The following is a 144,179-nucleotide window of genomic DNA, read 5'->3' on the forward strand; positions in this document are numbered from 1 at the left end:
ATCCATGTACACTACATCCACTGCTCTTCCCTCATCCACATGCTTGGTCACCTCCTCGAAGAATTCAATAAGACTTGTAAGGCAAGACCTACCCTTCACAAATCCGTGATGGCTGTCCCTAATCAAGCAGTGTCTTTCCAGATACTCATAAATCCTATCCCTCAGTACCCTTTCCATTACTTTGCCTACCACAGAAGTAAGACTAACAGGCCTGTAATTCCCGGGGTTATCCCTATTCCCTTTTTTGAACAGGGGCACAACATTCGCTACTCTCCAGTCCCCTGGTACCACCCCCGTTACCAGTGAAGACGAGAAGATCATTGCCAACGGTACTGCAATTTCCTCTCTTGCTTCCCACAATCCTAGGATATATCCCGTCAGGCCCGGGGGACTTGTCTATCCTCAAGTTGTTCAAAATGTCCAACACATCTTCCTTCCTAACAGGTATCTCTTCTAGCTTACCAGTCCATTTCGCACTCTCCTCTTCTACAATACGGTCCCTCTCGTTCGTAAATACTGAAGAGAAGTACTTGTTCAAGACCTCTCCTATCTCTTCCGACTCAATACACAGTCTCCCACTACTGTCCTTGATCGGACCTACCCTCGTTCTCGTCATTCTCAGGTTTCTCACATACGCATAAAATGCCTTGGGGTTATCCTTGATCCTATCCGCCAACGATTTTTCATGCCCTCTCTTAGCTGTCCTAATCCCTTTCTTCAGGTCCCTTCTGGCTATCCTGTATCCCTCCACTGCTCTGTCTGAATCCTGTTTCCTCAACCTTATGTAAGCCTCCTTCTTCCTCTTTACCAGACATTCAACCTCTCTCGTCAACCAAGGCTCCCTCACACGACCATTTCTTTCCTGCCTGATAGGTACATACATATCATGGACATGTCGTATCTGCTCTTTGAAAAAGTTCCACATTTCCACCACATCCTTCCCTGACAGCCTATGCTCCCAACGTATGCTCCTCAAATCCTGCCTTACAGCATCGTAATTTCCCTTCCCCCAATTATAAAATCTACCTTGTTGTGCGCACCTATCTCTCTCCATAACCAAGGTGAAAGTCACAGAATTGTGGTCACCATCACCAAAATGTTCACCCACTAACAAGCCCACCACTTGTCCCGGTTCATTACCGAGTACCAAATCGAATATGGCCTCCCCTCTGGTTGGACAATCTACATACTGCGTTAGAAAAGCTTCCTGGACACACTGCACAAACACCGCCCCATCCAATCTACTTGATCTAAAGAGCTTCCAATCAATATTTGGGAAGTTGAAGTCGCCCATGACTACGACCCTGTGGCTTCTGCACCTTTCAAAAATCTGTTTCCCAATCTGTTTCTCCACATCTCTGCTGCTATTGGGGGGCCTATAGTAAACACCCAACAAGGTGACTGCACCTTTCCTATTTCTGACTTCAGCCCATACTACCTCCAGAGGCAGATCCCCCTCAAACTTCCTTTCTGCAGCCGTTATACCATTTCTAATTAGCAATGCCACCCCCCCTCCTTTTTTCCCACCCTCCCTAATCTTACTGAAACACCTGTAACCAGGAACCTCCAACAGCCATTCCTGTCCCACATCTATCCACGTTTCCGTGATGGCCACAACATCGTTTTCCCAGGTACCGATCCACGCCTTAAGTTCACCCACCTTATTTCTGATACTCCTTGCGTTGAAGTATACGCACTTGAGCCCATCTCTGTGTCCGCAAGTAGTCCCTGTCAGTGCTACCTTCTCCACAGCCTCCCTAAGTCTTGGGCATCCTGACAAACAGCTAACCTACTTGCTGGACTACAAGTCCGGATCCCATCCCCCTGCCAAATTAGTTTAAACCCCCCCGAAGAGTGCTAGCAAACCTACCCCCCAGGATATTGGTGCCCTTCTGGTTCAGGTGCAACCCGTCCTGTTTGTACAGGTCCCACCTTCCCCAGAATGCAGTCCAATTGTCCAAATATCTGAAGCCCTCCCTCCTACACCAGCCTTGCAGCCACGTGTTCAACTGCACTCTCTCCCTATTCTTTGCCTCACTGTCACGTGGCACCGGCAACAACCCAGAGATGACGACTCTGTCTGTCCTAGCTTTTAGCTTCCAGCCTAACTCCTTGAGCTCTTGAATGACCTCCCCACCCCTCTTCCTACCTATGTCGTTGGTGCCAATGTGCACCACGACTTCTGGCTGCACACCCTCCCCCTTAAGGATTCTGAAGACACGGTCTGAGACGTCTCGGACCCTGGCACCCGGGAGGCAACAAACCATCCGTGAGTCTCGCCCATGTCCACAGAACCGCCTGTCCGTCCCTCTAACTAGAGAGTCCTCTATAACTAGCGCTCTCCTCCTCTCCCCCTTTCCCTTCTGAGTCTCAGAGCCACAGACCCCTTCACTGCAGCTTACACCTGCAACGCTGTCCCCCCCAACAGTTTCCAAAGCTGTATATTTATTTTTTAGGGGAACGACCACAGGGGAACCCTGCACTGCCTGCTTCCTCCCCTTCCCACCTCTAACTGTTACCCAGCTACCTCTGTTCTCCGGCGTAACTATGTCCCTGTAGCTTCTATCAATCACCCTCTCAGCCTCTCGAATAATCCTCAGTTCATCCAACTCCAGTTCCAGTTCCCTAACTCGTTCGGTGAGGATCAGGATCTGACTGCATTTCCTGCAGACGAAGTTGGCAGGAGTATCGGTGGTCACCCCTACCTCAAACATCCTGCAGGAGGAACATTCCACCGCCTGCGCTGCCATGACTGTACACTTTCTCCAAAAACAAGAACACTGAGTCAATAATACTGAGTCACTTACCTGTGGACTTTAAAGTTAGGTTAGAGGAGGAGGGTGGGAGGGAGGCCCTACGGAAGTAGGACCTGGGGTCTAGAACACACCCACGCAAATACTAATCACTTACCTTCCCGCCCAGCTATGCGCTCCAACCTCACTTCCGCTGCTCCCACTCAAATGACCGTTGGTGATTAAAGGGTGAGTATTTATACTCACAGTTCTCCTTCCCGGCTGCCCCTCTGTTTGCCGTCACTTCCTCTGCTGCTCCCGCTCTTTTTGTGAAGAGAGAATAAAAAACACCGCTGCCCGCTACAGGTAAGTAATTTTGAAACAAACTGTTTTACCTTAGCTGTAGTCTCCCGGGTTCGCCTTTACTCGGCCGCTGCTCCCACTCAAATGACCGTTGATGATTAAAGGGTGAGTATTTATACTCACAGTTCTCCTTCCCGGCTGCCCCTCTGTTTGCCGTCACTTCCTCTGCTGCTCCCGCTCTTTTTGTGAAGAGAGAATAAAAAACACCGCTGCCCGCTACAGGTAAGTAATTTTGAAACAAACTGTTTTACCTTAGCTGTAGTCTCCCGGGTTCGCCTTTACTCGGCCGCTGCTCCCAAACTGAGTATAATTTTAGATCTGACAAAAATAAAATATTAAACTGTATATAAAATGCATTCGTCCATTCTGATCATTCATGCATCGCTTACCATCGCACATTGACACATATTGATGCATGAATGGGCAGTTCATGAACGCAAATGCATATTGACGGGGGAAGAATTATAGATGATGGAAAATTGTTTATCTAGGTAACAACGTTATCGACAATAAATTAGAAATATAGGTTATAGACATACTAATCATGCGTAGAAACGTGACATTCAGTCATTCGAGCTTACAACACCATGCATTGAAATCATGGCTGGTCTGATTGCAAACTCAAACCCACATTCCTGTGTAACCAGAAAAAAAAAAAATAATTTTGTCGCTATGCTGTCTTAGAATCTCCGCAGTGGTGTGTTTACAATGCTCAAAAGGACTACTTCAGAAATGTCCATTGATAAACAATTTTCAAGTTTAGCTCCACCATGGAAAAATAATAAACAAAACTCTCTCAACTCTATTGTTCGGCAATTATTGAATCTCTGATTCGAGATTCTCCCATTAGGGGAAGAGCCTGTCCATATCCATTCTGAAAACGCCTCTCAGGATACATTGTCACTTTAATCAGATTAATGATTGATCTTTTATTCTCCCTCGCATGCAAACTGATACTGACCAATCTAGCTTCATATGGTGATACTGATTACATTCTATAGCAATAGCACAGTTAACAGTTTCGGAACTGCTTGAGTCTCACTTGTATCCACCCTTCAGTCAACGAGGACCAGGGAACCACATAAATCTGGAGGTAGACATAATTGGAATACTGAAACGTATCTTTGTTGATTCTGCATTCAGCTCTAGATGATAAATGATAACAATCTATTAGCTTACCAAATTAATTTCTGTTTCGGCACGACAATGCTTGGTTAATGATGATCGAGGACATACCATTCCATCTTATTGCACTTCAATCTCTCACCACTTAGAAAGCATGCCGTTTTTGCCCATTCTTTCTGACAAAATGGCCAATTTCAAGTTTTCTTTCACCGTTAGGCTTCATTAGCCGCAAATTGATCCCATTACATAATATATCATTATATTTCTCCATTCTCGTGTCCTCTTCTCAACTCATTTGAAAACTGATATTTGTATCGACACTGAAATTTCCAGCCCTTTCTTCCATCAGCAAATTTTAAGGAAATGTCCCAGCATCCTGTCCCAGCATCTTTCGCTGTTGCACGCGACTCGTTTTATCTTGCAAACATAAGTCGAATTCATTTATGCTTGTTCTGCATTCTGGTTAGCTGCTCACAATTCAGCAGCATAATGATTGAAAAGTGTTACTTACAACCATTAATTTCAATGTAACAACGTTTCAGTTGGTTTATGTATAAGCTATGTTTATGTAAAGCCCCCCGTAGAATGTTATATATTTCAGTACCACCAATTCCAATTTCTTTAAACTTAGATCATATTTTCAAGGCATTTCATGCTTTAATTGTAAGCCAACTTCATCAGTTTCGAAATCGCCCTGGAAAGCGTGCTCTAAATTGTTTGTCAGTATACTCCACCCTAAACAAAGCCAAGACTACGAAGAATCGACCTATGGAATTTGCTTACTGTGAGAGAAGCTTTTCCATTCTTCAAAGCACACGTGGAGCTCTGTGTTTTGAAAGTTTATTCCCTTAAAATCTGTTTTCCATTCTAGCTTTCTTGCTTCCTTAAATTCACACTTCAGCCATGTGATTGTGCAATTTGCAGAATGTTTCCTCACTTTCATTGCATTTGTACGATAGTTTCTCTTCAACCGCAGCTATTCATTTACTATTTAGCAATTTGAAAATGATTGATTAAAAGTCATCCTTTTGCTTTTCTTTTTTTCGTTGTATTTGCTGGTTCTCAATTACTTAAACTTTGCAATGTCATTGAACGTCACACTGGACTTTTCCGATCATTTCATTAGAATTTGTTTTGATTTTGCTGGTGCAGTTCTCGATACCATCTGCATGACGTAATTATATTTCGAATTTCTTTATTTGAAACATAGCATTTTACAATTAAAATCAGTCTGCACTCAGGCTCTGTCAGTTGTCTAACTTAATTTCTTATTCAGGCCCACTTTTCTCATGACATTTTGCAAAACCATAAATTGCTGTACCCATTTGTCTGGAAAAGGTGACACTTGCTCATTCATGTTTCTTATTCTCAATCATTTTCAGGGATCTGACGACAATAATTGATGTCATGAATATTCACTCGACTCATGCTTGGGATATTTTTTTTAGAACTCATTTTTAATCCGATTTAGCATATGGAACGAAGTAGTTGTGCAGTACGGAAACACACATTTTGGTCCAGCTCATTATGCTGAGCAGATATCCGAAATTAATCTGGTATCATTTATTTACCCAGTATTCCGGGAAATACCAGTTTTTTTTCCTTATGAAGCTGAGAGAATTATTAATTAATTCCAGCGGTGTTGCCTTTAAAAGCAACGTTTTTATCGTTTTCTTCAAGCAGACGGCATGGAAGTTGCGGGTTCTGGGGTTTAGATGTTTCAGTAAATACAGGAAAAGTGATGGGGGTGTGGCATTGTTGGTTAAGGGTTGTATTATGGTGGCAGAAAGGTGATTTGATGAAGACTTGTCTACTAAGATAGTGTGGGTTGAGGTAAAGAACAGGAAAGGAAATGTAACCCTCCTGGGCGTTTTCTACAGTTCCAGTGATATTGAGGGCAATTTTGCAAAAACGTTTCTGTTTCGGAGCGGGTAGTTGTTACGGAGAACATTAACTTTGCAAGTATTGACTTAGCTGGGTCACTTTTTGTTCAGTGTGTGCAGGAGAATATCCTGACACAGTACGTTGATAGGCCAACAAGAGACGAGGCCACATTGGATTTGATGCTGGGTAATGAATCAGGCCAGATGTTAGATTTGGATGTCAGTGAGCAACTTGATGATAATCATCACAACTGGAAACGTGAGCTTACAGCAAGGCATGCTTTAAAGCTGGCAGAAAGGCAACATTGATGCGATTAGGCGATTTTTAGGATGGATAAGACAGGGAAGGAACCTGCAAGGGATGTGCACAACTGAAATATGAGACTCGTTCAAGTAACAGCTCCTGCGTGTGCTTGATAAGTATATACCTGTCAGGCAGTGAGGAATTGGTCGAGCGATGGAGCCATGGTTTACTAAAGAAGTTAAATCACTTTTCAAGAAAGAAGGAGGCTGATGTGAGGATGAGACGTTGATGGCTCAGTTAGGGCGCTGGAGACTTCCAAGTCAGCCAGGAAGGAACTAAAAGCAAAGAAGAGCCAGGATTGGACATGAGAAATCGTTGGCATGTAGGATCGAGGGGAAAATCTGTACATTTCTATAGGTATTTCAGGAACAAACGAATAACTTGAGTAGGTTTAAGTTCAGTCAAGGACACTAGTGGGAAGTTGTGCGTGGAGTCCGAGAGGCTAGGAGAGGCACTATGTGAATATTTTTCGTCAGTATTCACACTGGAAAACGGTAATGTTGTCGAGGAGAATACTATGACCAGACCGGATGGAGGCTCATAAGGGGGAGATGTTAGTAATTCTGGAGAGTGTAAATATACATAAGCCGGTTGGGATTTATCCCAGGTTTCTCTGGGAAGCCGAGGAGGAGATTGCAGAAAATTTAGCTTTGATATATATATATCGTTATTATCTAAAGGAATAGTGCCAGAAGACTGGATGATGGTTAATGATGTCCCCTTGTTCAAGAATGGAGCTAGGGAAAAACCTGGTAATTATAGAACAGTGAGCCTTACTTTCCTTGTGGGTAAAGTGATGGAAAGGATCATACTAGATTGGATTTACAATAATATCAAAATGAATATTATGATTAGGGATAGTCAACACGGTGTTGTGAAGGGTGGATTGTGCAACACAAACCTTACTGAGTTATTTGACATGGTGACCGAACAAGTGAATGAGGGCCAATCAGCCGATGTTGTTTATAAGGATTTTACTAATGAGTTGATAATGTTTCCCACGGTAGGCAATGACAAAACTACTGAGGTATCGAATTGGGAGGTGATTTAGCAATTTGCATCAGCCGGGCTGAGAAGTGGCAAATAAAGGTAAATGCGGAAATGTGTGATGTGATTCACTTTAGAAGGACACAAAGGAATATAGAGTACTGCGCTAATGTTAAGATGTTAGGCAGTGTGGAAGAGCAGAGAAATTTTGAAGTGCATGTACATAGATTCCAGAAAGTTGCTCTTCAGGTTAATAAGGTTGTTAAGAAGGCATACAGTGTGTTAACGTTTATTGGTAGAGTTTCGGAGCCCTATTGAGCCATACAAACCTCTGCTGCGGCTGCAGTCGGACTTTGCGTACTGTTCAAGTTGCTGCATTACAAGAAGGATATGGAAGTATCGGAAATGGTGCAGAGTAGATTTATCAGCATGTTGCCTGGTCTGGAGAGAAAGTCCGATTAGTAAATTCGAAAGGAATTTAGGCTACTTTCTTTGAAGAAAAGACGGTTGAGAAGTGACTTAAGAAAGTCATATTAGATGATCAGAAGATTAGATAGGTAGATAGGCAGGGATGTTTTCCTCAGATGGCGATGGCTAACATGAGAGGACATAAGTTCAAATTGAGGCGTGATACATATAGGACACTGGTCAAAGGTACTTTCCTTAGTCAGAGAGTAGTAAGTGCGTGGCACTCCATATCCGCATCAGTCATTGACTCGCCAAATTTACGGGCATTTAAATCGTCATTGAATAATGATAATATTCTATGATAATGGAATAGTGTAGGTTAGAAGGGCTTCAGATTGGTTTCACAGGTCGTCACATCTTCAAGGTCCAAAACCCCTGTGCTGCGCTATAATGTTCTATGTGTTGTGTTCTCTAGTCTACATCACGTTTTACACCGCCTGGGTCTTTTAGATGCCCTTTACTCTATTGTCTTTTTCATGTCATGAACTGTCCGATGTATTGCAATTGAGAATTGAACCCTTAATGGACTCCAGAGTTCTAAAACTGTGAGAATAAAAAAAAATGCTGAATAGGTGAACTGCAGGATGTGTAGCATTTTAATATTCTCTCTGTTATTTTTTCTCAAGCTTTGCTTGACAATTGCTGTGAGATTCGGCGTTATCAAACTAACAAATATATGTTGTTACAGAGATTAGTTCACATACCTTAAATGTATCGCCACAGAAATGAGAGATTCTTTGGAAGTTTTTTTTTAAACACAAAGATTTCTGCAGGTCTTTACGTTGGAAGTAAGTTCACCGTAAGTCCATAAAATGAATCCAGCTGAGCAAATGTTCTTCCCAATAAAGGTTTAGCTTCACGTCTTTCTCCGTCAGAAAACATTCTGGTTTTTGGTAAAATCAAACATTACTCATTTCTGTATTGGTACATCTTAGATTTTCGTAGCACTTTTGATGTGAGTAGGGATTTCGGTTTTCTGATTTCTTTTTTGAGTAAATACAAAGGACTCCAGCAAATATAGTGCACCCTGCATTCAGAGCCCCAATTAATGTTATGATAATGGAGTTGAGTACAATCTGAGAAAGAAAGCTTTCCAGCACAGACACTGAGATCCTTTGAAATATTTGAAACTGGAATTTGAAACCATTAGTCAAGATATTTTCAGTTCTAAGCAGCAGTACATTGTGTGTATATGCCTTGTCAATTCTGTTAGACGCAGCATCAGATTATTTTATTAATGGGCACATTATGAGAGAAAGCCGATTAATGAGAAGTTTAGTAGGATTCTTTTCAAGCGACTGATGTCCTGTGGAGGGAATAGCCCACATGCAGTCAATTGAAGGCACTCGTCACTTCTTTTGTCTTAGTCATTTCTTAAAATTGGGAGTTTCACACACATTAAACCTGCATACTCTTACCAAATGTGATTTCTGCAACGACATCTTACGGAACATTATGAAAATGTAAAATTGTCGAGGGACTCATCATGAATGGCAGCATTTGTAAATAGTGGAAACGGTTAACGTTTTGAGTACAGCGTTCCGTGTTTAGAATGTTTGTGGGCGGCACGGTGGCACAGTGGTTAGCTCTGCTGCCTCACAGCGCCAGAGACCCGGGTTCAATTCCCGCCTCAGGCGACTGACTGTGTGGAGTTTTCACGTTCTCCCTGTGTCTGCGTGGGTTTCCTCCGGGTGCTCCGGTTTCCTCCCACAATCCAAAGATGTGCAGGTCAGGTGAATTGGCCATGCTAAATTGCCCGTAGTGTTAGGTAAGGGGTAAATGTAGGGTTATGGGTGGGTTACGCTTCGGCAGGTCGGTGTGGACTTGTTGGGCCGAAGGGCCTGTTTCCACACTGTAATCTAATCTAATCTAAAAGTACTTTTACGAAATTTTCTCTGCTTGTGTTGTGAAATAAATGACGAATAACCTAAGGGGCAACGTTTTCACGTAGAGGATGGTGCGCATATGGAATGGGCTGCCAGATGAAGCGATGCAGGCTCGTACAATGGTTAGCTCTGAGCTAAGGTTGGTATAGTTCCATTAAGAGCTCAAAGTAAGTGTTTTAAGGGATATGAGTAAACTGCAACCTAAAAGGAGCATCACCAGAAACTTTGCAAAAAAAATCAAAGTGATGCAAATTATTGTAATGCAAACAGAATGTGCATGGAGAAATTCAATTATTTCTTGCACAACCCGTGGAGAGTTAAAAAAAAGCCTTGAGACCAATTACTTCATTTCAATGGATTTCTAATCAACCATTTCCACTCGGTGAGAAAGAAAAAAAAACTTTCTCGTGTTTTGAGGCGTGTTCTAACTCTGGAAAGTTATAATTAGAAATGGGGTGCAACGTTCAAAAAATGCACAATCTGTTTATCGGTTAGCTTGCATTTATCTGCTTTGAACATTGTGAATGGGTTCTCAATTGAAATGAGTTGGATGGCGAGTATGAACAGCGAACAATAAAAGCTGAGAACACTAATCACAGTGTTTTCAGAGAATAACTTCTGTAATGAATCATGTATGTGTTTGTGTAAGAGATCTTTTTGTGGACTATCAGCGTGAAAGGTTGATAATGAAACGTCAGAACACTAATGGTCCCTGGGGAAACCACTGTAAATGTAAATTCCACTGATCAGGTCGAGGTAGATCTGTCTGCAGGGAATGGACAAATTGGATGCAAGTCCAGAAGAGTGTAAACATTTGCGAAAAGTTGTGGAAGAATGAAAAGTGATATTTTTTACTCCAACATTAGTGACTGAATTATAAAGGATGTACGAATTAAAGGAATTTCAACAGAAAGAATTTCAACAAAAACTACTATGCACAAAGGTGCATCTATTGTGAGAATAATCCACCAAAATGTATTTCTCAAAGGGAATTAGAACATGATTTGAAGCATACTATAAAAAATAAGTATTGGACAGATTTATAAAGCCATTGATTCTGAGAATCATAGAGATATACAGCACGGAAAAAGACCCTTCAGTCCAAACCCTGCATGCCGACAAGATATCCGAACCTAATCTAGTCCCACCTGCCAAACCGGTCATTTATCTTTCTAGACCGTTCCTATTCATGTAGCCATCCAGATGCCTTTTAAATGTTGCAATTGTACGAGCCTGCATCGCTTCATCTGGCAGCCCATTCCATATGCGCACCATCCTCTACGTGAAAACGTTGCCCCTTAGGTCTCTTTCATCTCTCACCCAGAATCAATGCCCTTTAGTCCTGGACCTTACCTATTTACCCTGTCTATGACCCTCATGATTTTATAAACATTTATAAGAATCACCCCTCAGCCGCTGACGCTCCAGGGAAAACAGTCCAGACCGACATAGTAGGGCCTCAATCCCATCCTCTTCCTATAACCTAACTTTAAAGTCCACAGGGAAGTTACTCAGTGTTCTTGTTTTGGAGTCGAAGTGTAGAGTAATGGCAGTGCAGGCAGTGGAATGTTCCTCCTGCAGGGTGTTTGAGGTAGGCGTGACCACCAATACTCCTGCCGACTTCGTCTGCAGGAAATGCAGTCAGACCCTGATCCTCACAGAACGAGTTAGGGAACTGGAACTGGAGTTGGATGAACTGAGGATTATTCGAGAGGCTGAGAGGGTGATAGATAGAAGCTGCAGGGACATAGTTACGCCAGAGAACAGAGGTAGCTGGGTAACAGTTAGAGGTGGGAAGGGGAGGAAGCAGGCAGTGCAGGGATCCCCTGTGGTCGTTCCCCTCAACAATAAGTATACCGCTTTGGATACTGATGGGGGGGACGGCCTAGCAGGGGTAAGCTGCAGTGACCGGGTCTGTGGCGCGAGGTCTGGCTCTGAGGCTCAGAAGGGAGAGGGGGAGAGGAGGAGAGCGCCAGTTATAGGAGACTCTTTAGTTAGAGGGACGGACAGGCGGTTCTGTGGACATGGGCGAGACTCTCGGATGGTTTGTTGCCTCCCGGGTGCCAGGGTCCGAGACGTCTCGGACCGTGTCTTCAGAATCCTTAAGGGGGAGGGTGTGCAGCCAGAAGTCGTAGTGCACATTGGCACCAACGACATTGGTAGGCAGAGGGGTGCGGAGGTCATTCAAGAGCTCAAGGAGTTAGGCTGGAAGCTAAAAGCTAGGACAGACAGAGTCGTCATCTCTGGGTTGTTGCCGGTGCCACATGAAATTGAGGCATGGAATAGGGAGAGAGTGCAGTTGAACACGTGGCTGCAAGGATGGTGTAGGAGGGAGGGCTTCAGGTATTTGGACAATTGGAGTGCATTCTGGGGAATGTGGGACCTGTTCAAGCAGGACGGGTTGCAGCTGAACCAGAAGGGCACCAATATCCTGGGGGGTCGGTTTGCTAGCACTCTTCGGGGGGGAGGGGTTTCAACTAATTTGGCAGGGGGATGGGATCCGGACTTGTAGTCCAACAAGTAGGCTAGCTGTTTGTCAGGATGTCCAAGAATGTAGGGAGGCTGTGGAGAAGGCAGCACTGACAGGGAATACATGCGGACACAGAGATGGGTTCAAGTGCGTATACTTCAACGCAAGGAGTATCAGAAATAAGGTGGGTGAACTTAAGGCATGGATCGGTACCAGGGACTACGATGTTGTGGCCATCACGGAAACGTGGATAGAAGAGGGACAGGAATGGTTGTTGGAGGTTCCTGGTTACAGATGTTTCAGTAAGATTAGGGAGGGTGGTAAAAAAGGAGGGGGGGTGGCGTTGCTAATTAGAAATGGTATAACGGCTGCAGAAAGCCAGTTCGAGGGGGATCTGCCTTTGGAGGTAGTATGGGCTGAAGTCAGAAATAGGAAAGGTGCAGTCACCTTGTTGGGTGTTTACTAAAGGCCCCTCAATAGCAGCAGAGATTAGGAGAAACAGATTGGGAGGCAGATTTTGGAAAGGTGCAGAAGCCACAGGTTAGTAGTCATGGGCGATTTAAACTTCCCAAATATTGATTGGAAACTCTTATTGATCAAGTAGATTGGATGGGGCGGTGTTTGTGCAGTGTGTCCAGGAAGCTTTTCTAACTCAGTATGTAGATTGTCCGATCAGAGGGGAGGCCATATTGGATTTGGTACTTGGTAACGAACCGGGACAAGTGCTGGGCTTGTTCGTGGGTGAACATTTTGGTGATGGTGACCACAATTCGGTGACTTTCACCTTGGTTATGGAGAGAGATAGGTGCGTGCAATAGGGTAGGTTTTACAATTGGGGCAAGGGTAAATATGATGCTGTAAGACAAGATCTGAGGAGCATAAGTTGGGAGCATAGGCTGTCAGGGAAGGATGTCGGGGAAATGTGGAACTTTTTCAAGGAACAGATACGACGTGTCCTTGATATGTATGTACCTGTCAGGCAGGAAAGAGATGGTCGTGTGAGGGAACCTTGGTTGACGAGGGAGGTTGAATGTCTTGTAAAGAGGAAGAAGGAGACTTACATAAGGTTGAGGAAACAGGGTTCAGACAGAGAAGTGGAGGGATATTCAGCCTGGAGCCCAGTTACAAGTGGAGTTCCGCAGGGATCAGTTCTGGGTCCTCTGCTGTTTGTAAGTTTTATTAATGACTTGGATGAGGGAGTCGAAGGGTGGGTCAGTAAATTTGCAGACGATACGAAGATTGGTGCAGTTGTGGATAGTGAGGAGGGCTGTTGTCGGCTGCAAAGGGACTTAGATATGATGCAGAGCTGGGCTGAGGAGTGGCAGATGGAGTTCAACCCTGCCAAGTGTGAGGTTGTCCATTTTGGAAAGACAAATAAGAATGCAGATACAGGGTTAACGGGTAGGGTTCTTAGTAAGGTGGAGGAACAGAGGGATCTTGGGGTCTATGTTCATAGGTCTTTGAAAGTTGCCACTCAGGTGGCGAGAGCTTGTAAGAAGGCCTATGGTGTATTAGCGTTCATTAGCAGAGGGATTGAATTCAAGAGTCGTGAAGTGATGTTGCAGCTGTACAGGACTTTGGTTAGGCCACATTTGGAGTACTGTGTGCAGTTCTGGTCGCCTCACTTTAGGAAAGATGTGGAAGCTTTGGAGAGGGTGCAGAGAAGATTTACCAGGATGTTGCCTGGAATGGAGAATAGGTCGTACGATGATAGGTTGAGTGTGCTAGGCCTTTTCTCGTTGGAACGGCGAAGGATGAGGGGTGACTTGATAGAGGTTTATAAGATGATCAGAGGAATAGATAGAGTAGACAGTCAGAAACTTTTTCCCCGGGTACAACAGAGTGTTACAAGGGGACATAAATTTAAGTTGAAGGGTGGAAGGTATAGGGGAGATGTCAGGGGTGGGATCTTTACCCAGAGAGTGGTGGGGGCATGGAATGCGCTGCCTGTGCGAGTGGCAGAGTCAGAATGATTGGTGACCTTTAAGCGGCAATTGGATAGGTTCATGGATGGGTGCTTAAGCTAGGACAAATGTTCGGCACAACAACGTGGGCCGAAGAGCCTATTCTGTGCTGTATTGTTCTATGTTCTATGTTCTATGTTCTATGTTCTACTCCACCTCTCCCTTTAGCTCAAACTCTTCCACCCTGGCAATATGGTTGGAAATCATTTCTGACACCTTTCAAATTTCACAGCAATCTGCCGATAGGAAGGAGAACAGAAGTGCATACAATATTCCAAAATTGGCTTAACCAACGTCCTGACCAGCTGCAGTATGACCTCCCAGCACCTGTACTCAATACTCTGACCAATAAAGCAAAGCATGCCAAAAGCCTTCTTCTCTATTCTAACTAACTGCAACTCCACTTTCAAGGACCTGTGAAACTGCACTCCAAGGTCTCTGTGTTCAGCAACACTTCCCAGCACCTTACCATTAAGAGTATTATTCCTGCAAAGATTTGCTTTCCCAAAATGCAGCACCTCGCATTTATCTATGCTAAACTCCACCTGCCACTCCTCAGTCCATTGGCTCATCTGATCAATGTCCGGTTGTAATCTGAGGTAAACTTCTTCTCTGTCCAATTTTGGTGTCATCTGCAAACTTACTAACTATACATCTTAAGCTCACATCCAAATCATTTATATAAATGACAAAAAGTAGTGGACCCAACACCGATGCTTGTGGCACTCCACTGGTCACAGGCCTACAATCTGAAAAGCAACCCTTCATCAGCACCCTCTGTCTTTTACCTTTGAGCCAGTTCTGTACCAAATATCTAGATCTCCATGCATTCCATGATATCTCACCTTTCTAACCAATCTCCCGTCAGGAACCTATCAAACACTTTACTGAAGACAGTCTAGATTACGTCTACCGATCTGCTTTCATCAATCCTCTTTGGTACTTCTTCAAAAAATTCAATCAATTTTGTGAGACATGATTTCCAGCGCACAAAGCCATGTTGACTATCCCTAATCAGTCCTTGCCTTTCCAAATACATGTACAACCTATCCCTCAGGATTTACTCCATCTTGCCCACTACTTACGTCAGGTTCACTGATCTATAGTTCCCTGGCTTGTCTTACCACATTTCCTAAATAGTGGCACCCCGTTAGCCAACCTCTCGTCTTCTGGCACCACACCTGTGACTAACGATAATAAAAATATCTCAGCAAGAAGCCCTGCAATTACTTCCTGATCAGGTGCTGGTGATTTATCCACTTTGATGCGATTCAAGACACCCAGCATTTCCTCCTCTGTTATATGCATATGATTCAAGATGTCACCATCTATTTCCCAACATTCTACATCTTCCATGTCCTTTTCCACCGTAAACATCCAACTCCTGCGGCTTCAGACAAAGGCCACTTTGCTGACCTTTGGGGGTCCCCATTCTCTCCATTGTTACCCTTTTGTCCTTAATGTATTTGTTTAAAACCCTTTGGATTCTCCATAACTCTAATTGCAACTGGAGCCATTCATTCATTACGGTGATTAAAGTCCACAGATACTCCTCATCGAGTATTTCTGTTTATCTCGTTACACAGAAGTTTGAAAAAAGAACTCATTCAAAACATGTACGTGTCATTGGCTGGGTGAGCAAAGAACGAAGAAAAATACAGTGCAGGAACAGGCCCTTCGGCGCAACAAGCCTGTGATAATCCAGATCCTCTATCTAAATCTGTCGCGTTTTCCCCACAGACTTGCCCAAATTACTCCAGAGTTATCCCATGCAATCCACATCCTTCCTATAATGTTGCGACCAGAAGTGCACACAACACTCCAAGTGTGGTCACACCAGCGTTTTGTAGAGGTGTGATATGACCTCATGGCTCCGAGTTCAGAATTAAATGCATTGCTGTGGGTCTGTAATCAAAGAGTGGATATCTGACACCTTTCTTAAAGTGCAAATTGAAACGTTGCTTTTATTTGAAACAGTGCTCATTCTTTCACGGTGTTCCACAATTGTCTCAATGAGGTCAAATTCCCCGAACAGAATTCTGCTGAACAAGGTGTACTGGACCTTAATAGCTCTCCACTAATACCTTCAGGCCTGCTAATGTTTGCAGCATTCTTTGTTTCACTTCGCCATGCATTTCAGAAGTACTAATATTATCACTTGCATGAACAAAGATGTCAATGAATATACAGTAAGATAAAAAAATCTATAGACAGTACGATTGCAAGACCATAAAACGTCGAACATTAAACATGACAGCGCATTACAAGCCCGCGACCCTCAATGATGCGTCGGCCTGTGAAAACAATCTGAAGCCCATCGAAGGTAAACTATTCAACTTTCATCCATATGTTTATCCAATGACCATTTAAATACCCGTAATTTTGCCAAGATTTTTTCTGTTGCAGGCTGGGTATTCCACACCCCTACTACCCTCTGAGTAAAGAAACTATGTCTGACATCTGTCCTGTATCTTTCATCTCTCACTTCAAAACAATGCTCCCTCGTGTGAGCCACAATCATCCGAGGAAAAAGGCTTTCACAGATAAACTTTCCTCACGCTCTGATTGTCTTACCAGGAAAGGCTGACGGACGTGAGGCAGTTTTCGTTAGAGACAAGAAGGTTGTGAGGTGAATTAATTGAGACATTTTAGACAACTTCTCAGCAACCCCACCAACCTTGGTGGCAATTTTCAGGGATCTATGCACATTGTCACCAAGATCTCTCTGCTCATCATTGAAACCAAGAATCGAACGATTATTCCAATACTCTGTATTCCTGTTGCTCCTTCTAATGTGAATCACTTCACACTTTTCTGCATTAAACTTCATTTGCCACCTCTTAGACCAGCTCTGCAGTCTATCTATGTCCTTTTGTAACCTGCAACATCCTTTGGCACTATCCACAACTCCATCGATCTTAGTGTCCTCTGCACGTTAGCAACTCAACCTTCTCCGTACCCATCCAGGTCGTTTATTTAAAAAATGACAAACAGCATTTGTCGTGAAACAGATCCTTGCAGTACACCACTAGTAACTGAACTTCACAATGCACATCTCCCATCAATCACCATCCTCCATCTTATTTCAGCTCGCCAATATCTGATCCAAACCAGCAAATCATTCTCAATCCCATACCTCCGTATTTTGTGCAATAGCCGACCGTGGGGAACCCTATCAAACACTTACTGAAATCCATATGCACCATACTAACCGCTTGACCCTCATCCACCAGCTTGGTCACCTCCTCAAAGAACTCAATAAGGCTTGTAAGGCACTACCTAGCCTTCACAATACCGTATTGCCTACCTCTAATAAACGTATTCCTTCCTATATGATTATAAGTCATTTCTCTTGACAACTTTTCCAAGACTTCACATACAAACGAAGTAACGCTCACTGCTATAAAACTATCAGGGTTGCCTCTACTCCCCTTCTTGATGAAAGGAACAATATTTGCGATCCTCCAGAATTCTAGCACTGTTCCTGTAGACAATAACTACATACAGGTCAAAGGCAAAGGTTCTGCAATGTACTCCCTGGCTTTCCAGAGACTCCTAAGATAATTACCATCCGGCCTAGGTGACTTATTTATTTTCACAATTTTCAGAATTACTAACACCTCGTTTTTTTGTGAAACTCAATCCCATCTAGTCAAGTAGCCTCTCCTCGACAAAAACGTATTTTTCCAGTGTGAATACTGAAGAAAAATATTCATTAAGCACTTCTCCTATCTTCTCTGACTCCAGGCACAACTTTCCACGATTGTTCCTGATTGCACCTAAACTTACTCTAGTCCATCTTGTATTCGTGACATATCGAAAGAAAGCTTTAGAGTTTTCATTGGACGTAGCTGCCATGTCCACTCCTAGCTATTCTTAGTTGTCTCTTCGGGTCCTTCCTGGCTAACGTATAACTCTCAATTACCCGAACTGAGCCTTCACGTCTCATCCTTACCCGAACTGAGCCTTCTTATTCCTCATGATGAGTTTCAACTTGTTTAGTAAACAACGGCTCCCTCGCTCGAACCCTTGCAATCTACCTGACAGGTACATACCTATCCATGACTTGCATTAGCTGTACCTTGAACAAGCTTCACAATTAAATTCTGCCCATCCCCTGCAGTTCCCCGCCCCCTTCCTATTCATCCTAATCCTTTCCAAATCATTCATAATTGCATTTCCCCAGCTATGCCTCTTGCCCTGCATTATATAACTATCCCTTTCCATCGATAAACTGAACATAACTGAATTGTGGTCTCCAACACCAAAGTTCTCACCTAACCCCAAATCTGACACCTGTCCTGATTCATTACCCAGTATCAAATCCATTGCAGCCTCGCGCCTTGTTGACCTGCCTACACACTGTGACAGAAAACCGGCATGCACACATTGGACAAAAATAACTGACATATTTAAAGTACTCGGACTATAGTATTTCCAAGTGATATTTGGCAAATTAAAGCCCGCCCCCCACTCTGCTGCTGTCGCTTCTATCCAGAATTATCTTTGCTATCTTTTCCTCTGCATCTCTGGAACTATTCCGAGGTCTGTAGAAAACTCCCAATGGGTGACCTTTCCTTCGCTGTTTCTATCCTTAGCCCATACTACCTCAGTAGATGTTTCCTCAAACGTCCTTTCTGCCACGTAGTGCTGTCCTTCACTAAGACTGCCACACCTCCCCCTCTTTAACCTCATTACCTGTTCTTGCTGAGATATAAAGGCCCTGGAACCTGCAGTAATCATTCTTGTCCCTGGTCTATCCATGTCTCGTTGCCTTGACAGCTACATCAGAAAGAAATTCCAGATTGGCATCTTGTTAGAGACGAAAATCCACCAAATCTCAGAATTAAATGACTGCAGTTGACTGCAGTTCTGCTCCTGCTGACGGCCCACGGTGCCTCATAGGTGTCCTGTTTTTATTTGCTTGATCCTCGATACATATGCCCTACTTCGCCAGATGTAGCAACATGTAACTCAATGGGAACTAACTTTACAATGAATGGGACTTCATCTCTGTCAGGATTGTGTGCTGGTCACTCATTATTTTCAATAGTCTTGGTCTTTTATGCCTCAGCCTGCCCAGTCCGTGGTTGTCCTGTGGAGACACACTTGGCAATGGATATTGCAATATCAATCAATGTTACTTTGTCTAAATGCTTGACCCTCACTATATTCATCATTTTGCTTTCATCTTTGACGATTACTGATTTATTAATGAGGAGTCGTGGGTAGGGCTGCAGGCATCCATCAGCAGGATAATTCATGGACTGTCCTTTACCGGTTAACACGACTTTTCTTTTGTTTGTGAAATGAATAATGTGGAATCCCAAGATAAATTCTTTCCCAAATGTATGCAATAGTGCCACCACTCATGGTGGGCCTGTTCTTCCGGTGAGACAGGATATATGCAGTATGGTGGTGATGGTTCCTGAGACGTTGCCCATCATAGAAATATAGAAGTTAGGAGAAGGGCGAGGACATTCAGCCCTTCGGGCCTGCTCAGCCATTCATCACTATCGTGGCTGAACGTCCAAATCACTAGCTCAACCCTGCTTTTTACCTCATAACCTTTCATCCTATTCACCACAAGTACTGTATCTTGCCTTCACCTGAATACATTCAACTTTTTGGCATCAACTACTTCTGATCGTAATGAATTCCACGGGCACAACAGTCTTTGGGTGAAGAAATGTCCCCTTTTCTCCGTACTAAATGTGCTAACACAAAAAAATCAGCTTGTGTCCCCTGCTTCTACATGTAGCCACTGCAGCTAACCTCCTCTCTCCATATACCCTGTCTAGTCCAGTTAGAATTTTTAAAGTTTCAGTGAAATTCTACCCTCAGTCGTTGGAACAGCGAAATCAATCCTATCCTAGTTAATCTTTCCTCAGAAGTAGTTGATGCCAAAAAGTTGAATGCATTCTGCCATCCCCGGAATCAGTCTGGTAAACATTTAGTGCAGTCGACAGAACACAAGCGCATCCTTCGTCAGAAAAGAAGACAAACACTGCACAAAGTATTCGAGGCCCTGTATAACTGCAAGAACACATCTCTGCTTCTGTACTTGAAAATTCTTGCAATGAAGGCCAACATACCACTCGCCTTGTGTACTGCCTGCTGCACCTGCACACTTACCTGCAGTAACTGGTGCACAAGGAATCCAAGTCCCTCGACACCATCTCCACTTCCACTTTACAGCCAATCAGGTTGTTATCTCACTTTTTGTTTTTGCTTCCAAAATGAATAACCTCACATTCATCCAAGTTATGCTGCATCTGCAACTGATTTACACGTTCAACCAAAGTGTTCATATCCTGCTGAAGGAATTCCGCATTCTCATCACTTTTCACTCTCCCACCAGACTTGGCATATTCTGCAATCTTTGAATTGTTACTTTTCCCACATCTAAATCATTAGTACACGTTGTGAATAGCTGTGGTTCCGGCACTGATTCTTGTGCCACTCCATCAGTTTACTGCCTGCCAATTTGAATTCCTATTCTTTGTTTCCTCTCTACAAACTAGATTTCTACACATGTCAATATACTCCCCCAATCCCATGTTCTTTACTCTTGCACCATAAACTCTTGACTTTGTCAAATGTTTTCTGCTAGTCCAAATGCACCACATGGAACTGACTCCTCCTTGTCAACTCTACCAGTTACACCTTCATAGACTTCCAACTGATTTGTCAAGCATGATTTCCCCTTCACAAACCTGTGCTCACTCTGTCCAATCTTGCCACTGCTTTCTAAATGCTGCGCTATCAAGTCCTTGATCATGGATTCGCAAATTCTTCCAAGTATCAATATCCGATGTCATTCAGGGATTGTGTCGATTTCAGACTCATTCTTAATCATACAAAATGCGCACTAAAACTTATAATGGGAAAGGGGAAAATGCTTCAGAAAAGGCAGATAGGAAAGTAATCAATCCGAACATAGTTAAAAATCACACGTTTGATTCCAAGTTTATATGGAACAACTAGCGTTCGGAGCACAACTCAGTCATCAGGTGCTTGTAGAGGTTAAGGTCATGCTCACAGAATTTATAGAAAAAGAAGGCCATTGTCATTGAAATGTGATACAATAAACAGTTTTAGATTAAAGCTTTCATCTTTTATCATGGGATATGTTTGTTTCTGATCTTTGCTATTCTGAACATACGTTATTTGCACAAAGATCGAACTTCCCACGATCTCTGCTATCTCGCGCTGAGGGCATGATTATGGATGCTCCTGGATGGGTAGCTGAACAAACAGGTCTTTTTCTTCCATCGGAAACTGTGTGGACCTCGTGACAGAACAAAAGCATACCTGCCTGCTCCGAATTTGCCACTTATAATAGAGCAATTCCTCACATCTCGAGGAATACACATCATGGCAGTGGTCATTGTCATTCTCCACTCCGCCAAAGTTGGGGACTTTGACAGAAAATCTCATTATTCCTCTTGAGATGAATGAAATGGAGGCAGAAAGATGATCTGAACGTCAGGATAGACCTCGATAAATATCTTGCCCTAATTTACCAATAAGCATACCACAGCTCAGATTGCACACAATAAGTTTTGGTAGAGCTTAGAAACAGTAAGGAGAAGCACAAGTTGTTTGGATTTGTGTACTGAAGTCAAAAATGCCTCCAGGTTTTGCACATGACATGAACGGTAAATTAGACTTGGAAGGAGAAAAATGTCTCATGGAATTCAGCAAGTCTGATAGCATCTGTGAGAAGAAACCAGCTGATATTTCAATTCTAGAGAATTTGATTAGTCGAGCTTTTGTTCCTGATCTTCAACATGCGTAGATTTTATTTTTATTTTAGATATGCAAGTTTTACACGTACTGCGGTATCAATGCATTATTTATTTGAAAAAAGAGGGGAAGGGGTGAAGGGAGAAGTGTAGGAGATGGGTAGTCACAGCTGAAGGTCCTGTCCAACGGAGCAGAATTGTGAATGCAATCCAAAATAGCATGGACATGTGGAAGTGTGGATGCTGTCCGAAATAACCATGTGCATTGTCCAAAACAACAATGGCGTTCAGAAGCGGGAACACAGTCCGGTGAAGCTTCCTCTGGCTGAAGAGAATTGTTATCGGAGACAGTAATTTCCACAGTTAGAAACTTGGCTTCATGCCCATGACAATCAGGTAAGTTCATAAAGTGCCTCAAGGAAATTCCAGTGGGAAAAAGAAAAGTTGTTACTTCGTTAACTGAAGAAGGAAAATACTGGTCCCAACATATTCAAATGTTTTTGATTAATTGTCGTTGCATATTATAAACGTAAGTGTTTTGATATTGCAAGTGCAACTAATGAACAAACGTTACGGAACTAGCTGAATTCCTTTCGACCAATAGATATAGATAACAGAGAAATGTTCGCAGACCATCAGCAAAGGGATACTGAATGACAAATGATGTATACAAGTATGACTGGAGGGCATTTGACCAGTAGAATAAATCATGGACAGAATGACGAAAAATGGGGGGTATTAGCAGATAACTTCGTGAAAGAGCATTAGAGGACAACAGCATTGTAAGGAGACAATATTGTAATATTACATAGTCGTTATCACATCCGGAAAATGATCAAACTGCACCCATAGTACGATACAGCTAGTAAGTGTTTGGACAGGCGCATAACGTATAGAGGGGAAGTGGCAAGAGCTGACGTCAATTTTGCATATAAGTTTTGTAACGCGGACTATGTACATATACCATTCTTTATTGGAAGCGGAGGGGGAATGTCTTACAGCCTGTGTACACTGGTCTCTCCCACACTGCGTTGGTCAGGAGCTCCAAATAAAGTTCAAATTTTGCTGCTGAACACAGCACTTAACATTACTATTGAAAATGTCTCCTACACAATAGAACATAAGATGGACATTTAGAAATCGGAATAATTTCAAAAATAGCAGGGAGCACTTTGAAGTTTGAATACTGTACGAAATTAAAGCGACAACTTAATGTGTAAGAATTGTAATGTCAATATTATCTAAAATAACAGGAACATGTGGAAATGTCTGTCTTAAAATGTACGGAACTTTGGAACTTGGAATGCTGTCTGAAATAACAGGGATCATGTGGAAGTTGGAATACTTATCAAATTAACAGGAATATGTGGAGGTTGGAAGATTGTCTAAATAGCAACGACATACTGAAGGTTGAATCCTGCCAAAAAGAAAGTGAGCATATGAAAATGGAAATACAGTCTTAAATAATAGGAAAACGTGGGTATCGCAACGCCATGTAAATTAAAAGGGGTATCAGGAAAAAAAATTGAGATGCACTCAGAAACGACTGAAAGACTTCTATGTGGGAATACGCTCGAAAGTCACAGGAACATATGGAAATGGGAATAGTATCTCACATAACACGAAATATGTGGAAGCTTGCTTATCCCCAAAATAGGAATTTGGAATTCCGCACAATATTATAGAGACCATGTGGAATTTTGAAGACATTCCAAAAGAATAGGGATTATGTAGAAGCTTGAAAACTGTGGGGAGGTTGTGATTTTGAGAAATTATTTTCTCTGTTTTTTTTAAGGTTGGTTCGAAGACAAAGCGACGAGAAGGCGACTACAACGACACGAGTCAACAGGCTAGGAGGTCTGGAGTTGTTTAATAGTCTGAATGGATGTTGCCAGATCTCACAGATCAGGATTTCTGGGTTTTAGGTTTTTCAGTGTAGCTTTCAGTGGTTGCCAACAAGACTGGAAGTTTCAGAGAAGATCTCCTGGGTACTACTCTTTGAAATTTCTATGAATTTATTTTTTTCCTCCTAGATGGGCAAAATCATGTGTGAATCCATTTCTGAATTTTCCTTTTCTGCCGAGGACTGTGTGCAAGGGATTTTATGTGTACTGGAACAGTCTTTTTATTTTTATTACAGTTACTGTGTATCGCTTATTCTGCTAAGTTTTCCAAACCTTGTAACTAAATTCTGCTGTCTTTGTTTATACATTAACAATAGCATCTAAATAAATTTCGCTTTTCCGATTGGTTTTGCTGTGACTTTCCTTTCCGAATGTATATCTACAGAAACGTTGCGTGGCATGACTAAACGAGCTTCCAGCTCACTTTCGCATGCAGGGTACACAACCAATACTGAATGACATTGTCCTCTTTCTCCATCTCAGCCTTCTCCCACTTCCATTCGATGTATCTCTCCTGGTGACTGAACTCCAATTCAGAAGCATATTTGGAAGCAGACCTCGAGAATTTACCCACAGTGATCTACCTACCCAGTGTCCAGAACGGCCATAATTTCATTTATTCTGTCCATGTTGTGCTTGGCTTTCTTTCCATTATTAACTGCAGGATACCCTGTGTTGTCATCTAAAAGCATTCATTCACCAGGTAGCTCATAGCGCAGCAAAAAATAGTCAGTGGATGCTGAGAGCTGTACTGTCCTTCATGGTTTTTTGTAATGGTAGAGCCAGGTACTGCAAATGAAGGAATGAAATATCCATCTCTCCTCAAATGACCTCCACAACTTTGTTGTGGAAGAATCACTCAATGTTCTGTAAATAAAGACAAGAGACACAGAAAATCCCTCACGAAGTTAAACAGTCATCTTGCAAAATCAAAGCTGTGGCAGCCAGAAAAATGACTGCGCACAATTTCTTTGTTCTCCTCCAGTTTATACAATTTGTTGTACTCGCGCCTATCGGCTAATATTAGCATAGCCAATTGTGCTGGCTTGCTGTATCTTTCTAAACTAATCATCGTCTGCCACACTGGTTCGCTCCATCACACTTAGCCTATCACATTACAACACCAACATCTTCCACAGTAGCTAACGTCCCAGTGATTGAACTATTCTTCACAATGCACTACCACTACCTGGATGCTGTAACATGATCCCGGACATACGTTGCAACATTAAGTTAACTACATGACTGCCATAATAACTTCCATACATTCAGAAAGGCATTTTCAGGTTATTCATTCTCCTTAGGAACAAAATTCATTCGACTTGCTTCAGAATGAAGCATGCTTATAATCAATTCGTTCAAGTGTGCAATAATTGTTCACACAACACAAGCGGCGCTCGCAAAGTCAGCATTTATTCCTGAACCTTAATTATTCATAGGGCTCTTAAGAGTGAACCGCATTCCTGTGAGTCTGGACTCAAATATAAACCAGACCAAGTAAGGATAACAGGTTTCTTTTCCTGAAGGACATTTTGAAAGTCGACATTCTTTCCATGAAAAATGCTCCAGCCCTGCTACCCACAAACAGAATGTTGATCAACAATATTTCATAGTTGACATTATACTGCTTGAATATGATTCAAATTTTATCATTCGCCATGGTGAGATACAAAGACAGGCCCTCAGATAATGAGCTTGGTGGTACTGGATTTTGTGTCCAGTAATAGTCGCACCAATCCAACACATGTTCCACGAATGAGCCGTCCAGTTCAATTCTGCAACGTTTTGTGCTGTTTTCTTTAATTTGGAAAAGATGGAGACAGCATCGTGTATCCTTCAGAGTATCAGATTCAATGAATATCCACGAATGACCTATCCTGGACCACATACAACATTACACACTATAGCGCAACGGCCCTTCGACCGTTGATGTTGCGCCAAATCATGGAACCAATCTGAAGCCTATCTCTCTAACGCTATTCCATTCTCATCTATATGGTAATGCAATTACCATTTAAAGTTGGCGAGTCTACTACTGCTGCAGGCAATGTGTTTATGCCCTTACTACTCTCTGAGTGAAGAAACTACCTCTGACATCTGAAATATATCTATTACCCTTCTATTTGAAGCTATTACTCCTCGTGCTAGCATTAATATCTGAAGAAAAAGGCTCTCACTGCCCACTTTATCTCACTCTCTGATCATCTTTTATGTTTCAATTCAGTCACGTCTCCACCTTCTTGTCTCTAACGAAAATAGCCTCAGGTCCCTCAGCCTTTCCTCATAATACCTTCCCTCCATACCAGGCAACATCCTATCAAATCTCCTCTGAACCCTTTCCAAAGCCTCCAGAACCTTCCTATAGTGTAGTGACCAGAACTATATACAATACTTCAAATTCCGCCACATCAGAGTTTTGTAAAACTGCAGAATGACCTCGTGGCTCCAAACTAAATCCCTCCACCAATGAAAGCTAACAGACCGTATGCCTTCTTAACAATCCTATTAACCTGGGTGGCCACTTTCAGGGATCTATGTACACGGACACCGAGATTTCTCTGCTCATCTAAACTAGCAAGAATCATACCATTAGCCCAGTGCACATTTTTCCTGTTGCTCCGTTCAAACTGAAACACCTAACACCGTTCTACTTTCAATTCCATTTTCCATCTCTCAGCGCAGCTCTGCAGCTTATATATGTCCCTTTATAATCTGCAGCATCCTTCAGCACTATCCACAACTCCACTGACATTAGTGTCATCAGCAAATTTACTAACCCATATTTCTACGCCCTCATCTCTGTCGCTTATAGAAATGACAAACAGCAATGGCCCCAAAACAGATCCTTGCGGTACACCACGAGTAACTGAACTCCAGGATGAACATTTCCCATCAACCACCACCTCCGTCTTCTTTCAGCTAGCGAATTTCTCATCCAAGCCGTTAAATCACCCTCCATTCCTTGCCTCCTCTTGTTTTTTTGCGATAACCTACCCTGGGGAAACTTATCACATGCCCTACTGCAATCCGTATGTATGAGATAAACTGCTTCACCCTCATCCACCTGTTTGGTCACCATCTAAAAGAATTCAACGGTTTATGAGGCACGACCTACCTTTCACAAAACCGTGTTGACTATCCCTAATGAACTTCTTCCTCTCGAGTTCGAAATACGTCCTATCTTATAACCTTTTCCAATATTTTGCCCTCCACCAAAGTAAGGCTTGCTGGTATATAATTAAAATGATTGTCGTTACTCCTCATTTGCTGTTTTATTAGATTAGATTAGATTACTTACAGTGTGGAAACAGGCCCTTCGGCCCAACAAATCCACACCGACCCGCCGAAGCATATACCATACCATACTCCTACATTTACCCCTTCACCTAACACTACGGGCAATTTAGCATGGCCAATTCACCTAACCTGCAGATTTTTTTTTTGGATTGTGGGATGAAACCGGAGCACCCGGAGGAAACCCACGCAGACACGGGGATAATGTGCAAACTCCACACAGAGAGTCGCCTGAGGCGGGAGTTGAACCTGGGTCTCTGGCGCTGTGAGGCAGCGGTGTTGTCAAGTCTTCTGGCACTACTCCTTTATACTGTGACGACAAAAAGATCAAAACCGAAAGCTCTGTAATATCCTCTCTGGCTTCCCAGAGAATCATAGGATTAATCCCATCGGACCAGGGGACTTATCTATTTTCGCACTTTCCAGAATTGCTAACACTTCCTCCTTGTGAAACTCAATCGCGTCTAGTCTTGTAGTCTGTATTTCCCACAACAACATTGCCTTCCAGCAGTATGAATACTGAGGAAAAATTTTCATTTAGCGTATTCCCATCTCCTCTGAGTCCACGCACAACTTCTTACTGCTATCTTTGGTTGGCCCTAATTTTGCGCTTGTCTTTCTTTCATTCCTGATCTATCTTTGGAAAGTTTTAGGGTTTTCCTTGATTCTATCAACCAACGACATCCGATGACCCCTCCTGGCTCTACTTGGCTCTTTCTTTAGGTCTGTCCTGGCTAAGTTGTAACTCTCCATCATCTCAACTGTGCATTCACGAATAATTTAACTTTCTTTAGATTGCTTACAGTGTTGAAACAGGCCCTTCGGTCCAACAAGCCCACACCGACCCTCCGAAGAGGCAACACACCCAGAACCATTCCCATACATTTACCCCTGCACTTAACACTATGGGCAATTTAGCACAGCCAATTCGCCTAACCTGCACATCTTTGGGCTGTGGGAGGAAACCGGAGCAAACACACGCAGGCACAGGTAGAATGTGCAAACTCCACACAGACAGTTGCCCGCGGTGGGAATTGAACCCGGGTCTCTGGCGCTGTGATGCAGCAGTGCTAACCACTGTCCCACTGTGTCTAATTGCCACATAAGTCTTCATCTTCTTATTGACAAGAGTTTCAACTTCTTTCGAATAAAGTGGCTCCCTCGCTCGACCACTTCATTCCTGCCTGACAAGTATGTATCTACCAAGGACACGCAGTAGATGTTCCTTGAATAAACTTCACATTCAAATTATGCCATTCCCTCCAGTTTCCTTTCACCTCCTAGGCATCCTAATTCTTAGCTAGTCGCATCACAATTGCCTTTCTCCCAGCAATAATTCGTGCCCTGCGTTACAATAATGTCCCTTCCCATCACTAAAGTAAACATATTTGAATTGTCATCTCTATCACCAAAGTACTCACCTAACGCCAAATCTAACACATGGCCCGGTTCATTATCCACCACCAAATTCAATGGGGCCTCACCCCTTTTGGTTTGTCCACGTACTGTGTCAGAAAACCGCCCTACACACATTGGACAAAAAATGACCCAACTAAAGTACTCGAACTATAGTATTTCCAAATGATATTTAGCAAGTTAAAGTCCTCCATAATAACTACTCTGTTACTATCGCTCCTATCCAGAATTTTCTTTGCTATATTTTCCTCTGCATCTCTGGAACTATTCCGAGGTCCATAGAAAACTCCCACAGGGTGACCATTACTTCCCTGTTTCTATCCATGTTTCTATCCCTGTTTCTATGTGGGCGGCACGGTGGCACAGTGGTTAGCACTGCTGCCTCGCAGCGCCAGAGACCCGGGTTCAATTCCCGACTCAGGCGACTGACTGTGTGGAGTTTGCACGTTCTCCCCGTGTCTGCGTGGGTTTCCTCCGGGGGCTCCGGTTTCCTCCCACAGTCCAAAGATGTGCAAGTCAGGTGAATTGGCCATGCTAAATTGCCCGTAGTGTTGGGTAAATGTAGGGGTATGGGTGGGTTACGCTTCGGCGGGTCGGTGTGGACTTGTTGGGCCGAAGGGCCTGTTTCCACACTGTAAGTAATCTAATCTAATCTAATCTAATCCACAGCCCATTCAATATTCAGAAAGTTAAAGCCCCCATAACAGCTACACACTTACTCTCGCTCCACAACTATCTTCGCTATTGGTTCCTCGACATCTCTGAAAATATTTTGAGGCAGATAGAAAACTCCCAACGTTTCTACTCTCAGCCCATACTACCTCAAGAGACGAGTGATCATCAAACGTCCTTTCTATCATCGTACTACTGTCCTTAATTAACAATGCCAGACCTCTGCCTCTTTTACATCTCTCTCTGTTTGTACTGAAACATTTAAATCCAGGAACCTTCAACAACCATTCCTGTCCTTGCTCTACCCATGTCTCTGAAATGTCTCCAACATCGAAGTCCCAGGTACCAACCCACGCTGCAAATTTACCCATATTATTCTGGATACTCCTGGTGTTGAATTAGACACCCTTCAAACCATCTTCCTCCTTGCTGCTGTACTCTTGCCACCTTTAAAACTCATTTATGACGTCAATGCTCTCACACTCTTGTATGCTGGAGTAACAGTGTAAGTTCCCATCCTTCTGCTGAATTATTTCAAACCCTCACGAAGGGCATTAATAAATCCACGGGTGAGAGACACTGTCTAAGTACTGTTTTAGGTAATGCAACCACCCAAATATATTACTTAATTTTTCTCAGCAGTCCCGTGATGGCTCATTCTCAGCGTGCGCTCCACCTATTCACAAGTTAAGCTTTTAACTCAGTGATTCACCTATCTGTCAGCCCCCTTGGTCGACCCGAACCCACTTCCTCCTGCTGAAACAAAAATGGAGGGCCCCCACATTGGACATAATTTTTTTAAATCAATGATTCATCTTCCTGTCAGCCCCCTTGATGGAGCTTTTGCTGATGTTGAATCAAAAGTAGAGGACCCCGACGCTAAAGGTAAGTTATTAAGTCAGTGATTCACCTCCCTTTCAGCCCTTGGTCTACGTTACCGCCCTTCCCGCTGCTGAAATATCATAGCTGCAATCGACAGTTTGCAAGCCCCGCAACACACCCCCACCACCACATGAAATATGCTATGTTCATTGTATCAGTGGCTGAGACAAATCTTGTCTTCACAATTCATCTGTTAATCGCATTTTGTTTGGTGAAATCCGCGGCTCCTGATTGCCAGCATCAATGAACTTCTCATGTCTCTTTTCGCTGTTGTGCCTTGATTGACAATTAAGAGCAAGGGTGTGCACAGTTGGAGGATGTGAAAAAAGATGAAATCGAGTTGCTCGATAAACGCATGTTGTTTCTCAGTTATTGCCATCATGATATTTAATAATTCCTGCACATAAATATCCATATGAGGTTGGGCCTGAAGCGATTTGCAGTTTCTATCATCTGGGGCCACATTGGTTGTGCACACCTCAATTGGCCTTAACACACTGCTTTACAATCATGATTAAGGCTGTTCACTTAGTTGCTCAAATTCTGTGGCATATATCTGATTTCAGATTGTGACCACTATGAATATATTGCAATTGGGAGGCAATGTTCAGAAATGTTCGATGCATAATTATAGGTATTAGCTCCAAAATTGCCAACTTCATTGCATCACAGTTTAGAGTCCTTACTATATGCACCCCTACCACCTCTCGGAAATGTAACAAAAAGTTTACAATCGACAGCACCTTCCAAACACTTGGTCAATTTAATCAAGAATAACAGCCATGGTGGAGACATAGGACTCCACTCCATATCAAATTTGTCCTCCAAGCCACTCTCCACGCTGACTTGTAAATTTATTGACCATTTCTTCTCTCTCACCGGGTCAGAATCCTGGAATTTCTTCCCTGACATTTTATTATCAGATTATCTATGGCAGTGGCTCAAGAAGGAACTCACCACCAATCTTCAGCTTCTAATTTTCTCCTAGGGTTAGGAGAAAATTGGCAGGCTGGCTTGAGACGCCTTCGTCCCATAAACGAACAGGAATGAGAGTTAGTGAAGACAATAGTGCAGTGGTTGCAGACAGACCCTATCTCTGTGATCTCCTCTTCTCTCTCCATCGTCTGCCACCCCCCAGGTCTTGTTGCACCCCACTGAAGAATTATCCTTCCTTTGGCAATATCAGCAACAAAACACGGCAGTGGTCGCTGTCTCTTTGTTTTTGTCTCTTTACTGTTTCAGGACGCTTCTCCCTCCACGTTTTCTTTAGTTTCCCTTATCTCTTCACACACTCTCTCCCTCGAATAATTACTAATGCTCATATTCCATGCGTGATTTTTGTAAAAAGATCTAAAATAGACATTTGAGTGACAATGATGAGCAAGGCAATGGACATTATGGGATAAGCGATAAACTAATAATAATAATAATAATAATAATAATAATAATAATATTGTTATTATTATTATAACTATTGTTACTATTGTTGTTGTTGTTTTACTTCGAAGCCTAATAGAGTCTGAGAGCATGGTGGCAGGTACTTTGGCCCAAACTGGTCCATGCCGAGCAAACTGTCCATCCACACGAACCCTATTTCCCTGCCCGTGGCCGAAATACTTCTAATCATTTACTACTCGTGCATTTCTCTAAATTGCTTTTAAAAGTGGCTAATGTACCCACCTCAACCACTTCCACTTCCGCAAGCAGCTTATTCCATATGCATACTACCTTTTGTTTGAAACAAAATCCCTCAGGTTCCCTTCTATTCTTTCCCCTCGAGCCTTAAACTGAAACCCCGTCGAACTCGATTCTCCAACCCCGGGATAAAGGAAGAGTCAATTCACCCTAAACATGCTATTCATGATCTTATGCGCTTATCTAAGATCCCACCCTCAGTCTCCCATCCTCTAACGAAATGATTCCCAGCTATTCTAAATTCACACTGCAATTCAGATAATGGAATCCTGACAAAATCCTTGTAAAATTCTCCGACACTCTTTCCAGTCCATGAGCATGCTTCCTTTAGCAACGTGAACAAATGTGAACACAACACTCAAATTCTGGCCTCATTAACATCCTATAGAACTGCAACATAACTTCACAACTTCTATATTCATGGTCCTGAATGATGACTTTTCCGAACGTCTTCTTCACTGATCTGTCGACCTGTGAATCCACTTTCAGAGAACCGTGAAACTGAACTCCAAGAACCCTCTGTTCCACAGCACCCCTCAGGCCATGATTTGACTTTTGAAAATGGAAGACCTCACACTTATCTATATTAAATTTCATTTCCTATTTCTCCGCCAAATTCTGCAGCTGGTCATGGTGCTTCTTTTTGCGATGACTTTCCTCGCAATCCACGACAATGCCTGTTTTAGTGTAATCTGCAAGCTTACTTATAATGCCCTGTGCATTCTCATGTAAATAATCGATATAGGTAACAAACAGCCATGGACCCAGCAATGACCTCGAGTCACAGTCCTCCAAACCGACAGGTATCCATCCACTGTTGTCCACTGCTTCCAACCGTCAGTTGTGTATCCAGTTTACCAAATGCCCCAGATTCCATGCACTATAAGTTTCCAAAACAACCTCCCATGAACAATCATATCAGTGGTCTTAAAATACGTATGCCGCCCTTGTCAACGTGCCTAGCCATTTGTACATTTGTCAGGGATGATCTCCCACACCTAAAGCCATGCTAACGACTCCTATTGCAATCTTGTCATTCCAAATGCTAGTATATTTCATCTCTTAGATCACTCTTAAGGAACTAATCTAGCACTGATGCAGGGCTTACTGGCCTACCATTCCCAAGTTTACTTTTCAGCCCTTCCTGATTGAAAACACAACATTTGCTACCCTGCAGTCTTCCAGGGCGTCATGCATGGTTAATGGTGACGCGCAAGCATCAGCCAGGGCCCTCCTAACTTCTTCTCTCGTTGCTGGCAGTATTCTTAGATATACCTGGAGATTTATTCACATTCATACATAGAACATAGAACATAGAACAATACAGCACAGAACAGGCCCTTCGGCCCACGATGTTGTGCCGAACATTTGTCCGAGCTTAAGCACCCATCCATGTACATATCCAATTGCCACTTAAAGTTCGCCAATGATTCTGACTCTGCCACTCCCATAGGCAGCGCATTCCATGCCCCCACCACTCTCTGGGTAAAGAACCTACCCCTGACATCTCCCCTATACCTTCCACCCTTCACCTTAACTTTATGTCCCCTTGTAACACTCTGTTGTACCCGGGGGAAAAGTTTCTGATTGTCTACTCTATCTATTCCCCTGATCATCTTATAAACCTCTATCAAGTCACCCCTCATCCTTCTCTGTTCCAATGAGAAAAAGCCTAGCATTCTCAAACTATCCTCGTACGACAGTGCTGGCTGTCCCTAATCCATTCCAGGCAACATCCTGGTAAATCTTCTCTGCACCCTCTCCAAAGCTTCCACATCTTTCCTAAAGTGAGGCGACCAGAACTGCACACAGTACTCCAAATGTGGCCTAACCAAAGTCCTGTACAGCTGTAACATCACTTCATGACTCTTGAATTCAATCCCTCTGCTAATGAACGCTAATACACCATAGGCCTTCTTACAAGCTCTCGCCACCTGAGTGGCAACTTTCAAAGATCTATGAACAAAGACCCCAAGATCCCTCTGCTCCTCCACCTTACGAAGAACCTTACCGTTAACCCTGTATTCCACATTCTTATTTGTCCTTCCAAAATGGACAATCTCACACTTGACAGGGTTGAACTCCATCTGCCACTCCTCAGCCCAGCTCTGCATCATATCTAAGTCCCTTTACAGCCGACAACAGCCCTCCTCACTATCCACAACTCCACCACTCTTCGTATCATCTGCAAATTTATTGACCCACCCTTCGACTCCCTCTTCCAAGTCATTAATAAAAATTACAAACAGCAGAGGACCCAGAACTGATCCCTGCAGAACTCCACTTGTGACTGGGCTCCAGGCTGAATATTTACCATCTACCACCACTCTCTGACTTCGACCGGTTAGCCAGTTTTCTATCCAATTGGCCAAATTTCCCTCTATCCCATGCCTCCTGACTTTCTGCATAAGCCTACCATGGGGAACCTTATCAAATGCCTTACTAAAATCCGCTACATCCACTGCTCTACCCTCATCCACATGCTTGGTCACCTCCTCAAAGAATTTAATAAGACTTGTGAGGCAAGACTTACCCTTCACAAATCCGTGCTGGCTGTCCCTAATCAAGCAGTGTCTTTCCAGATACTCATAAATCCTATCCCTCAGTACCCTTTCTATTACTTTGCCTACCACCGAAGTCAGATTAACTGGCCTGTAATTCCCGGGGTTATCCCTATTCCCTTTTTTGAACAGGGGCACAACATTCGCCACTCTCCAGTCCCCTGGTACCACCCCTGTTGACAGTGATGACGAAAAGATCATTGCCAACGGCTCTGCAATTTCCTCTCTTGCTTCCCACATAATCCTAGGATATATCCCGTCAGGCCCGGGGGACTTGTCTATCCTCAAGTTATTCAAAATGTCCAACACATCTTCCTTCCTAACAAGTAACTCCTCTAGCTTACCAGCCCGCTTCACACTCTCCTCTTCAACAATACGGTCCCTCTCTTTTGTAAATACTGAAGAAAAGTACTCATTCAAGACCTCTCCTATCTCTTCCGACTCAATGCACAGTCTCCCACTACTGTCCTTGATCGGACCTACCCTCGTTCTCGTCATTCTCATGTTTCTCACATATGCATAAAATACGTATGTGAGAAACATGGCCTCCCCTCTGGTCGGTTATCCTTGATCCTATCCGCCAAAGATTTTTCATGCCCTCTCTTAGCTCTCCTAATCCCTTTCTTCAGCTCCCTTCTGGCTATTCTGTACCCCTCCAATGCTCTGTCTAAACCTTGTTTCCTCAACATTATGTAAGTCCCCTTCTTCCTCTTTACAAGACATTCAACCTCCCTCGTCAACCAAGGTTCCCTCACACGACCATCTCTTTCCTGCCTAACAGGTACATACATGTCAAGGACACGTCGTATCTGTTCCTTGAAAAAGTTCCACATTTCCACGACATCCTTCCCTGACAGCCTATGCTCCCAACTTATGCTCCTCAGATCCTGGCTTACAGCATCGTATTTACCCTTCCCCCAAATGTAAAACCTACCCTGTTGCACGCACCTAGCTCTCCATAACCAAGGTAAAAGTCACAGAATTGTGAACACCATCACCAAAATGTTCACCCACTAACAAGCCCATCACTTGTCCCGGTTCGTTACCAAGTACCAAATCCAATATGGCCTCCCCTCTGATCGGACAATCTGCATCCTGAATTAGAAAAGCTTCCTGTACACACTGCACAAACACCGCCCCATCCAATCTACTTGATCTAAAGAGCTTCCAATCAATGTTTGGGAAGTTGAAATCACCCATGACTACTACCCTGTGGCTTCTGCACCTTTCCAAAATCTGTTTCCCAATCTGTTTCTCCACATCTCTGCTGCTATTGGGGGGCCGATAGTAAACACCCAACATGGTGACTGCACCTTTCCTATTTCTGACTTCAGCCCATACTACCTCCAAAGGCAGATCCCCTCGAACTGCCTTTCCGCAGCCGTTATACCATTTCTAATTAGCAACGCCACCCCCCCCCTCATTTTTTTACCACCCTCCCTAATCTTACTGATGTATTCATACATAATACATCCAAGAAAATCTCTACTGTGGTAACAACTGTCACCAAGATATCACCACTAAATTCCCAAGTTCCCAAGTCTTCATGTCTTTCTCCATGATAAACACAGAAGTGAAAAATTTACTGAGGCCCTCTCCCATCTCCTGCGGTTCCACATGCACATGTCCATTTTACTCATTAAGGGATTCTATTCTATCTCTCGTTATTCCTTTTCCTTTGTTATATTGAAAGATAGTATTTTGATTCACCCTAATCTTATCAGCCAAGGCTATCTCAAGTCCACTTTCCGTAGTCATTAAACTCTATTTGCCCGCATGTGCTTCCACGAATTTCCTCGATCCAATCTGCCCATACCTGAGTCAAGCCTCGCTCATTTGTCTATTCAATGTCTCAATATCTCTTGTAAATCAAGTTGCCCTATCCCTGCCAAAACTGTCCTATAACCTCATACCTTGAACTCTACCTTACCTCACTTTAAAGGCTTCCCACTTGCCAGTGGTCCCCTTGCTGGTAAGTAAACTACCATAATCAACGACTGAAAACTCCTGTCTAATATCATCAATATTTGCCATGCCCCAGTTCTTTACTTGAAATGTTGTATCAATTTTGTACCTCTCCATAATGATTTCAAAATTAATAGAACTATGGTCACTGGTCCCAAAGTATACCCCAACTGTTAACTTTGCCATTTGTCCTGCTTTGTTTTCCCAATAATAGATCGAGTTTTTCCTCTTCCCGAAACGGCCCCCTTTCTAATGCTTGAAGAAACTTTCCTGAAAGCACTTAGCAAATTTAATCTCACCTAAGCCCTTGAATTTATGGCAGTCCCAGCCTCTGTCAGAAAATTTAAAGTCCTAACTATGACAAGTCTATTGTTCGTGCCAATCTCCCAATCATCCTTCATATTTGATCACCTAATTCCTGGCGACTATTTGGGGTCTGGAATACAACCCCAATAACTTTACTATCCCCTTTCGATTTCGTAGTTCCAGCCAGATTGCCTAATTGGATGATCCTTCAGTTATTTCATCTCTGCTTACTGCTGTCAGACTCTTATTTATCCAGAAACTCAAGAAATATTGATTCCTATCAGTGTAGATGGTGGAATTTGGCTTATTTAAAAGAATCAAATGTCAGTTTGATCATCCACTGTTTATAAATTCTTGTTTCTGATCTCCCAGTATCTATTTGCTACCATAAAGAAATAATTCACGTTATTTTCCTGTTGTGTTCTGCCAACAGTTCATTTTTGTCAAATTATTTGAATGACAATGCCTAGTGTCCGAGTCAGAATGTTAATAAATCAACTTATTATCGAATAAAATTGTACGAAGGACCAGAGAAACACAGGATTCTCACTCACCCACCCTGCCTCCAAATTAGAAAAAAAACTGTGAAGACTTCCATCGACGTCTGCCCATCATGAACTTATTTCCATGTTTCCATCTTCTCACCGATATGATGGGAGATTGATCCATACCCTGGCTTAGTGACGGATCAATGAGATCGACTTGACAGAATCAGAGGAATCGGTGCCATATACCCACCTGGTTCCCTGAAGAAACAGAACCGAGTTGGCAGAGCTGTTTCCAAAACCACAGTGTTGTTAGGAATGTCTCTGTATGATTGAGGGAAAGCAAGCGGTAGGGAGTGAGGGAGATAAGAAGACAGGGAGAATGAGAACGAGAAGAAGAACCAATGGAAAGGGAGTAACAGAAATGACGATATTGTTACCTATATTAATTATTTACATGAGAATGCACAGGGCATTATAAGTAAGCTTGCAGATTACACTAAAACAGGCATTGTCGTGGATTGCGAGGAAAGTCATCACAAATAGAAATACCATGACCAGCTGCAGAAGTATAAAAATGCAAAAGAGGGTATCAGGACTGGAGTGAAAGTAAGACAAAGGGTGGTTGGACAGCAGAAAAAACATGGAGAGAAAAGAAGGAAGCCGAGACACAATGGACCAAGTGAAAGAGGTGAAGAGGGAGTGTAAACATTTTGAAGAGTAGAAAAGCTATAAAAACTGAGAGATACCAGGAGGCAGATAGTGCGTCAGAGAAAGTGGGCATAAAGCGAGTGAAGAAATGGAAAATCCATCGGTGAAGGAGGAGAGAGACAGAAAGAAAGAGATTTTCAGTATGAGTGGGTCAATGCGTGGGAGTGCAATATGAAGTGGGAATGTTTATTTTCAAAGGTGAAATAAAGGACGGTCTGCTATTTCAATGCAACACCTTTCTTTGTATCCGTTCCTCTGCCCTTCCCTGAGGACGAACTCTTCGGACGGCGTCTGTCTGTCCCCTGTTCAGCATCTTACGCAATGAGATGAAACGATCAGTTAGCTTTACTACTTGGCACTTTTTAACAAACAAATTTATTGAATACGAATTGAAGAATATGCAGAGTGTTTGAAGTTCTTCCCTTGTCACCGGAGTGCAGAAACATTAAATGTGCCCCATAACCAGTGTGTTGCAGGTGAACAAGCCAGCACAACCCTCACTCTGTTGCCAATGTGACAGGTTTTCTCTTTTAATGAGCAACTTTGAATTAAAATGAGAAAATCCTCATCGATTGCTTAAGTCGTGAATTTGATTAATTGATTATTTTGGTAAATAGATATTTCAGGACATTCTTGAGTTGCTGCGTAAAATTAATCTGGGACATTGCATATTTAAAGGAATCTGTGCAGCAAATCAGGATCTGCATCCTGAAGACCGATTTTGGCACAAAGTATCTAACATCCGTGGACTGATACATACAGACAGAATTGAAAAGTAACATTCACCATGACAGGATAAAATTGACTGAGGTCACAAACAAAGAGATGAAGGTTACTTTTCTTGACATTGTCTTTCTGATTCTTCCCATTTCAGCGACACCAGAGTCTCCTGTAGGCTTCACTGGCCACGAAAGAATGTCAGATATGATGTGGAGTTGAAGGTGTTGGACTGGGGTTGACAAAGTTAAACAACACAGTACACCATATTATACACTAACAGGTTACCTAACGAAGGAGCAACGCTCAAAAAGCTTGTACTTCCAAATGAAATTGAACTGTAAAAAGATGTCGTGCGATTTTTAAGTAAATCATGTGTGTGAAGGTGAAATAATTAAACAGTAAATTCAGGATGAGTGAAAGAATCGGGGTGAAAATGTATTGAAGGAACTGAATTGTGACCCAGACCCGAGAACAATTAATACTGATTTACATCTCACATAAGCAAAGCAGGTTCGCCACTTGTCCATTCGATTTGGGATACTGAAAGTGACTGAACACACTTCCAAACTCTGGCTCATTTAGATTTTAGGTCTACCACTCTCTCATATGGCATTCTCTAAATAATCATGATCATGTATAATGCTTCTCGGCGTCTATCAGTTCATTTACACATTCACGATTGAAGCTTTATTCAACAAATCCAATTCATTGATGTATGAGCCAGCATCTCCTGGCAGAATTATCCGTACATGTCTCTCGATCTGAGAAAACAGCCAATGATATAACAGATACTAAAAGGTAACAAGAGCGAGCAAGATAGAATTAAAATTAAAACTATGCACAGATGTAACAGCATTTCTGGCTACATATAAATAAATATGAATTTTCCGCATGTAACATCTATTCGGAATTGCTGCAGTATTCGTGATTACCTTGCTTCCAAATGATTTGTATAAATGATCTCGAAGCAGATGAGGGTAGTTTAGAAACTAACAAACCGATACCATGTCATTTCTTAGAAACGTACTGCCTGTGAGAAGTTGCTTGCTCGATCTATCCTCAATTACATATTGGTTATTGTAATTGATAACATTATATACTTCTGAAGCATATGATTAAGAACGGCATTCATGACCAGAATAGTAAAGGTGTGCAACTGAACATACAAGAGTGCGATGCAAGCACAAAACTGGAACACTGGAAAAAAGATAACGCTATGAAACTTCAACCGGTTTGACAGCATCTGTGGAGAGATCTTAACGTTTCAAATTTACTGACGCTTTTCCAGCACAAGTTTGTTTGGGGAATTTGAAGTCAATGAGATAAATGGGGAAAAATCAAGAAATAAGAACCATCGTTCCACCTGTGATTCACTGTAATCTTTGAGGGAAGATCAGTGCCGTCCTCACTTTGAATCTAGAACCACAGCAACGTGGTTGACTCTTAAATGCCCTCCTTTGAAATGTAAATAAACGTGCTTGTCCAGCCATTGGCATGTGCATTCTGTGAAATGATTTTATGAAATGCGAGATAATGAGACTCGCTGAATTTCACCATGGAGAACATTTGTAGATTTCAATCGCCGTTAATGAACTAATGACTATATAACTCTGTTCAAACCTACATTCGCTTTACCATGCTAGTATTTTGTAAGCATTTTGTGGCGCAATAGTTCACAATGCATAAACGTTTATGCATTAACGTTTCTGCTGAATTCGATTCTTTCCCAAATTGTTTGATGATTTTCTTTTGTTAATTCGTACATCCGCCAGCATTTTATTACTGTGGTAAGAGCAGAACTAATCACATTTCACTCTTCGAAACTTTTCCAACTTTTAAGAACTCTGTTAGACCTACACTCAGTTTTAAGTCGTTCGTTGCAGAGAGAGCCAGACAAAATTAATACAGACAAATGCAACCTCCAGATTTATCTCTCTCCTCGGTAGAATGTGGATTTTTACTCCCCTGTGAGCATTAGTGTTCTGATTTCAACGAGTTAGAAAGTGCCTCAATCGACGATAACTTTGCTTTCTTTTTTGTTTCGCAGAGCGTGAAAATCTTCAGCTGGAAATCAATTAAAGGAAAGTAATTTGTCTGAAATCATTATTTGTTTATCTCTCCATCAGTTCTGAAAGAAGTAATGAGTTCTTCTAGTACTTTCTGTTTTGTATTAGCAAATAATTTGAATCGATTTGGTTTTATCAGAATTTCTGCTGATGTTTCTTTCGGATTGCCGTTAACTCACACAAAACAGACCTGATACTAACATTATGCAAACATTAATTTACAGCATTATTCGTCGTTTATTTCACAACAGATGTAGAGAAAACGTAATACAGTTACTGAACCTTTCGGAAGAAGGGTCACTGTGACTCGAAATGATAACTGTGTTTCTTCTCTTCGCAGATGCTGCGAGACATGCTGAGTTCTTCTCAGATATTATATTTTCGTAAATTAACCGAGAACGCCTCTGTACTATTCATGATTGCAAATAGGCTGCTATTTCAATGGATGTGATACTCCAATTGTAAGAAATGTAAAACTGAAGAAGTCAGGTGTGACATCTATGGAATGCGTGTAGTCTATTACCTCCAAAGGAATTGTGTGCAAAGAGTTTTGTGAAACTTCTCATTGGTGAGTTCTATCCCATAATATGCCCACGTCTTCGAATATTCTTATTCAATGTCGAGAGAGTAAACAAGATATATCAAAATATCGGACCATTGCTTAGAACTATTGATTAATGATTTCAAATAGATGTCGTCGATCTCAGTGGCTGCAATGGAATCCTTTGTTGTTAATATGAATGCTCAACTCCATAATCATTACGTTATCTAAGGTATCTGAAGGCAGGATTTGCTGGCTTTCGTGGAGTAGGTTGTCTATTCTCAACAAAGAAATGGGGAAACGGAAAACACTACTGCCATAAAAGGTGCTATGAAAAATCCAAGGTATGTAAATGCAGATTTTTTTCTAAGAAGAGACAATGATGTTTTCTGTGGGAGAAAGATGTGAAACGAAAACCTTATTGAGCAGCACCATTTGAAGGGCTGAATTCATGTTACAGACTTCTGTTGAACTTATCTCCGAATTAACATCCATGGAGATTGTGCGATATTCTTCAGCTCTGCTCTGAATTTGCTCTGGGTCGCTGCATAAATACAAGGGTTTAGAAAGCAATTCAAAACCTTCAAGGCATCTCCCACTTCAATAGCAATGAACTCAGGGTTTGTGTACTTGCCTTTGTAATAAACGGTGTTTGTTAGTCTGGTAACACCTAAACTGACGGCAATTGTTAACCAGAGCAAGAGAAAACTTATTGATATAGAGAATAATAAAATGATCGACTTTCTGCGGTTCTCTATTTCCGAATCACTTTCATTCTTGGAGCTGCAGAGTCCAGTGCGGTTTCTATTTGCCACCACAATACGTTGGATAGTTAATGAATTAAAAAAGACAATCAGAGTAAAGGGAAGCCAAATGACCCACGCGGTGTAAAACCAGACATAACCTATGCCAGCAGAAGACGAGAAAAAAGCTGCACTCAACTGGCAGCCCCACTGCACTTTGTTAATTGTTTTCTCAGGTTCATAAGCAAACAAAACTGGAATTTCCTTCAATACGATCACAGTCGTGATGGTTATTAGTAAAGTGATTGCAGTTCTTTGGGTGCAATACTTTCTTTGAAAGTTCTGGCAGCAGATCACGACAAATCGGTCAAATGTGAAGGCGACAATACACCAAACAGATAAATCTGGAGTGACAGCATTCATGTACATGATGATTTTGCACAGAGGTGTATAGGACAGGAATGACAAAGGAAAGTGATAAATGAAGATGTAATAGAGTATTACATTGTTGAATAGGACCAGGAGATCTGTGATTGCCATGGCCAACATATAAATAGTGATACACTTGGAAAGGCCACACTTTTTTTGTGAAAGAATCCAAACTGTGGCCAAGTTCGCTATAAGACAGAAAATCAGCAGTGATTAATGTAGCAATGTTTTGATTCAAATGAAATATAATACTGTGCATCTATTTCAAATGAACAACAATATAAAAAAGTATGCATTCAACTTGCGCTGAGATAAGCGTGTACGAGAGAACAAGGGAGTCCAAAAAAATACACGGGATCATTACAGAACATTACTATCACACCAGCAAGATGAAGCAAAAGCAGAACGTAAAATGCAAGGTTGTTCAACTAGTTATTAAAATTCGTTATTATGAAAAGTTGACACGACAAAAGATTGTTTACTTGACTCAATGTCTAAACACTCAGAGAGATAACAGGGATAAACACAAAGTAATTGTAACGATTTTGGAGGCCCTCTTGTCACATAGTGATCATGTCCCTATCCCTGACTTACTTGCTCCAAAAGTGTGCAAAACGTGTCTGAACAGGTTTGATTGGGAAAAGAAAAGTCGTTACAAAATGAATCAACTCACCGGGAATAGCAAAAAATGCAAGTGTCGGGTAGAAAATCTCTTTCAGCAGCAGAATTGCAGGCTTCCACATTTTGAGTGACAATTGGTGATTTCTGTAGGAGCTGATTTGCACTGAGGAACTAAGTCCGAGGCAGCTGAAGGAATCTATATTTATACATGCATCAAATCTTCAGGGAATCAGTCATTTACATTACTCACACTGGTGGCTGTTATTTAATAAATATAATCAAAAAAGTTGTTGATTTTCTGTGACAGCAGATTGAATGAATGAAGAAATTCAAAAGACAAAAGTTTTCCTTTAAATCTAATGAAATGGCAGTGGGATTTTATCTCATATGAATTTGCCAGTCACAATTTCTTGCTAACTTCTGGGGCCGCAAATCCAACTGATAGCTTCTCATACCTCCGCAATCTCCATCAAGCTAATGTCCTCTGAGATATCTAAGCTCTTCCATCTCTTGGACCTTCAGACTCTCCCACTTTCTTGATCGTTCTTTCTCAGATCTTCTAATCTGCTCATGTCCCTTCACTCATTCGGTCAAACAGATGTCATAGAGTCATAGAGATGTACAGCATGGAAAGAGATCCTTCGGTCCAACTCGTCCATGCCGACCAGATATCCCAACCCAATGGGCCAGCGCCCGGCCCATAACCCTCCAGACCCTTCCTATTCATATACCCATCCAAATGCCTCTTCAAGGTTGCAATTGTACCAGCCTCCACTACATCCTCTGACAGCTCATTCCATACACGTACCACCCTCTGCGTGAAACAGTTACCGGTTAGGTCTCTTTTATATCATTCCCCTCTCACCCTAAACCTATGCCCTCTCGTTCTGGACTCCCCGACCCTAGGGAAAAGACTTTGTCTATGTATCCTATCCATGCCCCTCATAATTTTGTAAACCTCTAAAAGGTCACCTCTCAGCCTCCGACGCTCCAGGGAAAACAGCCCCAGCCTGTTCAGCCTCTCCCTGTAGCTCAGATCCTCCAACCCTGGCAACATCCTTGTAAATCTTTTCTGAATCCTTTCAAGTTTTACAACATCTTTCCAATAGGAAGGAGACCAGAATTGCATGCAATATTCCAACATTGGCCTAATCAATGTCCTGTACAGCCGCACCATGACCTCCCAACCCCTGTACTCAATACTCTGACCAATAAAGGAAAGCATACCAAACGCCTTCTTCACTATCCTATCCTGCGACTCCACTTTCAAGGAGCTATAAACCTGCACTCCAAGGTCTCTTTGTTCAGCAACACTCCCTAGGAACTTATCATCAAGTGTATAAATCCTGATAATGCAGCACCTCGCATTTTTCTGAATTAAACTCCATCTGCCACTTCTCTGCCCAATGGCCCATCTGGTCCAGATCCTGTTGTAATCTGAGGTAACCCTCTTCGCTGTCCACTACACCTCCAATTTTGGTGTCATCTGCAAACTAACTAACTTTACCTCTTATGCTCGCATTCATTTTGTAAATGACAAAAATTAGAGGGCCCAGCACCGATCCTTGTAGCACTCTGCTACACAGGCCTCCAGCCCAAAAAACAACTCTCCACCACCACCCTCTGTCTTCTATCTTTGAGCCAGTTCTGTATCTAAATGGCTAGTGGACTTTAACTTTCCAAACGTCGACTGTGATTGCCAGTGTTAAAGGTTTAGATGGAGAGGAATTTCTTAAATGTGTAGAAGACAATTTTCTGATTCAATATGTGGATATACCTACGAGAGAAGGTGCAAAACGTGATCTACTCTTAGGAAATAAGGCAGGACAGGTGACTGAGTTGTCAGTGGGGGGGGGCACTTTGGGGCCAGCGACCATAATTCTATTCGTTTTAAAATACTGACGGATGTCTTTGTTCACTGAATGCACAGTTTCAGGCAGCTGTTCTTTTGATTTTATTGTCTTGTCCTGTGCATCAGTATCACTTTGTGTATCTTCACTGACCCTTTCACTGATATATTTTCTCCCTGTCAACCGATAGTAACTGAGTGTTTGAGATGCACTGTGTGTCACCCCCTCTAATAATTGCTCAAGACCGAAAAGCTTGCAATCACTCTTAATGGATTATTGAATGTATCCTGATATTTTAATTTGCAATTTACATCATCATTGTCTCCCAATCTCAGCTATCACATTGCCTGTTCAATGCAGTTTTCCAGGCTCCATTTTCCCGTGCATTGAATGCACAGTTATTCTGGCTTGTTTTGCAATGCTGTAACACTCTAAGATTTTTCACTGACGCTTCTGCTTTGTGAATGTGTGTCCTCCTGCAGTAGGCCATTCTATTCGTCAGAAAATCACACGCATGCATGAAGTACACATTTGGCAAGTTGATGTTATCTCACAGCCTGTTTGGTCGGATAAGAGTCTTGGGAGAATCATATCGACGGTCATGTGGTTTCACCCACAGAAACATACTACTGAGGGAGGTTTCAGCTGTTGCTGTTATTGCTAAAAAATGTATATTTTCTCACATAGCAAACACCATCCAGCTCATCTAACAGGAATTTAGCTGAATGCACCAGTCGGTTCCCCATCTCCTTTATCTCTCATGATTTAATCCATAATAATGCTTTATTCTCTCGACAACGTCTTTGAATCAGATGACACAACTCGTCATCACGATGATGAAAGGCAAGAATAAAATGTTTCTGAACAGATCCCACGTTTTTAAATCTTACCACAACATTTTATTCTTAAAATGACATGAGTTCCAAAAACGACAGTGGTGCTTGTGTTTGTTTACATACCCTTTTCGTCAGGCTTTTTCTCCCCGTGCTGTTGTGATTGCATTTCTTCTGCATCTTCCTATCTGGTTCATCTCCATCATTTGAATTACCACTGATAGTTTCTGCAAAACAGTTCAGGAAAATTGTATATGCTCAGGCTTTGTTTTCTTCCATGCCATCGTCTTCAATGAATCCTAATGTACCAATTCGCCTCCCTGACCTTTTGTTTTGTGAAGAAACTTTCCCCGTCCCTCAGAAATCTTCCCCCACTTCCAATACTCTCTCTCCACCTGGATCCCTCCTTCGGACATTAACTAACACTCGACCTGTTTGTTGTGAACTGTCGACATGAAATTGGTCTCCTCAATTTACTACCCCTCCTTACCTATTGAAACCTATCTTCCTCTGAACTGAATGTACTCTCTGCTCTCACACACAAACCTGACTTTGTATTTAAGTCTGCCGGCCAGGCTGGTGCTGTTATCGCCCCGGGGACGGATCTCTACTTTCTCGAGTCTGAACAGCAGCTGTCAAATAACTCATCCCATCTCCACCTGAACCATTGCACTACCATGGAATATCAGGCTATTGAGTCCATATCGATTTCTACGATTTTTCGTTTCTGGATGTCCCTTTTCCTGCCTCCAAGCTCATAGTCTCCCACGCCGGTGACAACTGCTGCCAACTCCTTACAAAATCTTACAAACATCACTTCCCCGGCTAACCTATTGTTTCTGTCTGCCAATGCCCCACAGTATTCATCTTTCTCAATCTCGACACAATTTTTTCTTCCCTGCTCTAGTCCTTTCGCACTTACACTCCAGATTCCACTGACACTTTAAGGCAATTTTAGAAACTTCCTTTCGTGGGCTCCAGTCACAGAGTCATCGTGCCATCGAGTCCTACAGCACGCAGACGGGCCCTTCAGTCCAAACTGTATGATCCGGAACAAAATATCCATTGCGGCTAACCCCATCTTGCTGCACTTGGCCCATGTCCTTTGACATCTTTCCTGTCCATGCATTTGTTCAAATGACTTTTCACTAGAGACATATAATACCTTTACATGTCCTCGTTTGGTGTGGTCATTGGGCTCTCAGCTTTTTTCAGCAAGAAACCACACCTTTCAATATCCTGCTCCGCTGTCTAGACGAGCTTGTCCTCACATTGAACAAGTCACTTTCTTCAGATCAGAAGGAAGATCATGTGTATCCCCATGTGCCCCCATAATGTATGTCGCTTGGTCGGCTACATAGAGCATTCCATATTTCAGTCTACTCTGGCCACCAGTCAATTATCGGGGATTTGATGACATCATTGGTGCTGCTTCCCTTTCTCTTTCCGAATTAGGAAAGTTTATTTACTTCACTTTCAGTTTCCATCTTATTTCCACCCTCACCAGTCCACTTCTCAGTTGTTCCTTCTGTTCTTCAATGTCTCTCTGTTTCCATTTACGCAGTAAGGCCAACTACCAATATCTACTGCTTACCCACTGACTCCCACAGCTATTGCTATCAGACATCCTCACACTCTGGTGCCTATAAAGGCTATATTCCGTTTTCCCAGCTCCTCCAGCGATCGCATACGCTAGGATGATGCAAACCTCGATAAGGGCATCTCCTAAGTGAGCACGTCTTTTTCTCCAGCGCGTTATTTCCACTCTGTACTTGACAGAGCCTTCAGCCAGATTCTACCAAAGTTTCCGCAATTCTGCCTGTTACGTCATCCTCCCTTCCAAACCACGATGTGTTTCCCCTAATATCCCACCAATATCCACATTCAGAGCATCATTCACCACCATTTCCAACCCCTCCAGCGGTATGCCACCACCAGAAACGTTTATCAGCAAGGACTGGTACCTCTTGGACACCCTGATACACTCCTCCTTCATTCCCAACACTTTCTCACAGACACACGAAAGGTGTAACACCTGATCATTTGCATCCTCCTTCCTCCGGTCATCCAAGGCCACACGTATACCTTCCAGGGCTAGCAGCGCTTGGCCTGCATTTAACTGAATCTCGTCTACTGTATTCCCTGCTCAAAATGTGGTCTCCTCGACTTTGGAGAAAGGAAGCACAGACCTGTTGACCACAAAACACGTATCGTCTACCGGCAAAAATGGCCCTTACTTTTCGGTTATTAGTCATTTCAATATACAAATGAGTTGCCCACCCAACATCTCTGAGTACTCCGAACGAAAACCACTGGGAACTGGAATAACTGCACCCTATTCTCCTTATGGGAACTCTGCTGCTTTTATAATATAATGTCTAGTTCAACACTTTTCGGGCATGATCGCCTCTCCAAATGCATTTTCCCAACTCCACACACCAGAAAGTTTCATCACATGGGCTGCTACCACTCAATATCGATTGGTAGCCACCAGTAGACCACATTAACAGCTAATACTTTTCACGATCTGATTATTAACCACTCCTTCATTTGTTCAAATGTTTTTTCGCTCTCCATCCAAAGATTGTTTACTCTCCCCCCACCCAATCTTCTGTAAGAAAAAAAATGTTTGCTTCAATCGCACAAAAAGGACAACACGCAACACAGTTAAGTGATAATTAAAATTAAATGACAACACAGTTCAGATTACTAAAGAGCTTAGGTGCAGGTTTCGCCATTGTTTTATTCAATGGTATGATTCAGTATTAACTTTGCAGTTCACTGAGATAAAGGTCTGACTTTGTTTTCCATTTTCTGAGCTTCAGAAGAACTGCTAATGTGGTTAGACGAGTGTTTGCTGATCTTAAGAGCATCACACTCCAGTTTTCTTCTAACAGAAAAAAAGACAGTCCAACCCCAAAATTATACTCTGATTACTCAGTGACAGACAGACTGCGTCCTCCACGAGGTCCCTGTTACCATTTAACATTTGCAATCTGCTTGACCAGAAAACCATTTCACGACTTGCTGAGACAAATGCTTAGGAGCTGATATCGTTAATAGTCAACGTCTGCAATCTGCTTGAACATGATCCTCTTCCCACACGACGAACCATCTGCAGAACCGTTTGATCAGGAATAAAATTAAAATTCACTTCTAGGCCTGGCCTCACGGATGGACAAATCTTAGTTTCGGCTGTTCTCCTTCTAAGACGACCTGCTAGCACAGTCCAGAAGTCATCTGTTGCTCACAATCCCCGTTCATGCATCAAACCAAATTTTAAAAATGGGGTTCACAGGCTCACAGCATCATTCCAAGCCAATTCTACCAATACCTTGAGTGCTGCCAACCAACCTCCAAGACTTCATCTGGCAGCCCTTTCCTTTCATGCAACACTGCCTGTATGAAAACGTTAAACCTTATGTCCCTTTAAAATCTTTCCCATCTCACTTTAAACTTTGCCATCTAATTTTGGACTTCACTTACCTGGGAAAAGAAAAAAGACTTTGCCGATTCACCATCTCTTTCGTGATTTTAGAATCTTCTATTAAGTTACCTTTCAGTCTCTGATGCTCCAGCAACAATAGATCAAGTCTGCTCACCCTCTCCCTCTAACTCCAAACCTCCAACCCCTGCTACGTACTTCTATATTTTTATTAAACTCTTCCAAGTTTAAAATTTTTTCCCCAAAATCAGGGATGACCAGGACTGTACCAGTATTTCAGAAGTAGACTTACTAATGTCCTAAGCAGCCAGAACATGACTTTACAACGCCTTTACTGAATGCACTGACACCCTCTTCACCGACCTGTCAATGTGGGACTCCTCCTGTTACCAGAGGTAGTTCTGGTACAATTACCCATAATTGGAAAGCCATGAATTTGAATGCTTTAGAGCGATATGAGCAAACACTGGCAAATTAGATAAGATGAATTTTGGTATACAGAAGAAGGGTCTTACACAAAACATCAACTTTCTTGCTCCCCCAATGCGGTCTGAACTGTTGTGTCTTTTACAGCGCCACGCTTCATCCCATCTCGTTAGCGTGATGAGTTGAACCAAAAGGTCTGTTTCCATTCTGTGCAACTCTATGACTCAATACGTTACACTGGTCCAAACCTCCCATCGAAAAACCGCCATCCCAATGTTGAGTCGAGTGAACCTTCATGTCATAAATTCTTGTGGACAGATTCTAGAAATAAATGCGAATGTGAAACATAGCTGAGCAAATGTCGCCAATACCAGATATAGGGCCACACTTAATGTTGGTTATATTTAATGTCATTAGATAACGCGTCATGAATAGGAAATTAAGCTAAACAACTGACAGAGAAAGAGTGCAGGCTGGATTTAAATAAAAACGTTTGTGTTGAAGAAATCAAATTGGGAATACAAATATATCATATGAAAGGGGTATAGAACTGCAAAGGCAATTCAATATAAATTCATGCTCAACGATGTGAAAAGTCATGTTCAGAGTTTTCAGAACTGAGAAGCAACATGTACAATGAAGAAAGGAAAGGGAAATAACATCAAATTGGAAAAGATTAATAGTTAATGAATAACTGCGGCTAAAGAAACTAACGTACAAAAACATTATGCAAATTGAACAATCACCTAGTTGCACAGTGAGTTTAATTAAGGCAGAAAGGTAGACGTGAAAACAAATTTCCAGGGATCGAATTATCAAAAATCAGAGTTTAAAATGTGAGATGAAGAGCGGAGAGTCTTGTCTCCCACCAGTTGTAAGCACATTCCAATAGTCCATTCATTGTAGTTTTTGATTTTATTTCAGTAGGAATATACTTAGAAGAATTTCAGGGAATGTTTAACAGGGCGATTCTGAAGCTGATGAAGTTGGCTTACAATGGAAGAATGAACTTTCTTTCAAATAATTATCTGAATTTAAAGAAATGAAAGTTGACAAAATTGAAATGAAAAACTTCAGAATGTGTCATCCAGAATAGGTTATGTAGAACGTTTTCACTCGTCGGGGAATGTAAAACTGATAGCTACAGATTCAAATTACCATTGCATCTCTTTAAAGCAGAAGCAAGGAGGAATTATTTTGTTCAAAAGCAGTTAACTGTGGATAATCATTAGTTGAGAACATTGTGGCGTCTTTTTTTGTGTTAAGAAAAGTTAGGTTAAACAACATTTTGAAGAAAACAAAGGAAAGGTTTTCACGTGGGCAGGAAACTAAAAATAAAGGTAGATGGGCCACAACCTGTTCAAACGACAGGCTAACATTTAGTTGCCAAGTTGCAGGAGAAAGTGATGACTGCTGATTCTGGAGATCAGAGTCGAAATGTGTGGCACTAGAAAATGACAGCAGGTCAGGCAACATCCGAGGAGCAGGAGAATGGACGATTCGGTCATAAGCCCTTCATCAGGAAAATGCATCCCATTGTACATTAACGAACTGAAACGTTGCCATATTAGAGTTTACAGTTAATACTGAAACTATCGATTATCATGTGGCTGACTGACAAGCCAACTCTTAGATTGGCAAGATAAAACGAGTAGTGTGCAAAAGTGAACCATCATGCGATATGAATTACTTTCCATTCGCATCAATAATTTTGATTAAAGGTGGAAGAAAGGGAAGGAAAATTTTTGGCGACACAAATATCAGTATGTGGATATGTTCAGAAGAGGCTATCATACTATGCCGATTTGTTAAAAGAGTGGATAACCATGTGTCTAATGGAGCATAGTGGGGAAACATGAAATTGACTATTTTCTTCAGAAGAAGGAAAATAAAGCATATATCCTGAATGGTCAGGTATTGAAGAATGTTGAGATCCAGAGAGAGATCTGCATGTCTGCATACACAATTAAGCAAACCTTATTCATGCAGAAAAGAAAATTAATTTGGTAAGTTAATAGAATCTTATCATTTATCATCTGGAACTTAATTCAGAATGAATCAAGTTACGTCTCAATTATTCAATTAATACCGCCTCTGTAATAACGTGGTCACCTGGTTCTGTGAGTTACGGATGGATTTAAGTGAGACTCAGGACCTTCATAGAGTCTACACTTGACTAATAGCATAGAACGGCATGAGTGTCCTTTTACGATGCTACATTGGACAGTTTCAGTTTATATCTCAGAAACAAAAAAAAACAGAAGTTACTGAAAAAGTTCAGCAGGTTGGGCGGCATCTGCGCAGAGAAAGCAGAATTAGCATTTCTGATCCGTCAGAACTGCCCGTCTGTATCTGCTGAAGATTGAATGATCAAGCGTTAACTTAACTAAAATGATAATGCTTCCTGAGATGTGTTTTCAGAACGGAATTGGGGAAGATGCTCCCGTAAAGGGAGAATCTAGGGTAAGAGGTCACAGTTTAACGTAAGTATTGCCAATTAACAATGGAGATGAGGAGATTTTTATTTCATGCTTCTCAGAGGAATGCTAAATTTTGGGACACTTTTCCTGGGTAAAGCACCGATATGCAGATTCTTTTTAAGCTTGAGGTGGTTTTTCTTTGAGGGTGAGGCAGCAACGCAGATTTTAGGTTTCAATCAGACCAGCTTTGTAATTGCTGCATGGTGCAGCAGGCTCGAAGAACTGAATAACCCATTTCTATTCCTGTTTAGTATGTCTGTAATCTATGTTTCTATTTTATTGTCTTTAACGTTATTATATGGGAAAAAAATATTTCTCATCAACTTCCGTGGTTCCCCTGCCAATATCCAGTTTTCTTCGTTAATTTCCGGATTCTGTATCAAAGTGACGCAAAGTATCACACTAAAACATGCACCTGAGTTAGGAATGGCAAGCTATCATTTTACATAACGTCAGACCAAAAAGCATATTCCCGTGGAAGATTCAAAATGAATCCCATCGGATTCAATAGAGGTTTATTCAATTGATACTGGGAATAAGAGTTATCTGATGCGAATGGCTATACTAGCTCCTTTTGTCTGACTTGAATTAACTCCACGAAATATTAAGGTGCCACTGAAACACTTGTCACTCTATGGCTCTGCCCCCTGACAAATCCCAGGGAAAGTAGAGAAAGCTTACCAAACATAAACAAGCATCTATATAACCAAACAGGTTTTGCCCAACCAAACCCTGCTATCTAGCTTAGAATGTTAGAATCCCGACAGTGTGGGAACATGCTCTTCCATCCAACAAGTTCACACTGACCTCTCCGAAGTGTAATCCTTTCAGATTCATTTCCCTCCCTTGTTATCCTACATTCATCCCCTGACTACTGCTCCTAAATTACACATCCCTGAACACCAAGGATAATTCATGGATAATTCAACTTATCTGGAAATGTTTGGACTGTATGGATCAAACTGGACCACCGGGAGAAAACCCACGCAGACACGGGGAGAATGTGCAATCTCTCGACAGAGGGTCGCCGGTGGCTGGAATCGGACTCATGTCTAGGGCGCTGTGAGGTTGCAGAGCTAATCATTGAGCAACGGTGTCACCTCCCTAAACCTCCTTAACCAGGTGTGTCATAGTCAAATGAAGGAGAACAAGACACGCAACGTCTTCTACTCCTAACAATCCTCTCTGTTCGTTTATATAAATATAGAAGATGTTATCGACAGTGTACTTTTATGGCCATTCAAAATAAAAGTTACAAATACTCATCTTCACTTATGCTAACGCCAGATGGCTCCTGAAATAATCACAATATTTTGCTGTACAAAAGAATTAACCTCAGTTGGGCAGTGAGAACAGGTATCTCAGCATCAAAATAGCATTTTACTGAATATACCAAATAAATGTCAACATTCAGTGAAAGTCAAACAGAATCAAGGCCAAAGGATACCGCTCCTTGAAGTCGTATCTAGTTCAAGGGAGAGAGATGTGGCTATTAGGGACTATTATCCTCAGCCCTCCAATATTATGAGACGTGGCCCTGGTACAGTTTGTTATGTCAAAATACCAACAGCTGCCTCATGAAAACCTTCCCTTCACCATTATGTAAGATTTCAGGATGTTCACTAATCATTCAACAATGCTCAGCAGCTGTCACAAATCTCAGATACTGCACACATGTACCAAAACATGAATAAAATTTCAGACACAATCCCCAGTAGGAATAATGTTTTGGAGACCATCTCGAAATTAATACTGCAAACATTTCTTGTAGTTGTGTTTTAAATATTAGGTTATTAGTCATCAAGATCATGATGTAGTTACTCAAACACCTCACCATTTGGAGAAAAAAACTAAATGAACTTAATTCAAAAAATAATACGTTAATATTAAAACAGAGCGTATGCATTATGGGATTCGAATTATGTTGCCAGTATCTTGGTTGTCATTCGAAAGGCAATAATTGAGTTTTGACGTTCTAACTTTCCGAATTTTGGTCTGTGAGTTTTTGCTCTCTGAATTGGACCCCAGAAAAGAATAGCTCAATATCTTTTTCCAGGCTGCTTTTGGCTATGAAATGGACAGAGAAGGTACAAAGATTGTTTTGAAGCAACTGAAGGTGGCTGCTAATTTCTTACCAGGCAGCATGTCAGGACAGCTTTAGACATAGAGTCATAGAGTCGTATACTGCGGAAACAGATCCTTCGGACCAAGCAGATCATGCCTAATATAATCCCAAACTAATCTGGTCGCATACCTTGCAAACAATGTTCCTATCAACGAACTTATCTTACAGTCGTTTAAACATTGTTGTTCTTCCCACGTTTATAACCGTCTCAGGATGTTCGATCCACATGGGAACCATCTTGTGTATAAAATGTTTGTACTTCGTGTCTTTTTATAAATCTGGCACACCTCATGTGGGTCGCACGGTGGCACAGTGGTTAGCACTGCTGCCTCACATGCGCCTGAGATCCGGGTTCAATTCCCGCCTCCGGCGACTGACTGTGTGGAGTTTGCACGTTCTCCCCGTGTCTGCGTGGGTTTCCTCCGGGTGCTCCGGTTTCCTCTCACAGTCCAAAGATGTGCAGGTCAGGTGAATTGGCCATGCTAAATTGCCCGTAATGTTAGGTAAGGAGTAAATGTAGGGGTATGGGTGGTTTGTGCTTCGGCGGGTCGGTGTGGACTTGTTGGGCCGAAGGGCCTGTTTCCACGCTGTAATCTAATTTCACCTTAAAAATTTTCACCCTGATTTTGAAATCCCACATTCCAGGGAAAGGAAAACTACAAGAAAACCGATCTATATCCCTTGCGATTTTATGAACATCTATATGGTCAATTCTGAACCTCTTAAACTACAGTGATAAAAAAAAACTACCAAACAGTTCAGCCTTTCTTTTTTGCTCAAACCTTCCATATTCCATCTTTGCTTCTATGTAGGAAAGTGTTAAGCTCAAAGTCTATTCCCTGAGTACAACTTGACTGAATGCCGTTCTTGCTTAATAAAATTAGACAGTGTTCCATTTTTAATTACAGTCAGATATATGTTTGCAATGTCAAGTCCTTCAATAACGTGGAAATTTTAGATGTTTAGGTTACTTCAATAAAACTGCACAGTTATCATTTAATTTCAGTATGAGATCCTCTGTGTTCTTACATATACTATTACAATGTAATCCAGAACTGAAACTTTAATAAACATACTAACTTCAGTCTCAAATGTTTGTGGTCTCATAATGACAAATATAGTAAATAGCATTGCTTGAATTGTTAATTACCGTGCGTTGTGTTGATGCAGGTTAACTTGAACAAGGTGTTTCAGTAAGATTTCCATTGCTTTCTTCCATTCTAATTTTATTTTCTAGATTGGTAACTTCCAGAGGTAGGGGGAGAAAAATCATATTAGGTCTAAATATTGTTGATAATGCAGACTTAGTCCCTTTAATGATCTGGAATTCGTCTTATTTGTGCACTGAATAGGATAGTTTACTGTGCCAGTGGAGGGATTAGGGCTTGGATGGAGGAGGGTGTCAGGAGAGAAAACAGATCGACTGATAATATTTCTTCATAGACAAAATTAGAGTGGTGCTGGAAATGCACAGCATGTCAGGCAGCATCTGAGGAGCAGGAGAATGATTTCTGATGAAGGTTCCTGCCAGAAACGTCAATTTTCCTTCTCCTTGAATGCTGCCTGACCTGCTGTCCTTTTCTGGCACCACTCTAATCGTGATTGTAATCTCCAGCATTTCCAGTCCTCACTTTCACCTAATATTTCTTCATATCTCAGAGCAAGGACATTTTTCAACGTTCAAAATTTCCTGACTAAATATTTGCGAGAGTCAACAAGATATTAGGCACCGATGCTTCAACGCTGGGGCATAATTTAGCCTCAATTGAAAATGTCAATGTTTTCGATGCATCAAAATGCGTCAGGATTACCACTTCTGGAACATCTGCAAATAGTTACCTCGTAGTAATCGGTGATGTCGATATAAAGGTTTTAACAGATTGTCGGCGCATCTGAGACGAGCAAGTTCGAATGTCTAGATGGGGCATTGGGGATACCAATGCAGTGATTTGAGGTTGAAGGCGCATATTGTTTTCAAGCACCGGTCATATGTCTAACTCACACTCTCAGAGTGTATAGTATAATCCAAATTATGTAACATTTTGCAGTGAAAGAGATACCTAAGGTGGTTGCCATTTTGACAACAAGTAGAATTTAGTCAATCAGTTTAAATTATACTAAAACACAATTAAGTTTGAATTTATTGATTTCCCAACATCGAACCAATGAGACATTCCAATGTTGGGGATATAGGAAAGGCAGACAGATAAAAGTCAGGCAGAGTACCTGCATTGACAGAGCAACTTCCATTTGAAATACTCTAGATCATGTAAAACATCCTCACCGGAAAAATAAAAAAGATGACCAAGGAAGATTATCTCAGCCGGATGAAGATAGATACTGACGTCGACAGCTGCTGAATAGTTTTGAAATTAAGTTGAAGGAAATGATTGCTGGGTCCCTTGCTGAGGTATTTGTATAATCGATAGTCACAGGTGAGGTGCCGGAAGGCTGGAGGTTGACTAACGTGGTACCACTTCTAAAAAGGGTGGTAAGGACAAGCCAGGGAACTAGAGACCAGTGAGCCTCACCTCGGTGGTGGGCATGTTGTTGGAGGGAATCCTGAAGGGCAGAATGTACATGTATTTGGAATGGGGGGAAGGAATGATTAGGGATAGTCAACATGGCTTTGGGTGCGTGGAAATCATGTCTCACAAACTTGATTGAGTGTTTTGAAGAAGTAACAACGACTATTGATGAGGGAAGAGTGTTAGTTGTACTCTAAATGGACTTCAGTAAGGCGTTCGATAAGGTTCCCGATGGGAGACTGGCTAGCAAGTTTAGATCTCATGGAATACAGGGAGAACTAGGTCTTTGGATACAGAACTGACTCAAAGGTTGAAGACAGAGGGTGGAGATGGAGGGTTGTTTTCCAGACTGGACGCCGGTGACGAGTGAAGAACCGCAAAGATTGGTGCTGAGTCCACTATTTTTCATCATTTATATAAACGATTTGGATGTGAATACCAGTATAGTTAGTAAGTTGACAGATGACACCAACGTTGGAGGGTGCAGTGCACAGTGAAGAAGGTTACCTCAGATTACAACAGGATCTTGAGCAGATGAGCCAATGGACGGAGAAGTGACAGATGGAGTTTAATTTTGGGAAAGCAAACTTAGCAGAACTTATGCATATAACGGTATGGTCCCAGGGAGTGTTGCTGAACAAAGAGACCTTTGAGTGCAGATTCAGAGCTCCTTGAAAGTGGAGTGGCAGGTATATAGGATAATGAAGAATCAGTTTGGTATGCTTTCCTGTATTGGTTAATGTATTGAGTACAGGAGTTGGGAGGACGTGTTGCAGCTGTACATGACATTGGTTCGGCCAGTTTTGAAATATTGTGTGCAGTTCTAGTCTCTTTCCTATTGGAAGGATGCTGTGAAACTTGAAAGGGTTCAGAAAAGATTTACAAGTATTTTGCCATGGTTGAAGGATTTGAGCGAAAAGGGGAGATTGAATAGGCTTGGGCTCCTTTCAATGGACTGTCGGAGGCTGAGGGGTGACTTCGTAGAAGTTTATAAAATCATGAGGGGCATGGATAGGATAAATACACAAGTCTCTTCCCTGTGGTGGGGGAGTGCAAAACCAGAGGGCACAGGTTTAGGGTTAGAGGGGAAACATATAGTAGAGAGCTAAAGGACATCTGTTTCACCTGCATGAAATGAGCTGTCAGAAGATGTGGTGGAGGCTCGTACAATTGCAACATTTAAAAGGCATCTGAATGGTAATACAAATCAGAAGGGTTTAGAGCGATATGGGTCGGGAGTTGCCAGATGGGAGTAGATTGCATTGGTATATCTGGTCGGCATTGACGAGTTGGACGGAAGGATCTGTTTTCATTCTGTATGTCTTTATGACACTGTGACTCTATGATGTAATATTAATAGTTGGAAGGGCCTAATGAACATTCAAGAGAAAGTGGGTCTTGGAGCTGTGAATAATTGTTATTTAATGTTCATTTTTAGTGAAAAAACGAGAAAAGTATTATTTTCTTTCAGTAGTGGAATTTTGGAGTTTTCTCCCACTCATATTTTAACAGATGACCAGGCGAGGTGAGCTTAAGGGTGTTTGTTTTAATTAGCACAGGGGCTTCACCGCCGTTTCGTAACAGTTTGGGGATCGTGTTCATGATTTATAAAGGTTTACACAAAACCAGCCTGAGATATAGGCATATGTGAACAGGTTTGGAGTACGAAAGATCTCAGCAGATTTAAACACTTTACGATTAGTGTCCTTGATCTTGAAATAAAAATTAGTTGAGACAATTCGTTTAATTTCGTTTACGAGTGTTTGTTTAAATTAAAACTGGGAGAAATGACTCTTAAGATTGCTCAAGATGTTCTGGGATTTGAAGATGATTCCCAAATTTGCCAAGTAAGTTTTGAAAGACTGAAAAACGCCATAATCTTAGAAGTCGCAAAACAATTAGAATTGGGTCTAACCATGGACAAAGGGAAAGCTGAAATTGTCAGGGAGTTAGTTGAAGCCCCTCGTTGCGTCAGACAAACAGACAAGTGCAGGGAGTGAGAATTTGAACTACAGAAGTTGCGAATTAGTCAGGAAAGTCAAGCAAAAAGAATAGAAATGTAGAGAGAGGATAGTGATGTACATTAATTAATTAAAACACTGCCACCTTTTGATGAAAAATGTGTCGAAGACTTCTTTATTTAATTTGAAGAATTCCCTACGGAGATGAAGTGGTCAGAAAACTTGTATTGAATACTCCTTCAGACTAGGCAGAGCTAGTAATGCATTTGTAGTGCTGTAAGATGAGAGTTCAAGAGATTATGCAGATGTCAAAAAGTCTATTTCATGTGCCTATGGATTTGTACCAGAAGCGAATAGAAAACGGTTCAGAAACATCAGGAAGGAAACAAGTCAGACTTACGTTGAGTTCTAAATAATTAAACATACCAATTTTGATAGATGGGCGCCGACCTTAAAAATAGGTAAGACCTAGGAGGCTCTAAGATAGATTGTTCTGCTGGAGGTGCTTAAAATGTCCCATGCTGACATGGTAATAATTAATGTGGATGCACAAAAATTTCAACAATTGCGAAGAGCGGCAGAGATGGCAAATGAACATGTCTCGGCATATAAGGCAAACCTTAGCTTCTGGCAAGCATTTCATCCTGTGAGTATTAGAGATTGGGAAAAGGAGAGCTCCTGCAACATAAAACAAGCAGTGGAGCACACTGTTAATTGTTTGCCACAGGTTTAAAAAGAAGACCAAGAGAGGGTGGCAAGGTGGTGAAAGGACTGCAGGTGTTTTCGCTGTAATACAGTGGCAGACAGGAAACTACAACGACGATGCTTTAAGAAGGGCACAGACAAAACGTGTTTTAAAGGTGAGTCACGTAAAGTCACTTCGCTGGTCATTGAAGAAAGGCACTGTGGGGGAAAAATGTGGTACAAGAGTCTAAGCCAATGCTATTAATGAAAGTAGTGATGGAAACCCCAAGAAAAGTGAAAGGAGTGACAGGAGAGTGCACAGCCAACTAAAAGGTTGGGTATAGAGTTACTACCTGATCGGTAACAAGACTTCACCTCTATGGGTTAAGTTTACTTCGAAAGAATGGGGAGAGAAGGGAAAGAAGTTATAATTTTCAGAGATACGGGATCTAATCAGTGTCCACTGGTAAGGGATGAATGCATTTGCATTAGATTTTACAATTTACCCGAGAGAGTGGTAACTTGTTGAATAAATGGACAAAAATTTAGCGTTCCCCTATGGTGAGTCAGGTTGGAATGCAAACTCAAGACGAGGGAAGTAATAGTTGGAGTGATTTACAGGGTGTCAATTCCAGGGAACATTTGTTCTTGGGAACTATTTAGCGGGATCCAAGGTGGAAGTGACAGCCCTTGTTTGGAGAAGCCAAAGAAAGTGCAGGGAACTGAGGTGCTAAAAGAAAAAAATCCCAGAATGTTTCCAGACTACGCAGTAACAAGATACCACAGTAATAATTCACAGCGAGAAGCAAAATGTAAATAGAAAGACGAAGGAATGCGGTTCATTTAGCAGACACACTGTTTGATGTAATGGTGCAGGGAAAACGTGATCAGCCAGAGGGTTCAGTGTTTAGTACTGAAAGGCCAATGGACTCACAACAGAAAGTCGAGACAATATATCTGATATATTTTGAAGTATACTCAGAAAAAGAATCAGAATGCATTCCTGATGTTTTATTATCCTCGAGATAGAATCCTAACACGAAAATGGAGACCACAGTAGGTTATTACAGAGGAGAAAGAGACGGAAGAGCACCAGATTGTATTGACGGTAGCATACAGACTTAAAGTTTTACAGGTAACACATGAATTACCATTCGGAGGTCACCTAAATGTAAGGAATACTCAGGCTCATGTACAAAATCATTTCTATTGGCCTGGATTGCGTAAGGATCTGCTTACAATTCGCTGTACATGCCATATATGCCAAATTTTATTTTATGCTACAGGCAGTAATAAAACCTACATTCAAATAACATTTCAGGTGGGTTGTGATTGATTGTACAGGTCCTCTCCAAACAAACTAAAAGTGCGAACAATATTTGTTAATCATAATGGATGTGTCTATTAGATTTCCAAAGGTAATTACATTGTGGAGTATTAAGGTCAAAAAGTAATTCACGAATTATTAGTTTTTTACAAGTGGTATGGGCTGCCTAGAGAGATTCAAGGTCGGAACCTGCGGAACGTTTCAGGAACACCTCTGAAAAATACTTGCGGAACGTTTCAGGGAACACCTCTGGGAAATGCTTGCGGAATGTTTCAGGGAACACCTCTGGAAAATACTTGCGCAACGTTTCAAGGGAACACTTCTGGGAAGTACTTGCGGAACGTTTCAGGGAACACCTCTGGGAAATGCTGGCAGAACGTTTCAGGGAACACTTCTGGTACACCCGCACCAACCAACCCAACCGCCACGTGGCTGAACACTTTAACTCCCCTTCCCACTCCGGCAAGGACATGCAGGTCCTTGGCCTCCTCTATCGCCAGACCCTGGCCACACAACGCCTGGAGGATGAGCGCCTTATCTTCTTCCTAGGAACCCTCCAACCACACGTGATGAATGTAGATTTCTCCAGCTTCCTCATTTCCCCTCCCCTCACCTTATCTCAGTCCCAACCCCCGGATTCAGCACCGCCCTCTTGACCTGCAATCCTCTTCCGGACCTCTCCACCCCCACCCCCTCTCCGGCCTATCACCCTCACCCTCACCTCCTTCCACCTAACGTATTCCCAGTGCCCCTCCCCAAAATGCCCTCCCCCCTACGTTTTATCTCAGCCCGCTTGGCACACCAGGGCTTATTCCTGAAACGTCTATTCTCCTGCTCCTCGGATGCTTCCTGGCCTGCTGTTTTTCCAGCACCACACTTTTCAACCCAGAGAGATTCAGTCAAACCAACAGATTTATTTTACTGATCGGCAGTTTAAGAAAGTCGTGGATAGCTTAGACAGACAACACCTTAAATCAAAAGTGTATCATCCTGTATCCCTGGGAGTTAAGGGAAGGTGGCTTGTGATAAAGGTATCCCATTTGTATTGTTTTGCCTTTAGAGATGTCCGATGTGAATCTACTCAGTTTACTCCCTTTTGGCTAATATTTGGACATGAAGTAAGAATCTCTGTGAAATTACTTTGAGAAATTGACAGGACTGAAGTCGGAAATCTCACACTTGGATTATGTATCGATGGTGAGGGAGAGATTAAATTGGTTAGGCGAGTTAGCTAAACAGCACATGAAGAGGGAACATCATAGAACGAAATAGGTGTCAGTTAAATACTCTGAAATTCAGACGTTTTCCAATGTGGATAAACTATTAGTACTGTTACCAGTGGAAGGAGAGCACTTCGAAGCCCGGTTTCGTGGTCACTATCAAACTGAGAAAAAAAACATCAGGTAAACTATCTGGTAAAAGTCTTTGAGGAGAAAGTGAGGTCTGCAGACGCTGGAGATCAGATCTGAAAATGTGTTGCTGGGAAAGCGCAGCAGGTCAGGCAGCATCCAGGGAACAGGAGAATCGACGTTTCGGGCATAAGCCCTTCTTCAGGAATGAGGAAAGTGTGTCCAGCAGGCTACGATAAAAGGTAGGGAGGAGGGTCTTGGGGGAGGGGCGTCGGAAATGCGATAGGTGGAAAGAGGTCAATGTGAGGGTGATAGGTCGGACTGGGGTGGGGGCGGAGAGGTCGGGAAGAAGATTGCAGGTTAGGAAGGCGGTGCTGAGTACGATGGATTTGACTGAGACAAGGTGGGGGGAGGGGAAATGAGGAAACTGGTGAAATCTGAGTTCATCCCTTGTGGTTGGAGGGTTCCTAGGCGGCAGATGAGGCGCTCTTCCTCCAACCGTCGTGTTGTTGTGGTCTGGCGATGGAGGAGTCCAAAGACCTGCATATCCTTGGTGGAGTGGGAGGGGGAGTTGAAGTGTTGAACCACAGGGTGGTTGGGTTGGTTGGTCCGGGTGTCACAAAGGTGTTCTCTGAAATGCTCCGCAAGTAGGCGGCCTGTCTCCCCAATATAGAGGAGGCCACATCGGGTGCAGAGGATGCAATATATGATGTGTGTGGAGGTGCAGGTGAATTTGTGGCGGATATGGAAGTTTCCATTGGGGCCCTGAAGAAGGGCTTATGCCCAAAACGTCGATTCTCCTGTTCCCTAGATGTACCTGACCTGCTGCGCTTTTCCAGCAACACATTTTCAGTATCTGTTAAAAGTGTCAGATAGGAAAATATTTTATTGGGAATGTCGTGTGAATATGTTGAAATTATAAAAGAGGCAGGGCACTGGGGAAACAAGTGTTACTTACTGCCTTGGAGAGTGATAAATCAGGTCCAGGTGTCGTTGAGTTTGATGTACCTCAAAATATGTGCAACAATGAGAAAGCCATTGAGGAGTGGGATAGGGTAGTGAACTACCTGCCTCAGGTGCGAAAGACTTAGCTGAAAGGTTTATTGCAACAATATGAGGACGTATGCATTAAAATGATGGGGACAACTCATTCTGTTGTGCATGATGAAGTAAGGAATGTTGTTACGATAAAACAACACCCCGACAAAACTAATCCATTCAAGGCAAGCAGGTGCAGAAGAAAGTGAATGCGATGCTCACAGAATTTTAATCAAAGCATGTCAGAGTGAGTGGAGCTCGCCGGTCATTTTAGCTCCCAAACCTGGTGGGACTTAATGCTTTTGTGTGGATAACCAGAAGATCGACGCAGTACCAAAATCAGACTCATATACAATACCAAAATTGGAAGAATGCATACAGAAAGTTGGACAAGCCAGTTACGACGCAAAGTTGGATCATTGCATGGTCATTGGCACGTACCTTTATCAGAGAAAGCAGAAAAGGTTTCTGCATTTGTAAGCCAAAACGGCCTATATCAATTCAAATTGATGCCTTTTGGAATGAAAAACGCATTAGTCATGGAAGGCTGACTCCAAGGAACGTGAAGTCGAATGCCATTAAGGAATTACTAGGTCCACCCTCAAAAAGAAGAGGTACTTCCATTTTTGGAACTAAGCGGATTGTACCAGTAGTTTATTACAAATTTCAGCAGTGTGGTGGCACGGCTTATAGATTTACTGAAGAAGAACACAAAGTTTCGGTGGACAAAACAATGCTAGCAGGCATTTGAGATGGTAAAGGCAATATTCAACGTAGTACCAGTTTCAGCTACCCAAATTTTTGAAACTGTTCAAAGTCGCAATTGATTTTAGCGACATCAGATTTGGAACAGTTCTCCTCCAGGAAGATGATGATGATGCCATTGAATGGTCAATTTATTACTATTCAACGGAACTCAACACTCAACCGAGAAAGGACTGGACCATCCAGTTTGGTACTGGCCTTAAAATCTTTTAATGCTTGATGTGAAGAATAAACTGTCAGAGATAGTTGTGTGAACGAAGCACAATCTTCCTACGTTCTTGGAACGATTTAAAGACGAGAATATAAGATTACTTGGTCGGCGGTTTATATTACTGACTTCCAATTTATAAATTCTACATGTTGGGGGGATTAAAAATGTGACAGCAGATGCGTTATCCCGGATTTAATTGGTTAAGTATAGATAAAATTGAACAAATGCCAATGTTATGTATCTAAGCGTGCCGAAATTAACATGAACATAGATTGCTATTCTATGTATCTCATTGTAATGTGATTAAACATGAGAAAAGATGAAACCATCTTTCCATTACGTTGTTTTTTTTCTTCAGGAAGAGATGTTATGAAGTTGAGAATGTGTACTGCAGCTTTAAGAGAGATTGAAGACTGTTCTGAACTGAGAGCTTACAAGATCCAATCTTTTGACTCCTCCTGTCTCCTAGTGTACCAGAAAAATGAAAACATATAATATTTCGTTGTGAAATCGACGCCTGAATTGGTTACTGTTTTGACAGCAATTCGAGTTTTACTAATCAGTTTAATTTACGCCCAGGATAATTAAACCCAATCGAGTTGGAAATTATTGTTTTCGCAACCTTTGAACCAATGAGACAATCCAACATCGGGGATATTAAAAAAGAAGGCAGTTTGAAATTCAGTCAGAGTAACTACTATCTAGAAAGCAGCTGCTATTTGAAATGCTTTCTATCAGAGGTACCTTTCCGTATAAAACATCATCACAGGAAAAAGAAAGAAGATAACCTAGAGGATCCTCAGCTGGAAGAAGAAAGATACCGACGACGACAACCGCTTTTTACTTTTGAAATTAAGTTAATATAATTTTTATTGGAAAAACACATTGTTAGCGAGTTGGAAATTAGATAAAAACGAATTAAGAGAAAAGGGGCCTGAGACGTCTGAATAGTTTTTGTTTGATGTTCACTTTTTAAGTAAAGGAATAAATTCATATTATTTTCTTTCAATAGAGCAATTTCAGAGTTCTCTCTCACTCAGATTTAAAGACATTACGGGACGAGGCACAGACTGTTTGGGATTATTTGACTCGATGCCTAAAATGTTAGACAGAATCGTATCTGTTCAACTGCAAACTCTCATTGTGACTTCCACCGAACAGTCATCAAGCTGTAACAGTAGACCAGAGCTGGTGACATTTGCAAAAATGCCCAATCATCAACAAATTATCCATTCTCAGTTTAAGCCTTATGGGAAATTCAAACAAAGCTGCTGCCGACAGGGATTCCCTGGCTGCTGAAATTGCTTTCTTCAATATGCCCCCAATAAAATGAAGCACAGAATTCTTATAAAATGTATCATTGTCAATAATTTCATGGTAGGAATCATTATTTCCACCTCTCTCCTTCTCTAACAAAATTTAAAATGTTGTTACTGTGACGCATTTTGCAAATTTGCTTAAATTAGATTAAATTAGATAGTTGTACCTTAATTATAAACAAGCTTCACATCACCGTTTCTGAAATATGGATGACATTATTCATTAAGGAAGAGGCTAATAGCTTCTCTAGAGGTTACTTTGCAATATAATAATTGGTTGTGTTGAATTTAGCATGTTAATTCATCATCTGGCTGCAGCCAAGCATATGAGCTTTTTCACACAGATGATGGTTTAACGAATACTCTTTCAGGTTCAATTAAATGGACTCAGTTTATCAAATTGTTATTTTGTCATAGTATTATCCAATAAAATAACCAAAGATGAAAAGATGTCCCTTTTATATATTAACATTGCATCTGCTCTTATGCACCTTCACTTTCCAAATCATTGATCCTTCCCAAACGGCAACTGCCTTCTAGAATTCTTCCGGCAAAAAATAGGAAAGTAAATAAAAAGCTGAGGAAGGAACGACTGAGTTGAAAGCAGAACAGATCAAATGACAAATGCAAGTAATGTAATATAGACCAATAGTTACTTGTTGAAATAACTGCTTTGCAATCACAGCTAATTCTCAACCTCGATTTTAAAGAAGTAGCCTCCGTTTGATTCTGTTTTGCAGTTTTACTAGTTTTCTATCTAAAATCTACTGCTGTTACACCAAAGCATCAATACAGTTCATTCAATGCAACTCATTTGCCTTGTCTGATGTCCTCTTAAATTTTGCTAACTGTAAAGACCATTCAATATCCAAGAAAACTGAAGTTCACTCTTCTGAATTCGAGGATATCAATCGAAGACCATATCTGAGAAGGGCGAAGTCACAAGAAACATTCCCTTAAGAACGTTCCAAGTCAGTTTTGTGACAACGTCAGCTTTTCAATTATCACAGTGTTGCCAGTATGCACTGCACAAATATTTGCATTTTAATTAATTTAATAATATCAGTTAAGAATAGTAAAAAAGCTGTTCTTGTCAGTTATGCAGTGACAACATCCCATATTAAAAATGTTCTAATTTATTGCACATGTATAGATATTGCTTTAATTGTTCGATTTATTTATGTTTTTTATAATCCATTCAGTTTATGATCTCTTTATTTTATTGCCTTTCCAAAGCATATGATATATTGTGTTATACTGGGGGAGGGCAATACATATTTCAACTTAAGTACTGAGAAGCCCACTTTTTAAATGCGATGAGCATTGAGACAATACGTTTTGCCACGCATTCGTTGAACTTTAATTCAATTTCCTCAAGTTAACGTAACGGTTGTAGTCCTGAAACGAGGGAAATGCGATTTCTGGGTCTGTATTATCCAGTATCTCATGGCAATGTCAACAGCGGATCCAGTCCTCATCATTTCTGATGCTAAACTCAATCGATTATATAACATTCATTTTGTAATACCTTATGCGTTCATTACTTCTGTGTGTTCACTAAGAGTCATGCTTGTCTCTTGCAGCTCTCGATTGTTCTATCTGATTCATAGTCGCTTTCATTTCTGACCGATTTATAGCCGTCTGTTGCCAAAAGTTTGAATAAATAGTGCAGACATAAAGCAGCAATAGTGGTGATTATAACTGTAGCACTGTTGGTTGTTTGAGATTCTTTACGTTATACTTTATTGTTGCTCCTTCAACAATCATTGACAATGTTCCATGATTTTGCAAGCTGGACACCACACTATTTCAGTTCAGTCTTTCAAGTAGTGTCTCAGTGAATTGACAGAGTCCTCATGTCTCTGTTTCCAATAGTTTATATTTTTCCATTCAATGTTAGAAACGTTTTAGCAGCCACCCTAATCCGGAGGGGCCTCCGTCATCATGAAATAAAGAAAAATGATCTGTCCCCTTAAATGAAGAATCGAAAGAAATTTTACTCTTTTCTTTGTCCTCCGACCTGATGCGACTGAGGATAGCATATGTGGCGCTTTCCTTAAACTGGTCAGTTAGAAATTATAATCATACTGGCAAAACTCTGAGTGATACAGTGTTTATTGCTCAGAATGGCGTGAGATATACATATAAAAACATTTCAAAATTTCTTAAATGAGAATTAAACAACATGTGTTTGTAATCGTACTACTCAGTCTCCCTTTCATATTTCATCCTGTAGTGCCGATGGACATGAACATGATCAAAATCAATGTTTCATATCCAGTCTCTAATAGGTCATTGCAAGTGTTCAAGTTCATCATGCACGACACACCTCAAATATCTCTCGTCTAATGCTCAGTTGAATGAGATTCTAAAAGAAAACAAACAAATCCAGATCGTGGAGATCAGTAACAAAACAAGAATTGCTGAAAACACAGTAAAGCAGATGTCATCTGTTGGACGAAAGCAGAGTTAAAGTGTTGAGACTGAACACCCTTCATCAGAACATTTGGGATGAAGGACTCATCAGGCTATCTTCTTGGTGTCAGACCTGCTGATTTCTTTTTATATGCTTTCTTCTGTGATATTTTCCAATGATAGTTAATGGATAGAGAAATCCAACAATTGCTTATATTTATGTGTGTTTATACTCTCCCTCCTTCATACTGAGATTCTTCTAACGGTGGACAATTTAAAACCCCACAATACTTATTTACATCCTGAAAGTAGCTTTCAGTAACAAGTTGTAGGAATAGGCAAATACTCCACATAACTGGAGAATTAGATTGTACATAGTACCGAAGATGTTTTACTTTGTAAGACCTTGTTTGATGCTTAAAACTGGAAGTGACAGACCTTCCTCCATTTAAGTCTGCTGTGAATACAGCTGTAAGTTTTTAATAATACTACAAACTTCGTTTTGAACCCGCTAATTCTACCGTACATATGGACATTGCCTCGTCATTTCAAAGAATTACTTTGAAATCCTGCATGCCGCAGTGTTGGACGCATGTCTTTCATGAAATCTCCACATGATAAATAAACCATTCGACCTCCAGAATATAATAGTTTCTGTCCCTGCCTCCGTCTTATTTATGCTAAAATTCATTTCTTAAGAATGCTTTCTGCAAAAAAAAGACAATTATCATGCTTTCTCCAGTGACAGCATTCTTCCAAATCATTCTAATTTTATTGATTGAAACTATCTTTCAATGCTTGCAAAGCCTTCAATTCTTATCTCTTACCAGCGTATTTTGGTAACCTCATGCCTCGTTCTTTTGAAATAAACCTGCAGTTTTTCCTGCCCAGACAAACTTCGTGTAACACTTTGTTGTTTGTGGTTTGGTCTCATTTCTCTCCCCCACTTTTGTCCTTCTCTTCCGCACACTGACGTGTTTCACCAGCAAAGCTGTGTCTTTAGTTCCTTCCACCCTTCTCATCTCAGGACGTTTTGCTTACTTTAAGCTGTTCTTCAGCCTCATTTCACTTTACACTTCACTTCACTCTTCTGTACTCAAAACTAACTGAAGAAAGTGAAAAACGGTGATTAAAAAAAAACTATCAGCCATGATTGAATAGCAGAGCAGACTCGATTGGTCGAATGGCCTAAATTCTGCTCCTCTCTATGATAGTCCATAGACATCGCATCTTGTGCTAATTTAGGATTTAATTCAATTGCTGGAGGACTCGTTTAAATGTAATAGCATTTTGCAATCATTTCTTTCTTGATCAAAGACATGATCTGAATCAATTGTGCCAATGTATCAAGGGAAATACCTCACTCCAATAAAAGATTTTATGGCAAACATCTTTTACGCACAATTGAACTTGACAGATCAGCTGTCGAGATTTGTGTATGCTACTCTATTGGAGTTGAGTGTAAAAGTCCATTCAGACGTAATGTTTTCCTCTACGTTTTCTTCTGTATTCTTTCTTATAGCGCCAGGGACGTGTAACGCGTATTTAAAAAAAACACCGGTAATTAAACTTGATGAACTTCTCCCTGCTTTCCATCCACCTGAACAAGTGATTATCGCCATTTCCTCAACAAGACTTCATTTTTTACGAGAATAACATTCTGACATGCGCTCAGTTTCTTCTTCTGCTAATGTTGCTTGATAAAACTGCTAAATTCTTTGATCTCACATTTGCGATTAGCCAATTTCTGTGAAATAAAAATGCCCACTTTCTTATTCACCTGTTCTTTGTTTTCCTTTTTAACTATTTGATCAAACATACTTTCTGATAAATGAAAATTAAATTCCTTTCCATTATTCTTTGGTTCCTCCTCCTGTATCCACATGTGTTTCGGAGAATCTGTTAATAGATATTCAAGAAAAATCCCAGAACATACTTCCTGAAACACCTCAGCTTCCTGATGTTATACTGATTTTACAAGCACCATAGGCATCGCTCCCGCCTATGCTACGTCACTATCAAAGTTAAACCGTAAGCCAGAATGAAGAAATTCTTTATCAGTCTTAACAACAATTGCCCATTTTTTGAGGGACTCTCAAACCACATTTTTGATAATGGAACTTTGCTCTTTTCGCCTTTTCTGGCAATGCTACTATTGAATTACATGCCTCCACATCTCTCACTATTGGGGCTGCCCTTAACTAGGCAGAACGAAATGATTGACGGATGCCCATTGCTAAGGCAGCAGGATATGGCTGAGAGTTGTTGGCTTGGGAAAACGTTTCCTTAATAGCACTGTGGACCAAGGGTAACAGAACTGTGATAGAATATGCCGTTAAAGCTGCTTATGTCGAAGTAATAGAAAATATCATTTCACTCCACATTTAAATACCGAATCTCTCTATAATTGTTCAATTCATCTGTTGAAATCATAATCGCAGGTTTAGTTATGATCCCCCTTGTAAACATAGGTATGGATTCTGAAATCATTACAAATTCATCTACATCCAAATCTTTGCTAAACACATTCGAGGAAAATACTCAAACACTAAGGCATTCTACACTTACGTGAGGAACTAGAGGTTGGCCAGAGTGAGGGTTGGGCTGATCAAGAATAGTGGAGGGAAATTGCGCCTAGAGTTGGAGGACGTAGGGGAGGACCTAAATGAATATTTTGCTTTCGTATACTTTACTGAGAGGTTCCTTGACAATTCTGAGGACAGCGTGAAACTGACTTAAATGCTCAAACAGATTAATGTTAAGAAGGAGGATTTGCTGAAAAATTTGAAAAGTCTAAGAATAGATTTGTCCCCTGGGTCAGATGGGTTATACAAAATTTACTACGAGAAGTGAGGGAAGAGATTGCTGCGTCTTTGCGTCCTCACTGTCAACTGGACTCGTGCCTGATGTTTGCAGGGTGGCAAATGTTATTCCTTTCTTCAAGGGAACAAGGATAATCCTAGGAATTACAGGTTACTCAGTCTTATGTCAGTGGTCGGCAAAGTATGAGAGAGGATTCTGAGAGACAAGATATATGATTACTTGGAAAACTGCAGATTGATTAGAGATAGTCAGCATGGCTTTATGGCTTTCACAAACCTTATTCAGCTCTTGAACGATTTGAATAAACACATTGATGACGGTAGAGCAATGGACGTCGTGTCAATAGTCACAGATATGCACAGCACGGGAAAAGAGGCCATGCCGATCAGATATTCTAACGTAATCTAGTGCAAATCGCCAGCACATGTCCCATATCTCTTAAATCTTTTCCTTTCACATACCCATCCAGATGCTTTTTTAATGCAGCGATTGTACCTGCCTCGACCAACTCATTTGGTAGCTCATTCCATACACACACCACCCTCTGTTTTAAACATTTGCCCCTTAGATCCATTTGTATAATTCCCCTTTCTCCCTAAACCTATGCCCTCCCGTTCTGGACTCCCTCACACCTGGGAAAAAAAATTTGTCCCTGTCTTATCTCTGCCCCTCATTATTTTACAAGTTTATTTCGCAATCTGTGTGTTACCGTTCCCAATGGTGGACTCATTCACAAATTAAGGACGCACGGGATACAGGGTAATTAGTCTGTCTGAATGCAGATTCGGCTGACCCATAGAAGGTGGTAATTGATGTAAAGTATTCAAACTACAGCTTGGTGGTTAGTCTTGTTCCGCAGGGGTCGGTTTTGGTATCTCTGCTTTTTGTGATTTTTATAAATGATTTGGATGAGGAAGTGGAAGGGTAGGTTAGTAGGTTTGCCGATAACACAAAGGTTGGTGGAATTATGGACACCGTGGAGGGTTGTTATCGGTTGCAAAATTATATTGACATGATGCAGAACTGTGCTAAGAAAGGGCAGATGGAACACAAAATGGAAAAGTGTGAAGAGATTCAGTTTGGAAGTTTGAATTTGAATACAGGTTACAGTGTTAAAGGCAAGAGTTTTGGCAGTGTGGAGGAACAGAGGGGTCTTGGGTTCCACGTTCAGTGTTCCCTCAAAGTTGCCGTCCCACGTGATGGGTTTGTTAAGAACGTGTACGGTGTGTTGGCTTTCATAAGAGACACGAGGTTATCCTGCAGTCCCAAAGAACCCTGGTTGGACCACTGTTGGAGCATTTTGTTGAGTTCGGGTGACTCGTCTTAGAGAGGAAGTGGAAGCAATAGAAAGGGTGCAGATTTCCTGGGATGCTGCCTGGACTAGAGGGCAAGTCTTATGAAGTGCACTTGAGGCAAATGTGCATTTCTCATAGGAGAAAAGAAGGATGAGAGGTGAATAGATAGAAGTGCACAGGATAATGAGAGGCAGAGGTAGAGTAGATAACAAGGGTGACTTCTTCTCAGGCTGGAAATGGCTATCACGAGGAGGCATCATTTTAAGGTGATTGGACGAAGGTATCAGGGAAATAACAGAGGTACCTTCTTTATGCCGAGAGTTTTGGGTGCACTGAATTCTCTGCTAGGAATGTTAGTGGAGTCAGATACATTAGGGACATTTAAGAGACTCTGGGATAGGCCTATGGGTAATAATAAAATGTATGGTATGTCTGTTAGTTTAATATTAGAGTAGGATTAAAGTTCACCATAACATCGCGGGCCGAAGGGCCTGTATTGTGCCGTACTGATCTGTGTTCCATGTTCTATGCTTTAGTAGAATTGTGTTCTGCTAAGGGATAGTGGTTATTATGGGATAGAGACTTTGATTTGTTGATAGTCTTGGTTAGTCTTCACGGCTTAAATAAATAAATTGTTACTTTTATTTACTCGGTAGATATCATGGATCTTCTTTCATTCACACATTTTATCTGATTACGAGGCGAGGGGAGCTTTCCTGCTTGTTTGGATTAATTTCCAGAGCGGTTCAAGACTCGCATCTTAAGAGAATCCAGGAAGCCTGCAGTGAGTAGCTCATATCTTGACAAAACAAAATCTATCTACTTCTTCCAAGGCATAAGTTAAAGGCATCATGAGATGTTTTTACAAGCCTGGATGAGTGCAGCACTATCAACGCTGAAGAAGATTGCACCAGTCAGCAGAACGCAGTTTGCTTAATTGTCATCTCATCCATGCCCATTCACTACATTGGCGCACAGTAACATTAGTGTGTACACAATGCACTGCAGAAGTTCAACAAGGATCCTTCAATGGCACCATCCAAACACATGGTAAAAACTATCCAAATGGATAGTGTCAGCCGATTTATGGCTTCATAACTACCTATAATTTCCCCGACAAGTCAGTTAGTCTCCTGACTTTGTATTATATCACTGTTTCCTCGGTGTCACAGAGCACATACCTCCTTAACACCACTGTGGATCTATACACACAAAATTCAAAAAAGACATCTGACCATAATTTTCAGAAGGGCAACGAATGATGACAACGCCAACAACTCCCACTTCCCGTCGGGGAGTTAAAACATTTCTTTTCTTGAATACCCTGAAAGCGAATTTAAAAAAAGCTGAAGAAGATTTAGGAAGACAAGGCTGCTTTCAAAATGTGGAAATAAGCAGAAAATACGTTCTTGCTATTACTTCTCATATTAACAACAAATGACAGACCAATGCCACCCAGACTGACTTAAACACATTCTGCAGACATACACCGCTGCAGAGCCGGTCTTGGAGGCTTGTTGGGTTCTTTCAACTTTGGATGGTGATGAGATCAGCTCCTCGAAGGAGAAATTAAATCCTTAGTGGGAAAACAGTGATCAAGAATGAAAGGTTAATGCTGAATTGATTTTTAAAATAATTAATTGACAAGATTTTATTTCCCTCCAGTTATGTATTTGAGTATTTTCTAAACCCGAGACCCTGGCAGCTTTGTAGGGCCTCACACCCAACCACCTCCTCTAACCTTAAACACCAGGAACATATCAGGTAAGTTTGTATTCTTTTTTATAACACTTTGAGAAGACGACTAGCAGGGATGGCAGTGCAGAGAGAGGAATGTTCCTTCTGCATGATGTTTGAGTTGAGGGACGCCATTAGTGTCCTATCCCAGTGCATGTGCAGGAAGTGCACCCAACTCTCTCTCCTCCAAGACCGCGTTAGGGAACTGGAGCAGGAGCTGGATGAAGTTCGGATCATTTGAGAGACAGAGGCTGCTACAGATAAGAGTTTTAGGGAAGTAGTTACTCCTAGGAACGAAAAAAGCTGGGTAACTGTTCGATGGAGGGAAACAGTCAGGGCACAGATCCCGTATGGTCGTTACCCTGAAAAACAAGTATACCGTTTTGGGTACTGTTGGGGGTGGGGGACGCACCAGGGTATGCAGTGGAGCGCATGGCTCTGGCAAAGACACAGTTCCTGTTGCACAGATGGGAAGGAATGAAAGGAGGAGAGTGTTAGTCATTGGGGACTCTATTGTTAGAGGGTCAGATAGAAGGTTTGTTAGGAACGAACGAGACTATGTTGCCTCCCATGTGCCAGGGTACGTGATGAATCGGATCGAGTCTTCAGTGAACTGAAGGATGAGGTGACCAGCCCCAAATCATTGTCCACATAGTCAAAAAGAGGAACAGGAATGTCAGGTAGGATTCCAGAGAGCTAGGCTACATGCTCTGAGCTTGAACAGAGTTGTTATCTCTGGTTTATTACCCGTGCCATGTGATGGCGAGACAAGGAATAGGGAGAGATATCAGCTGAACATGTGGCTGCCGGGATGGTGCAGAAGGGAGGGTTTCAGATGCATGGAAAATTTGGGTTCATTCTGGGGTAGGTGGGACTCTGCAAGCAGGGCAATCTTCACTTGAACTAGAGGGCACGAATATCTAGGGTGGGAAATTTGCTGGTGCTATTCGGTTGGTTTTAAACTATCTCATCAGGGGGATGGGAACCTGAGGTGTAGTTCCAGTGCACAGGAGAATGAGAGTAGGGAGGGAATGGACAGGATTTCACGGAGACTGAAATGTGCTGGCAGACAGCATGCTTGTTTCAAGTGCACCTACTTCAACGCCAGAAATATCCAAAATAAGGTAGGTGAGCTTGCAGCATGTACACGTACCTGGGACTTCGATGTTGTGGCCATTTTGGAGACATGGATGGAGTAGCGGCAGGAATGGACGTTGCAGGTTTCAGGATTTAGACATTTTATTATGAACAGGGAAAACAGTAACAGAGGGGGCGGTGTGACCTTATTAGTCAAGGACAGTATAATGATTGCTGAAAGAACTTTTGACGAGGACTCGTCGACTGAGGTGGTATGGGCTGAGGCTTGAAACAGGAGAGGAGAGGTCACAATGCCAGAACTCCTGCAGAGTTCCAGGAATGTACAGGAGAGGATCAGCAAAATTATTCTGGCTCAGAGAGTAAAGTAACAGGTTGGCGTTTTGGGGAATTTATCTTCCCCAACGTTGACGAGAAATGCTACAACTCTAGTTCGTCGGAAAGATCACTTCTCGTCCAGTCTGTGCTGGAGTGTTTCCTGACGCAGTATGTCGAAGGACTGACAAGAGGGAAGGCCACACTGGTTCTGGTGCTTGGTAATGAGCCGGGTCAGATGTTTGATTTAGTCAGCACTTTGGAGAGAATACCCATAATTTGGTTGCGTTTAGTTGAGCAATGGAAAGGGATAGGTACATCCCACAGGGAAAGAGTTGCAGTTGGGGGAAGGGCAATTATAATGCGATTAATCAAGACTTATGATGCATAGAATGGGGGAAGCTGAAAATGTGTTGCTGGAAAAGCGCAGCAGGTCAGGCAGCATCTAGGGAACAGGAGAATCGACGTTTCGGGCATAAGCCCTTCTTCGGGCATAAGCCCTGCCTGACCTGCTGCGCTTTTCCAGCAACACATTTTCAGCTCTGATCTCCAGCATCTGCAGACCTCACTTTCTCCTCATAGAATGGGGGAAGCAAAATACAGGGAATGGGGACAATCAAAATGTGGAGCTGGTTCAAGGAACAGACATTGCGTATCCTTGATAGGTATGTCCTTGTCAGGCAAGAGATAACGTAAGGGAACCGTGGTTTATTACAGAAGTTCCATCTCTTGTTAAGCTAGAGAAGGAGGCTTATGTGACCGTGAGACAAGATGGTTCAGATGAGGTGATAGAGAGTTACAGATTAGCTAAGAAGGATTGAAAGAGAGAATCACGACAAGCAGGGAGATTACATGAGCAGTCTTTAGCAGATAGAATAAAGGAGAAGCCTAAAGCTTTCTATCGGCATGTGAGGAATAAAAGGATGACTACGGTAGGAATAGGCCCAGTCAAAGACAAAAGTGGTAAGTTGTGTATAGACCCTGTGGATATCGGAGAGGGGCTAAACGAATATTTCTCATCGGTTTTCACTCAGGAAAAGGAGAATATTGAAGAGGAGAAGCATGACATACGGGATATATTACTAGAAAGGATTAAGGTTAGTAAGGAGAAGGTGCTATCAATTCTAGAAGGAGAGAAAGTAGACAAGTCGCCTGGGCCGGATGGTATTCATCCGAGGATTCTCTTGGAAGCCAGGGAGGAGATCTTAGCGCCTTTGGCCTTGATCTTTGAGACGTCATTGGCTTCAGGTTTTGTACCAGAGGACTGGAGGGTGGAAAATGTGCCCTTGTTCAAGAGAGCAGTGGCGATGACCCAGGTGAATTATAGTCCAGTAAGCTTTCCATATGTTGCATGAGAAGCTTTGGAAAGGATTATGAGAGAGATTTATCATCATCTAGCCAGCAACAATTTGATTCCAGATAATCCAATGAGGTTCGTCTCACAAACCTCATTGATTTTTTTCAGAAGGTGACTAAGCATGTAGATGAGGGGAGGACAGTTGCCTTGCTGTACATGGACATCAGTAAACCCTGTAATCAGGTTCCACATGGTTGGCCGCTGGAGAAAATACAGAGTTTTGGGATTGAGGGTGATTTAGCAGTTTGGATTAAGAAGTGTCTTTCTGTAAGAAGGCAGCGAGTGTTGGTTGATGGAAAATATTCAGCCTGGAGTCCAGATACAGGAGGTGTGCAATAAGGATCTGTTTTGGGACCACTGCTCTTTGTCATTTTGATAAACAATTTGGACGCAGGCATAGGTGAATGGGTTAGTAAGTTTATAGATGACACTGAAATGGGTGGAGCCGTTGATAGTATCGAAGAATGTTGCAGGGGGACTTAGATAAACTGAAGAATTGAGCTGAGAGTTGGCAAATGAAGTTCAATGCAGATAAATGTGAGGTGATTCATTTTGGGAAGAATAACAGGAAGGCAGAATACTGGGTCAATAGAAACATTCTTGGTCCGGTGACTGCAGAGGGAACTTGGAAAACATGTACATAGATCCATGAGAGCTGCCACGATGATTAATAGTGCTGTTAAGGAGGCATACTGTGAGTTAGGTTTCATTGGTAGAGGGATTGATTTCCAAAGCCGTAATGTCATGCTGCAACTATACACAACACTAGTGTGGCCGCACTTGGAATAGTTTGTCTAGTTGCGATCGCCCCATTACAGGAAGGGTGTGGAAGCATTGGAAAAGGTGCGTCGGTGATTTACCAGAATGTTGCCTGGTCTGGAGGAAAGGTCTTATGAGGAAAGGCTGAGAGACTTGGGTCTGTTCTCATTGTAAAGAAGAAGGCTAAGTGGATTTGATAGAAATATAGAAGATGATCAAACGTTTAGATAGGGTTGGCAGTGAAAGCATTTATCCTTTGATGATGACATCAGCTTGTACAAGGGGACAAATTGAGGGTTGATAGATTTAAGACAGATGTCAGAGGCAGTTTCTCTAGTCATAGAGTTGTAAAGGCGGAGAATGTCCTGCCAGCCAAAGCAGTGAAGTCAACTACGTTGGGGGCATTTAAACAACCCTTGCATAAGAACAGGGAAGATGCGATGGTGTAGTCGGATGGGCTTAGATTAGTTCACAGGCTGGCTCAAAAGTAAGGGCCGAAGGACCTGTTCTGCGCTGTATTGTTCTATGGTCTATGGTCTAAGGTGTCGCTGGATTGATCAACATTTAATACACATTCCAAAAGACAGGTATGAGTCAATCACATTTCTGTGTGTCTGGAATTACAACAGGCTAGATCAGGTAAGGTTTGCAGCTTCCTTCCTGAAAACCCACAAGCGAACAAGGTTGACATTTCCTGATCATCGACCATGGTCATTACTGGACTCTTAATTCCGGATTTTCATTGAATTGGAATCCCACCATCTCTATAGGAGCCATTTCAACCTGGAACAGCAGAACATTATCTTGGTCTCTGGATTGCCAATCCAATGATTTGGTCAATATGCAAAAATGGAAAGAACTGTGGATGCTGTAAATGAGAAACAAAAGCAGAAGTTGCTTGAAAAGCTCAGCAGTCCAGGCAGCATCTGTGAAGTGAAATCGGAGTTAATGTTTCAGGTCATAGAGTCATAGAGTCATAGAGATATACAGCATGGAAACAGACACTTCTGTCCAACCCGTCCATGCCGACCAGATATCCTAACTCAGTCTAGTCCCACCTGCCAGCACCTGAACCCTTTCAAGTTTCACAACATCTTTCCGATAGGAAGAAGACCAGAATTGCACGGAATAATTCCAACAGTGGCCTAACCAATGTCTTGTACAGCCTAACATGACCTCACAACTCCTGTACTCAATACTCTGACCAATAAAGGAAGCGCCTTCTTCACTATCATATCTACCTGCGACTCTACTTTCAAGGAGCTATGAACCTGCATTCCAAGGTCTCTTTGTTCAGCAACACTCCCTAGGATTATACCATTAAGTATAAAAATCCTCTAAGATTTGCTTTCCCAAAATGCAGCACCTCACATTTACCTGAATTAAACTCCATCTGCCACTTCTCAGCCCATTGGCCCATCTGGTCAAACTCCTGTTGTAATCTGAGGTAATTCGTTGTCCATTACACCTCCAATTTTCTTGTCATCTGCAAACTTACTAACTATACCTCTAATATTCGCATCCAAATCATTCATATAAATGACAAAACGTAGAGGTACCAGCACCGATCCTTGTCGCAGTCCACCGTTCACAGGCCTACAACCTGAAAAGCAACACCTCCACCACCACCACCATCTGTCTTTTACCTCTGAGCCAGTTCTGTACCCAAATGGCTAGTTCTCCCTGTATTCCGTGAGATCTAAACTTGCTAACCAGTCTCCCATGGGGAACATTGTGGAACGCCTTACTGAAGTCCATTTGGATCACATCTATAGCTCTGCCCTCATCAATCCTCTGTGTTACTTGTTCAAACTAGTCAATCAAGTTGGTGAGACATGATTTCCCACGCACAAAACCATGTTGACTATCCCTAATCAGTCCTTGCCTTTCCCAGTACATGTATATCCTGTCCCTCAGGATTCCCACCAGCAACGTGCCCACCACCGTCGTCGGGCTCACTGGTCTATAGTTCCCTGGCTTGTCCCTTCTTAAACAGTGGCAAATCGTTAGCCAACCTCGAGTCTTCCAGCACCTCCTCTGTGACTACCGATGATGTGAATATGTCAGCAAGAGGCACAGCAATCACTTCCCTAGCTTCCCACAGAGTTCTCGGGTACACCTGATCAGGTCCTGTGGATGTATCCACCTTTGTGCATTTCAAGACATCCAGCACTTCCTCCTCTGCAATATGGACATTTTACAAGGTGTCACCATCTATTTTTCTACATCCTATGTCTTCCATGCAAAATCTACTATCTCCCCCATCTCCTGCGGCTCCACATAAAGGCCGCCTTGCTGATCTTTGAGGGGCCCTATTCTCTCCCCAGTTCCCTTTCGTCCTTAATGTATTTGTAAACATCCTTTGGATTCTCCTTAATTCTATTTCCCAAAGCTATCTCATGTCCCCCTTTTTCCCTCCTGATTTCCCTCTTAAGTATACTCCTACTGCCTTTATAATCTTCTAAGGATTCACTCGATCTATCCTGTCTATATCTGACATATGCTTCCTTCATTTTCTGAACCAAACCCTCAATTTCTTTAGTCATCCAGCATTCCTATACATACCAGCCTTTCCCTTCACTCTAGCAGGAATATGATTTCTCTGGATTCTCGTTGTCTCATTTCTGAAGGCTTCCCATTTTCCAGCCGTCTCTTCACCTGCGAATATCTGCCCCGAATCAGCTTTTGAAAGTTCTTGCCTAATACCGACAAAATTGGCCTTTCTGGCTACCTATCTATATATAAAACATTGGACGAAACACAAATATCATCTAAACTTTATCATTTAAATCTGCGATAATGCATCTGTGAATAAATTCTTACAACCCCCACAACATATATGTTTTTTTTAAATGAAAAGTTTGCAAAATAAGACATCAACGAAATAGTCTCATATTCTTGTCTTTGAAGCGTTCTACGAATGTACGAGGTTCCATGTACGCAACCGTCTCTGATGCATTGTTCACGACATACACATTATAAGGTTGCATGGCCAATGCCAAACTCAATAGTGCTTTTTCGATCGTGGCGTGTTTCGTCTGGTGGATGTGGAGTTCTCCGAATAGTAACTAACTAGCAGCTCAATCTCATTCGCATCTTTCTAGAGCAGGACAACTCCAACTCCTATGTCACTAGCATCGATTGCAACTTCAAAAGGTTTTGAAAAGTTTGGTGTAGCTAAAACTTGTTTGGTGGCTAATATTGCGTTAAAATGGCCGAATGCCTCGAGGCATTGTTCTGTCCAATGAAACTCTGTGTTCTTTTTCAGCAAATTGGTTAACACTTTCCATTACACTTTCTAGTTTGGAACAAACTTCTGAATAGAATCCGATATGAGCTAAGAATTGAAGCATCCCTTACTTCGAGGTTGGTCGTGGATATTCCTTGATGGCCTTCACCTTTGCGTTCCTTGGGGTAAACTTTCCATGACCAATGTGATAGCCCAAGAACATCACATCTGCTTTCACGAATTCAGTTTTGTTTAAGTTTATTACTAGTTTTGCTCTTGTAGAGGTCCAAAGAGCACTGCCAAACCATGTGATCTGTCTAGGACTTACAAAACATCACGACAACATTATCGTGGATTGCACAGTTCGTTAACGCAGGCACAGCTCTGTTCATGAGTCGGCTGTGTTCTTCTTTCCAAAGGGCACCACTTTAAATTGATATAGCCCATTTGGGGTTACAAATGCAGGAATGTCTTTCACTGTCTCTGACAAAGTTACCTGCTAGTAACCACGCAGTAAGTTCATCTTGGTGATATAACTCACTTGTCCGACATTCTCGATACGGCCCTCCAGTCTCGGGAGCTCAGTAGGATTGGAGCCTCATTTGTAATGCAGAGAACTGCCAACAAATTAATTTTAATTATTTTAATTCAGCCAAAAGATGTAGTGTAAGATAGAGGACGAGCAGTAAATGTTTGCCCCCTCAAAACTACTCTGCCAATCAACAAAATCATGGCTGTTGCAACATTCTCTGTATCGACTTTACATTAGATTACCTACAATATGAAAACAGGCCATTCGGCCCAACAAGTCCACACCATCCCTCCGAAGAGGAAACCACCCAGAGCCATTCCCACCACCCTATATTTACCCCTGACTAATGTACCTAACATTATGGATAACTTAGCATGGCCAATTCACCTGACCAACTTTTGGACTGTGGGAGGAAACTGGAGCAAATGCACGCAGACACGGGGAAAATGTGCAAACTCAACAGAGACAGAGGTGGGAAACGAACCCGGGTCCCTTCCGCTGTGAAACAGCAGTGCTAACCATTGATCCACCATGCCACCCCCATCTTTCAAACGCTTTTTATTTTTCATAATTAATTATTTTTCAACAGTATCTTTTGGAATTTACAACAGTGGGACAGTAGATTGGGGCAGTTGAATGTTCCTCCTGCAGAATATGGGAGATAAGGGTCACCACAATTACCTCTGCTGACTTCATCTGCGGAAAGTGTATCCAACCCCAGCTCCTTGAAAACCGAGTAAGTGAACTAGAGCTGGAACTGGATATGCTTCGGATTATTCAGATGGCAGAGGTAGTTATTGGGAGGAATTACAGGGAGGCAGTCACACCTCAGGTACATAAAGGCAGATAGGTTACAGGCAGAGAACGGGAAGGGAACTGGCAGACAGTGCAAGGAGACCCTGTGGCCACTCCCTTCAATAACAAGTATATTGTTTTGAACACTGTTGGTCGGGGTATGAGGTAAGCAATCTGGCACAGATTCTGACCCTGTTGCTTAGAAGGGAAGGGAGGAGAGGAGCACAACATTAGTCATTATAGAATGCATAGTTAGGAGAACAGGTCGGACGTTCAGTCGGCACGAGAGAGACTCGCGGATGGTGCGTTACCTACCAATGCCAGGGTTTGTGATGTCTCAGATCGACATCCTGGGGGGGGGGATGCAGCAGCCCCACTTCGTCTTAACATAGTCACTAACGACACAGTTAGGAAATGGGATGAGGATCAACGCAGAACATCAGGGAGCTCGAGTGGAAGCTTAGACCTCGAACAGACAGAGTTGTTCTCTCTGCTTTGTTACCCTACCACGGTGGGCTTCTGACATATGCATAACTGGGGCTCTTTCTGGTGTAGGCGGGGCCTCTAGAAACAACATGGCCTACACCTGAACCAATATCCTGGGGGCATTTGCTAATGCTCTCCGGAAGGGTGTACAATAGGAGACTGAGAACATAAATTTCAGTTCCAGTATCCAGGAGGTTAAGAGTAGTGAGGTCAGAATGCACAGGCAAGCAGGAAGCTGATTTGAAGTGTGTCTATTTCGAATCTCGGAGCATCCGGAATAAGGTGAGTGAACTTGCAGCATGGATTGGTACCTAGGACTTTGATTCTGAAGCCATTCCAGAGACATGGATAGAACAGAGACAGGAATGGTTGTTGAGATGTTTCAGTAAGAACAGAGAAGATTGAAAAAGAGGGGGAGATATGTTATTGTTGGTCAATAATAGTACTAAAATGGCAGAATGGAAATCTACTAAGTTAGCATGGGCACAGGTTAGAAACAGAACAGAAAAGATCACACTGTTGGGAGTATTCTATAAGCTTACGAATAGTTCCAGAGATGTAGAGGGAAGAATCGCAAAGAATATCCTGGAATGTAGCAAGAGTAACATGGTAGTTGTGAGGCTATCTTTAACTTTCCAAACATTGACTATAGTTCGAGTATTTTGAATGGGTAAGTTTTTGTCCAATGTGTATAGGATGGTTTCCTGACAATGTATGTAGACCGAATCAACACGGACATCTACTACAAACCAAACGACTCCCACAGCTACCTGGACTACACCTCCTCCCATCCTGCCCCCTGTAAAAACGCCATCCCATTCTCCCAATTCCTTCGACTCCGCCGCATCTGCTCCCAGGAGGACCAGTTCCAAAAACGCACAACCCAGATGGCCTCCTCCTTCAAGGACCGCAATTTCCCCCCCGACGTGGTCGACGATGCCCTCCACCGCATCTCTTCCACTTCCCGCTCCTCCGCCCTTGAGCCCCGCCCCTCCAACCACCACTAGGACAGAACCCCACTGGTCCTCACCTACCATCCCACCAATCTCCATGTACAGTGCATCGTCCGCCGTCATTTCCGCCACCTCCAAACGGACCCCACTACCAAGGATATATTTCCCTCCCCTCCCCTATCAGCATTCCGTAAAGACCACTCCCTCCGTGACTCCCTCGTCAGATCCACACCCTCCACCAACCCAACCTCCACTCCCGGCACCTTCCCCTGCAACCGCAGGAGGTGCAAGACTTGCGCCCACACCTCCCCCCTCACCTCCCTCCAAGGCCCCAAAGGAAACTTCCATATCCGCCACAGATTCACCTGCACCTCCACACACATCATCTATTGCATCCTCTGCTCCCGATGTGGCCTCCTCTATATAGGGGAGACAGGCCGCCTACTTGCGGAGCGTTTCAGAGAACACCTCTGGGACACCCAGACCAACCAACCCAACCACCCTGTAGCTCAACATTTCAATTCCCCTTCCCACTCCACCAAGGATATGCAGATCTTTGGACTCCTCCATCGCCAGACCACAACAAAACGACGGTTGGAGGAAGAGCGCCTCATCTTCCGCCTAGGAACCCTCCAACCACAAGGGATGAACTCGGATTTCACCAGTTTCCTCATTTCCCCTCCCCCTCACCTTGTCTCAGTCAAATCCATCGAATTCAGCACCGCCTTCCTAACCTGCAATCTTCTTCCCGACCTCTCCGCCCCCACCCCGGTCTGACCTATCACCCTCACCTTGACCTCTTTCCACCTATCACATTTCCGACGCCCCTCCCCCAAGTCCCTCCTCCCTACCTTTTATCTTAGCCTGCTGGACAAACTTTCCTCATTCCTGAAGAAGGGCTTATGCCCGAAACGTCGATTCTCCTGTTCCCTGGATGCTGCCTGACCTGCTGTGCTTTTCCAGCAACACATTTTCAGCTCTGATCTCCAGCATCTGCAGACCTCACTTTCTCCTCAAAGTATGTAGACAGGCCAACAAGGAGTGAAACCACAATCGATTTAGCACTGGCTAATGAACAAGGCCAGGTCTTTGATTTGGAGGCGGGTGAGCAGTTTATGACAGTGACCATAATTCGATTATGTTTACTTTTGAGATGGAAAGGGAAAGATATATACCGCAGGGAGAGATTTATATTTGAGGGAAAGGCGATTAGGATAAAGTGAGGACTGCAGATGCTGGAGATCAGAGCTGAAAATGTGTTGCTGGAAAAGCGCAGCAGGTCAGGCTGCATCCAAGGAGCAGGAAAATCGACGTTTCGGGCATGAGCATGTGAGGATGAGAAGTGAAGGCTGAGCTCTGGCATTTGGGAGTTACAAGTTCTCCAGGAAAGACTGAAAGAGAGAGCTAAGAAGAACGAGGAGGGGACATGTGAAGTCGTTGGTTAGCAGGATCACGGAAAACCCTAAAGTTTTATGTCGGCAAATCAGGAATAAAACAGTGAATAGAGTAAGATTCGGGCCAAACAAGGACAGTAGTGCGCTTTTGCGCGTGGTGTCTGATGAGATAGGAGAACTGCTAAATGAATATTATTTGTCAGATTCACACTGGAAAAAGACAATGTTGCCAAGGAGAATACTGAAATAGAGGCGAATAGATTACTGGATTGAGGGTAATAAGGAGGTGTCAGCAATTCTGGAAACTGCGAAAATAGGTAAGTCCCCTGGGCCAAATAGGATTGATCCTCGTATTCACCGGGAAGCCAGAGAGGAGGTTGCAGAGACTTTGGCTTTGATCGTTATTGTCGACAGAAATAGACCGGATAACAAGTGTTGTCCCCTTGTTCAAGAATGACGGTACAGTCACTTAGTGGATAGCACTGCTGACTCACAGCGCCAGCAACGCGAGCTCGTTTCATGCCTCGTGCGACTGTCTGTGTGGAATTTGTACATTCTCACCATGTTTGCGTGGGCTTCTTCTGGGTGCTCCGATTTCCTCCCACAATCCAAAGATGTGTAGGTCAGGTGAATTAGTCTTTCTAAATTGTCCATAGTGTTCGGTGCATTAGTCAGGGTACCAGAATGGGTCTGGATGGGTGACTCTTTGGAGAGTCGGTGTGGTCTTGTTGGGCCGAATGCCCGAATCCATCCTGTAGGGAATCTAATCTAATCTAAGGGGACGAGAGACAACCATAGTAATTACAGACGTTGGAAAAGGTTATACACGACAGGGTGTATAATCATGTCAAAAGGATTACGTTAATTAGCGATTGTCAACCTGTCTTTTTACGGGTAGAACCTTACCGAGTTATTTTAGAATGTGACCAAGACGTGTATGAGTGTAAAGCGGTTGACGTGCTGTACATGGATTTCAGTGAGACGTCTGAGAAGGTTCCCCACGGGAGGCTATTGCAAAACATATGGAGGCATTGGATTGAGGGTGATTCAGCAGTTTGGATCAGATGTTTGCTCGCTGAAAGAAGACAGAGGGTGCTGGTTGATGGGAACATGTAGACAATGACAACTCAGAGATCAAAGCCAAAGACTCCAACATCTCATCCCTAGCTTCCCAGAGAATCATCAGATAAATCTCATCCGGCCCAGGGGACTTGTCTACTTGCACACATTCTAGAACTGGCTGCACCTCTTCCTTATTAACCTCGATCCGTTCTAGTCTGCTATCTCGTATTGCTTCTCCTCTACAATATTCTCCTTTTCCTGAGTGAAAACCGATGAGAAATATTCGTTTAGCACACAAACCTTCCCACTTCTACCTTTGACTGGCCATATTCCAACCCTTGTCATACTTTTATTCCTCACATACCGATAGAAAGCTTTAAGCTTCTCCTTTATTCTCCCTTAACATTGTCCTCAATCTCTCCTTTTCTGTTTTTCAATTATCTTACCAGAGACCTATGTTTCACCATCTGTGAACAGTCTTTCAATTTTTCACATTCATGTCATTGCTGTGTGGTTGATGTTGGGTTTGGTTTGTTCAGTTGGCCGAGTGGCGGGTTGTGATGCAGAATGATCTGAATAATGCAGGCTCAATTCCCATGCCAGTCGTGATAAACAAAATAAGACATGGGATGAAAAGAAGGTTGGTAAGCCTATCAACCCTGTTCTGCGAGATCTTGGTTGTGCTGACATTCTTCACTTGCAACTTTCTGCGCTCTCTGTGTAACCCTTGATCCCTTGACTGGTCAAGAAACTATCTATTTCAGCCTTGAACATACTCAAGGATTCTGGCACCCACGGTTCTCCAAAGCAAGGAGTTCCAAAAATATGCAATTCTCTGAGAGGATAAATTTCTGCTCTTCATCTCAGTCTGAATTTGACACCATTTTTTCTGAGGCTCTGAGACTCCCCCACGAGGTGAAACATCCTGTCAGTGTTTACTCTGTCAAGTGCCCTTGATGAGCCTGCATGTGTTTTGTGAAGTCACCGCTAAATCTTCGAAACTCCAGTGTGAAGAACACAGAACATAGAACAGTTCAGCACAGTCAGCCCTCGATGTTGACCCGAAGTTTTATCCGATTCTAAGTTCAAAGTAACCTACATACATTCTAGTACTGCCTTACTAGAAATGACATACTTCTTTCAATAAGGGGACCAACGTTCCAAAAGCTTCTCGATTATCAGTTACCTTTCTGTATTCTGTGCACGAGATTAGCCAAGCCATTTTGTGCTGCGGATTTTTCCATTTAAATAATATTCAGTTCTTTTGTTCTTCCTTCCAAGGTGCATCACTTCATCATTATATATTATTCCCCAACCCTTTTTCCCAGAGTCTTAAACTATTAACATCTCTCTATTATCTACTTGCATTCCTCTCAAAACCTGCCTTTCCACCACTACTTATTTCTTCTGCAAAATTAGCGACAGAATGTTCCCTTCCTTGCTATAAGGCATTAATACCGTGCATGTCACACCTTCTCAAACCTCCTCCCATCGGAATTCTGGCGATCCTCCGGTTAAACCCTGGACAGTTGACTTCCAATGGTTTAACATTTCTTCAGAGCCACTGTTGTTTTCTTCAGTATTTACCTTTGCAGTGGAATCAGTCGTCATGTGCTTTGCCAGACTTTTCAACTGTATGCTGTCATAATGAACCAACATTTACTTACTACATGATAGCAACTCGCCTTGAGGAAAACAATTGACATTTCGGAATTCTTTGCAAGAGGATCGCAGTTCAGATGTATGGTTGTCTCACTGAAGTTATTGGGGGCCTTGCTTAGATAACACTTGAAGCATTGTATGTAGTATTCGCCTCCCGACCTGAAACACGATATTCTCGCCAGACATGGTGTGCTCATCCAGACTGGTTCGCCAATGAGTCAATAAGGTCATGGCTGAATCTGCTTATATACAACTCCAGTTTCCTGCCATTTTCCCGGAAACCTCGATTCCATTATTGATTAGAAATCTCTATATGTCGGCCTTCAATGGACACCAACCGCCAAAGTATTCTACAATAAAGAAATCTGTAGTTTCTTCAGAGGGATGAAATTATTCCTCGTTGCTGCCTTAAACTGGTGGTCTCTTACTCAGAGATGCGGGCATCTGGGCATAGACTCGGCTGCAGGGAAAACAACCTTCCTGAATCTAATCTGTCAAGTCCTTCAAGAATTTTATATCTTTCAATACATTTAGCACATCTACTCCTAAACTGTAATACTTCCAGGCCCAATCTTTTCAACCTGTACTGCTAAGACAACTTATTCCATACCTGGGATGAGCCTCATGAACATTCCCATAACAAGATGGACAAGTTGGCTGAGTGTCGATCGGTAAATTCGGGAATGTGGTCAATCCCTCAGCTAATGGCAGGCTGTACCATGACCAGGTCTACAATGGAAAGAGCAATGTTTTGCAGACCTCCTGTTTAACTGCACATACCGGTAAGGGAGGAAAGGGTCGTGCGAGGGAGCCGTGGTTTAATAAGGAATTGGAATCCCTTGTTAAATGGAAGAGGGCGGCCTATCTCAAGATGAGACGTGAAGGTTCAATTGGGGAGATTGAGAGTTATGGGTAGCCAGGAAGGACCTGAAGAGAGAGCTAAGAGCAGCAAGGAGGGGACATGAAAGGTCCTTAGTCGGTAGGATTAGGGAAAACCCTAAGGCTTTCCATAGGTATGTTAGGAATAAAAGAATGACAAGGGTAGGAATAGGTCCAGTCAAGGATAGTAGTGGGAAGTTGCGTGTGGAGGCGGAAGAGATTGGGGAGACACTGAATGAATACTTTTCTTCAGTATTTACTCAGGAACAGGGCATTGTCGTCGATGTGAATACTGAGTCACAAATAAGTAGAATGGATGGCTTTGAGGTATGTAGAGAAGAGGTGTTGGAAATCCTGGAAAAGGTGAAAATAGATAAGTCCCCTGGGCCTGATGGCATTTATCCTAGGATTCTCTGGGAAGCAAGGGAGGAGATTGCAGAGCCATTGGCCTTGATTTTTATGTCCACTGTGTCTACAGGAGTAGTGCCAGAAGACTGGAGGATAGCAAATGTGGACAACACTAGTAACTATAGGCCGGTGAGTCTCACTTCTGTTGTGGGCAAAGTCTTAGAGAGAATTGTAAGGGATAGGATTTATGCACATCTGGATAGGAATAATGTGATCAAGGATAGTCAGCATGGTTTTGTGAAGGGCAGGTCGTGCCTCACAAACCTTATTGAATTCTTTGAAAAGGTGACGAAGGAGGTTGATGAGGGGAAAGCGGTAGATGTGGTATATATGGATTTTAGTAAGGCGTTTGATAAGGTTCCCCATGGTAGGCTACTGCAGAAAATACGGAGATATGGCATTGAGGGTGAGTTGGAGGTTTGGATTAGGAATTGGCTGGATGGAAGAAGACAGAGGGTAGTAGTTGATGGCAAAGTTTCTTCATGGAGTGCCGTCACTAGCGGTGTTCCGCAAGGATCTGTTTTGGGACCATTGCTGTTTGTCATTTTTATAAATGACCTGGAAGAGGGGTTAGAAGGTTGGGTGAGCAAGTTTGCGGATGATACGAAAGTCGGAGGAGTTGTTGACAGTGAGGAAGGATGTGTCAGGTTACAGCAGGATATAGACAAGCTGCAGAGCTGGGCAGAAAGGTGGCAAATGGAATTCAATGTAGCTAAGTGTGAGGTGATTCACTTTGGGAAGAATAACAAAAAGATGGGGTACTGGGCTAATGGTCGGATACTTGGTAGTGTGGATGAGCAGAGGGATCTTGGTGTCCATGTACACAGATCTCTGAAAGTTGCCACCCAGGTAAATAGTGCGGTGAGGAAGGCATATGGCGTACTGGCTTTTATTGGTAGAGGAATTGAGTTCCGGAGTCCTGAGGTCATGATGCAGTTGTATAAGGCTCTGGTGCGGCCGCATCTGGAATATTGTGTGCAGTTTTGGTCGCCATACTATAGGAAGGATGTGGAGGCACTGGAACGGGTGCAGAGGAGGTTTACCAGGATGTTGCCTGGCATGGATGAAATATCGTATGAGGAAAGACTGAGACACTTGGGGCTGTTTTCATTAGAGAAAAGAAGGTTTAGGGGTGACTTGATTGAGGTGTACAAGATGATTAGGGGGTTAGATAGGGTTGACAGTGTGAACCTTTTCCCGCGTATGGAGTCGGGTATTACAAGGGGGCATAGCTTTAAATTAAGGGAGGGTAGATATAGGACTGAAGTTAGGGGTAGGTTCTTCACTCAGCGAGTCGTAAGTTCATGGAATGCCCTGCCAGTAGCAGTGGTGGACTCTCCCTCTTTATGGGCATTTAAGCGGGCATTGGATAGGTATATGGAGGATAGTGGGTTAGTATAGGTTAGGTCGGCTTGGATCGGCGCAACATCGAGGGCCAAAGGGCCTGTACTGCGCTGTATTCTTCTATGTTCTATGTTCTATGTGTCTATCTTCGTAACACATTTTAATGTAAGTGGGCGAGCATAACTGGACACAATATTTCAACAGAGGCCTCACCAATGCCCTGTACAACTTTAACATGATTTCTCAACTCACATACTCAAAATACAGAGGTATGAGAACAAGCATGCTTAACACTTTTAGACATATTGGAATTTTGTTCACTGCAGCCTTTTGGCTGAGTGGCGACATGGACGATAGAACAATATGAAATTATAAGAGGCATGGATAAGATGGATAATTTGAGTGTTTATCTTAAATTGGAGCTGTCAAACACTAGGGGTAAATATTTTGGATGAGAGGGGTAATATTTGAAGAATATCTGCGAAGAACGATTGTTTTGTTACGAAGATAGAGGTAGCTGCCTGGAACATGTTGCAAGAATAGATCGCCAAAGCAGATCCAGTCGCAAAGTTTAAAAGGTATTTAGATAGACACGTGAACAGACGTTGAAAGAAGGATGAGTCCTTGAGTAGATGATTTAGATTGCACTAGAATTGCTTCATGTCCGGCATAGAAGTAGTGGCCCGACGGCCTTCTCCCCTGCTATACTGTTTTGTGTTGTGCACTTGCGATAAGAGGGCATGCAAGGCTGAGGACTAAGCGATGAAAAATGAGGGGTGAAAATGTAATTAAATTATTGGGTAGGTGATGGCTTAGTAACATTATTGCTGGACCATTCATCTTGAATGCAAGTCGCATACTGGCGACCTAAGTTCAAATAGGGTCACGTCAGCAGGTGGAATTTGAATTCAGTTTTGAAATTAGCAATGAGGAGTCTGATGATGACCATGGAAATGTTATCGACTATTGGGGTACATGCCCAATTGATGAATTGATGAATACATGTCCTCTTGACAATTCGGAAAGGTAATGAATGCTGGGCCAGCCAGTGAAGTACACATAATGTGAATGATTAAGAACAGTAGTTAGGGATGTGCTTTCAACAGGTGCAGGATTGATAGACTTACGGGTTGTTCTTCTGTCCTCTGTGAGTTTGTACTTGATGATGGGTCATTCATCATTCTGTGTCTCAGTGTGCCTCTTCACACTGAGTACAATATCATGTGATTAGCACGGGGATGTGTTGACTTGAATCTCTACCGAATGATTCATTTTTCTGTGTTTGAACTGTATGTCACAGGTCGAAGCTGAAATCAATGTCAGAGACTTTCCGGGCATATCGTCAGTCAGAATACTGTCGCCTTCCTGTGGGTCTGTCCCGCAGTGGGATAAGACCACCCCCAAGAACGTTGACAGACCAAACTGGGCCATTAGTTCTGTAAGGCATGAACCTGGCCAGAACAACGGCCTTTGATCTTCGACACGTCAGCATTGGCCCTGCCATGTTCCAAGGTCCCCTCTGTCACCATCAACGCGGCAAACCACATCTGCAAGATAAAAGTACATCGTCTCCGGAAAGTCTCTGTCTCCATAATTAGGAGTCGTTAATGGAGAGAGTATAGTTGGAGTTTTCTTCTGGATCGAAACCCGTGATGTTCCTGTCCTGTGAGTGCTTGAGGAACCACGAAAAGACGAAATGTCAGGGAAACTGCACAGAAGGTTGGGAGGAATAGCAGAATATTGAGAGTGTTCACTGGATACACTGACTGCATTCACCAATAGATGTAATAATTGTTCCAGATTTTGACTGGTTAAAGTACAGCGACTAAGTAATCATTCACACGATTCTGCAAGATAATTCTAAATACAATAGCTACAAGAGACTGGGAGTCTCGTAATCCTTTCTCCTGACAAAGCCTGCCCACCATAGACAAAGCACAAGTTAGGAGTGTGTTGGAGCAATCCCCATTAACCGCGATGACTGAGGTTTTAACAATATTCAACAAGCTTCAGCACAGTGTAGAACCAAGCAATATACCTGATTGGCATCATATCCATAAACATCCATGCCCTCCATTAACAACTTTCATTAGCAGCAGGATGTACCACCTACAAAGATGCACTGCAGGAATTAACTTAAGATCTACTAGGTAAAAACAATGACTGCAGATACTGGAAACCAGATTCTGAATTAGTGGTGCTGGAAGAGCACAGCAGTTCAGGCAGCATCCAAGGATCTTTGAAATCGACGTTTCGGGCAAAAGCCCATCATCAGGGCTTTTGCCCGAAACGTCGTTTTCAAAGCTCCTTGGATGCAGCCTGAACTGCTGTGCTCTTCCAGCACCACTAATCCAGAATTAACTTAAGATCTTCCGATAACAACTTACAAATACGTCACCATCTCGAAAGATGAACGTAGATGATACTTGCAAGCGTAAAGATCTGCAAGTTCACCAAGCGAGCTATTAACTTACCCGAATTGGAAATATATCGTCCTTTCATTCAGTGTCGACAAACCCCTGGAATTCCCCACGGAAGGACATCGTGGGAGTACCTACAGCATGTGGGTTGCATCATTTCAAGAAGGCAGCTCAACAACACCTTCTTAAGGTGGCACCTAGACATGATTAATAAATTCTGGGCCCAGCCATAGACATCCAACTTCCACCGGAGCATAAAGCAATTGCGAGATGACTGGGCAGTAGATCCTAAACGAAAGTTCCAGTTCAATGCAAAATTTTAATAAGTAAATATGATTATGAGATTAACCCAGCAGCACAACAAGAACTCAGGTTCCTGATGAATATTGCAGATACCGTTAAGAAATATTAAGATCCATTCTTCAAAGAAGGATAAGTGGTTCTTAAGGAGGGTCACTGAACGTCAAACGTTAACTTGATTTCTTTCCACATGTGCTGCCAGCTCTGCCGAGTTTCTCCAGCGTTTTTGATTTCCCGCATCCGCAGCTTTTCCTTTTCGTTTAATCTGTAGGTTAGCCAGGGAAGAGGTAAGCAGTCACGAAAATAGACGCTGCTGGAGAAACTCAGAAGATCTAACAAGCTTTGTGGTGAGAAAGCAGATTCAACATATTGAGTGCAATGACTCTTTTTTGAACTGTTGGTGTAATCAATTCCTGTTGCTGGGGGTTAAACAGCAAGAAAACTATGTAGTAAATCGGATTTTTGAGATACAGATGCTCGGTAGAAATACCACTAAAATGTTCAAAAGTTTATGTCTCAGGGAGCAAAGGACTAGGTGCGAAGTATACATGATTAGAGGATTTTCAGGAATGATAAGAAAATTGATGATGGTAAACTGTGCACTGCTAGGAAAGCAAGGGAGTGAGAGGAAAACAGAAGTCCCATAGACATGGGGATAGGAATGTGCGTTCGCAGCAGATCATTATGGGCGATTGAAAAATTTTGAAACATAATCCTAAGTTTGGGAAGGACAGCATAGGCCAGCAATATCGAGGAGAAGATCAAGGTGCATGGGAAAACGTGGATGCACCGCCTATTAGATTCAACATTGTCACGGGACGTGCTCAATGAAGATTTCTTTCAAGCACAGTCGTGGGAAATAAAAACATAAAAGATGTAAAAAGATCATAGACAATTCAATCTTCTTGAGTTTGCTCCATCATTCAATAAGTTAAATGCTGACTTCATTGACTTTCTGATTCCACATGCCCTACTGCTTCCAACAACTTTCTGTTCCTCTGTCGAAAAGCAATCTATTCACCTCCATCTTCAAAAAAAATTTCAATGTCCTCCCACCACAGCGAATCAAACACAGAGAGCAGAGAATTTCATTGTCGCATGCATGACCTCGGGGCTGGCGGATGGGGGAGGGGGTAGAATGATGTAGTGGGGGAGGAGACAGATAGAGGGAGAATTCTCATCTCCATTCTGAAAGAACGAGACACCCTTTCTTTGTAAATCCTTGCCCCTCTCGTTTCTGACTGATCAATAACAGTAGTTATCCCTTCCCAAGTCTGCCTTGTTCAGATGCTTTACTGTCTTACATTTCAATCAGGTCACCATCAGACTCGTTAAAACTCCAGTGGGAACAAACCCACTAATTCCAAGGATGAATCCTGGAAATCTCCCTCTGAACATGCTCCGACACATTTACATCCTTCCTTCAAAAGAAGAACAGAACTGGTACAGAATATTTCAGATTTGGTCTCTCCAACACCTGGATAATTGAAGCATTACGTTTATTTTCAATCCGTCTTGTTATCCATGACAGCACTCTACTGGTGTCCATCATTATGTTCTGTGTTCAATCAATAATATTTGGGACTGATCTTCCTGAAGATGCAAATCTTTTTGCACGTCAGGGGATTGCAGTGGCTCTCTTTTGAAGTAACATTTGCTTATACTTTAAATATTTTCTTCCAAACTGAACAACGTGCTATTTTCCCACTCTATGCTCCAGCTGCAGGAGCTTTGCCAACTTGTCCAACCTGTCCCTGTGAGTCTGCAATCTTGTTGTGCCTTCCTATGACAAAATTCTTTGCCTATTTTGGTACAATCGGTCAACCTCATCTCCCTCGGCTATGTCCATGATAAACATAATCTGCCGTTTGTTTACATGTGTTTTTTGTACATCAACATCCTGAACTTTCTAACACAATGACCACTGTCCCCTAAAGTGAGGGGAGATAGGTATAAGTCAGACGTCAGAGGTAATTTCATTACTCAGAGAGTAGTAAGGGTATGGAATGCTTTGCCTGCATCGATAGTAGATTCGCCAAGTTTAAGTGCATTTAAGTCATCATTGAACAGGTAAATGGACGTACATGGAATAGTGTAGGTGGGATAGGCTTCAGATTAGTATGACAGGGCGGCGCAACATCGTGGGCTGAAGGGCCTGTACTGCGCTGTAATGTTCTATGTTCTATATGTTCTAACTGTTCTCCATCTTGATCCACTTGACCCATCGCATTTTCAGGCACCTGTTCTAACAATGAAACCATTCTTGTTGCACGGGACATATACTACTGTCGGAATCTATCAGGAATACAATCTCGGGACATTTGCCTTTCATTGTCCCTTATAATGTTCCAATCTACATTTCGGTAAGCATCGCGTCTCCAATACAACAATTGGTAATGCCGGTATGTCTCGAAAATTCCTCTGCAGATATTTTTCCCTGTAGTTCATTCCCACGAGTCTAAACGCCAATATAATTGCACCTTCTTGCTCTTTCCAACTTGTCAACTTGACTCTGTCCCTGAAGCTTCTGGAAAATCGTCTTTTGTAAGACTGCACTGCTCTCCTTAACCAACACCACTACCTTTCCTCCTTTCCTCCGTTTCCTATCTTTTCAGAACACCGTGAATCTAGAACGTCTAAAAAAGTATTGATGTTCGTTATGCTTGTCTCTGTCTATTTCTGCCCCATCTCTCCTTCCCACTTTTTCAGTTTTTTCTCCCGCACTCTGTTCTTCACTTCTTACTTTCCCACTCTCACTCTCACTTTCGTTTTTCTGTCACTGTGTGTTTAGCTCTGTGTGTTTTCTATTTTCTTTTTCTCCCCCACTCTCTTGACCTGTTTTCCTGTCTCATCCATTTACGTCTCTTGCTGTCCATTCAACCAATGTTTCTACCACTTTCTATCTTCGTCCACCTGCTCTCTGTTATCATTCGCTTCGTGTTCCTCCATCTTCACCATCTGTGCAAGTCTGTTTTTTCTGCACTCTTTTTCACCTGTCGCTCTGCATCTCCAGCAGTCTCGCAATCTGCCACTTTCTCACAATGTCTGTCCGTCTCGCAGTCATCTCTCACTCTTTCTCACTCTTTCTTCGTCTATCACTCTCACTGAGAACGTTCTCTCTGAATTTGTGAATTTGGAGAAGCAGTCATCCATTAACTTCCTCAAGATTGTCCACCAATTAATACGGTCATGGCTGGTCCCATCTCGGTCCCAACTGCACTTTCATGTCCGTTCCCTTCTATTCATTAATATGTAAAATCTTTCTATCTCCTCCTTGAAACGTTTTAGTGTCTTGGCATCCATTGCACTCTGTTAATTCCACAGATTGACTGAACCGTATCATAAGATAATGTAACACATGTGCTTCATTCCTAAAAAAATCTTTCGGAGAACGGAATGTGAGTCTTCTGCTTTGTCTTTGAACAGCAGTTTGTTTTTAAATTCTGGAATGTGTCTGTTTGCCAAACTGTGTGAAAGATTTTTAAACTCAGGTTCGTTTTTACTCCTGCACTGACACAGATGTCATCACAGACAACATCTCCTTCTGCTGGACTCTGTGTACACACACACATTCACATTCACATTCACTCAAAAATACACGCGCACACGCTTAGGCAAACACGCACACATGCACACACACACACTCACTGACAATCAAACCCAACAGACTGCAGACACTCACGCTCATTGAAACGCAAACATATTTCCACTTGCGTGCACACGCACTCTATCAGTGTATTCTTTACAGCCTTCCTACAGTGTAGGAAGGCTGATATTTGAACACTCGTATGTGTGTAGGTTATGTAGCATTCACAATAAAAATATCTACAGTAATACAAACCTTACTGTGTGGGCCAACTGATATTTGGATACAGCATTGTTTAAACTGTGTATTTTCTACCCAATATTGCAATGTCTGCAGTTGGGATAACTAATGTTTGATTTACAACATCATCGAATTGTGTATTGTCCACAGTAATACAATGTATACAGTGTGGGACACCAGATATTTGGACATTCAGCGCTGAGCAGCATATACATTGTCTGAAGTAACACAATGTACAGTATTGTAGACGGATATTTTGACATTGAGCTGTGTACACTCTGCGTATTGGGATCACAAGAGATGCTGGATACTTTCCAGTCTTTACTATGGGGCAATGCATTTTTTGTTGAACTCTGAGAGACTCAATGCAGCCCTGTGGTCGCTGAGATACGTGTCACAGGTAATATTTAATAGAGCAAAGGAATGTATAAATTGGTCAGAGATTGTGTACCCTTGCATTCATGAAATGGAAACATTTCTGTCAATTGTTCCCACCATCCCACAATCCCACCCTGGCTTTTTAAATAAGTTTTTGCATCGCTGAGGCGAAATTAGTCTCCAAGTGATTCTCACCCATCACGTTACCATATCAGGAAAGCCACTAAGGACAGCTATTGCAAGAAGGAACTATCCCTTCTGGTATTCTGATTTTTTATCCAGGAGGTCTGAGTTCATAACCCCCATCTCCTCCCACAAAGTATGAAGCATAAAACCAACATTAAAATCATTTTGAAATATGGCTGCTGTCTGTTAGGGCCATCAATTATATGAGAACATAGAACATAGGAAAGTACCACACAGAACAGGCCCTTTGGTCCATGATATTGTGCCGATAATTAATTCTAATTTAAATAAAATAACTTAACCTACACAACCCTCAATTCACTGGTATCCATGTGCATATCCAAATGTCCCTAACGACGCTGCGTCCATCGGCACCGCTGGCAACGCATTCCATGCATTCACAACGCTCTGCATAAAGAAACATCCTCTGAAGACCCCTCTATACCTTTCTCCTAATACTGTATCTTTAAACTATGACCCGTCATGCCAGTCAATCCTGCCCTGGGAAAAAATATCTGGCTATTGACTCTATGCATTCCTGTCATTATGTTGTAAACCTCGATCAGGTAACCTCTCTTCTTCCTTCTCTCCAGAGAGAAAAATCCAAACTTGTTGGGAAAAGCAGCAACAATGTTTTTGGACCGATTGCATGTCGGCATTTAATAATGCATTTTTGTATTTGAAAGAGGCTGGAAGAATATGCCTAAACCGTCGATTCTCTGTACCCAATTGTTCTGATGTGGCTCTCCTTACCGAGACTATACCTCCTTACATCTATCCATGGCATGCTGCTTCTTGCTCCCCTTTGCACAACAGCTTACATCTAATCAATCTTCAAAGCAATTTTCCTCAGTCTTGAACTTAATATTCTCCTGTCCCGATCAATGTATCTTTCCCAGTTCCTCAACCCCCACAATTCAAACATTTCTTGAAGGCAGACCTCAAGATTAACGCACTCCCTGCCGCACCACCATCCCCGCAGATAACTGGCATGAACAAATACAACTCGATCAGATCAACTTTGGGCGCTACTTGCATGCAAGCTGGCTGGCTTTATGTTCCCTATCAATGCGGTGACAGCATGACCACAGTAAGAGCCGAGTAAGAGTCCGTCGAGTACTCTGAGATTTTCTGGGAATCTTAGAGGTGCTAGGAGAAAGTGAGGACTGCACATGCTGGAGACCAGAGTTGAAAAATGTTGTGCTGGAAAAACACAGCAGGCCAGGCAGCATCCGAGGAGCAGTAGAATCGACGTTTCTGGCATAAGCCCTTCTTCAGGAATGATGCTGGTGTGCCAGGCGGGCAGAGATAAAATGTAGGGGGAGGGAAGTTGGGGGAGGGGCGCTGGAAATACGATAGGTGGAAGGAGGTGAGGGTGAGGGTGATACGCCGGAGAGAGGGTGGGGGCGGAGCTGTCAAGATTGCAGGTCAAGAGGGCGGTGTTGAATCCGGGGATTGGGACTGAGATAAGGTGGGGGAAGGGGAAATGAGGAAGCTGGAGAAATCTACATTCATCCCATGTGGATGGAGGGTGCCGTGGCAGAAGTTGAGGCGCTCTTCCTCCAGGCGTCGTGTGGTCAGGATCTGGCAATGGAGGATGCCAAGGACCTGCATGTCCTTGGCGGAGTGGGAGGGGGAATTAAAGTGTTCAGCCACTGGACAATAGGGTTGGTTGGTGCAGGTGTCCCAGAGATGTTCCCTGAAACGTTCCACAGTAGCAGCCTTTCTCCCCAATGTAGAGAAGACCACATCGGGTGCAACGAATGCAGTAAATGAAGTGTGTGGAGGTGAAGGTGAATTTGCAACGGATATGGAAGGATCCATTGGGGCCTTGGAAGGAGGTGACGGGAAGGTGTGGGCGCAAGTTTTGCACTTCTTGCAGTTGTAGGGGAATGTGCTGGGAATGGAGGTTGGGTTGGTGGGGGGTGTGGACGTGACAAGGTAGTCGCGGAGGGAGTGGTCTCTCCGGAACGCTGATAGGGTTGGGAAGGGAAATATATCCCTGGTGGTGGGGTCTGTTTGGAGGTGGAGGAAATGATGGAGGATACGATGTATCCAGAGGTTGGTAGGGTGGAAGGTGAGGACCAGTGGGGTTCTGTCCTCGTGGCGATTTGAGGGGCTGGGTTCAAGGGCGGAGGTGGAGATAGTGGAGGAGATTCGGTGAAGAGCATCATCGACCACGTCGGAGGGGAAATTGCGGTCTTTGAAGATGAAGGCCATTTGCGTTGTTTGGTAGTGGAATTGGTCCTCCTGGGAGCAGATGCAGCGGGGGCGAAGGAATTGGGAATATGGGATGGCGTTTTAACAGAGGGCAGGGTGGGAGGAGGTGTAATCTAGATAGCTGTGGGAGTCGGTCGGTTTGTAGTAAATGTCTGTGTTGAGTCGGTCGCCCGAGATAGAAATGGAGAGGTCAAGGAAAGGGAGGGAGGAGTCTGAGATGATCCAGGTAAATTTGAGGTCGGGGTGGAAGGTGTTAATAAAGTGGATGAACTGTTCAACCTCCTTGTAGCGAGGTAGCGCCAATACAATCATCGATGTAGTGGAGGAAAAGCTGGGGGGTTGTGCCAGTGTTGCTTGGAAGATGGACTATTCCACATATCCGACGGAGAGGCAGGCATATCTGGGGCCCATGCCGGTGTCCATGGCTACTCCTTTGGTTTGGACGTTAGAGGTGCATTTTAATTATGCATCTTTTATTTGATCTGTGACCTTCTCAACAGCTCACACTTTTTCCCTCTCTGACTCCCCACTTTCTGTCTCTATCAATCTGGCAGTTTTTATCTCGATGCCTCTATCTGATTACACTCTCTCTCTCTCTCTCTCTCTCTGACTCTGTCTCTAATTTGTTTCTGTCTCTCCTTTTCTCCTTCCATAATATTAGCCCACAACCTATCATTTTGTCTTTCTCAATAATTTTACCCTGACTCTACCTGCCCTCGTATTTTGTATCACCATCTACAACCACTTTCAGCCTTCCACCTTTATATTGCTTTTGTGCCAATGCTGGGGTTGGGGATTTGTTACTGTTTTACACACATCTAAGTACAGTGGATCAAAATATGTTTTGCATACCATGCAGCAGATCAAATCATACAAAGACGCAAGGATCAGAGTTTGATCGAACAGAGTGAGGAAAAAAACGTCATGACAAGAAAGCGTACTTAAAGCAATATCAACAATAGTTTTGAAATTTGAGTGGTCCATTTAGAAATCTAATAACAGCGAGAAAGCCGCTGTTCCTGAATCGTTTGCTGTGTCTGTTCAAGCTTTTTTTGTGTGTTGCCTTACAGAAAGGATCAGAGTAAATTATTTCAAGACTGGGATTGGCCTTTGTTCATGTTGGCTGACTTTCCGCGGCAGTGAGCAGTATACATAGTGTCCATAGCTGGAAGGTTAGTTTGCATGATGATCTGGGCAGTGCTTATAATTTTTTTTCGATCCAGGCACATAAATTGCTGGACGAAGCGGCCATGCATTTAGATAAAAATGAATGCTGTGGTGTATCTGTAAAAGTTGGTAAGTTTTCAATGAAGTTTCGATTCCTGTACGAAGCGAAGTAAATGCCATAAGGGACAGGAAGACGTGTAGTCCATTTGGCCCTTTAAAGGTGTTCTGCTTTTCAGAAGGACCATGGTTTCTCCAATATTCATCACACCCACTTTCTTACCATTTAACGTTAATCCTTGATTCCCCGACTGATCAAGAATCTACCTCTTTCAGCCTAAAATGTACAGGAGGATTTTGCACCCAAAACGCGCTCTGTGGTAATGAGTTCCAAATATTCACGGCTGTCTGAAAGAGAAAATTTCTCCTCATCCCAAACTTAAATTAGGGTGCTTTATTCGGAGGCTCTAATCCTTGACATTTCCATAAAGAGAAACATTCACTCAGCATTGACCACGACAAGCCCCTTCAGAATTATACATAGTTCACGTGAGAATTCTTCTCATCTTCTAAGTTCCACAGAATAGAGCCCTAACCTCTTTGCAGATGACGCAAAGATTGGTGGAGTTGCGGATTGTGAGGAGGATTGTCAGAGGACAATGCAGGACATAGATCAGTCGGAGATATAGGCAGAAAATGATAGATGGAGTTTAGACCAGAAAAATAATCTGAGGTGATGTGTTTTCGAAGATCATTTGCAGGTGTAAATTATAAAGTGAATGACAGAACATTAGGAGAATTCATATATAGAGGGATGTGTACAGGTCGCAGATTGCTGAATATTTCTGCGCTGGTAGATAAGGTAGTAAAGAAAAAAACCTACAGCATGCTTGTTTTCAGTGAAATGGTCATTATGTATAAGGATGGACGATGAAGCTACAATCTGTGACTGATCAAAAATTTATCCATCTAGCCTTATATATAATGTTGGATTCTTGTTCGACTGCTCCTCATAACAAGTAACCCTAATCCTGTAAGAGGCAATTTTCCCCTAATATCAGACTTAAATTAACGCTGCATCATTCTGAGGCTATTAACTCTTATCCTTGCGTCACTTTTGTTTAGAAACTGGCCCTCCGCATTTACACTCAAGACCCCTCTAAGAATCCCTTACGTCTCAACGAAATTACTGCACATTTTTGTATATTCCAGTGAGTAACAGTCCAACCTGTTAAATATTTCTACATGAGACACTATCTCCATGTCAGGGATAATCTCAGTGAACCTTCTCTGAACCGTCTCTGTACTGATCATTATCTTAAGATGAAAGAACTTCTGAATACAGAACATTTACTCACTGCTGAATCGGCAGTGACTGTCTGCATTAGCTCCAGGAGAACAAAGATCAAGAGGAAGACATTCCTCAACCTCCACTTGTTACCATCGTAGTCACAATGTGACGATTTAGGAGCGAATGTTCTTTGGTATGAAACCCAAGTGTGTGAAGCTACAGATGAGCCAAGACTAAATTTCGTAACAGCACGCATTGGAAGCGCTCAATGGCCACATCCTGTACCTGGGTTTGGTTTTGCACGTAGTTTTTAGAAATATGTACTGACCGAATATAAATCTCGGACTCAGACTGCAATGATTGTCTCGACAAGCACCAGGATAATGAATAGCAAAACCACTACTTTCAACATTCTCATCAGAGTCCCTGAGAGTCCCGATGGAATGAGTGAAACATCGAGGCTCTTTATTGGAAAACAGAGGCTATTCTGTAGTTAATAATTACAGATGAATTTTGAGGATTGGATCCACCTTGAGATCTTTATGAAGGTAGTTTGCTCACAGACCAAATCAAAGACCAAGTGTTTCTGCCAGGCCAGTCATTTATCGATGTACAGAGACATCCAACTGTATTAAGTTCGAAGTTTGAAGGTTTGAATAAATTCGCTATTGTAGTCAAAGTAAGTATTCCTGTGTAGTTAAGGAAACCGTTTTCCCGTTTATTGCCCTTCCGTCTCTGAAAAAAAATCAAGTTTGCCAAAACATTAAGAATCTTCGCACCAGTTTGAGAAAGAGTTTCAGATAGGATGGCAGCAGGTTCCACTTCAGAGGTAAACTTTGAAGAAAACAATAACATCTCAGAAGAAATGTTTAACCTTTGATGATGGTTTAACCTAAGGGTGACCACAACTCAGCCAAGGGTACGGCTTGAGAAATTGGGATGTGCATGGCATTTTGACTTGGAGCAAGGAAGTGAACATTCTGTTGCCAAAAATGCAGACGCCGTAACAGGGCGGGGCAGGGTGTGAGAGGAATGGGGCAGTTTATGGAGACACAATTATAATTTAAGTTATTAGAAAATAAAAGTTGGCAAATAGTGTATAACGTGGGAAGATGTGAAGTTGTTAATTTAGAAGGGAGTATAAAAGATGAAAATATTCTATACATAGAAAAAGCTGCAACTCTAAAGGAGCTGGGGGACCTGGTTCACGAAACGCAAACAACTAACATACAGGGTGAACAGGCAACCAGTAAGTTTAATGGAATGTTAGCTCTTATTGCAACCATGCATGTTTCTGGGCACATCACAACTGGCGTACAATGAGGAATTGTGGTTCCAAAATTGTAGAAAATATATCAATTTCTTGAAGACAGCTCAGAGAATGCCTTCTAGAATGAGTCTCAGTTGGCTCTAACCATCCTGAAATGTGGCCATGGGGCATCCTTCTAACTCGCATCAGGCTCTGTCCGATCTGGCTCATTGACTGAAACATGAATCCACTCCAGAATTGATTTGTCATTACCATTCTTATGTTCTTTAGTGAATCACGCCTTGAATAACCTCTCCCTGTCTCTATAAACCTCAACATCTCTGAGGACATACAATATCATTGTGTGCTTCTGTTTGTGTAAGCCGAAGTACCCACCAGTTCCATTACAACCCTCCACGATGAGTGGTCGTATTTAAAGGAAAGTACACCGTGGTCATTGTGAGTTGCTCCACAAAATCTCTCCGTCTTGTATTCCTTAGTGATAACAGTAGTATAAATCGTGCGTTTTGTGCAGAATTCTATTCACCTCAAACAACCCTTTCGTATATGCTTCACTGTCATCATGCATTTTACGATCAGCTCAAAAGAGCAATATCAATGTGTGTTCCTTGATAAGTCTTCTCACGCTGGGAAAATACTTTCCTTTTCAGAAAACCTGAGTGAGAGAAGGAGAATGTTATTCACTCAGAGAGTGGGGAGCCTGTGGAACTCGCTGCCATAGGAAGAGACTAAGACAGAAACGTTGATTTTTTTTTTCAAGACGGAATTGCACATAGTTGTGATTGCGACTCTCATTCTTTCAAATGCCAGTGAATAAAGTGTTAACCAATTCAACCTTGCCTCATCCGACACGTCTGCTAATGTAGGAATTAGTCTGGTAAACTTTTGTCGCAGTGGCAATAAATCACAATTGCTTTTCGTCACATAAGGAATTCAAAACGTGCATAATATTCGAAACATGGTGTCACTGGAATCCCACTTGAATTCCCAAATTTTATACATGCTCCCTTCGCCATCAGCACAGAGTGGCTGGAGCGTGCAAAATCTTTAATCTGGCCTGGAGTAAAACAACAAAGCGTACCCTCACAGCCACGTAGCGTCTACCACATGGAAGGTCTAGGAAGACACCTAGACGGCAAAACTACCACTTTCAATTTTCCTTTAAATATGCACATCCATCCCTACTGTTTTTCATTCAATCGGTTGAAATCCCCGAATTCCCTTCTGAACAGTACTTAGGGTCTCCCTATATCTTGAGGACTGTCGGAGATCAACACAAAAAAGTCAACAAAACCTTCCCAGCGAAAGTCATAATGAGAAGCAACTGTGAATGTAAACTGTGAAGTGCCACGTCGAGACAAACAAGTAGAAAGTCTGCAGTCAACAAATGCCTCCATTACTTTAATAACCCAACTTCTCTCTGCGCTTTCAGGAGGACCATGTATTGACAAAACATTATTTTATCAGTCGTATGCCTTGCTGAAAATGTGGATGAACGTCCACATCGTCACTGTTAAACTGACTGGTGTAGTTACATTGTTTATGCTACATAGTTAGACAAAAACCGGATTCCACCCCAGCGGGAGTATTATTAGCCTTGATGATCAATTTAGGATCGATAGGTTGGCCAGTGACAATATATAACGTAGCTATACAAGCATGACACCTGGACTTCAGTGGTTAAGTTATGCAGAGAGAATAAAACAAGTCAGGCCTGTTTTCTCCAGAATTTGGAAAGTATAGCAGTCATCGTATCAAAGTCTTCACGATATTAATAAGATAACATAGGGTATATCAGGATAAATTATGTTTACTGATGGGATATTCAAGAACGAGGGCCACCTTTACCCTCTCATCAATCTCTCACATATCTCAACCAGATGAGCTAACTGCTCGAACTAATCGGAAGACAGTACATGTTGGATTGAATAGGAGTTGCGAGAGCCTGTTTGGCATTAATTAGTGCAGGTCTCCAAGGACGTTAATTATGTCACTGGAGGTTACGCTCGTCTATCATACAGCACTCCTTTTTAGCGAGTCACATCATCTCCCACTTAAGAAATCAGCGACTTCAGAGAGAAGGAGAGAGTTGATCAGAATCGGAGACAGAGAGATTGGAATATTATGTCCTTGGAACACTATCAGAAAATGACTGATTGGAATATTACAATAATCGAGAAGAGTTTATTGTATTGGTTTCGGCTTCTTACAGCAGATCATAATTGGATAAAATTATCAACTCGCATCTACTATGCTCTGAGAATGCTGCAATTTATTTATTATCCCATCCTAGCTATTGTTGGCGTCACTGGTAAGTAACTCTGTCTTGGTTCTATAACCCGTATTTAACTACATTCTGTTTATTGCTTGATACTCGTCTGACTTTGCTGTCTTTGTTAACTCTGCAAAGTTTCTGCCTGCCTTTTGCTAATTCTACGAGTAATTATTAATCGGATCAGATTTCCTCTTTTTGTCTCACTGCATGTTCTGTGCGTCTGCAAACGCTCAATTAAACAGCACGGGATGAAGAATGTAAACGGTATCCTTGCATTCCAAGTGAAAGGATTCGAATCTCGGATCATGGAGGTCGTGCTGCAGTTGTACAGATTCTCGATAAGACTACATCTGCATATTCTATGAAGTTTTGTTCCGCTTACCCGAGGAAGGGTACTCTCGTTATGGAGGGAGTGCAGCAAATCTTGCCAAATCCATTGGTTGTATGAGTAGAGGCTGAACTGCTAAGGACGATGTCCACTCGAGTTCAGATGAATTAAGTGCTGAGGGAAAGTAATCTCATAGAAACCTATAAATTCTAATTGGATGAGCCGACTGTAGAAAGGACATTCCGATGATGATGTTCAGTACAGAAAGTAAACTATTTTTGACTGGTATGAGGGGAAATGTCTTCACTCAAAGAATTATGAGTCTTCCACAGAATGCCGTGGATTTCAAGATATTGCCTGTTGTAGGGAAGGAACGAGCGATAGTTCTAAGTACTTATGGGATCAAAGGGTATGGAGGACTAGCAGAACTAAAGGACTGAGTTGGACACTCATCCAATATATGATCATGCAGTCACAGAGTTGTGCAAAATGCAAACAGACCGTGTCTCCAATCTAAACCATTCCCATTCAAGTATATGCCCAAACGTGTTTCAAATGCACATGTATCTGCATTTACGCTTCCTCTGGCAGTGTATGCCAAATACGAACAACTGTCTGTGGTTCTACAACTCCCTTTTCAAATTTCCCCCTCACCTTAAAGTTACGGTGAATTTTGAATGGCAGAGCATTTTCTAGGCTTCTGTCGGATACATAAATCAGAATTCGTGCTGTTGTAATTCTTGTTGTTGAGCTATTGGAAAGATGAGAAACATCAACAGTATCGCAAAATGTACTTTGTGTGAACTAACTGCACAGCACTTTCCTTCCCAGGTCAGATTTCAGTTCTAACCATTCATAATAAGTGACCATGAGCCGAGTTCAATCTTACATCGCGCAATCATTTACCCAACTTCCTTATGCTTCCATTATATCATTCTCATCTTCAGCATGTCTGTGACATTCACATCCATCTCTGTCATTGATAAATCCAGGTAGAGTGATTCAATTCTCACTTACAATTCACGCAGCTACCAGCATTGGTAAACCAAATCTCATCCCTGACTAAACTGCCTTAGTCCAACTAAAAGGAAGTTCGATTTGTTTGTTCTCAATGTCTATGCGGTCTTTCTGTGCGCAACAACTAAACTTTCGGACAAGAAAGCTTGTTTTGTAATTTCTCCGTGGTTGTACCACTCGTCTTACTTCCAACACACTCACTATTTTGCAGATTTTTACATGTTCTTTTGTTTAAATTCGATTTATCCAATTCCTTTAGAAACAAAATTGGCAATTCTGCATCGTGTTCTGCCGATGAGTTTAATAGAATGTATATTCTTGCGGGCAAAATCAGAGAAACCTTAATATGAGGTGCGGTGCAATTGAAATGTCAGTCTGCCTTTGAACATCAGTGAAGGGAAAGTGAGGACAGTACATGCTGGAGATCGGAATGAAGACTGTGGTGCTCGAAAAGCACAGCAGGTCAGGCAGCATCCAAGGAGCAGGAGAATCGATGTTTCATGCATACGCCTTTCATTTCAAATGACTTGAAGGAAGAGGGAGGACTGGAAGAGGGTGAGGACGAAGTCAGCCAGGCAGGTGAGCGTGTCAGTGGAAGTGTACTGGTTGAATTGGTAAATGAAGAAATGGAGACATTGGTCATGGCATATGGATGTGCTCAGAACATGGATATCCATGGTGAAGATGACGCGGTGGGGTCAGTGAAACAAAAGTCTAGGGGCAGGCGAAGGGCATGGGTGTTGGCCCGAACATAGTTGGGAAGTTCCTGGACTAAGGGGACAGAATGGTATCAAGGTACGCGGGGATGAGTTCGGTGGGGAAGGAGCAGGGTGAGACAATGGTCTGACAGTTTTGTGCATTTTGGGGAGGAGGTAGAATTGACCAGAGCAGTTTTCTCGAACTGTAAAGTTGGAGCCTGTGGATGGGAGATCCCCTGACGTGATGAGGTTGTAGATGGTCTGGGAGATGATTGTTTGATGATAGGATGTGCTTTCATTGTTGAGGGGACTAGGAGGTGGTGTCTATGAGTTGGCGCATTGTTTCAGTGGTAGCGATGTCTGTGCACCAAAATGCAATAGGGTCCCCTTGTCTGCTCATTTGATGTTGAGGTTGGCATTGGAGCAGAGCGAGTCTAAGGCTGCACGATGCGAGGGTAAGAGGTTAAATTGGGTCATGATGGTGAACAGGGTGAGGCAGTCCATGTTATAGTGGCAGTTGGACCGGAAAGGAACAAGGTTTGGTAACAGTTGAAACTTTATTGCTGGAACAGCACAGCAGGTCAGGCAGCATCCAGGGAACAGGAGATTCGACGTTTCGGGCACAGGCTTTCTTCAGAAGAAGGGCCTGTGCCCGAAACGTCGAATCTCCTGTTCCCTGGATGCTGCCTGACCTGCTGTGCTGTTCCAGCAATAAAGTTTCAACTTTGATCTCCAGCATGTGCAGACCTCACTTTCTCCTCGAAGGTTTGGTAACAGTCTGGCCTAAAGTGCCTAGGTGGATGGAGTGTGTTCCAAGCTAGAGAAGGGATCCTCGGAGGATGGGCATGAGTGTTGATAGAAAATGTAGGCTTGCAGAAAGAGAGGGCCGAAGAAATGTTCAATGTGGCAATGTGTGTGGAAGTCATTCAACCAGGGGTATAGTGGGTTGAAGGTGAGGCCTTTGCTGAGGACTGATCGTTCATCCTTATTAAAGGGGAGGCCTTGGAAAATGGTCTAAGAGCTAGGAACTGGAGTGGCGCTGGAGTTGGAAGTGCTGGCGAAGACGGCCAGTGGCGTGAGCCGGATTATGTGGTCGGCCGGCCGTGATGTCACGAACAGAAATCAGCTCACTATGAGGGCGAAAGTGGGGACCAGAGGCGACATGCGGGAGTGGGGAGTGAGTCACTTATGGCGTTACGTCAGTGATGATTCCAGTTGAGTTCCAATGAGTGACATAATTGTTTGTGGAACAGGCTTGAGAAATGTCATCATCGATTTTGAGGTTACAGAAGTCACTGGTCAAAATGAGAGCAGCGCCATCAGTTGCGGGGGTGGATGTCACGTACAGGGTAGATATCGAATCGATTCCAGTGGCAGTGGATCTTTTGGCATTCAAGGCAGCAGAACGTCCCGTGGAGAGGCTCATCTTCCTGGAGAAGGTGGCGGTGGTTGTCTGGGCAGTGATTACGGTAGCGATTTATTCGGCAGTGGCTGTGGTCCGTGGGACAGTGGGGCAGAAGTTACATTATTGTTTACCGCGGAGATGGTGTCCAAAACGGTCGCTTGGCTAAGGCTGTCTGAGGAAATCCAGACGTCAATACAAGGTTCTGCAATGGTCAAGAAAATCCGAGTATTAAAGTAAATATATGAAAGTTGTTAAACCTGCTTTATTTTATGTCCGATATGGTGGAGAAAAAAGAACTTCTGTTGACTGCATGAATTCTTCTGAGTATGTAAAACAGAAGAGGTCTTTTGCAGATCTGTGTGATTACGGGCCTAAGCTGACGCAGAGCTGACTGCAGACATTGTAGGTGGCGACACATGGCTGCTAGCGTGGAGTGGAAGATCTGGAAGGAGAACCACTTCTTGTGATATTGGATTTGTAGTAAGTACAACTTGTATTGTCCTGGTCCAAAATGTGCTGAAGGTATCTGGAGCCCACGCGGAATCAGTCGTTTCGATAGGTAGGCATTAAGGAAGGAGATGTGGCTGTGGTAGCGAGTGTACTTCAGGATGTGGCTGAAGATCTTTAGGGCAGAGAAGATGACCGGGGGAGGGGGGTGGGGTGAACGATGCAGTGAGAGAGAAACTCACTGAGATTCTTGTAAATAGAAGAGGAGAATCTCAAGTTAGACGCTTCTCAGTAAGTTTAAAATCACGTGGGGGGAAGTGATTACTGCAGATGCTGGAGATCAGAGTCGAGAGTACCGTGCTGGAAAAGCACAGCAGAACAAGCAGCATCCAAGGAGCAGGAGCATCGAAATTCTGGGCATAAGTCCTTCATCAGGAATGAGTTCTTGACGCAGCGCTTATGCCCGAAACATCGATTCTCCTACTCCTTAGATGCTGTCTGACCTGCTGTGTTTTTGCAACAACATACTCTCCACTCTGCTCTGAATATCCGGGAGTTTGTAGAGTGAAACAGATAGGCATGCACAACAATAATGAGCATAAGAATCGGAAAACAACATCAAACGGCACGACTGGCCGTGCCTTTATAATTCGATCTGTATCTGGCCACTGAACAACCCCTTTAGTAAAGTTTACTCCTTCAAAATATATTCGGAAATAAACATAAAAGCATTCAATTTTCTTTTAAGTGGATGTAATCAACGGATTTGCTCTTGACAATCCCGTGATGATGCAATGAATATCTCTTTGACTTCCTGCTCCCGTTCAGGGAGACAATTCAGTGAATCACATTTCTGTGGGTTATTGATTCATAAATGTGGCCGTCGCCTGCGTGGCTAACATTTATTGCCGGCCCTTGATTCGACATTGACAATGAGCTGTCTTTCTAAACTACTGCGGTTCACATGCTGTAGCTGGAAACGCCAGGACTTTCACTCAGCAACGCCAGGATTTTCACTCAGAGAAAACGATGGTATATTTCCAGATCATGGTGGTGAATGGCTTGGAGGCGAACTTGCAATGAGTCGTGATCCCATGCAGTGTCTACTGCAGTGTCCTCGGTCATAGTAGTCATGTGTTCCGAAGTTGATGTCCGAGGAACCTTGACAAATCTTGGCAGTGCATATTGGAGGTACAAGCTACTGCTACTTAGTGTGGACGATGGAGCCAATGGATGTGGCGCCAAGCAAATTGCTGCTTTGTCTTACAAGCTATTGGGTGTCTAATGTGTATTTGGATCTGCAGACATTTTGGGAGATTTCCATCACACCCCTTGCTTGTCACATGTCGGGGATAGACAGATAATTGCTAAGTCAGTTACGCGCTGCTGGATATCCAGATTGTTAAGTGTCACAGAGTGCTAGAGATGTACAGCATGGAAACTGAGCCTTTCGTCCAACTCATCCATGCGGATCCGATATCCTAACCAATACTTAGCTCAACTCCCTCTAAACGTTTCCTGGTCACATACCCATCCACATGCCTTTAAAATGTTGCTATTGTGCCAGCCTTCACCACTTCCTCTGGCAAACCATTCCAGACAAGAACCGCCATCTGCATGAAAAAGGTTGTCCCTTTTATACCTTTCCCCTCTTATCATGAAACTTTGCCCCCAATTCTGAACTCCCATAGCCTAAGAAAAGTATTTTGCCTATTTATTCTATTCATTCTCCCCCTGATTTTATAAACCTCTGTAAGGTCGCCCCTCACCCTCCGATGCTCCAGGGAAAATAGCCCAAATCTATTCATTACTCTCTATAGTTCAAATCCTCAACGCTGGCAACAGCCTTGCATATATTTTCTAAACTCTTTGAAGTTTCACAACGCCCTTCAGACAGAAAAGAAACCAGAATTGCACGCAATAGTCCAGAAGTGACTGAACTAATAATTGTGCAGCCACTTAATGACCACCCAACTCCTGTATTCAATACTCTGACCAGTCAAGAATCGATACACTCAACATTTATATGGCTAGCCCAATTATTTTTCTGCTGATTGGCAATCGCAGGAATATGAAAAGAGCCTTCAGTGTGACTTGGGCGAGTTGAGTTAAAGTGAAAATTCGAGGCAGAAGTACAATGTGGATCAATGTGGTTGCAAGAAACGAGGAATGCAGATTGTTACCAGAATTTTGAAGGATTCGGAGAAACGGAGGTTCAGTTTGATGTGAGTACTCGAAAGCACCAGTTCCTAAAGTAAAGCATGCAGGCGGTGGAGAAAGCAAATGGTATGTTTATATGAAGAGTAAAAGGATTCGAGGAAAGGGATGTCCCACTGCAATTCCACAGGGCCTTCGAAAGATCACAACTGACATGTTGAGTGCAGCACGGGTCTCCTTTTCAGAGGAGGGATGTTCGGGCAATGGGGGGAGTGCAATGATGATGTGTCAGACTGATTCCCAGATGGCATGACTAATGTATGATGTGAAATTGATTGGTTATTACCGTATTCACTTAGCACCAGGTTATAGTCCAACAAGTTGATTTGTAAGTCCTAGCTTTTTGAGCGCTGTTCCTTCATCAGTTATCTAGTTGACTAGTTACCTGACGAAGGAGCAGGTCTCCGAAAACTAGTAAACACAAGTTAGAGTATAAAATGGTGTTGTGAGATTTTTATTTTTGTGCACCCAAGTCCAACACTGGCACCTCTTCATCATATTTTCAGTTGAGTTTGGAAGATTAAGGGATCTTCTCATAGAGATCGATAAAACTCTGAGAGGACCAAAGGTTTAAACTTTAGAGGCAAGTTCCCAATTATCGGGGCAACCCAAAACAAGGGGATCACACTCTAGAGATATATATGTCTGGGATGACCGAGAAAATATTCCAGATATTGATGAATCTGTGGAATTCTCTTCCAGAGAAACCTATTGATGTCAACCCATTATTTGGTTTCAAGAAGGAGTTTGGTATCATACTGCAGGCTAAAGGTGATCAAAGGTTATTGCAGAAGACGGGGTTAGATCCTCACCCATTATTGTATTGGACGGCGGAGCACTCACAATCTTGTCCTGTTGATCTCTCTATATTTCTATGGCGCAGAATAGCACGAGTCGGCCAATCTGCCCATTGACACTGCTTTGCCATTTAATGAGATCATAGCTAGTCTTATCGTCCTCAACTCCATGTTATTGATTTTTTCTCCATAAGTCTTGAGTCTCTTTTGATAAAAAAAAGCATGCTCTTTCTGTAACTAACAATCTATCAGCCTTGAAACTATTTAATGACCCAGTCTTAATTAACGTCTCTGCTAAAGAATTCGAAAGATTAATTACTACCTGGAAGAAGAAACTCCTCCTCTCTGTCTGAAATATGTGGCCACTTATTCAGATTTTCTGATCTCTTCTCCAAGATTTCCCACAAGAAGAAACAAGCTTTCTGCGTCAAACCTCTTCAGTCTCCAAGATTTTCGTACGTATCAAAGACATTGTCTCTCATTCTTCTATACTCCATTCACTTGGAAATAAAGACAAACGGTCTAATTTTCATCCCGTCAACCATTGAGTTTTGAAGCTACTTTTTATTTTGGAAATCATGCAGGATGATTTCAACGTTCCCATTTAATGCAGTGTTCTGTGATCTTTTCACTTGAAATGATATTTAACTCCACTGTTCTTGCTGCCAAAGAGGATGGCACCATATTATTTCACTTTGTAATCAATCTTGCAAGTTTGTGTCAACGATCTTAACCTGTCTGTTTCCCCTGAAGTCTCGCCGTATACCTTTGCACCTATGTTTGTGTTTTCCACAAAGTTCCATATGATATATTCAACTGCGTCATTCAAGTCTATAATATAATTTGAAAATGTTTATGGCCCAACACTCATTTGTTTTATGCATTCCAGCATTTACAGGTTTACATCCTGAGAATGCCACATTTTTCACACATGTCTGTAATTTGTTCAATTGCCAATACTTTATCCATGCTAATATATCGCTCCAAAACTAACTTTCTAAGTCACCTGATGACACCTCGTTAAAATACCGTCTGAAAATCTAAATACAACTCATCCTGTGCATCCCTTTTGTTTACTATATGTCCAGACCTACAGACAACTGCAAGACTTCTTTTTTCCCAAAACAAAATTATCAGTCACATTGTTTTGTTTTTCATCCAATAATAGTCATCATGCTTTCCAATTGAATTATTTTTTCGCAATGTATGTTCAGGACAATGCAAACCATCAAACGTAAGATCAGGTGGGGAGAAAGGGCGGCTAAATCAAAATAGAGTCAGAAGAGGAGATAAAGCATGACCTCTCTTGTGGTACTATTCTTCCTCTTCCTATCTTGCTTCTCATCTCCACAAAGACGTCTAGTAAATTTGACAGGTATGATTACGCTTTAGTGCAGCCATACTAATTCTATTTTGCATTTCTAAATGTTCTGCTATTGTATACTTTCTAATTGGGTGTACCATTTTCCCAATAATAGGGATTCAACTCACAGGTCTTTACTTCACTATTCTCTTGTCTTATTCCATTTCTGAATATATTTATCACGTTGTTAGTTTTCCAAACCTATGGGTTTCTGGAAGATTCTTACAAGTACATCTGTGGTTGCTTCTTTTTTTATTCTAGCATATCTCATCAGTACCAGGTATTGTATTAATCTTTAGTTACATTATTTCCAAAGCACTTCAAGTGATAGTTTTTTATTTGTTTCGACTTATCCTTTTCTGCACAAATATTTCATGTTTTTTTTTGCTGCTGTTGCTGCCGTCTACTGTGTGGAATAACGTAACGCAACTATTCAATTCCTCTGTCTTTTCCTGGAAAATACGTGGCACATAGGAAGATGGTTGGATTTGTTGATGTCAGTGATCTCGGCTGCAGGAGTTCCAAAGGGTGGTGTCTAAAAATCAAATGTCTTCAGCCCCTTCATCAATAACTTTCCCTTCATCATAAGATCAGAAATATGGACGTGCATTGATCACGACGCAATGTGCAACCTCATTCGTAACTCCTCAGATACTGAAATCGCCTAATGCACAAATGCAGCAAGACCTGTGCAAAATACAGGCTTAGCATGTTAAAATACAAGTAATATGCATGCCACAGAAGTGGAGGCAATGCCCTTCATCACAAGAGGCAAAAAGAATCATTGCCTCTTGGCATGCAATGGCTTTGCCACAGGTGAATCGCACAACATCAGCATTCTGAAGGTTTACGATGATCAGACATAGCTGAAGCAGGCATATAAATAATGTAGTTAAAGATGAGGTATTAAGCTCGGGAATCTGCAATGTGTCACTCACCTCCTGACTCTCCAGATGCCTGCGTGAAATCGATTCGACACTTCTTAGACCTAGAACTCTAACAGCACTTGACGTGCTTCACAACTTCGAGGAGAAGCAGCCCACATGATTAGCAGTGCTTCCACAAATCACCAGTCCCTCAGTCGTCGACGCACATTAGTGGCAGCATGTGCTATCTCCATGACGCCTTTCATATTTTCATCAAGGCACATTCCAACCCCAGTATCTCTTCCACCGAAAAAGACAAGAGCAGATCCCTGTCTTCTGCCTGTTCCCCCTTCCTCATTCTGACTTGGAAATAAATTGCCATCCCTTCGAATCACTCAGTTGAAGCTCTTGAATACGCTCGAAAATGGTATGGTGAGTCTCCTTAAAAAATATGGACTGTAGCAATTTTATAAGTCAGCTCACCATCATCTTCTCGATTTGATCGGGGGATGGGCAAAAAAAAGTGTTGGCTAGGTTGGCAATGCCCATGAATAAAATAAGACTTTTCTTTTTTTTGTCATGTATTTGATATTTTTCATAATAATACAATATGTTTGAAAGCATTTCTATCGATGTGGTAACTTTACTCCCGACTGGTGTATTATATTCCAATTTATTTCTTTATTTCACAGTTAATACTTTGACGATTGTTATTCTCTATCATGGAAAATGTGGTCTATCCAAATGTGTCACTTTCTACCTGCAAGCTATGGCGGCAACAGATCTGCTGGTTGTGCTCTTCGACCTGATAATGAGACAGATTCCGATTGTTTACTCGCAACAATTTTTTTTCATGAGGAGCATCCCTGTGTGTAATGTCCATGCCATCCTACTTTATGCAGCCACTGACTGTTCTGTCTGGTTCACTGTTACTTTCACGTTTGATCGGTTTGTCGCTATCTGTTGCCAGAAGTTTAAAAGTAAATATTGCGTCAAGAAAACGGCGGCTATGGTTCTCGCAATTGTAACTGTGCTGAGTTGTTTAAAAAATGTCTCCTGGTATTTTATATTGAAAAGTACATATGCATTGACAAACTCACCATGGTTTTGTGCAGTAACAATCCAAGTCCTGTTTTCTCTTTTGTGGGGAACTATTGAGTTTGTCCATCACATTCTCACCCCAGCGGTCCCATTTGTGCTAATTCTGCTGCTCAATATTTTCACTGTCAAACACATTTTAGTGACCAGCAGAGCACGCAGAAGACTCAGAGCTCACAGTGATGGGGGAATCCCTAGAGATTCAGAAATGGAGAGTCGAAAGAAAGCTATCATTTTACTGTTTGGAATCTCAGTAAATTTCATGGTGTTGTGGGCAGTTTTTATGGTTAATTCCATTTGGACGCGACTGTTTCGCTTGGGGTATGAATCAGAGTCTTTGGATTATTTTGTACGAGAAATGGGCTTTATGCTGCAGATCCTGAGCTGCTGCACAAATACATGCATTTATGCCGTGAGCCAGACGAAGTTCAGAAAAGAATTGAAGGACTTGACAATATATCCCTTCACTCTACTTTTGCAAATACTTCAACGATAAAAAAACCGAATCTCTTATTTGCATCTCTGCTATTCCTCTGTTGTTTAATAAAATCAGTGGGACCTGGATGTTGTTCAACTATGTGTTAGCGACTATGCGGTTGATGTGGTGCTTGCTTCACAGGGCCGTCGGCTGACTACAATGAAGATTGGAGGTGTGGCTGCCTGGCATGGTCCCCAAGTTAATGTGCATTGTGCTGGCGAAGGAATCATTTTCACATGGTGCCATGTCGGTAAAAGGGAGATTCTTTAACATGGTGGTGGAGGGTGGGTCCTTATCTATTTCAAATTGGCACAGTGTGATGTTCAAATGACGTGATTTTAACTGAGCCTTTCACATCCACTGGAGCAGTGACACATTCCATTGTAAACCGTCAATACCAGATGAACCCATGGTTGGTTAACAGCAAAGAGAGCACAGGAATTCTGAAATGGAAGACTAAGAAAGAAGAAGCTATTTGCTCATCTGGAAGCTTGAAAATGTCTCATTTTAATCCTAAAATCTGTAAAATTCTCCCTCTTTTTCTTTGTTCAGCCACGACTGATCTGAATTTTTCTGACTTGGCTCAGAGTAAGTTCGCTCGGTATATTCCAGAGATGAGGGGTTCATGAGTGCAAGAGATGCTAAAGGAAATTGACAAATATATGTAGAAAAGATCATTCTACATGTGGATCAACAAGAATGAAATGCTCCAGTCATTGTTTAAGGTGATGAAGATGTGCATGCAATGCAGATATGAGAAAAATAATGTCCCTCTAAAGAATTTTGAGAACAATTTAAGAGGATCGAGACTGATATTCATTTGCTAATGAATAGATGTATTTTGCAGAGTGGGCGGGAAAGTGAACAGAATATGAGATGAGTTAGGAGAAAGTGAGGACTGCAGATGCTGGAGTACCAGAGTTGAAAAATGTGGTGCTGGAAAAACACAACAGACCAGGCAGCATCCGAGGAGCAGGAGAATCGACGTTTCGGGCATAAGCCCTTCTTCAGGAATGAGTTAACCATGATCCATTAATTAGCAGAGCATGCTCGATGGGCTGAATTGCTTGTTCATGTTTTTCGTTCATACAGGAACATAGGTACAGGAGTGAGCTATTCAGCTGCTACAGTCTGTTCCATGATCCAATTAGATCAGGGTTGATCTGTTAGCCAAAGTAACTTTGATCCATATTCCTTAGTACCTCAAAAAAAATCGAGCACAGATTTTAATTTAACCACTGCTCCAGCATCCAATCACATTTATAGAAGTGAATTCAAATACCTCACACATTTTGTGTGTAAGACATCTTCATAATATCTCTACTGTACAATCTGGTCCTAATTCGAATATAATCCATTGCCAGTTTCATAATTTCACATGTATGTACCTTGTTTTTTTTTCCCCTGTTAACAGCTTGAAGACTTTTCTCAGATCATCTCACAGCTTCTAAACTCTTGGAGAAAACTGTCTCATGTTCTGAGGTTCTCAACCTGCTGGAGAAAACCATTAGGTTTGACAGTTTCCTTGGAAAAAGAAACAGAACTAATAACCAATAACTTTTCGTTAGAAATGAGGATGAGTTTCAGATTCGAAACATGTCCGATATTTCTCTCTCCACAGATACCATCAAACCTTGCGACTTTCTCGTGTAATTTCAATTCTTTCATTTCAAATCATGTCATGGACCAAGCCAAATCCCCTTAAAACATCTCAGTAAGGTTTTCCAACGCCTCATGTTTCTCGTTATTTTCAGTAGATACATTGTAGATATTGCACGAGTTATGCAGCTGGTCAAACCCATTGGTTTTAGACAAAACGTGTTTTTTTGCAGTAAACCGAATAAACCACAAACCAAATATCATAGAATACAGAATAACTTAATCGTTCGGAAAACCCAACAGATTATCCCAACTTAATTGTGCTGTTCCAAGTTCTTGAAACAATCCCCGTAAATATGCCTGGGCAAGGAAAGGTGAGATCAAACACAGCGTCCAACAGGAGCGAGAGAGATGGCAGAGACGTTGAGCATGGCACACCTTCTTCCACGTAGCTGTTTCTTTTAGACTACCAGCTAGCAACGGACCAGCAGCTTTGAACAGTCAGACTGCTAAAAAAAAATCAAACCAGTGTGAGTTGAGCTTTGAGAACTAGCCACTCCCTTTTCATTGTACAAGTGTTTTATTTTTAAACTTGAAAGCTTTTTGATTTAGGCAGTGTCTGTTAGTTATAAGCAATAGTTATGGCCATAAAACCCATACAAACTAGAAACCCCGCAACCTCTGTGTTTACGATCCACTCTGAAAATAAAACTCCAAGGACAACATAGCCTTGGTCAAGGAGAAACGCCATTACAATTTTCAGCATGTGCAGTATTTTGCCTTCATTGAGATAGTTTGGAGAGTTGGATTTTCAAACACAACATATGACTTTACAGTAGAGGATTGGAAAAGCATTGTGAAATTTAACCAACGGCAGACTGGACCTTTCCTCCTTACACTCGCAGTAATATTGTTCATCTAAGCAAGAAATTGAATCATGGGAACATGATTAGGCGAGCAGCCCAGGACTTCAGACCAATCTCGTGGTGAGTTGGATTCGAATCCAAACCTGTCAGTTGGTGACTTTGTGGTAAATGGATATTATTGACTACATTCCACTCTCACTGATGTTAATAAACATCTGGTTAAATTTGGTTCTTATCGGATGGAAATCTGCCGTCATAACTCCGCCCATTCTACACATAACTGCAGGCAGGCACCCGGCAATGTTGTTGACTTCATACCATCCTGTGGGCAATTAGGAATGGAGAATAAATTTGAATCATGCTGGAGACATCCACATCCCATGCTTTTTATTTCCAAAATGACAAAGGGTGACATTAATATGACGTACATTTTGCCACAGATATTGGAAAGCAGTGGCCAATATTAATCGAGGGAAAAAGTGATATTCTGTTTATAAGTATGAGATGAAAATGATATGGCAAAGAAAATTCAGTAAGTTCTCTTATTCTGATATTGAGCATGTTAGGTCTAATGCATCGATGAAATTTCTTCTCTGTTCATTGCACCAGACTCCACGTGATTCTTGGAATTATGAACTCCACCTATTCATTGCGATTATTGCAACATAATGGATTTTAGGCTCAGAAGTAAGCTCAATAAGACCTTGCCACCACATCCTCTCCATATGCTTCTTTTAATGTCACTCGAACTGCATGCATGTGACCCAACTGCACATGGAGTACAACATCGAGAATACATCCAATACTTAGACAATCAAAAAGCAAACTCAACATTCATGGAACATATCATTTATTAACTAGTTTTGAGAAGATTTGCAGCTCAAGTTTAGGTTGCGTATGTCGGTTTCCTCACTGAGCTGGACGGTTTATTTCCAGACATCTCATCACCATACTAGGCAACATCTTCAGTGAGCCTCTGAACGAAGCACTGCTGATGATTCCTTTATCTTTTCTGTTTGGGTTTCTATGGGTTGGTGATGTCATTTGCTGTAGTGATGACGTTCCCTGTTCTTTTTCACAGCTGGTGGTAAATTGGGTCCAAGTCAATGTGTTGGCCCATTGACTTGGACCCCATTTACCATCCGCAGAGAAAAAAGAGCAGGAAATGACATCACCATAGAAAATGACATCATCAACCCAAAGAAATGCAAACATATAAATAGAAAGCCGGCATTATCAGCAGTGCTTCGTCCAGAGCCTCACTGAAGTTGTTACCTATTATGGTAATGAAAGTCTGAAATTGAACCTTCCAGCTCAGCGAGCAAACCCATATCCACATACACCATTCGTAATTTTTTGACAAAAATAAACATCGAAACCCGTGAAAGACATGTTCTGTTTCAATTGGTTTTCTCGTTTACAGCATGTGGACATTTTCATTGTCACAGAATCAGAGTCGTAGACAACTAAAGAAAAAACGCTCATTGAGTGTACTCTAGTCATAAACATCCTAACTACTCTCATTCTATTTTCTAAGCACTTGCCCACTAGCTTTGCATGCCTTGGCATTGCAAGTGCACATCTGAAAACTTCTTCGACGTTGTGAGTGTTTCTGCATGAACTGCGCTAATAAATAGTCAGTTCTGGATTCCTGCCTCCTTCTGGGTGTGAAATAGATACTCCTCACATTTCTTCTAAAGCTTCTGTCCCTCACCTGTAAGCGATGCCTCCTAGTATTTGAAACTACATCAAGAGGACAGGTTTCTTCCTGTCTGTTATGTCTATGCCATGCATGAATTTGTACATCTCAGTCATGTTATCGCTGAACCTCCTCTGCTCCAAGAACAACAACCACAATGTGCCTAGTGTCTTCATAACTGAATCTCTGCAGACGAGGTAACATCCTGGTAAATCTCATCTGCATCCTTTCCAGTGATAGCACGTCCCTCCTGCAATGTGGATTCCAGAACTGCACATACTATTTCAGCTGTGGCCGAAAGAATATTTTACACAGTATACCCTCATCACCTGCATGTAGTTAACTTCAATGCTTCGGCTATTAAAAACAAGTATTCCACATGTTTTTTTAATCACTGTACCCATCTGTCCCGATACCTGAAGAGACTGCTGGGCTTACACAGCAAGGTTCCTCCGATCCACAGTGCTTCATGATCCTACCATACACCATATATTTTAAAAGTTATTTTTCTTGCTCAATTGCATTATCTCACATTTATCCGGACTGAATTCCACTTATCACGGAACAACACATCTGACTTGCCATCTGTCTCCTACACATTGTTATGGACCAGACGAGGGTCCCTGTTTCATTTTATTACTATGCTACAATGCATACATATCACAATTCTAAGCATGCTTACATTCATTACTACTGTCTACTTCAGATAATTTACTCCCTCCACTGAATGCCTCTCACCTTCTTCATCATAGTCATGACAACACATTAGCTATTACATTGTCTCGTCCTATCTCATGTATAATTTCCAAATTAAATGTTTGCAATAATAAACTCGAACGAAAGATTCTCGAAATATTTTCCTTAAATTTCTGCAAAAAAATCAATGCGTAATAGTTGCTTTATATGTAATTCCCAGGCACATCACAGACGTTATAAATGATGAAATGTCGTAATGCTAAAACCAAGCTGAAGCTTTCATTCTCAATCGTGGAATATTTTCATTGCTGATAGTTAAAATTTTTGAAACAAGTGCTCAGTAAGTTCTATATCGTCATCGTCTTCTTGCAAGAGTCAGGCACTAACCCATACCACTCATATCGACAGCCACCTTGACTGACTTTGCTTAATTAGGTCCAGCTAACACTGGAGCAGTGGGTAACACAGGTTTATTGGTAAATCTTTGAAACGTGCATGGCACGTTTGATAAGATCCACTAAACGTTGCTTTTAAATGATAGCTTACCACTGGAATTCACAGCAACAATTTATTTCCTGAGATTAAATTTAGGTTTTTTAAATGTAATTCCTTCTTCCTGTTTCATCACATGTTGGTCCAATTTTAAGTGCTCTTTAGGCTACAAACCCCTCCATTTAACTCTCCATAAAATTTGACACAATACAAATATATGGTCTCCGAACCTGGGCTTATCATTTTTTTCCTTAATTAATTGCTGTGGTATCTCACCTCATATATCGACACTAATTTAAATGGACAGAGTTTAATAGATTTATACAGTTCATCCTTAATTGCAAAAAGAACAAACAGAATTTATTTATCCCAATCCTCTGATTTGTCTTGAGCACTAACCGTCAACATGATCTTTAAAATTTATTACCACGGTTTTAACGCTCCCTGCATTTTAGGACAGTATACAGTGGACATGAATTGGTTTTTTCCAATAATAGCCAAAACTTCCTTGAATAATTTGGATATTAACGCAGGTATCAATCAGATGATTGTATCTCTGTCGGGCGATCATGTCTATGTACAGATTTAAATAAATCTTCTATAATTTCTTCTGTCATGATACTGAGTAATGCAATTGCCTCCAGAAATCTACTGTATGCATTCATTATGCTCAAAATACTCATTACCACTTTTTGTTTGAGTTACAAGTCCTACACAATCAAATGCGATTCTTGTAATAGATTCTTCAAAGGCTGAGGCGGATACTAAACGTGCTTCGTTATTTCTTTTGCCCCTCATGGGTTTCTTCTTCTCCTTGTTGTGAATAATCGTTATTGTCTTCAATAATATTTCCTTTTTCCTTACCAGGTTCTGTTTGGAGGTCTGGTGCATTCCTGATTAAGCAACCCGTGGGTTGGGGAGGCAATTCCGCCCCTCCAATGTTTTCCACCAAGCAAATTGGAAATGGATGGTGACGTAATGTTTTAATTCTGTTTGTGTACTTGCCCGGCTCCCTCCACCAAACAATCCATTTCCCCCATTGAAAGCCCTCGCTCGTGAATTACTCTCAGCACTACATCTGTGAGGTGTTGGCAGTGGGTGGGGATGAATCGTCGCGAGACTGGGGATATCTACTCCGCCGTGTGTAAAGCTGTGATTTTGATGCATTTTAAATTACCCTATCATGCCAGCGTCTACCACGACCTGTGGCAACGTGTTCCAGGCACCCACCACTCTCTGGTAAATAACTTTCAATGCATATCTCCATTCAACATATGCCCTCTCACTTTTGAATTGAGACCCCAAGTAATTGAATGCCACAGTGTGGGAAAAAAGTTTCTTGTTATCCACCCTCTCTACACCTCTCATGATTTTGTGAACCTGTCCCGTCCACTTGAGTCCCCGTCTTTCAAATGGAAATTATCCTAATCTACTCAACCTCGCTTCATAACTGGTGCCCTCCATACCAGGAAACTTCTTGTGAACCTCTTCTGCACCCTCTCCAAAGCATCCACATTCTTTTATCAATGTGGCGATCAGTACTCTATGCCGTTTTCCGACAGTGGCCGAATCAAAGTCTTGTTCAAGTGTAAAATGACCTGCCAACGTTTGTTCTCAATACCACGTTCGATTAAGGAAAGCGTGTCGTATGCCTTATAGACCTGCATTGCTGCCCTCAGAGTACAATCGACCTGAACACCCAGATCGCTCTGTACATCAATTTTCCCCAGGAACTTTCCACTTACTGTACATTTCGTTCTTGAGCTGTGTCGACTGCTGCCCAACCAGTTCTTTATCCACCTAGCTCGTACATTCTGGAACCCATGCGATTTCACTTTCACGAACAGTGTATCCTGGGGAGACTTAGCATCGCCGTGCTGAAGTCCATGTGTACGACATCCACAGCACTTCTGTCATCAATCAACTTGCTGCAGCCTCAACGAATTCTTTCAAGTTGGTAAGACATGATGTTTCCTGCAAAACCCATGTTTTCTATTAAATGATAAACCCATTTCCTTCCAAATAGAAATAGATCCTATCCCTTTTATATTCTCCAGCAGTTTCCATACCACAGACGTCGGGTCTCATGTTGCAGAAGTATCACTCAATATTCTGTTTAAGCAATTACCAGGAAATGCAGGAAATCCTTCATGAAATTAATCTTTTATCTTGCAAAATCAAAGCTGTGATATCCAGAAAATGTCTGCCTACGAGACATTTGCTTCTCTGGAGTATATACAGTCAGAGGTTCCCGTGCCTATCTGATAGTATTCGCATACCCAATCATATTGGCTTGTTTTGTCTAACTAACTTAATCATCTTCTGCCACACCGGTTCACTTTTTTACGCTTAACCTGTCACATTACAACATCACTACCTTCAGTATTTGGACATCTATCACTGAATTAACTGGCCTACCATGATCTGTCACAGTTGCTCTGTAACATGATCATGTGCATGCCTTACAACACTACTTTAGCTACATAAATGACAAATTAACTTCCGTACATTCCCCCCTTTGAGACCAGCATGTCTCACGCAGAGAAAGAATACAAGGAGGCTGGATGCAAGAGGCCAAATCGATCGACAGATAACGGGCAACAAAAATTTCCAGGGCCCAGGCCTCAAAGGATTCTCCCTCCGCACCTGGAGGCACAGGCCAAAAGTCCGTCCACAGTACCTGCTTCAGTACTTCAGCAGACATCAGATTATAATAGTAGAGTGGCGAAACCACAACGGAAGAGGGGGTTATGCCAGAATTCACTCGAACAACAGGGAATTTTCGCGCAACAAGACACGCAAAAAAATTACCTAGAGGTAGACCAGAACAAAAGTCAAATACAAAGACAAGCAACACGATACCCCCAACAATCCCAGTGTTAATGAACAAAGCCTCCCCATCCACCCAAAATATGATCCAACCAGACAAAAAAGCTGATGACTCGACCCCACATTCTCATTAAGCTCCTTCTATAAATTCCACAGCTTACTCATCGCCCGAGTAAAAGATCCCCTGGACTAGTGCACAAAAGAACCCCCAAAGCAGCCCACCAAAACAAAGCCATGCCGTCTGTAATACTCAAGTCTCAAACTGTCAGCAACTCGAACGCAGCTACAGAGAACGACTGGTTACTTGTACTGGTAGTCCAAAGACTCTCGAAGATGCTGCCACCCAGACTCACCCTGATGACAAACCATGCACATTGAAACGCTGCACAGGAAACAGGTCTCCAATTTTTTAGAACAATATTTTACAGAGCTGCTGCTCAGCTGCTTCGGGCACTGTCCCATGCTCATTTCGCATTTCCGGGCTTGACAAAAGATCTGAAACTTCAGCTGAGAACAATTCTACTCCAAATCGATCATATTTCTCCTCAGGCCACAACGTCAGTATTGTCTGCACTTCTGAATCTACGTGACAAGAGAGATGTGAAAACACTGGGGAAGACGTAGGGGATTGACCAGCACGTGGCCTGTGCTGAATAGATTCATTTATGAAGAGAGATTGGACAGACTGGAGTTGTTTTGCTCAGAACAGAAGAAACTGAGCGGAGACATCAATTATGATGTAAAGAGTGAGATAAATAGATAGAATAGAGAGAAAGAAGATATTCCACTTCATAGGCGGGTGACTGACCAGGATATTTACAAGAAGGGTGGAGAATTTGGCGGGGACGTGGATTTTTGTTTCAATCGACGGTCATGGGAATCTAGAACCTGCTGCTTGAAAGGATAGCGAAGACTGAAATATTCATAACATGAACAAATATTTCGGTGAAATTTTACAGATGGAAATTAATGTCTACATTCATAGCTTCGTGAATGTGCTAACAGCAGATCTGGGCACTAGACCTCAGAAAGGAGAAATGGTCCAGGAGGGACAGTTTAGAAACTATAGGACTTTATTCTCTCTAATTTAGAAGGTTAAGGGATGATATAACTGAGATCTTCTCGATGTTAGCAGGGAGATCTTCAGGGTCTATTAAAAATTCATTATTTCCATTTGTTGAATTTGAAATCAACAATCGGCTATGATGTAAACCTGCAATTGCCTGCCTCAGAACAGGCCCTTCGACCCTCGATGTTGCAACGATCTTTTGAACTATTCTCAGCTCGTCCCCCTACTCTATCTCAAAATCATCCATGTCTTTATCTAAGGATTTTTAAAATCTCCCTAATGTGGCTGAGTTATCTACATTAGCAGGTAGTGCATTCCTGAATCTTACCACTCTCTGTGTAAAGAACCTACCTCTGACATCTGTCTTAAATCTATCACCCCTCAATTTGTAGTTATGCCCCCGTACACACTGACATCATCAACCTAGGAAAAAGACTTTCACTGTCTACCCTATCTAATCCTCTGATCATCTTGTATGTCTCTATCAAATCCCCTCGTAGCCTTCTCCTTGCCAATGAGAACAGGTTCAAGTCTCTCAGCCTTTCCTCATAAGACCTTCCCTCCAGAACAGTCAACATCCTGGTAAATCTCCTCTGCACCTTTTCCAATGTTTCCACATCCTTCCAGAAATACGGGGAGCAGAACTCTACACAATATTCCAAGTGTGGCCGCACCAGCGTTTTGCATAGTTGCAGCATGATATTGCGGCTCTGGAACTCAATCCCTCTACGAATGAACACACTGCATGCCTTCTTAACAGCATTGTCCACCTGGGTGGCAACTTTCAGTATTAATGATATGGGCCCAAGGCAGGCATATGAAGTTATCCCACAGATCAGCTTTTTATGATTGAGTGTCTGAGTTAGCTTGAGGGAGCTGAATGGCCTCCTCTGTAGAATCGATTGCTAACTTTAACAATCAGTCATTCATAAGACTGGTACCTCTGTCCAGCTTATGATGAAAATGTCTATGAGATAATTCTACCTTTGTTTTCAGTTACTGTCCGTCTCAGTTAGTAACCTACGTCTTAATAGAACCCGAAGGGGAGCCAGTCACCATTGTTTCATTGAGTTATACCACCAGTATACTCTGTGACCTCATGAAAAGAAGATCCGTGTTCCAATCTTATCATTCTCCTTCTCAGAACGGCAGCGGTGACATGGGTGATCATGCTTTTGCTGCTTGGAGCTCTGGTGTTAATTGAAGCCACCACAACTTGAAAGTACATGTGTTAATCTTGGTCTCAGAAATTTGTATATCTCCAATCGTCAAACAGGTGAATTACATTTCGGAAGTTGCAATGGGCACTTTAGCACCTAAAGTGTGATGTCGATCTATTGATCACGTGTTATTATTCCATCAGCCCATCCTGTTTCTGTCGTCTTGGAAGACATAAAAAAAATTCCAATCAGAATGTTACCAATCAGAATTACCAGCCTGTGCATGTAAGATCTTGTGATGCAGCGATAGTATTCCTACGTCTGAGTCAGCAAGTCCTACCTGCTTCAATGGTGTGCCATAACACCTGAACTACTTGATTAGAAAAGCGGTCCACCAGGTTTTGAAATGCATTCATGTCTTTTCCCAACCATAATTTCAAAGAGAAAGATGCATAAAAGTCAAAACTCTGCAAGATTCAAGTCGGAGCCGAGCTGGAAAACAGAACAGTTTATTCGCATCACCTGAAGAAAGATTAGATTAGATTAGATTAGATTACTTACAGTGTGGAAACAGGCCCTTCGGCCCAACAAGTCCACACCGCCCCGCCGAAGCGCAACCCACCCATACCCTTACATTTATTCCTTACCTAACACTATGGGCAATTTAGCTTGGCCAGTTCACCTGACCTGCACATCTTTGGACTGTGGGAGGAAACCGGAGCACCCGGAGGAAACTCACGCAGACACGGGGAGAACGTACAAACTCCACACTGTCAGTCGCCTGAGGCGGGAATTGAACCCAGGTCTCTGGCGCTGTGAGGCAGCAGTGCTAACCACTGTGCCACCATGCCCCCCAAATATACTGCCATTGGAGGCAGTCCAGAGACGGTTCAGTGAAATGTGGCACAAAAATATTTTTTATCAGGACGAAAATCGAGTACTTGTCAGGAAAAGGCAGGAAAGTGAAGTTGAGGGTTATGTGATCAGCCACGATCTCGTTGAATGGCAGAGCAGATTTGATGTGCTGAGTGGCCTTTTTCTGCTCTTCCTCTTCTGGGCTGATTTTAGCAAGTCGCTGCATGTTGAAAATCGCAGTAACAGAAGCAGGAATAGGCCATTCGGCCCGTTGAGCCACTCCAACATTCATTAAGATTACAGCTGAACTATCCATTGTCTCAGCTCCTCCAACCTGCATTGTCCCCATAACCATTAATTCTCCCATGAAGCAAAAGCCCATCTAGCCGTGTCTTGAATAAATTTAATGAAGCTCCCTCGACTGCTCCCTTGGATACAGAATTCGTTAGATTTCTACGCTCTAGGAAAAGCAGATCGTCCTCATCTCTGTATTAAATCTACACCCCCTAATCGTAAGTAGAAACAATTTGCCTGCCTCTATCCTATGTATCTCTGTCATGACTTTATATATGCTTCTATAAAATTCCTTCCCAATCTCGTAAATTGTTGTGAGTGCAGTCATAGGCGGCTCAACCTCTCTTCATGGGGCAAACCCTCATCTCCTCAATGAACTTGTTAAACCTCGTCTGCACTGCCTCCAAAGCACAATCTCTCTGTTATTAAATTCAATCACTCTAGCAATGAAAGATGATATTCCTTTTGCCTTCCTGATCACCTTTTCCACTTACAAATCAACTTTCAGCGATTCGTGTCTGAACACTCCTAAACCTTTCTGCACAACGGCATGCTGCAATCTTCCACCATTTAAATAATGTTCTGACCTACTACATTTTCTTCCAAAGAGGATAACCTCATATGTATCAACATTTTACTCCAAACTGTTGCCCACTCACTTAACCTATTTAAATTTCTCTGCAAGCTCTCCACATCCTCTGTACACCTCGCCTTTCTACTCAATTTAGATTAATGAGCTAACTTGATTATGTTACACTCAGTCTCTTCTTCCAAATCATTCATATTTATCATGAACAGTAGCGGGCCCATTACCAAACCCTGTGGCATCTCATTCATTCCTGATCTCCAACCAGAGAAACACCCATTTATCACAACTCTCCGTTTTCCATAGGTTAACCAGCTCGCTCTGCATGCTAGCACATTATCCACAATTCCCTGAATTCTCATCTTATGGATGCCTTTTTTGCAGCACCTTACTAATCGCCTTTTGTAAATCCAAGTATACAACATCCACCTGTTGCCCTCCATGCACTGCACCTGTTACATCCTCAAAGAACTCCAGTTAGTTTGTCAAAACAATCTTCCCTTCCTGAATTCAAGCTGTGTCTGCATAATGGAATTATTTCCTTTCAGATGTATCACTATTTCTAATTCAAAGATAACTTCCAGCACTTTCCCGACTATAGAAGTAAACCTAACAGTCCTATAATGACCTGCCCTCTGTCTTTACCTTCTTTAAAGTGCGATTTTCTATCTCTCAGTCCGCATGAACCTGCCTGGAGTCCAGTCAAGTTTAGCAATTTACCGTTAACGCATCTACTGTAACTTCTACCATCCCTTTCAGCACCCTGGGATGACTTTCAGATCCAAAGGGCATCCGGTTGCTCAATAAATTAAAAAATGAATTAAGATCCTAATCCACCATCGCATCATTCACATTATTTTTGCCATGTTCGACGCATCTGCCACTGTAAGAAGTCACATGCAAACGTTATTCAAGGCCCCAGTCGTTTCAGAACTGTTCAACATTAATTCCCCCTTTTTATCCTGCAAGAGACTTGCGTCTACTTTAGCTGCACGTTTCCATTTTATATGTTCATAAAAACCTTTACGACCCGTTTCTTTATTCTATGCTAGCTTACATTTATCATCTATCTTACCTCTCTTCCAGTCTTTCGACGTGGTTCTTTGTTGCTTGATAAAGGTGTCCCAGTCATCTTGATTCCACTACACTTGGCTACTTTGTAAGCCTGAGGTTTTAATTGTATGCTTTCCTTTATTTCTGTGGTTATTCAAAACGTGTGCACCATATCTGTGGTCACCTTATGTTTGGTCGGAACATACTTTCCTTGAGCACTGTGAAAACTGTCGTTGAAGGTCCTCCACAGTTCCTCAATTGTTGCACCACAAAACTTATGACCATAGCCTAATTTACCAAATCCTTCCTCATCCCATGAAAGTCTCCCTTTTTTAAGCATAACATCTTCGCTTTATATGATACAGCGTCACCTGTCACTTGTATCTGAAATTTAATCATATAATGATCTCTCTTTCTGAGAGGATCCTTAACTGTCATTATTTTTTTTAATTTACCTGTCTCGTTACAGTGGCATAGATTTAGGATTACACTCACCCTTATACGTTCGGCAACATGCTGTTCAAGAAAGTCATCACTGATGAGTTTTATTAACTACTTTTCAAGACTGCCTGTACCGACATGATTCGGCCAGTCAGTCGACATGTTAAAGTTCCCCATAACGTCTGCAATTCCAAAAAAACGAAGAGAATAAGAACAAAGAAAATTACAATTCAGGAACCGGCCCTTTGGATCTCCAAGCTGGTTCTAATGCAGATCCTCTGTCTAAACCTGTCGCCTGTTTCCTAAGGATCTGCATCCGTGTACTCGCTGCCCATTCATGCCTCTGTCTAGATGTATCTCAAATTATGTAACCATGTCATCCACTACCACTTCTGCGGCCAATGCGCTCGAGGTATCCTCCACCCCCGTATATCTCCATTAAATAATATCCCCTCACCTCAAACTCGTGACCGCTTGTAATTGAGTCCAATACTCTGTGGAAAAAATGTTTCTTTTTTATCCACTCTGTCTATACCGTTAAAGATTTTGTATACCTCACTAAGACTCATTGCCATCGTCCGCTTTCTTTATAAAAATAATCCAATCTACTCAACGTCTCTTCATGAATAGCGCATTCCATGCTACGCACCCTACAGATTACAGATTACATTACAGTGTGAAAACAGGGCCTTCGGCCCAACAAGTCCACACCGACCCGCCGAAGCGCAACCCACCCATACCCCTACATTTTACCCCTTACCGAACACTACGGGCAATTTAGAATGGCCAATTCACCTGACCCTGCACATCTTTGGACTGTGGGAGGAAACCGGAGCACCCGGAGGAAACCCACGCAGACACGGGGAGAACGTGCAAACTCCACACAGTCAGTCGCCTGAGGCGGGAATTGAACCCGGGTCTCTGGCGCTGTGAGGCAACAGTGCTAACCACTGTGCCACCGTGCCGCCCTCGCTAAAGCATTCACATCCTTTTGGTAATGTGGTGATAAGAACTATAGGCAACATTCCAAAAGATGCTGAACAAACGTCCTATACAATTGTAACATAATCTACCAACCTTAATAATCAATATCCCGTCCAATGAATGAAAGCATGTTGTATGACTTCTTGACAACTCTTTTGTCGTCCGTAGTCTCCTTCTGAGTACAATGGACCTGAAAACTCAGGTCTCACTGCACATCAATTTTATGCCGGATATTTCCATTTACTCAACATTTTGGACTTCAATTGGATCTTCCAAAATGTATCACATCACTTTTTTCCCGGATTGAACCCCATATGCCACTTCTCTGACCAACTCTCCAATCTATCTGTACTCTGCTGCGTATTCTGACAGTCCCCTTCACTACCTGCTACTACACCAATCTGCAAACTTGCTAATCAGACCACCTATCTCTGCCTCTATATCAATTCTGTATATTAGACAGAACAGTGGACCCAGCATAGATCCCTGTGGAACAGTATTAGTCACAGTTCTCCATTTTGAGAATCACCGTTCCACTACTAGTCTCTGTCTCCTACTGCCTAGCCAGTTCTCTGTCCGACTAGTGAGTGTACACTGAACCGATGCGACTTCACTTTCTCGATCAGCCTTCCATGGGGAACACCTGACCGAAGTCCATGTATATGATAACTGTAGCCGTTCCCTCATCAATTAAATTTGTCACTTCATCAAAGAATTCTATTAAGTTGGCAAGACATGACTTTACCTATCACTCACAAGCCAATTTTCTTCCAAATGTAAATAATCCTATCCTTCAGCAGCCTGCCTACCACTGATGTGAGGCTCACCAGTTTGTAATTGTTTGGATTATCCCTGTTACAATTCTTAAACAACGGAAAAAACATTATCAATTCTCCAATCCTTCAGGACCTCTTCCATCATTCTAGGATGTTGCAAAGACATCTGCTAAGTCCCCAGTTATTTCTTCTCTCACCTTCCTCAGTTGCCTGGAATAGATCCCATTTGGTCCTGGGGACTTGTGAACATAATTGACTTTTAGAATGCCTGACACTTCCTCCCTCCTTATGCCGACTTGAACTAGCGTAATGCATTCTTACATGCGGCAGATTTTTTTTATTTATCGGCTGTGCCACGTAAGACTAGTATTGGGTGACCACTAAACCAATCTTCCGAGTGACTTCTTCCCCTTATTATTCCTGATCTCCACGGAAATGGATTCAACATGGTGCTCCTTAGATGCTGATTCGTCTCTCCCTATCGCACTAATATTATGCTTAATTGAGGATGCGACCCCATACTCCTACCTAATCCCCTTATACCCTGATATATTTAGTTCCCAGTCAGTACCACCCTGCGAAAACATACCTGGCAACTAAATCATACCCGTTTGTATTGATTTGTACAAGACGTTCATCGAATTTCATTCCAGTTCTGTGACCATATAAATAATCTGTCCTTATTCTCATCGTCCGTTGAAAATCGGGCAATCTCCCGGCCTTTTGCATTTGATTCTGTCGCCCAACTTTTCGTTTCTTATACTCTAACTTTGGCTCTGATCTTTGCATTGCTTCTTTCTGTCTTTCTGCCTACATACCCTTCCTCTTGCCATTTTAGTCTACTCTTCATCACAATATCCCTACTCTTTGCATCTACCTTCACAAAAACTGCTGCATCTTCAGACCTGAACCTTTTGTTCCAACCCTGCCGCCAACCTAGTTTAAAACTTCCCCAACAGTTCTGGCAAATCTATACGCGTATATTAGTCTGTCTCAAGTTCAGGTGTAACCCGTCCATTTGTACACGTCATATCATTCTCAGAAGAGAACCCAATGATTCGCAGATTTAAACCCTTTACCCTGCACTAACTCGTCAGCCACGCATCTGTGTAAATCCCTATTAGGTCACCGCCCCGCATCCTGCGCCTCCATCCCCATCCCCAGCTTCCGTACTCTAACAATAACAATTCGAGCTTGTCCAATCTGGCCTTAAAGCTAGTATAGTCTGGTAAACTTATTTTGAACCCCCGCCAAAGGGTTCATCACATTCCAAAATGACCGTGATCAGAACTGCACACGGACCGCCAGCAGTGGCGTAATCACAGGATTACATAACAACTGAACTGCTGCGACCATAAGAATGTCAATGCAAAACATTACTGATTTTCTGATCTGCGCCGTCCTCTCTATCATTATATTAAGGTAATAGAAATTGGATATGGACAGTCAATGTTTGTCAGTATCAACGAGTTATTTTCAAATCACTGAAAGAACAATGCTTCAGGGTTTGTTGGATTGACACTATCAAATCTAGCCTCTATTGCTGAGGTAATATGTCTTATAATGGGAGGACATATAACATGAATGGGAGTTCACTATTTTTAAAAAAACAAATGGGTGTAAAAGTCTATAGACCATAAAGCGTGTCAGCACAGGTAGACAAAATGGTGATGAAGGCATATGGGGTGCTTATGATCATTAGCCAAATCGTAGAATATTGGAGGAAATAAGTTTTGCTACATCTATTCAGATATTGGTTATGCCTCAGGTGGAAAACTGTGTGTTTCTGATGGCCACATTATTCAATTGTAAAATGCTAGCGACATTTTCTGATTATTGGAGTTTAATTTGAATAAATTCGATGCATTTCTTTTTGGGAAAACAAACAAGGACTTCTAAAAGGTTTAGTGTTGTAAAACAGAGAAGCTGGGGATTCTGGTACATAATTCTTTGAAATATGTTTCATATGTAGAGAGGGTTGTGAAGAAGGCGTTTAGTACGCCTTCGTTCATTGCTCAGACCTTTCAGTATTGGAGTTGGTATGTCATGTTGAAGCTGTACATGAAGTCGATTAGTTCTCTTCTGGAGTATTGTGCGCAGTTTTTGTCGCCCTGCTAATGGAAAGGTAATATAAAATTTGAGAGGGTTCAGAAAGTATTTACCAGCATGGTGCTAGGAATGGGGGGTATGAGATTTAAGAATGGTTCCATAGTATGAAATGTATTTCACTAATGCGTAGAAACTTGAATGCTAGCCTTCTGGACGTTTTTGTTTTCTTTAAAAAACATGAGAAGCATAGATAAGATACAGAGGAAGAGATGTTTTCCCTTGGGACGGCCTCCCACTACCAACATTCTTGCACTTTCTATTAACAAGAATAGGGGCCAACTAGCGATGGCCAACGCATTTCAGAATGTCAAAATATGGCAGGACCACAGAAGATGTGTCAAAGATCCAAGACTGTTATTCTGTCAGAGTCATGACCTACAGAGGTAATGATCCAGGTAGGTCTGTCACCTCTTTTGGGGATGGTGCGACTTCGCTGTCCCGACAGACCTGCTGCTGGGCAAATACATCCTGAGTACTGTGAAGCGAGGCAAGTCTCTGACACTGATTTCATCCTCTGCCTCATAGCTTCAGCTCAAACACAGAAAAGAGAAAGGTTTAGCAGAGATTTGAATCGAAACCTTCCTGTCTCCATGACAAGATGTAAAGCTCATTGTGAAGAGGGGCACAGACATACATAATGTTTAATAACTGATCCTCAAAAAGACTCATAAGCAAAAAAGGTCCTTTGTCCAATCGAGCAGGCTCTGTCAAAGACAAAACCCGAAATATTGTTTTTATTCTATCACAAGATGTGAGCATCACAGGCCTGAACAACGTTTATTGCCTTCATTACTTTTCCAGAGGGCAGATGTAAGTCAGCCACACTGCACTGACTCTGGAGTTTCAAGGGTTCCAGACTTTAATAAAAACGAGACAAATGTAACAGATCGGCACATTTCTCAACTAGAGACATTCTGGAGGTAACCATTAGACTCTTAATTTCCAATGTTTATTGAAATCTAAATCCACCATCTGCCATTGCTATATTAGAGGTTTGTTCCCAGACTGCCATCTAATCAGCTCCCAATAATGCAATCACAATCGAATACCGTTTTTCAGCACTTGGTGGATGCCCTCCCATGTCTTGGCATTGCAAATGCATATCTGAAACGTAGCTCATAGAAAGGTATGGCGCAAGAATAGGACCCATCGGTCGACTACAGCAATGGAAAGCATAAAGCCATTGTCATGTATTAGTGCTTTCCTGCATAATATCCGTTTCTCTCGATACTGGGCATCTTCATATGATTTTCGAAATGGCTTCTCTGTTTTGCAAACGCATCTGCTAATATAACCTTTTTCCAATGAATGTCAACATGCCATTTGCCTTCCTCGGAGTTTGCTGCAAGTCAAGTAATGAATAAAGAACAAAGAACAAACAACAAAGAACATTTACAGTCCAGGAACAGACCCTTCGGCCCTCCAAGCCTGAGCCGATCCAAATCTACTGTCCAAACCTGTTGCCCACTTCCTAAGTATCTGTATCCCTCTGCTCCCCACCTACTCATGCATCTGTCCAGACACATCTTAAATGAATCTTCCGTGCCTGCCTCTACCACCTCTGCTAGCAACACGTTCCAGATGCCTACCATGTGAAGTTTGTGAAGTACTTGCTGCGTGTTTCCCCTTAAACTTTCCAACTCTCACCTTGAAAGCGTGACCTCTCGTTATTGAATCCTGCACCCTGGGAAAAAGCTTGTCTCTATCCAACCTGTCTATACCCTTCATGATCTTGTAAACCTCAATCAGGTACCCCCTTAACCTCCTTTTTTCATAATGAAAACATACCTAATCTACTCAACCTCTGTTCATAGCTAGCAAAATCCATACTAGGCAACATCCTCGTAAACCTTTTCTGCATCCTCTCCAAAGCGTCCACATCCCTTTGGTAATGTGACGACACGAACGGTTGAAATAAAATCGCGATGTAGCACATTTATGGGTATTGGGATGATGGATTCTGCAGCAAAGTAGGTGAAAGTGAATACTGCAGATGCTTGAGTAAAGAATCAAGACTGTGGTGCTGAAAAAAGCACAGCAGGTCAGGCAGAATCCGAGAAGCAGGAAAATCGAAGTTTCAGTCAAAAGCCCTTCATCAGGAATGAGGCTAGGAGCCTCGGGTTGGAGATATAAATGGGGTTTGAGGCTCTGGGGAAGGAGCTGAGAGTGGAATAGGTGGATGGAGTACGGGGTAAAGCAGATGGGTCGGTAGGGAGGGTGGAATGGATAGGTGGGAAGGAAGATGGACAGATGGGACGAGTCATGACGACGGTTCTGAGCTGAAAGGTTGGAACTGGGGTACATTGGGGGAAGGCAAAATGAGGAAACTGGTGAAATCCACATTGATGCCATGGGATTGGAGGGACCCCGAGGCGGAACATGGATGGATCAGTACTTGGGGCTACGATATGTATGAATCAGTACTTGGGCTACGATGTTGTGGCCATAACGGAGACGTGGGTTTCACAGGGGCAGGAATGTTCCAGGGTTTAGAACGTCTAAAAAGAATAGGAAGGGTGGAAAAAGAGGGGGTGAAGCATCGCTACAGAAACGAAGGTTGTTCAGGAACATGTTTCTACTGAGTCAGTATAGGTGGAAGATAGGAACAGCAAGGGAACAGCCACCGCATTGGGGGGTTTCTACAAACAACCAAATAGCAGTACAGAGATTGAAGAACTCATTCGCGGGGAGATTCTGGAAAAATGCAGATGTAGCAGGGTTGTTCTTATGGGTGATTTCAACATTCCCAATATCGACTGGAACCTCCGAAGTGCAGAGGATTTGGATGGAGCCGTTTTTGCCAAGTGTGTTCAGATGTTCTTTACTCAGTATGTAGACAGCCCGATTAGGGGAGAGGCCATATTTGATTTGGTGCTTGGCAATGAGGCAGGACAGATGGCAGATCTCACAGTGGGAGGACACCTCGGTGACAGTGATCACAACTGCCTCACATTTACCATAGCCTTGGAGGGGAAAGGAACAGTTACCGACGGAAAATATTTACTTGGGGAAAAGGAAATGATGACGCTATCAGACAGGAGTTGGGAATTGCAGACTGGGAGGAATTGTTCGACAGAATGGGCACAGCAGATATGCAGAGACAATTTAAGGAGCAGTTGTTGCGAGTGATGCACAAATTTGTTTCTCTGAGATAGGTAAGAAGGGGTAAGCTTAAGGGACCTTGGATGATGAGAACAGAGGAGCTTCTCGTTAAAAGGAAGAAGGCAGTTTACGCAAAGGTGGAGGAAGCAAGGGTACAGCACAGCTTTAGAGGACTACAGGCTTGCTAGGCAGGAGCTCAGTATTGGACTGAGGAGAGCCAGGACGGGTCACGGAAAGGGCTTGGCAAGAAGGAATAGGGCGAACACAATGGCATTTTATTCATACGTGAGGGATAAGAGAATGATCAGGGAGAAGGTAGGGCCGATCAGAGATGGCGGATGGAACTTGTGCATGGAGTCTGAGCAGATAGGGAAAGTCCTAAATGAGCTTTTTGCTTCGGTTTTCGCTAAGGAAAGGGACCAATTTGTGAATGAAAACTTTGAGGAGCTGAGATACAGGCTTGACCAGATCAAGATTGATGAAGTTGATGTCTTGGAAATTTTGGAAAACGATTGATAAGTCCCCAGGGCCAGACCAGATTTATCCTAGGCTGCTCCGTTAAGCGAGAAAGGAGGTTGTTAAGTCACTGGCTAGGATCTTTGCCTCCTCACTCTCCACGGGAATCGCACCAGAGGATTGGAAGGAGGCAAATGTTGTTCCTCTTTACAGGCAGGTTAATGGGGAAATCCCTGGCAACTACAGACCAGTCAGTGTTACGTCTGTGGTCAGCAAAGTTTTAGAAAGAATTCCGGGGGATAGGATTTATGACTATTCGGCAAAGCATAATGTGATTGAAGGCAGTCAGCATGGCTTTGTGAGGGACAGCTCATGCCTCACATATCTTACTGAGTTCTGAGTGGAGATGACAAGACAGGTCGTCGAAGGTGCTGCATATGGACTTCAGCAAGGCACTAGATAAGGTTCCCCATGGTAGGCTCATTCATAAAGTCAGTAAGTGTGGGATGCAGGGAAGTTTGGCTATCTGGATTGAGAATTGGTTGGCTGACAGAAGGCAGAGAATGGTTGTAGTTGGAAAGCATTCTGTCTGTAGTTTACTGTTGAGTGGGGTCCCGCAGGGCTCTGTCCTTGGGCCTCTGCTCTTTGTAGTTTTTTGTAGATGTCTTGGAAGAGGTCGTTAAGGAGTGGGTTAGTAAATTTGCAGATGACACAAAGGTTGGAGGTGCCGTAAACTGTCTCAAGGGCGACTGCAGGCTGCTGTGTAACAGAGACAGGATGCAGAGCTGGGCAGAGAAATTGCAGATGAAGTTCAACCTGGATAAATGCGAAGTGATACATTTGGAATCGATGTCCATTGCCTTTCCAAGTATAATATCTCAAATGACAATTTCCTCTGAACTAAAGCCCGGAAAGGTTTTCAGTCGACGACTATTTTTGACAATACAGACGCGATGGATTTAGAGGTCTCCTCTAGACTTTTTAATAGAGCACAGAACATAGAACATAGAACAATACAGTGCAGAACAGGCCCTTCAGCCCTCGATGTTGGGCCGACCTGTGAACTATTCTCAGCTCGTCCCCCTACACTATCCTATCATCATCATCCATGTGCTTATCCAAGGATTGCTTAAATCTCCCTAATGTGGCTGAGTTAACTATATTGGCAGGTAGAGCATTCCACGCACTTACCACTCTCTGAGTAAAGAACCTGCCTCTGACATCGATCTCAAATCTATCACCCCGCAATTTGGTAGTTATGCGCCCCCTCGTACAAGCTAATGTCATCATTCTAGAAAAAAGACTGTCACTGTCTACCCTATCTAATCCTCTGGTCATCTTGTATGTCTCTCTCAAATCCCCTCTTAGCCTTTTTCTTTCCAATAAGAACAGACCTACGTGTCTCAGGCTTTCTGCAGACCTTCCCTCCAGACCAGGCAACATCCTAGTAAATCTCCTCTGCACCTTTTCTAATGCTTCCACATCCTTACAGATTTATGGTGACCAGAACTGTACACAATATTCCAAGTGTGGCCGCAGTAGCGTTTTGTATATTTGCAGCATGATATTGCGGCTCCGGAACTCAATCCATCTACGAATGAAACCTAATACACCGTATGCCTTCTTAGTAGCACTATCAAACTGGGTGGCAACTTTTATGGATCTATGTGGATGGACTCCATGATACCTCTGCACATCCACACTACCAAGAATCTTTCCACTTACCCTATACTCTGCCTTCCTATTATTCTTCCCAAAATGCATCACCTCACATTTAGCTGCATTGAAATACATTTGCCACCTCTCAGCCCATAGAGTCATGGAGATGTACAGCATGGAAACAGACTCTTCCGTCCAACCCGTCCATGCCGACCAGATATCCCTACCCAATCTAGTCCCACCTGCCAGCACCCAGCTCATATCCCTCTAAACCCTTCCTATTCATATACCCATCCAAATGCCTCTTAAATTTTGCAATTGTACCAGCTTCCATCGCTTCCTCTGGCAGCCAATTCCATACACGTACCACCCTCTGTGTGAAAAGGTTGCACTTTAGGTCTCTTTTATATCTTTCCCCTCTCACCCTAAACCTATGCCCTCTAGTTCTGGACTCCCCGACCCTAGGGAAAAGATGTTGCCAATTTACCCTATTTATGCCCCTCATAATTTTGTAAACCTCTATAAGGTCACCCCTCCTCCTCCGAAGCTCCAGGGAAAATAGTCCCAGACTGTTCAGTCTCTCCCTATAGCTCAAATCCTCCAACCCTGGCAACATCCTTGTAAATCTTTTCTGAACCCTTTCAAGTTTCACAACATCTTTCCGATAGGAAGGAGACCAGAATTGCATGCAATATTCCAACAGTGGGCTAACCAATGTTCTGTACAGCCGCAGAAGGGGACAACTTTTGCAATCCTCCAGTCCTCTGATCCTAAACCTGTAGACAATGACGACTCAAATATCAAAGCTAAAGGCTCTGTTATCTCCTCCCTAGCTTCCCAGAGAATACTTGGGAAGTATACTTGGGAAGTATCTCATACGTCTCAGGGGACTTGTCTACTTTCACTCCTTCTAGAATTGATATCACCTGATTGTAACTAACCTCGATCCTTTCGAGTCTAATATCACGTACCTCATTCTTCTCTACTAAATTATTCTCCTTTTCCTCTTCTCCGATCTCCACAGGAGCCACACTCAACTTCCCACTTCTGGGTTTGACTGGCCCTATTCCTACCCTCGTCAACCTTCTATTCCTCGCATTCCGATAGAAAGTTTTAAGGTTCTCGTGTATTCTATTTGCTAAAGACTGTTCGTGTCCTCGCTAGCTCTTCTTAACTCTCTCTTTGTTCTTCTTAACTCTTCCTAGCTGATCTGTAACTCTCCATCACCTCATCTGAATAATCTTGCCTCATCAACACATAAGTCTAGAGTAGAGTGGTGCTGGAAAAGCACAGCAGTTCAGGCAGCATCCAAGTAAAATCGACGTTTCAGGCAAAAGCCCTTCATCAGGAATACAGTCAGAGAGCCTGAAGGGTGGACAGATAAGTGAGAGGAGGGTGGGGGTGGGGAGAAAATATCATAGAGTACAATAGGTGAGTTGGGGAGGGGATGAAGGTGATAGGTTGGGGGAGGGGGAGTGGATATGTCCTGAAACAAACTCGTTTCCTCCTGTCCACTCCACCCTCCCCCCGACCTATCACCGTCATCCCCTCCCCCACTCACATATTGTACTCTATGCTACTTTCTCCACACCCACACCCTCTTCTCACTTATCTCTCCCGCTTCAGGCACTCTGCCTGTATTCCTGATGAAGGGCTTTTGCCCGAAACGTCGATTTTACTGCTCCTCGGATGCTGCCTGAACTGCTGTGCTTTTCCAGCGCCACTCTAATCTAGACTCTGGTTTCCAGCATCTGCAGTCATTGTTTTTACCTAGTTGATTTTAACCCTACTGCGAATCCTCTTGCAAGGATGCCTGCCTTGAAGAAGTTTTCCTCCTCTCTCTACAAGAATCTCAGGGAGTCCCTCTCCCAATGCAACTCCCAGGTCATTTCCTCTTCCCTGAAGCTCTTCAACCATGTCCTGAAACAAACTCGTGTCCACCTATCCACTCCACCCTCCTCCTAACCTATCACCTTCATCCCCTCCCCAACTCACCCTGTGCTACTTTATCCCCACCCCCACCCTCCTCTCACTTATCTCTCCACCCTTCAGGCTCTCTGCCTGTATTCCTGATGAAGGATTTTTGCCCGATTCGTCGATTTTACTGTTCCTCGGACGCTGCCTGAACTGTTGTGCTTTTCCAGCACCACTCCAATCTCGCCTCATCAACCCATAAGCCTCCTTCATCTGCTTAACAAGAGACACAATTTCTGTAGCAAACCATGGTTCCCTTACGTTATCACTTCCTCTCTGACTTACAGGGACATACTTGTTAAGGGCACGCAATAAACCAGCTCTATATTTCCATTGTCTGCATCCCCTACATTTTGCTAACCCATTCTATTCAACCTAAATCTTGTCCAATAGCATTATAATTGCGCTCGCCCCATCAATAACTGTGGCATTTAGCTATCCCTTTCCATCGCTAAACTAAACGTAACTGAATTATGGTCACTCTCTCCAAAGTGCTCACCTACAACTAAATCAAACACTCGGCCTTGTTCATTACCAAGCACCAGATCCATTGTGGCCTCCCCTCTCGTCGGCCCTTTGACATACTGTGTCAGGAAATCATCCTGTACACACTGGACAAAAACTGATCCATTTGACGTACTAGAGCTTTAGCATTTCCAGTCAATGTTGGGGAAGTTAAAGTCCCCCATAATAACCACACATTTCCTTTTACTCCCACTCAAAATAATTTTTCCAATTCTCTCTTCCTCCTCACTGGAACTCTGAGGAGGCATATAAAAAACATCTCCAAGATACGTGACCTCTCCTCTCCTGTTTCTAACCTCAGCCCACACTACCTTAGTCGATGAGTCCTCGTCAAAAGTTCTTTCAGCCACTGTTATTCTATCCTTGACTAACAAGGCCACACCTCCCCCTCTTTTACCGCCTTGCCTATTCTTAATGAAAGATCTGAACCCTGGAACCTGCAACATCCATTCTTCACCCTGCTCTATCCATGTCTCCAAAATGGTCATAACATCGAAGTCCCAAGTACCTATCCAGGCTGCAAGCTCACCAACCTTATTTCGGACACTTCCATTGTTGAAGTAGATGCACTTCAAAACAGCTTGCTGTCTGCGAGCACACTCCTGTGACCGTGAAATCCTGTCCATGCCCTCCCTACTGTCATCCTCCTGTGCACTGGAACTGCACCTCACATTCCCCTGCTGAGTTAGTTTAAAAGCACCCGAATAGCACCAGCAAATTTCCCACCCAGGATATTAGTACACCTCTGGTTCAAGTGAAGACTATCCTGTTTGTACAGGTCCCACTTCCTCAGAATGAGCCCCAATTATCCAAGTACCTGCAACACACCCTCCTGCACCATCCTTGAAGCCAAATGTTCAGCTGATATCTCTCCCTATCCCTTGCCTCGCTATCACGTGCAACGGGTAACAATCCAAAGATAACAACTCTGTTTGTTCGAGCTCTCAGCTTCTCTAGGTCGCTGAAATCCTGCCTTACGTCCCTATCCCTCAATCTACTTACGTCGCTGCTACCTACGTGGCCAACGACTTGAGACTGCTCACCCTCTCCGCAGGACCCCAAAGACGTAATCTGAGACATCACAGACCCTGGCACCTGGGAGGCAACACACTAACCGTGAGTCTCGTTCGTTCCCAGCAAACCTTCTATCTGACCCTCTAACTTTTGAGTCCCCAATTGCTAACACTCTCCTCCTTTCTCTCCTTCCCTTCTGTGCAACAGGGATCGGCTCTGTGTCAGAGATCTGGGCCCCACTGCATACCCTTGGTCAGTCATTCCCCCAACAGTATCCAAAAGGGTACACATGTATTTCAGGGAAATGACCATAGGGGATCCCTCCACTGACTGTTTTTCCCCCTTCTAACAATCACCCAGTTTTCTTCGTGCTTAAGAGTAACTACTTCCCTGTAACTCACAACCTCTGCCTCCCGAATGATCCGAAGTACATCCAGCTCCCGCACCAGTTCCTTAACACGGTCTTGGAGGAGGGAGAGTTGGGTGCACTTCCTGCAGATGTACTTGGATGGGACACTAATGGGTCCCTCTCAAACATCATGCAGGAGGAACTTTCTTCTCCCTGCACTGCCAACCCTGCTAGTCCTCTTACCCCAAAGTGAAAGAGAACAGACGCTTACCTGATGTCTCCCTGGTCTTTAATTTAGAGGAAGTGGCTGGGTGGGAGGCCCTACAAAGTTATGGCCTCGAGTTTAGGAAACACGGACTTATATAGCTGGGCAGAAATAAAATGAAGTCCCTCCTTTCCCAGCAACCTCTGTTCTCTGATTTCAAAAATAAAAGCTCATCATTGACTCACCACACCTGGAAGGCCCCTAGTTCAAGCTCCCACCCTTCGAGCTGCTGCAGCTGAAAAACAGAAATGGAGGACTCCCGCGCTCGAGGTAAGGTATTTAAAGGTTCAAATCAGTGACTCACCGCTCCCAGCAAGCCCACGGTCCAAACTCCCACCCTTCGAGTTTTTGCTGCTGCTGAAAATCATCCTATATTTCTACGGATCAAAAGACATTGTCACCATCTCCAGTTCATCTTTTACCTCCATGATATAATCAAAGCATCCATCCTTGGAAATTTCTGACATTCGCCTATTTGAAGGTGAGTTAAGGATTTCGATCTTGTGTTGTGGAACTAATGCTACATGTGGGACATGATCACATTTTCAGATTTCTGCTGCGTTTGCTGATCTAAGGATATTTGGCGAATTTCTGCAGTGTACCTTGCAGATGACGCACAATGCCGTTTCTGAGCATTCGTGGTGGAGTGAATGGCTTGTTGTCATTACGGTGCCAATCAAGCAGAATGATATTTCCTAAATGGTGTCAAGATTCTTGGGTGTTGTCATAACTGCACTCATCCGGGCAAGTGGGGAGTCTTCCATCACACTCCTGAATTTCCCTTGACAATGGTGGACAAGTTTGGACAGTCAGAAGGTAAGTTACCTGGCGTTGCATTCCTGTCTTATGACCTGCTCTCGTATTTGTTTGCCGAGGATGATTTAATTTCTGGTCAACGACAATCTCACGTGGGGCCCACGTGTAGTGTGCCAACGTTTGCTGACGACATTAAGATGAGTGGCAGAGGAAAGTGTGCAGAGGACTGTGAAGCTTTGCACAGAAACATAGAAAATTTGAGTGAGTGGACAAAGGCCCGGTGGCAGATTGAATACTATGTTAAAAATATGCGGTCATCCATTTTAGTACATGCAACATGCCCTTCGGCCCTCGATGTTGCGCCGACCTGCGGAACGGATCTGAAACCAATCTACCCTACACTAATCCAATTCCATCCATATGTTTATCCAATGACCATTTAATGCCCTGAAAGTTGGCAAGTCTACTATTGTTGCAGGCAGGGTGTTCTACACCCCTACTTCACTGTAATGAAAAACACTACCTCTCGCGTCTTTCCTATATCTATCACGCCTTAATTTAATGCTGTGTCCCCTCGTTATAGGCTTCACCTCCAAGGAAAGAAGGTTTTCACTGCCCACTCTACCTAAACGGTGATTAACCTGTATGTCTCAATTAAGTCACCTCGCAATTTCCTTTTCTCTGACGATACCAGCCTCAGGTCCC

At 42.5% G+C, this 144,179-nt stretch overlaps 1 protein-coding gene across 1 annotated transcript; it reads left to right on the plus strand.

Annotated features, from left to right (window-relative positions):
• The first annotated feature begins 16,432 nt into the window (after positions 1 to 16,432).
• LOC148138232 (putative G protein-coupled receptor 139) lies at positions 16,433 to 115,884 on the plus strand. The gene is made up of 6 exons (XM_087981897.1): positions 16,433 to 16,505; positions 16,589 to 16,593; positions 23,726 to 23,787; positions 30,043 to 30,101; positions 105,090 to 105,188; positions 114,983 to 115,884. The coding sequence occupies exons 1-6, from the start codon at positions 16,433 to 16,435 to the stop codon at positions 115,882 to 115,884; spliced, it is 1,200 nt and encodes a 399-aa protein (XP_087838023.1).
• Positions 115,885 to 144,179: the final 28,295 nt, after the last annotated feature.

Source organism: Chiloscyllium plagiosum, unplaced genomic scaffold (assembly GCF_037043375.1).
Source record: "Chiloscyllium plagiosum isolate Xiang-an unplaced genomic scaffold, Cpla_swu_hap1 HiC_scaffold_41, whole genome shotgun sequence".
Classification (NCBI taxonomy): Eukaryota; Metazoa; Chordata; class Chondrichthyes; order Orectolobiformes; family Hemiscylliidae; genus Chiloscyllium; species Chiloscyllium plagiosum.

Bases quoted from the DNA above. Each gene is read 5' to 3' on its own strand.
- LOC148138232 (XM_087981897.1), top strand. From the start codon at position 16,433: ATGACAGCGCATTACAAGCCCGCGACCCTCAATGATGCGTCGGCCTGT. The intron at 23,788-30,042 runs GTCTGGAGTTGT...TCTTCCTGTCAG, and splicing joins ACGAGTCAACAGGCTAGGAG to CCCCCTTGATGGAGCTTTTG. The intron at 105,189-114,982 runs GTAAGTAACTCT...TTTATTTCACAG, and splicing joins AGCTATTGTTGGCGTCACTG to TTAATACTTTGACGATTGTT.